Here is a 144,179-nt window from a genome sequence, read left to right as displayed (position 1 = left end):
GTCTAATGGAATTTAATAATTAAATGATACTGACAATATAATAATAGACAAGAAGAATTTATTTCAAGAAAGAAGAACAGTGCCAAGAGTTGCTACTTTGAAATGCAAAGAAAAAGTCCCTGTAAACCTCAAATATTTGTATTATTTAAAGTTCTAAAGTCTCATCATGTCATGTTCCTAGGCTTTCCAGTACTTTATGTTTCAAAAAAGACCCTGTGAATCTGCATGGCTGACAAAAATTCCACACAGCACACATTGGAATTACTTAGATCCAGAGGAGTTAGCCATGTTAGTCTGTAGTAGCAAAATAGTAAAGAATCCAGGAGCACCTTTAAGACTAACCAGCTTTATTGTAGCATAAGCTTTGGAGAGCCACAGGTCTCTTTGTCAGATGCATCTGACATCTACAGATGTCTGTAGTAGCATCTTTACTATATTGGAGATACTGTTCCAGGTAAACTTGTATCTATCATGCAGATGTGAAATGCTCAGAGTTTTTATCAGGGGGAAAATATTGTAGCCCTAAGGTTAAACAAATGATTAACATGTGTTATTTAAAAGGAAACTAGCTCCATTTAGGCATTCAAAATGAATACATGGGGGGAGCATCAGTTGCTCTTATCCCCAACCTTCATGTATTCATGGATCCTATGCAAACAGAGTTTGAGTAGGTTCCTGAACCCATTATCTGCATCCTTTATTTTTCCAGGTTGTGGGTCACACAGTACGGTAGCATGTGCATGTTTTCTATACACATGAGACCTGTGAATTTGGAGAGATTGGGTGTGTGTGTGTCAGTGAGTATGATGCTACAGCGCCATTAAGAGGACCAGTATTTTCTACATCACTTGTTATGTTTCTGATCCATCTTATTTCCTCAAGCTGAACACTGTCAATACCTTTGATTTCATGGGAGAGTTTAATATGTGCACAACTATTCAAATAAATGGGTTTTACAAATACTTAGTTTTCACTGGATTGGGCCCAGACTTTTAAATGGTATATTTTCCAGGATGATCAAATTCATGCAGGATTCATTTATGTTGCCTTGACATTGCATTTGAGAGCCAGTGTGGTATAGTGATTACAGTATCATACTAGGATCTGGTGGATTCAGGTTCAAATCTCCACTCTGCCATGGAAGCTTGTTGGGTGACTTTGCCCTACCACACATTCCCTGCATAATGTACCTCACAGGGTTGTTGTGAGAATAAAATGGAGGAGAAGCAAACAATACTGGGGAAAAAATAGTGCATAAGTGAGGTAAAAAAATTAAATCTGTCTACCTTAACAGTTAAAAATTTTAAAATACAAAAATTATTTAGGTTGATATATTTGTTCAGATCACTATATGGGAATAGGCTTGTGCGAGAACTGCTCTGGAAGCAATAGTTTCTGTGATAGGTGTGGAATTCAGTCTAGGGGACCAGGAGGACCCCTGAACATCAGAACAATTCTAAAAGCTGCATAGCCCTGAGGTAACTATATTTTGAAGAATTGCCAGCTAGAAATCAGCAATAGTAGTCAGTGTTCCTAGTTACATAGGATGTCAGCTGTCTAACTGTAATCTTGTTCTACCTAAATATTTCTGGTTTGATAGAGGCAGAGTTCAGAATACCACAGTATATTGAGTGCAAGAGGGAAAGAGTTTTAATGAGCAGCTTGCTCATTCTGTGTTATTGTACTGAAACATGGTGGTTTTAAGTAAATGAGTAGTTGTGCCTGCTGCAAATGAGGTCAGAAAGTAAACATATCAGTGGTTAAAATAAATACTCAAAGCGTGAAGCTGGATGGAACAGAACTGCAAAAGGGTGTGGAGTCCACCAACGAGTAATAAAGGCAGAAAGAGAAAGTCATCAAAATAGATGGTTCTGTTGGCATGAAACTAGAAAAGCCCAGATCCAGAGGCAAGTACCTGCATCGATACAAGCATCCAGTCACAAAGATCTCTTTGGGTGCACCCTAGTAACAACTAGGGTTACCAGGCCCCCTTACCCTCCTAATGGGACGGGGGCCAGCACCTAACTTTTGGACATCCTTGACTGTGTGCAAAGTGAGTTCAGGCTCCCAGCACAGTGTGATGACATCACTTCCAGGAGTGATGTCATCATGCAGCCCCCAGGAGTGCTCCTGGAATTCACACCAGGCTGATTTGGGCCCCCCCCCCATGGTCTGAATAGGCCCAGTGTGAAGCTCGGGAGCACTTGCAGGGCCTGCATGATGATGTCATTCCTGGTGACATCATCCTGCCACACTGGGAGCATGCCCCAGGAGGTCTGTTCCCATGCCTTTCCCCAGGTGAGTGGTGGCAGGGAAGAGGCTGGGACCAGGGGATCCCCCACCGAGGAATTGGCAATCCTACTAACAACCAAATAAGGCCCCTGAAGGAGAGGGTATAAAAGGAAAGCTTTCAGTGTGCTGATAAAGAAATCGCATTGGTAGATTTCTCCCGATCAGTTGGTGAAGCTCCAACAGCTTGGCCAGGCCTATTTTGGGGTAAGCATACTGCAAGCTTGCAAGATGGTATTTTATTTGTGTATTCAATAAAGTTGTAGCTGCTTTCAAGGCACCTGAGTGTTCTCTCTCTCTCTCTCTCTGCCATTCTCCTGCTGGCACCTTTGGCACAGAAGTGACTCCCTGCATGGCTGAGAGGTCAGAGTTTTTGAGGAGGCTGATCATCTCCACAGAGGACCTCACCTCAAGGTAGCATTCTCACCTAACAGCGGTGTTGGAGGGAGAGGTGGAATATGCAGCCAACAAGAAGCCACAGTGTCCCTCGTGATGTCATTTTGGTTTCACCTCTTCCTCACAAACTGGTGCTCCCAGATTCAGCCTATGCTCCCTCTCCCTCCATTTAGGGAACAGGTATGCAGAAAGATATTCCTTGCAGTGTTGCTATGGGCAGGAGATGACCTACAATGTGCCACCCTAAGTGGAGCCCATTGACTTCAATGGACTTTTGAACAGTCAACTTTTCTTAGCATGGCTTTGCTAAGCTCCTAGACTGAGTTTTGTTGCTCCTTATCTGACTCCCACTTATCTGCTGGTTGATGCTTTGAGGGGCTTCTGATCTCTGGTGGTCTTAGCAGTCAGGAGCCTTCAAGCAGCCTTCTCTTTTGCTCACGATTCTCTGGATTATAACTAGGATCCCCTTTTTTAGTTTTATTAATATATATGTATTTTTAAAGCTACAGTAAACATACTTAGGTATTTCCAAATGCCTTGTTTCGTGGCTTTGACTCCTGAAAGTTCATACCTTGGAAATCTAGTTGGTCTTTAAGGTGCTAATGGACCCAAATTTTTGCTCTTCTGCTACAGACCATCATGGCTACCCACCTGAAACTGTCTTCATGGAAGGTACCACTTTCAGCCTCCTGGAGTGGAAATCCATCAACTTTACAAAAAAACTTGCACAGGTACAGAAGGTATCTGAGGAAGGGAGCTCTGACTCTCGAAAGCTCATACCCTGTAAATCTGGTTGGTAAAGGCCTTAGTGCTATCAGACCCAGATAATGCAGACTCCTAGAAAGTTTTATAAAACAAAATTCTGTCCAATCCTTTCCTGTGGTTTAGCAAGATAATTTGCTTGGCTATGGACATTGGCCTGATCCTTTCTAACATACTAGCCACAATCCAGCTCATATTTGGACTGGGATTTTAACTGGGATGTAAGTATGCTTAATGGGCTGAGTTGTGGTGATTTTGAGAGTAGGCTTTTCTTTTTTAGGTTGTGCTTAGCCTAACAGCACTGGGCTGCTTTTTCTATCATCATTTTGGGGGTTGCTGTACTTCTGTCAAGCTAACAGTGCCAAGTATGTTATTGCACCAATGTGAGCCCCAAACTGCCATCAAAAGTTAAGAAGCATTTTTTACGTGTGGCTGGAGAATGCTATGTATCTGATGTGCCTTTCCCCAAACAGCCAGGCTGGAACTGGGGGGACAATAGCCCAATCCCACGAGGGCTGTAGAGTGGTAAGAGCCTGTGTGAACAGCTCAGTTTTGCCCATCATATTATGGCCAAGCTGTGGTGGAAGAGTGTCCATCTGATTGATGGTGGGGGTGGTAAAATCGAGTTTATCAATAAATGTCACTCAGAATTAACAAAGCTGGTAGGAGTGTAGCCAAAAGGAGGGTTAATTCATCAGTGAAGTAGCTTCCCTCCCATGCTTTCCCAGCCTGGTTTTATTGCCCATACTAATAAGGTCTTGGGTCTTTTCCTGATAGATGCCTGGAATGAGAGGCAATAGATTTCGAGATAATCATGACAATGACGGTGATAATGGCTGCCTCCCCAGCTTGAAGCTGATGATGGGCTTGCCTAAAAAGCAGCCCAAGCCCTAGAGCAACCCCTTCCCTCCTAATCCTGCTGAGAGATTGTCTCCACTTTTCAGGAGTTTAACTTGTCCTGAGGGTCAAACCTCCCTCAACCTGATCCCTTCTGGTGAAAAGAATTGACATGTAAAGGCATCTTAACTGTTCCCCATTGGCTTCAGCACAATAGATGCCCATGGAAACAATTGCCCATCTGCAAAGCTCCAAGACACCTTGGGGGTTCTTCTGGCAAGGTGATCATTAGGCAGGTGCAACTCCAGGGCAAACTGTCCTGGCTTATCCTAGCTGCCAAATGTATAATGGGTCTGTTGGCCTGCAGTAGGGTACTTTCAGTGTATTCCTTCCTTCTGATTTTCCAGGAAAATGCACTCGCTTGAGTTTAATATAGGACTGGTGATTTGCCAGCTAGAAGCCTCTTCCTGGAAGAGAAGAAGTAGGCCACTGTAGTGCGTACCTGGTATCCTACTGCTTGGATTACTATAATGCAATTGATAGGGTACTGCCCTTGAAGGTTGTTTGGAAGCCTGAAGTTTTTTGAAAGTGGCAGACAAATTTCTGAGATAAATTGTAGGGATCATATAACATCAGTTTTGCATGATCCAGTAAAATCAAAAAGAGTTCAGTAGCACCTTTAAGACTAACCAATTTTATTTTATTGTAGCATAAGCTTTCGAGAATCAAGTTCTCTTCATCAGATGCCTGATCCGAACTGGTCAAATACAGAAGAGGAGGGGAGGGGAAAGAAGGGGACATATATCCCGGTGTTTCCCCAGAAATGACATCATACCATCACTTATGGCTGCCCCCCCCATGTCCCTGCCCCCAGTCTCCATTTATGGTTTCCAGCTCCAGTTTGCAAAATTCCTGGAGATTTGGGAGGTGGATCCTGGAGAGGGAGGGATTTGGGGAGGGTAGGAACATCAGCACTGACCTGGATTGCCCAGGTGATACTGATCTTGTCAGACCACAGAAGCTAAGCAGGGTTCGCCTTGGTTAGTAATCGGATGAGAGACCTCCAATGAAGACCAGGGTTGCAGAGGCAGACAATAGCAAACCACCTCTGATAGTCTTTTGCCATGAAAATCCTACCAGGGGTCTCCATAAGCCAGCTGGGCACCACACCCACCCACAGGAACATCAACATGGTATAATGCCACAGAATCTACTCTCCAAAGCAGCGGTTTTCTCCAGGGAGCTGATCTCTATGGCCTGGAGATCAGTCATAATTCTGGGAGGCCTCCAGTCACCACCTGGAGGCTGGCAACCCTATTTCCATCTGATTGCCAAGCTGGCCTTTGTAACTAGGATTACCAGGTCCCTTGCCCTTCTGGTGGGAGGGGGGACCCAGCACTCACTCCCCCCCTCCTTGTGGGACTAGACACCAACTGGGAGCTAACAAAGTTTTTGTAACATTGGCATTATATACTCTGAGCAACCTGTTCCAATCAGCAATCTAGCAGTTGCATTCTGAATGGGCTGTATTTTCTGGACAGTTTTCAAAGGCATGTCCATATAGACTACATTATAGTAGTCTAGTCTGAATGTTGCTAAGGCATGAGTTACTGTGGCTAGGTAATTTTTTCAGGTGGTAAACCACCCAAAGCTGATAAACATATACTCTTGGTCATGACAACCTGCTTTCCCAGAAGCAGCTCTGGATCCAAGAACCAACCCAGGCTGTGGAGGATTACAGCCAAATATAGTAAGAGTGAAGCTGCTTCTGAAGATATGGGAAATTCAGTGAAGTGGAAGATAGAGGATTATTAGTCACATATTCGCTTTTGGCGTATCTGTTCCAATATTTGCTCCATTTTGGGGATTTCTCATCTCCAATATGAAAAACAGGTTAAATATTAGGCACGATTACAATGCAATCCTCTGCAGATTGTTTTCAATGGGTTTAGACTAGAATAACTTTGTGTAGGATTGCACATTAATCTAGTAAATATACTTTAAAGCTTTTTTGTTTTATTTGCCTAATTATATTTTTTTAAACTTGGTATCAACTTGATTTACATTAGTGAGACTGCTCCTGAACCCTGCCGAGGTGCACACAAATGTATTTTATTGCTGACTTCAAACAATCTTTCAGTGGACAGCACTCTGGAATTTGTCTTAGTCTTAGCTTCCAAGAATATAGATGTCCTTGGCTACTTTTCATCAATAACCTGGTGCAAGTCTCCTGCATTTTCCTGCAATGTCTGTAAGAAAAAAAAAGGTATCCAGAGAGATGGGGAAAAACATTTGCTCTTCTTCATACTGAATGCTTCTTACTAGAAATTGATTTCTTGATTTTGTTAATGCCTTTTAGCATAAATGCTCCCATTAAATTTCAGATTTGAAGAAGTACCAGCAAATCTGATTGACATCTTCAAGTTGGTCTCTGTGCTGTATCTCTGTCTTTTTCAGCTATGATATTGAACATGTTTTGTTTTAAGAAGAATGACCTTGAGTTATCATTGTTTTAGAAAACTCATGCTGGTTAGGATGCTTCCATTAATGTCCTTACATGAAGGCTACAGCCACATCCCCAAGTAGCATGCCAGGGATAGAGGAATTTTACTGTCCTCTGGACACTAAAATCCATTTGTCAACGCATATGCTAATTGTGATGGGGAATAACATGCAACTATTAAATTCCCTTGTGGGATGAAATGATCTAAACAGTAGCTGCACGTCTATTCTTCTCTATTTGATTCTCTAATTCTGTATGCTTGTGAAATCTCTATCTTCTCTTTAAAGAAATGGCTTAATGGAATATGAAACATAGAGGAAGGATCAGTAGTCCACTCTCAGTAACATTGAAGTAATTGTCACAAACGGGTTTTTTTTTCTGCTACTCTCACCACCTCCAGGGTCAGTCTTAGCCAATGGATAACAGGGACAGCTGCCTGGAGCCCCAGTCTGGAAGGGGTCTCAACCACTTATAGGGTTACCCTGTGAAGAGAGGATAAGAAGAAAAGGAGCAGGCTCCTGCCAGCTCTCATGACCTCCCCATCTGGGGCTCTGACAACAAGCTTGTGGCAGTGGCTGTGGCTGTGGCTCTTGCCTCCCCTGGACAGGCCTCAGAAAGGAGGGGGTGGTGGTGGGGTGGCCGTGATTCTGGAGCCTCATCCTGGATTTGTGCCCAGGGCCCCAGAACCACCAAGACCACCCCAGACCACCTCTACTTTGTCCTTGAGGTTTAGCATCATTATATCACAAACTATTTCCAAATCACTGTGCCTGAAAACATAATGAGAACACCAGCCTTTTGCCACCTTAAAGGCAGCATAAGCTTTCATGGACTGGCCCCACTTTATCTCATGAATGAACTGTTAATTTCCAGTTAATCCCCAGCTGCCACATAAATACAGACAGTCAGAGAGAAAAATGGTAAACAGTGGAGTCAGAAGCATCTGAGATCCAAATAATGTGGTGGGTATGATGATGGCAAAACTTCAGTACACTTGATTTGAAATTGGCTTGGCCATTATGAGCTTTCTCACCAAGGACTTTGAAAAAACGTAGCTGTTTTTTAAAATGATACCCTCTAGTTCATAACAGGCTCTATCCAGCAGCAATCCAGCCACTGAAGGGGGTAACAGTCGCAGATCTTCCTGATTTTCCCCTCTCCTCAGCAATCCTTTCTAACTGGTTGCAGGACCAGTGCAGACTAATAGCTATGCGGGTCAGGAGACTGCAGTGGGGCGAGGAAAGGGGGAGAAAACACTTCTTCCTGCCTCTCCCGTGAGTGAAAGTCTGCTGATGGAAGAGGAAGCAGGGAGTGGCTTCACTCTTTTCGCCACTGGACCCACAAGACTATTAGGTCATGTGAGTCCTGTAACCCCTGGAATAAATTTCCCTGGGGTTGGAAAAGACAGCTGGGGGAGGGAAAAGCCAGGAAGGTTGGAAGTCCTTGTGGGATCTTTGCACTGAATCCAACTCAATGTTGTTGTTCTGCAGTCTGTTGGCATTTGCAGATCCTGACACTAGCAAGCAAGCAAGCAAGCAAGCAAACAACTGTGCTTATATATTGCTCTTCTAGACAGATTAGTGCCTCACCCAGAGCAGTGAACAAGTTAGTGTTATTATTATCCCCACAATCCATCTGGGGAGCTGGGGCTGAGAGGAGCGGCTCACTCAAGGCCACCTACTGAGCTCATAGCAGCAGTGGGATTCAAACTCACTACTGTGCTAAAGCAGCTCTAGCAGTGTGTTGCATGGAAAATTATCTTCTCTACCTCTCTTTGATCCAAAACAAATATAACCAGGAATGAGGGAGGGGTTTAGATCTTGATTGCAGGAAAACTTTTAAAAATGTTTATTATTATGTACAAAACCCTGCCAAATGAGTATTCATTTCATGCATCTGATGAAGAGGGCTCTAGCCCATGAAAGCTTAATAAACTTTTTCATCTACAGAGCCACAATATTTTTTTGTTTTTGGCTGGTCCAGACAAATATGGCTTGCCCCTTTGAAATTAACTAAATTGTGCTTTTAAAAATTTATATTAATGTTTATACTGCTCAAGCACTTCTTTAAAATGGAGTACCTAATATGGTCCTATCCATTTTACAGAAGTCTGTATTTTTTGCAGTTTTTTATGTACAGTTTCATAGAATATGAAATAGCATTTTAATTGTAAACATGAAAAGAGAACTATCTCCCATAAACATATTATTTTAAAGGCTATCTGCAGAAATTCTCTCAAAAGCACATTCTTAATTCTTCCACTGAAATCCGTAAGATTAAAGATGCTTTACTCTGAATGGTTTCCGGCAATAGCATCTCCCAAATGATTTTAGTGGGAATTTTACTGAAAACCAGGAGAACAAAGTGCAATGAATATGGATAGTCTGTTTATTCTTTTGATTTGTTTCAATAAAATAAAGGGAAAAATCTGTAGCTGATAGTACATGGAGCATGGACCTTCTATAGATACCCAAGCAAGACCTTAATTTTTTTGAGTTGCATCCAGGGGCTGATTGGGAGGCAAATCCAGACCTGGGAAAGTCCTAATGGAGAGGAGAAAGGAGGGGGCCAAGAAACACAGGCAAGTCCACTTCGCATAACTGGGAGTTACTTGTTCCCAGTGGAGAGTCCCAGTGGTGAGTCAAGGACTGCATGGGGCCTTAGCTGCTGGCTCATACCTTATGGCAATGGTGGCCCCCACCCACTTCACATGGGGTAAGGGCAACTAGCTTGTGGCAGCTCCCCTCCACTTCCCATGGGGCCACTCGATGTGATGTGAATCTCTCACCTGGAGTCAGGGTGGGCCTGTGCCGGGAGAAGGCCCCCTCTAGCTCTTGGCCCACCAGGACTTTTCTTGGTAGCCTTAATGGCTAGTTTACCCCTCGGCACATTCAAAAGACTGTAAAGGGAGCTCAGCCTAGAACAGATGTTTCTTACTATCCTGTTCTCCCCGCAGGCCACTGTGGCTCCTGGGGTCAGGAGACCCTCTGGCTCAACTTTGAGCGGGAGTCTGCAGTAGGAAAAGGAGAATCGGTGAAAAACTTTTTTTTTGCATGTGTGAGTGAGGAACTTTGGAGCCACTCCTCCCTCCAAAAATAAGTTGTGAGGAAGGACTACAAACTGAATTTATTTTCATGGGTGTCTCTCTCTCTTGCAAGTGTTAAGAAGATAAAGAAAAATTTAAAGCTACCTAAGGTGGGTGTTCAAAGAAGCCCCTAGCCAGACATACACTGGCATCCTAAACAGAGTTACTTTCTAAGCCTGTTGACTTAAATGGGCATAGAAGAGGGTTTAGGGTTGTGCTGTATGACTATCATTCCTCTAGGGCTGCGTAGATGCTTATCAAGCCTGCAGAATGCTTCTTCCTGACTTATCCATTCGTTTATGGTATTTCCAAAGTATTTGTAATCTATAAGGAGGAGGGAAATGGTTTATTAAGTTGAAGATAACTGGAGGCAATATTCCTTTTCCACAGAGTATTTGGAAGGCTTTATCTTGTGGCATAAAATGGGATTTTCTAACTAGGTAAATGCTTACTCATACAAATGCAAAAACTCTGCAATATATCTCTTTTTTAAAAAAGCAATGATTACACTTCGGGAAAGTGTGTATCTGTAAATTTTTAATTTATCCTGAAGTATAAATATAAATGGGATATATATGAAGTAAAATAAAATAAATAAAATTAATCTGACCCTGTCTCTCCCTCTTTTTTTCCTGCTCTCTTTCCCTGCTGTGTCTGAATGGCTTTAGCGTTTAGCCCCTCTGTCTTATATTCCCCGGAGGCTGCTTCAATTAGCAGATAAGCAGCTACTGGTGATCCCTGGCCCCAGGGAGGGATCTTCCCTCAACTAGAGCCAGGGATTTTCCAGTCCTGGCACCTACCTGGTGGAACTCTCTGTCTGCAGAGGTCTAGTCTCAGCAAGATTTGTTATAATTTTGCTGGGCCTGTAAGACAGAGATCTTCTGCCAGGCTTATGGTGGTTGAGGCAGACAAGTCACCCAACCAGCCCATCCGGGGTGGCGGCGGCGGGGGGGGGGGGGGAGACATCCCCCGACCTGTACTTATTAAACCTTAGCCATCCTGCCTACAGGCCTTGGGGATGTTTTTGAGATGTGGGGTGCAATGTGAGCTGCCTGGGATGCTTTTGGTGCAGTATTTTAATCATATGATTGCTACCAGTGGTTTATTCTATGTTTTATTAGGTAAAGGTAAAGGTAGTACCCTGTGCAAACACCGAGTCATTACTGACTTATGGGGGGACATCGCATCATGACGTTTTCTTGGCAGACTTTTTGTTATGGGGTGGTTTGCCATTGCCTTCCCCAGTCGTCTACACTTTACCCCCAGGAAACTGGGTACTCATTTTACCGACCTCAGAAGGATGGAAGGCTGAGTCAATCTTGAGCTGGCTACCTGAACCTGGCTTCCGCCAGGATCGAACTCAGGTCGCGAGCAGAGCTTGGGCTGCAGTACTGCCGCTTACCACTCTGTGCCACAGGGCTCTTAGTGATGTTTTATTATATGTATTTATATATTGTGAATCTACTCTGAGCCTGTTTGCAGGGAGAGTGGACTATAAATCAAATAAATTTTATAAACAAGAATTTTTGCTCTTTTGATGGATGCAGAGCTGAAATCACACTCCTGACCTAAAAGTCCTTCTGCTAAACTCATTTGGTTAAGTATAATTGCTGAGGGAAAGCACTCTGTACATGCTTAAAGATCCTACAATCTCCAGATTCTAAGAGCTTTGTGCGGAAACCAGATTCTGGTGCTCAGCCCTAAAATGGATTGTACATTCAAGAGTTCCCCTAAATGGTCAGGTCTGCTAGACTCCTCTGCGTGTAGCACCACATTATGAGTCTCATCCACAGCTGTTTGCTCTTTAGGTTCTTTTCTGTGCTGCATCTATTCTCTATTTGTAGTGCGCAGTGATGTGGGTTGTGGAGAATGATCTGGCTATGCATGTTCATAAGTCTTTGAGTGGAGCGTTGGGTGGGACCAGTGACTTCATGACTCAAGTTCTTAAAAAGTATCTGAAGGCTGATTCTCTTTGTCCAAAACTCAGCTCAACACACCACAAACAACTCTGCCCAAAGACAGAATGCGCAGCATCAGCAGCAGAAAGACATTTGGAGCAAGAAAGGCTCATCAGTCTTCTTAAACCAAAAGGGAAAGGCCTCTCTTCAAGTATGCTTGAATAACAAGCCAGAAGTGGACATGGGGAGGCTTCACTATTTCAAGTTTCTATGTTTAACTTGTATTTTTTTATTTTAGCTAAGTGTTAATTTAATTTTTGATGATTTTCCAAGTAGCTTTGGTGCAGCTTAGAAGTAAATTAAAATATAAATGTATGGTAGTCAATCAGAACTTTGTTATAAAGAAAGCCACTATATCTAATAGTAAACAGAATGGCTCCTGTGTGGAACTGAAACAGCCGAACCAGCCTCTCTTAGATAAAGAAGGGGTCTCTGCATATTTGACTGACTCTTGGTATGCAGAAAAATATTTGTAAGTTAACCAAAAGAACCTCCCAATCTCCAGTGTGACTCGATGGGGACTAAATATGATCCAGGGGAGACAGAGCTCTGAGGACAGCAGGGAGTCAAAGGGAGCAAAATGGGGCGGAGAAGTAAAGAGAGCCTTGGAGGATGGAATTTCAAAATTATTTTTTTGTTCCACAGTTTTTCAATAATTAACATCTTGCAGCATGTTTCAAAAGGCTAAAACAGAATAGGAAAGGAGACTGTCTTTGTCATCTCCCTTTATTTGAAAACTAAGCAATTATAAGCATCTCTTTAAGTCAGTGGTCAGGTCACTGTGGAAACAGTCTTTTGCAAAGCCCTTCATGCCAAGTCTATTTCCTCACTGAATGATGGGCGTGGCCATTTGTGTCTATTAATGCAGATACTTCAGTTTAAGATCCTGAGTGTCTGTCTGTCTGTCTCTCTCTCTCACACACACACAGACACACACATTTCTGAGGAATTGTTAGATATAAGCTATGAAGCTGCATTTTCTAGGGGTTACGGTTGGGGATGAGATTTGACTTTTCAAAGATTTGGTATGAGGAGCTCCCTGCCCATTGCCCCAGGGCACAGCATTTTGCCTTATCAATACAATTATCCGAAAAAACATAACTGGCTTTTGAATTAAATCAGTTAATATTAGTAGTGATAATCACAAGTGTCCCAAAGTACATTTATCATTTAACTGTGTGTTCCTCCTTTGGCTAAATTACAGCTATAGGAAGCTAGTGGCTATTTGCCTGCATTCAGAAAAGAAGAAAATGCAACAATTTTTCCAAAAAGAAAAACTTTCTCAGAAAGGATGAACAAAGGCCTGTGCATATTTTATACTGGTATCATTGAGTCCAGTTGGGTAATATCATTTTACTCTTATATTCTTGAATGTGCCTGCAAAAACACAATGATTGAACGTTTATAAAAAAGCAACATTGGAAGGTCCATATATTGAAATAAAACCACTATCCTTAGTTTGCCCTTGTGCTGTTAGGCATCAGTGCTTTATTGATTGGAATTAGGAAGTTAATAAGCTTCAGGCTAATTAATCAGATGGGTAGGGACTGGAACTGCACTGCAAGGCTTAATCAAGTCATCAAAGCTCTCCAAGCCATGGCAAAGGTAATTAAAGAAAAAGGATGCCAGTTATATAGTAACAGGAGTCTAGGAAAGGACAAGAGCAAGATAGAGAACCTCCATTTTCTTTTGAACACTTTTCTGGGATAAATCACTCCTATGACCAAGCTTCAGTTTCCAGCTTCCTATCAACAAATGATGCTGGACAAATGTATAAATCAGTCCACAGAAGTAATTTAGGTCCAGCTTGTCGAATTGACAATGAAATTATGTTTATTTGAAATAGATTTATTTTGGTACTATTGGGGCCTTCAGCACAAGCTACTTCTGCATGTGCCTGTTTACCCCAAGGTAATTTGATTTACTGATGTGCGTCTAACAAACCTAATCAAGAAACTTTCTTTGTTAAAACAATAGAGCGATTAGTGTGCTGACAAAATGTAATGTTTTTTTTAAGTAGTCTCATGTAAAGAAATTAAATAAGAAGTAAGAATGTGGATGAAATATGATCAGGCCTCTTTTGTGGTTTCATTAGGAGACAAGTTTATATTCTCTGAGGTTGGCTTTTACAACAAATTGGTGTGATTTTTTTAATAACAACAATACAGTCTGTTTGTCAGCAAAGTGCATTAGAAGCACACTAACATTTTAATAGAACTCCTAGATATAATAGATATTTAAACAGAATTTGTATGTTTCAACCACAGTAACACCGCCCCCCCCCATCCCAGTTTTACATTTTGGTTTCTTACAGTTAACATAGCAAAAGGGAGTGATATTTTAATATCATACAAATGTCACACACACACACGTTAATTGGCAGCCTGGTGCATGAAACAGCTGCACATGGGAGGATGTTGTGATGTGTGAGGTGGCACTCACCTTTGTCATGCCACCTTAGGAGAATACCTGGGAAGCCTATTCCCCTGCCTCCCCCCCTCCCAGCCAAGTGAGTGGTGGCAGGGGGCAGAGGGTGGGCGCGGGGTATCCCTGCCTGTACTAGGGGACTGAGGATCCATACACACTGCTCAAGGTGGCATACATTCATCATTCTCCTCCTCCATTTTATCCTCACAACAACCCTGTGTGGTAAATTAGGCTGAGAGAGAGTGTGACCCATCAAAGGTCACCCAGCAAGCTTCATGTCGGAGTTGGGATCGGCATGCAGCTCTACCAGATCCTAATCGGACACCCTAGCTGCTATATCACACTCTTGCTTTGCTTTGCTTGTGTGAGAGCTCAAGCAAGAGTATTATGAAGGTCTCCTCCTGATTCTAAAGGGAAACATTTGGGGGAAGGTCAGGAGGCTTCAGGAGAAAGGGGGAGGTGGCAAAAACCTCTTCTGTGTGCTCCAATCCACTCAGGGGTCTGAGGATCCAAGCATCCATGCAGGTTCAGGGACCTATTCCTTTACAGAAGTTGTATCATGGATGTAAAGGGCTTTGATTATAGATCTTTGTAAACAGTTCTGAGTGGGTGTTAACTTGTCCTGAAGGGCAGTTGATAAATAGAAAGTTGTTGTTGTTATCTTAATCTCCAAAGGTGGTGAGTCGGTCAAGTGGCCACTTCAGTACTTCTCTGTATTTGACTGTGCTGTAGTACCACTAGTCAAGTGTGTGCCCTTTCTTTGAAATCTGATTGGGTCGTGCGGCACCAGATTGTTAATGAGAAATAACATTCCACGCTTAGTTCAGTACTCTCTTCCTTCATAAGTATGATCTGTAGGCTGCCCTGAGCCAAGATGAAAGGTGAATGAATAACTAAATAACTAAATTTATTCCAATATTCTGGCCTTCTGGAACAAGTCCTCTAATTTGACCTCAGCTTGTGTCTTAGTTAAATTTTTGAGATACTTACTTTTTAATGCGCAAGTTCCTGGGGCAGGGCAGAGTGTTTGTCATCGCTACTCCCTATTATTTTGTATATTATTCATGCTTCTTTGCAGCTGCAAAGAAGGCCTCAGTCCAAGCAGATAGTGTGATAGTGGAATGAAAACAGTTTCATTTGCTTGTTTGCAATTAACCTGAATGAGTACTGGGCTTACAGAAAATGTTCGAAATCAAGCCAGGACAAACCGTGAACAGAAAGCTTTTAGTTAAATATTGTTGCTTTTCTTTTTCACATTTAAAATTTTCAGTATTGTTAAAAATAAAGCATTAAGTTAAGGAAGCAGGGTATTGTTGCTCCACTATTATAGAGGGAATTTGTGTGTGTGTGTAGGGGGGAGCTTTCATGAGAACTCTCACCCGCTGTTTGAAATGGTACAGCTAATTTCAGTAAGGGTCAAATTTGGTATAATGCATGATTGGATTTCTGATTTTGTAATTTACAGTGCAATCCTATAGAGAGTTACTCCAGTCTAAGCCCATTGACTTCAATGGGATTAGACTGGAGTAACTCTCTATAGGATTGCACTGTTAGTCTCAAAAAGTAGATATTGGGGATATGGGCTGGGGCCAGAATAGTGGATGGTGGTGAACATTTTGATCCCGTGCCTTTTTCTGAATTAAAATTGAAACCCTGCCCCCCCCCCCAGGATTCTTTAAGCATTGGAAGGGGTGGAAGGCACACCATAGAAGCAACACTTTCAGGACAGCTGTTGAAGAGGTTAGGTGATAGCAGGAAGTCTCATTCACAGAGCATGGGAGGCAGAAAGGAGTGGGGAACATGTGGCAGGGACTGGACCATGCGCGACATGTATGTGATACACCCTGTCCCCAGTATTATGTTTATACAGTTGACATCCTTGAATAAACAAACAAACAGTACCCAAGAAGCGGAGCATGTAAATCTATTGCAGCACTCATCATGTCTCACAGACCTGCAAATCGTTAATATTGTCATTGTGAATGTCATTAATGTTTTTCCAGATGTTATAATTAGTCAAATGAGTGCTTCTAATAAAAGTAGGAGATGATTGTTTTCTGTTTATCAGTCGATAGGAGGGTAAATGCAGAGCCTATAAATCATGGATTTAATCATCATCAGTGTCTGACATGTGCAGTATGTTTACCTAAGTGATACATTAGCATCAGGAAAAATCTGACATGTTTTATATACAATGATGGGTTTATCACAGAGATCACTGATCATTACGGCAGTTCTACTTCAGCACTCAGGCATGACATGTTGGTTTGATTCAGAAGACTGAAGCGTTCACAAGAGATAAATGAATGGACCACCTTTCTTCTCATATCTGGCTTATCTTAGGGTGTTTATTATAAAGATTCTGCAAAATAATTCTGTCTTTGGAATACATATATAAATATACTCAAGGTACTCAATGGAAGCAGCTTCTTCCTACTAATAAGATGCTTAAATTTCTTTAATGATGTTCTTTTCAAAAAACACACACACACAACCAAAACACGTCTTGAGAAAACTGAGTGCCCTGATTCTTTCTGAAAACAAAGGGACAATTTCCATCCAACCAAGTAACTAACACTCACGATGTTTCTTTCTTCACAGATGAAAACAGAACGTGAGAGACCCAAACAACTAATCAGTTTCCTCCAGTATTACCTATGGGAAAACCATCTTTGGCAGGAAGAACTGAGATCATTATACTGACGATCCAACTAGACTGAGATGATGCTATTCACAAAAATAGATTGCCCTATGTTCAAGCCCAGCCGATATTAGAGTATTAGAGGAGGGAGGGAGAGAAGTAAGTATGGGGTGGGGGGACAGCATGGGTATTGAGGGACAGGGGAATCTTCCTTTGACCCCCTTGCTTCCCCCACAGTTCTAGTTGGAGGTCTTTTTCCTGACCTTTGAGTAACATCTACTATTCTAGTGATTCATTTGAGTAATATCAGCTAAATTATTTGGGGGGCTCAGTAGGCTAGGGAGTTTTGCTTCAGCTTACTGGACATGCCTATCTCAAGAATAATAATGCTGACCAGATCCAAAGTATTGTTTTAGGCTAATTCACAAGCTTGTGTGTGTCTAGTAGGATTTCTACTTTTGCTGTCTTTGAATAAACGACCACTCCCCCTTTGACTCTCTGGTATGTTGGCCAGGCAGCATGGGGTGCTGCTAGTTGGAAGCAGGAGTGCAAAGCTCCTTTTAGTGACATGGAACCTGCTTCACATTTCTTTGGAATCCATCTTTTCTTTTTAAAGTTATCATATGACTAATGTATTGGAATGCTGGATTATGTCTGATTATGAATGAAACTTTTAAAAAGAGGCTGAAGGATAAAATGGTCCATAAATGCAATAAATGTGCTGGGATGCCAAACTAGAGCCAGTGAACTGTTCCAACTGAGGCTTAAGATCCTTCTATGTAAATGAAAGAATTGAACTCTTGCTTACTTCTTTTCCATTAAAATCACACCACTGTCAGATATGTTTGTTTGGAAGACCTATACTTTTATGATATTCAATGATTAATGCCAAACAATTCTTGGCTTGATACGTTGAAGACCAGTTTGTGGGTCTTTTCTTGGTTTTTCCTGTATGCAGTGATATATAATTAACTGTTATCAAGCAGATATTTCAGTCCATCAGTGAGACACATTTATTATATGGTGGTTACTTTTAAAAAGGAATCCTTTTGCCCCCAGGAATTGATGCTTATTAACCTTGGTATAATTGTGCTCTTGAGCTGTCATTCATTTATTATTTATTGTCATACTCTCTAACCTAGTTCTCTATCCATTTCAACAAAATGAAGCCACCTTTCAAAATTCTTTATGGTTTAGATAGAGACATTGAATTTTTTCCAAAAGAGAATGCATGCTTCAGACCTTTGGACTGTTCTGGGAGAAGTTCAATTTCCAGCACAGTGCTAAAAAAAAAAAAGAGAGATGAATGTTATCGTCCTATGTCTACCAGTTTCTCAGAAAACTTCAGATCTGGTACCTTCAGTGCTATATAACTGATTATGTAAGTGTGTGTGTAGTTGTGTCTGTGAAGTAAGACTGGCAACATGTAAAGCTGCCCTTTTATTTTTACTGAACTGGGTTAGAGAATCTGACCTGGATTTCTGGGATATTGATTTTTTTATCGTATTCCTGGTATCCAGCTCTGGATTGAGGCTTTTTTGGGGTGCACACCCTTAGTCTGTATGATGCCACCTTCCTATGGAGGCCATATGTGAAGTCGTGTTTTTCCACCCAGATTCTCTATACTACAGGGAGAGTCTTCCAGCACTACTTCCTGGCAGAAGTATATGTTGCTGCCATAGACAATCACCATGTGATAGAGGGGATTCATGTGATAAGCTGAGCTGCCCATTCAAAATGCACGGGGAATTGCTGCCATGCTGATGTGGTTTTTGTACATTCACATTACGCAGATCCCTAAGATATAAACAGATTCTTGCATCTGCTACAGGTTCACTAGTAGCCATTAGACCGTTCAGATACTTTTTGCCTTTTGAGGCACAAAAGAAGAGAATGTTAGCCTTGGAAACTCCTAAATAGTCTGCTCTGCAAGAGATGATGTTAGTGATCAAGCTGGTTTGTGTTAGAAGTATTTTATCAGCTGGTAGTTATCAGCTGAACCAGTGACTGGAAACAAATGGATCAATTAGCCATTGATCCACTTGGTCCTACAGGGAGCTCTTTGGGAAATGAATATCTAAATGATTCAATACTTTAAGGTAACTCAGCTTGGCTGACATTATGAGAGCTAATAAAACTCATTATCTTCCAGCTTTTAAGTTTCCTTCTGGCTACAAAGAGGGTGTTAATTTACCATTGTGGACCTATTGTAATTAACTAACTCTTATTGTGGTCTGTGATGATTGTACAAATACCCACAAAAGTAGAAAGAAGAACAAATTATACTCCTCGTGATTTTATGGTGTCCAATGGTACCTTAGAGACCAACAAGATTTTCAGAGTATAAGCTTTCATGAGTCAGAGCTCCCTTTTTCAGATACAGGGAGAAGTGGAGATCCCTGAGCCTCTTTATATCCCAATCAGAAGGTTGTGGGCAAGTTATGCAAAGAAGGAAGTCAGGATGTAAAAGTACAATGCAGCTTGATTAGAGCAGAAATTAGCATCTGTAGTGAGATAAGAATCCCATGTCTTTATTTAGTCCTGGCGTGGGGAGAGTTTCATTTTTCTGAACTTGTAAATGAAATCAAGCTCAGCCATCTCATGTTGTAATCTGTCCTTGAAGTTTTTTTGTTTAAGGACAGCCACAAAAGTGATTACATTGTACCTTTATAAACCGACTCCCTTCTTTGCTTCAGCCCACCCACCTCCTGAGGCTCAGGGATCTCTACTCCTCCCTGTATCTGAAGAAGGGAAGTCTCACTCCCAAAAGATCATACCCTGAAAATCTAGTTGGTCTCTAAGGGGCCACTGGACTCAAATCCTGCTGTTCTACTGAAGACCAACACAGCTACTACCTGCAACAACAGTTTTTGAATTCCAAATGAAGTAGCTTCAAAGGCATTCATGGATTGAGGTTAGTTTTCTACTTTGGACATTTCTTCTTTGCAATTCCATCTGTTGATATAACTATGGATTTGTTATCCATTGAGTGGAAATTAATTTTGTTTTAAATCCTCCTGCTTGAATGGCTTAAAATATAGTAGTAGCAAATTAAATATGTAATAAAACATGCTGTGTTTTTACAGAATTACTGTATTCTAAAATTTACAGTGGTTTAGAATTACTGTGTTCTAAAGCCAACCAACTAGAAAGTAGTACACCTGGAAGACATAGAATCATAGGGGTGGAAGGGATCTCCAGGGCCATCTAGTCCAACTCCCTGCACAATGCAGGAAATTCACAACTACCTCTCTCCCCAAACCCCCAGTGACCCCTGCTCCATGCGCAGAAGACATCTATAATTAGGCACCAGAAATTGAATTTCACAAATATAGTGTCATTATGTTCAAACATGCATTAGGCAAGACAATTCTGCATTTATCTCCTGTAGCATAGCAGTTAAGTAGTTGGGTTCCAAATCAGCACTCTGCTGGTTTGAATCCCACTAATGCCATGAGCTCAGTAGGTGGCCTTGGGTATGCCACCTCTCTCAGCCCCAGTTCCCAAGCTGCATTGTGGGGATAAGGACAACAGTGACTTTGTTCACTGCTCTGAATGGGGCACTAATCTATCTAGAAGAACAGTATAAAAGCACAGTTTTTGTTGTTGTTCCCCATATTAGGGAAACATCTTTCAAATGCACCTTTTCAGAGGGATCCTATATGAATCATGGGCCAACTTAATTCCTTCCATAAGTTTGCACTCAGAGTTCCATCTGTCAGAAAGGTGGTTCAAAGGGAAATCTTTTCAACAGGCATTTTGCTGAAATAATAATGATGATGATGACAATAATGACAATAATAGTCAACCTTTCTCACTGAGATCCAATGCAGATTACACAGTGCAAATGAAAATACAATATAATCAACAGCTAGGACATTCACTGAAAAAAGTACAATAATGAGCAACAGTAAGGACATTCAATTAAAGAGATATAATAGGTTATGGCAGCAGAAAATGTGAAAAGCAAGCATAAAGCCAAGCACAGAGATGAAATAATTTCTGAAAGAAAGTGTAACTAATGTACATGGCATGTTTTGCAATGTGGACAGCTCCTCAGTAGGCAACAGAGTAACGCACTGTCTCTGTCCCTCCCCCAGAGCATCTTTCTGAGCTCCTTCTTAGGACACAGCCCTCTGTCCTGGGTAGAAAGTCCTCCTGAATAATTCAGTTTTGCATAGTATGTGGAAGGCCAAGGGAGCGGGGGCTTTCCTGATCTCCTCAGGTAGACCATTCCATAAGTGGGGGCACTGCAGCAAAAGCACATGTGTGAGTCAGCTGTTGATTTTGCCCAACTGCAGGGTGGTATCTGCAGAAGGCCCTGTCCAGATGAGCGAAACTATCATGTTGGAGTGTATAAATTTTTTTTAACTGATGACTTTTTTGTTCTTTCATTGTTGTTGTTGTTGTTGTTGTTGTTAGATTGAATTGTGGTGGTCAGATGTGTCTTTGTTTTTTCTTATTATTTCAATAGTGTGCTGTTTTAATTGTTATGGCTTTTGGCATATTAGTTTGTGAACCACTGTGAGCCTTTTTGGGGAAGATGGGCTGTAAATATTTCAAACAAACAAACGTGATCTGAGAATAATGCTGAGAGAGAGAGAGAGAGAGAGAGCTCATATTGGCACGTGCTATTGCTAAGGCTCTGTGATACGGTGTGCTGAGCCTGGGCAAAGAACAAAGATTAAACCAATATGATAGCAATTTTGCTTAAGTAATAGAACAGTTTGCTTTGTGAATAAAGAAAAATGCATGAAGGTTGTGAATGATGCTTCCCAGCATTGCAGGCAAGGCTGCCTTTGACATCAAAACAAAATTTAGAAAAATGAGTAGTCACGTGCAGCATTCTGCTTAACAAGGCCTTGCAGTGAACCCTTCATTTTCATTAGGCCCTCTAATAAGCAACATAGGAGCTAATTGAGGCCTGTAGTTGGGCTCCCAAGGGCACAACTGAAACAACTCCAGCACTTGGGGATTATTTTTTCCAAACATTTTCCTAGTGTAGACAGAGCTTCTAAGTTTACATATGAAAACAATTAACTGTGCTACAGTTGCACCAGCTTGCCCAGCAGAGAAAACCCTTGTGAATATGAGATGTGTTTCTCAGACTTTAAATAATTCTAAGTAGCAAAGCATATTAAAAACTTATTGAATATTACATACAGATGCCTAGTCCAGGAAGTCAGATTGTACAGTGAAACAAAACAGTGGTAAACATGCACCCAGATACATATCTTCATAACAACAACAACTGCACTTACATACTGCCCTTCTGGACAGATTAATGTGGTGAACAAGTTAGTGTTATTATTATCCACCCCCAAACAGCTGGGCAGCTGGGGCTGAGAGGAGTGGCTTATCCAAGGCCACCTACTGAACTCAAGGCAGTAACAGGATTTGAACCTGTAGAGTGCTGATTCACAGCCAAACCACTTATCCACTGTGCTATAGCAGCTGTTATCATGGCTGAGCATGGATTTAAATTCAGATCTCCTTGGTCATAGTTCAATTCAGATCTCTCACTGGCTTTCAGTGAGAGCAAATGTGAATTAATCATATGCCAGCAATGTTCATATGTGCAGAAGCAGGTATTTTTATTTATTTATTTACATTATTTATAGTCCACCTTTCTCAATGAGACTGAAGGCAGACTACATAGTGTAAGTCAATATGAACGATGGCTGAAACATCCCATAAGCAATGCAATAGATTACAGCAACAGTCAGTAAGCAGCTGTATGGTCTGCAGTCCCTATTCCTTTTCTGAAGTATCTTTCTGAACCATTTTGATATGGTACAGTGCTCCTACTTGCATAAAAAAGTCTTCCTGAATAGTTTGGTTTTGCATAGTCTTCAGAAAGCAAGGAGAGTGGAAGCTTAACTTTATCAGGTAGGCTATCCCAGAAGCTGGGGGCCACAACAGAGAATGCACGTGCGCATACAGTTGTTGATTGTGTCCATTTGCAGGGAAATACCTGCAGAAGGCCCTGTTCAGATGAGCAAAGCTAACATGGCAGAGCATAGGGAGAGAAGTGGTCTTGTAGATATGAGGAAGCCATGATACGTATATAATAGCTAACACCTTGAATTGAGCTGGGTATCTAATAGATAGCCACTAGAGAGACTGCAGAGTAGGAGTAACTTGTATGCTCTGTCTAGCTCCTGATAATAACAGAGCTGCAGAGTTTTGCGCTAACAAGAGTCTCTGAGTGAGAGGAGACCTATGCAGAATGCATTACAGTAGTCAAGTCTCGATGTTACCACAGTGTGGATTGGGTTGACCAGACTGGTCATGTCAAGGGAGGGGGCCACCTTCCAGTCTAGACTGAGTTGGAAAAAGGTTTTTTTTTGCAACTGCATTAATTTGCTTCAATAGCTGCAGCAACACTGGATCCAGTATAACCCCTAAGCTATTTAGCGAGTCAGCAAAGGTCAATTGAACCCCATCAAAAGTGGGGAGAACAATGTCCTTTAGGATCTCCACTTTCCTGGCTAGCATCACTTCTGCCATGTCTGGGTTCAGTTTCAGTTTGTTCACTTTCAGCCATTTGAAGTCAGGCGGTGACTCAAAACCTCTATTGTATCACCCAGGGATTTGGAAAGCAAGATACAGATGATGATGACAACAACAACAACAACAATAACAACATTTGATTTATATACCGCCCTTCAGGATGACTTAACACCCACTTAGAGCAGTTTACAAAGTATGTCATTATTATTCCCACAACAAAACACCCTGTGAGGTGGGTGGGGCTGAGAGAGCTAGAAGCTGCGACTGACCCAAGGTCACCCAGCTGGCTTCAAGGGTAGGAGTGGGGAATCAAACCCGTTTCTCCAGATTAGAGTCCTGCGCTCTTAACCACTACACCAAATTGGGTGTTATCCACATACTGATGACATCCAATTCCAAAGCTGTAAATGATTTATCTTAAAGCCTTTAAACAGAGGTTGAATAACATGGGGGATAAAATTCCACCCTGTAGAACCCCACAAGATAATTTCCACACTGATGATAGCTGTTCTACAACAGCAACTTTTTGGAGTCTGTTTGATGAAGAACAATTTAAACCAACCCAAGGCACATCCCTTGATACCTACTTCTGCCTCCAAACACCTCAACAGGATGACATGATCTACCAGATCAAAGGCTACAGACATCTCATTCACAATGAAGGTGTTGGGCAACAGGTACAGGATTAAACAAAAATAAATACTTCTTTACTCAACAAGTAAGTAAATTGTGGTATTCACTGCCAGTGGAAGTAATGGTGATCCTGAGTGTAGATGGTTTTAAAAAGGGGTTAGACACATTCATGGAGGATCAGTCTGTCAGTGGCTACTTATTCAGAGGCAGTAAACCTCTGAAGTCCAGGAAGTATCATAAGAGAAGGCCTTGACCTGTGTGTCCTGTTTGTTGATCCTCCAGGACAACTGGTTGGCCACTTTGTGAAACAGGATGCTGGACTAGATGGACCACTGGTCTGATCCAGCAGGGCTCTTTTTATGGTACATTCCTGTGCATAATTTTTGGATTTTATGGTATCACCATGGAAAAGGTTACCAAAAAGAAAGAAGGAAAGGTATACAATTGATTCGGCTTCACCCATTCAAGAGAATAATTTGTTTTGGTAATGAGATGGCAGAATTCTGATGTGATAGAATGGTCTTCACCACTTTTCATTGCCACCAGTAGATTCAATATTTGAATGTTCCTTCCCACATAGTAGTTCATACATTTGTTGTTGTTGTTGTTGTTGTTGTTGTTGTTGTTGTTGTTTGCTTCATTTGTACCCACCTTTCTCCACAATAAAGACCAACAGTAGTTTGTTGTATAGGGTTGCCAACCTCTGGTTGGGGCATGGAAATATCTTGGAATTATAATCTCCTGATTATAGAGAGCAGAACTCCTGGAGAAAATGGCTGCTTTGGAGGGGGGACTCTATGGTATTATACCCCCAGTCCTGTCCTCTCCAAGCTTTACCTGCCAAGAATTTCCCAACTGGAGCAAACCTGGCAAACCTAGGCTTACATCATTCTCCTTTGGCTGAGGGTGTGATTGTGTTATCAGAGTCCCCCTTCCCAGATGTGTGCTGTCTGCTCTGATTCCATCTTGGCTAAATTCATTTTGGCAGCCATTTTAGGAGTTAGCAATGTCATACTTTGTTAAAGGTAAGGCCAAGGCTCTCCTCAGGATACGAGAATGACTGGCCATAACTTTGAATGGGAGACTGATTCACTGATGGGACATCTGCATGCCAACCCACAGGAGCTTGCACCCACCCAGGTCTATCAATGCAATTTCTTCAGCAAGGACAGGTCTTCCTCCCTGAGTACAAAATCTAACTACTATCAAGCAGCCAGGTGGGCTTGATTGTTTTACTGTCTGAACGTCTCCTACTAACATGACACAAGCATGGGTGAAACTCCACCCTGCCAGCCCTTTTTCTCCACTCTGCCTAAACACAATCACCTTTTGTTATCTTTCTGGGAAGCCCCCTTCCTAACTCAATCAGAGTTGGAAAGCCCACACAGATTCTCATCCTGGACTCACCCTGAGTTCCTCGACATTAGAATTATTTCTTTGATATTCTTCTGTGTGGGGTCCTATATCCATCACTGTTCTGCCAGCCAAAGGCAGACACGTCTAGTCCCCTCTGCTGCTCTGAGCTGCCCTGCTCCCCTCTTCTCTTCTGGAAGAGAAGACAACCGTTTCCTTAGGACCTTCCGAAGCCGTGCCTGAGGTCCTCCTCTCTCAATCTCTGGACAATCGAAGCAGACAATGTTCTCAACTCATCTCAGCAGACTGCGGATAGATAAACTCGTTCATTCCTTTCCTCTGTAAATGCTCCTTTCCCCCTTCTTTAAATCCCCCTCTCACTTCTCCTTGTGAGCATTCCCAAGTGCAGAATTCCCTCTCAAGCAGTGACTTGGGTTTTTTTAAAAAAACGTTCTCTTCTCTCATGTAGCTTTCTACAATTGCACTGTTTTTATGCTTGGGTAGCTTTTCAATCTCTATATTTCCCTTGCTTTGGAACAGATCTGGTCATTTTGTGGTTACTAGTAGCCTATTAGAGGCACTTTGAGCTTGCCTGCCCCCTATCCAAGTAAAAGATCTCCAAATCACATGTTCTGCTCTTTCTAATTGGCAAATGTGTCAATTTTCCAAGCTAGCCAAGCTATGGAAGCAGGAAAAGATTTCCTCTTGACACTGAACTTAATACCACCAAATTGGTTGGGGTTCTGGGTGAGTCTCCCAGATCCAAGTTAGAGAGTCTTGTCTAATCTATGTTGAGTCTATATTTCAAGATAGTTTTATGTGGCCTGGTTACCTTGTGTTTGATTTGTTGAAATTCCATCATAGAAATGTTGAAATTCTGGGGAACTTCAACATATAAGATTGACTTCATTTGGGTCAGAATGGATATCTTTCAAATCTAGATTCCAATCTGAAATCAGAAATATATTTTGAATTTAGGATCTTAACATTGCTTTGAATGTTGAAAGAAAAGATATTAGTCCTACTCAAAATTATAAATGCTTGTGCTAATTATTTAATTAGAATAAATTATCCTGAGAATATCATTTTAATTTGTTCAAACTCAAGTAATAGCAGGGGTTTGAGGGGAGGAGGTATAGTTCAGTGGTGGTATTCACTCCATACATGTAGACATTCTGCATTTTTAAATTTATGGCACCTTCTAAGATTTAGAAGGACCATGCAATCCAAGATCCAAGATCCTCTTGATCTTGGTCAGACATTGGAAAATAGGTAGTACTAGGCTAGATGACCCAAAGGATCTTCACTTGCATAAAACAGGTTTGTATGATCAGCACAATGCCAGATACAGGGCTTTTTTTCAGCGGGAACGCGGTGGAACGGAGTTCCTACACCTCTTGAAAATGGTCACATGGCCGGTGGGCCCACCCCCTGATCTCCAGACAGAGGGGAGTTTAGACTGCCCTCCGTGCTATGTGGCACGGAGGGCAGTCTAAACTCCCCTCTGTCTGGAGTTCAGGGGGTGGGGCCACCGGCCATGTGACCATTTTCAATGAGGGCAATTTAAACTTTAAAAAACTCCCCTCTTGTTCCAGCTGACCCAAAGTGACATCCTTGTGTGGTCCTGAGTTCCACCACTGAGTTCCACCACCTCTTTTCCCGGAAAAAAAGCCCTGGCCAGATATAAGACTGGCTTTTTCATTTGTATTTTCCAACCCATTGAAATAATTTCCCAGAAGATCCAAAGCAAAACTGTATGTTTCAAGTCTGTCTCCAGTTGTCTATTTTATAATTTTAATATTATTTATGATTTCACTTACTACTACTACTACTACTACTACTACTACTACTATTATTATCCTTTCTAAGAATATATAAATGTTGATCAGGTGCATCAGGAAAGAACTTTGAAACCATATTGATGTTATTTTTCTTAGTTTTTGTCATCAGATAGATTCAGGAAATATCTCAATAATCTGGCAGGTCTGAGGCAACGCAACAGCTATTGCCATTGCTTCATTTTTCTGTAAAAATAGCTGTCTTATTACAATCTATTGTTTTATTAGTATCTGAAGGTCTGTCTTATATACTGTGATATTAGTATTAATTTATTAATGGATTGCAAAATTAAAGAAATTATGTTGTTGTTGTTGTTGTTATAGCCCTATATATCTCATTGCAAATGTTAAAAAAATGATACATAGACACTATGTATCATTTTATTTATATGTATTTTATATAGACACTATATAAAATTTGCTTGTTACCCCAACAACTTCATTTACAGGTTAGGATTACCTAACCAAAGAAATTACATCATTTTTTATCTACTGAAGTTCTGTCACCTGATTTTTGAATGTGTGCTTTAACTATACATGTCGGCTCCTGACATCAAATTAGCGTTAAAAATGACAACATTGAAAGAAGCACATGCAGTTGTAAACCTTGGTCTTATATATATATTTTAAAAGCTTCCTTCGGGTTGCTCCCTTAAGCACATTTACCCAGATGTAAGTTTCACTGAAATCATTGGGATTTACTTCCATGTAAATGTATTTAGTATTGGAGTATAAGTCATTCTGTTAACTGGATGACTGATCTTCATTTATTGTCTCATGAGGCTTAGCCCCTGCTATGACCTACAACTCCATTAATAAATCTAGTTCTAGGAGTGCACCTATAATATCTCTGTGAATGTCAGGCTTTGTTTACAGAATAAAAATACTGTGCAGCATGATACACAGAGATTGGTATCTAATGGCTTAGAATGAGTTTTTCAGTTAGACAAGATCCTACAGTTCTTTCTGTATTGTATTTCTTGGCTTTAACAACCTCCCTCCCGTCAGTTTCAATTGCTCAGAGCAGTTTGCATTACCTATGACTAGCCTGTTCAGTACCTGCCGTTGTCCAGGTTCTAATGACAGCGCACACAAAAAAGCTGCATACCTTTCAGATCTTTTAAGCAAAACACTGTAGATGGAGCCTAATACCTTAACCCTGCTGGGCTATTGTCTGATATCAAGTACATCCTATATCTACCTCTGCCAATTTTGATAGATCTATGTAAATGTAGTCTCCAGACTTTTTTGTTAAGTAAATAGGGATATCTAAAGAAGCCCATAATATACTTAGTAATTTTGTTACCATATCAAAAAAATCCCACAAACCCACAACCCCCTCTTCTGCATTCCTGGTCCATACAATATACTATTAAAATCTGTGTCAAGATTGTAAGTGTTAAAGCCTGACATCTTCCCTCTTCCCTCTCCCCCACTCTTGTCTTTATCTGACTTGTATATTCCTCTGCTACTTGCTATATTTCCAGTTTATATTGGATACCCCTTTGTTACAAACCTCCTGATTGGTATGGGGTTGCTTCTTCCACACAGTCAGGTCTCATGCATGCTTCTTACAGCACTGCTGCTGGGACTTTAAGTGTGGAAAGTAGTGACATAATCAGTCCATTCCATGTGGTCTCCCATTCAAAAGGTGCCACCTAAAAATGGTAAACATGCCATAAAAGTAACATAACAAAACCCCAGAGTGTTGGATGTGTATGTTAGTGACTCACATTAACTCTTCTTTGTATATGGAAGATGAGATGTGCTTTTGATGCTTGTACATATCTGATGCATTCAGATAATTGTTGAGTCTATACTTGAGCAGAGCTAATTTATGTACATTTGCCACATGGTTACCAGCAATTTCACTGTAAGTCACTCAGATGACACCATGCCTAGAGTCACATATGTAAAACTGCTCACATTCTAACATAGAATCATAGAATCATAGAGTTGGAAGGGATCTCAAGGGTCATCTAGTCCAACCACCTGCACAGTTCAGGAAATTCACAACTACGCCCCCCCCCCCCATTTCTGGCTATGAAGCAGGCTTCATAGCAGAGTGGGATTTTTAACACAGGTCTCCCAGATACTAGTCCAGCATTGCAATCACTACATCATGCTGGCTTTCCTGGTTATACCATGGTGGAGTGAAGTTATAAATCCAGACCTCCTCCCATCCCAATTTCTATCCACTCTATCGTGCAGGCTTTTGCTTTACATGAACATGAAACAAAAGTATTAGAAACGTTTGTGGCTAAGCTGATGTTGCCAGCATAGGAAGAAGTCTACTGACATATAGAAGTATTTATTTGCTTAATTTATATCCTGCCTTTCTTCCCAATGGGAATCTAAAATGGCTTATGTTGTTCTCTATTTTATCCTCACAACAGCCCTTTGAGGTAGGTTAGGCTGAGAATGTGTGACTGGCCCAAGGTCACCCAGCAAGGTTCCATGGCAGAGTGGGGATTCAAACCAGGGTCTCCCAGATCCTGTTCTGACACTCGAACAACTAAGTAACAGTACAGTATTGTAAAGAAATTAGACTTTTCCACATCCAAATCTGAATACTTATCAGCTAACACAAAAATTTAACTACTAGTCAATGTAAAACGGTCATCCATATCATAACTTGTTCTCTTGTCCAGCTGCATATCGTCTCTGCAGAAATGTTTACAAAGCTCTATTTCTCTTACATTCAGTAAATTAGGGAACTCTTGTTCCTGGAGAAAACCCAGCGGTTAGCATATTTATTTACCACTTTATATTTAAATAAAAAGAATAGCTTGGCATTCTTGGCAGACATCCATGAGGAATCTGTTCTTCAGCTTTAGAAATATGCAAGCAGGTTAGAAGGAAAAATAACTGGAGCAAAATAGTCTCAAACCAATTTATGCTATATAAGCAGAGGAGAACTTTTATTTATTTATTTATTTTTATTTGTCTATTTATTTATTTATACATCCCCCTTGCTCCTTGGTGGGGACCCAAAATGCCTCACACATTCCCCTTCCCTCCTTATTATCTTCACAAGAACCCTGTGAGGACTGAGAGTGTGTTTATTAGTATAAAAGTTAAAAACCTAAAGAAGAAGCAATGCCCCTGGATGTGCAAATGCAGGAATGAGTCTGGTGGCTCCTTAATGGCTACCACATTTGCTCTGGCAACAGCCTCTTCACACATGACGTGATGATCTGGCTGCAGTTGGCCTTGCCAAGGTGCACAATTGATTGACTGAGCTTTCCAGCTCCTGCTCCTTCTGGAGGAAGACAGCGGGTGAGTAATGAGTCTCAGAAGTAAAGAGAGAAAGGGGTAGTCTGCTTGCTCCCTTGCTTTTACTTTACTTTACTTTATTTATTTTATTTTTATTTTACTTTATTTATACCCTGCCTTTCTCCTCAACGGGGACCCAAAGCAGCGTACAACATTCTCCTCTCCTCCATTTCCCCACTCACCAACAACCCTGTGAGGTAGGTTAGGCTGACAGTATGGGACTGATCCAAGATCACCCAGCAAGCTTCCATGGCTGAGCAGGGAATCGAACCAGGGGTTGCAGATCCGCCTAGCCCATTCTTGCTGGAGTGGGTGAGTAGATGGCGATACCGCCCAGAGGTGCAGCAACTGCCTCTTGCTTGCTCACTTTCCCTCCCTCCCTCTTTGAGCAGGGATGCTGCTGCTGAGGAGCTCTGCCTCCAATGGAAAAGTTGAACATGTAGGCAGTGCCGGAGTGGCAAGTAGAAGGTGGGCAGCGGCTCCCAAAGCGAGAGGACTTGATCTGATGAAGTAGGCCTTGTGGACTGTCCTGCCTGTCAGCCTCTCCAAACTTTAAACCAGAACTGATGAAACAGATAGTGAAGATGTTGGATGGATTGTTAAATTTTTTATCTCACCTGTCCTCCAAGGAACTCAAGTATATGATTCCTTACCTCTCAAAACAACATGTAAAGTAGGTTTGGTATCTGTAAGGTAGGTTAGCCACACACAAACACATACACAGAGACTGAAGTTTGTTCCGCTTTCTCAGTAGTTGGCATTTTGCTTTGGCAGAACAGCTTGCAGTGCCTGGTACATCGATCATTTTCTCACAGTTTCATTTGTTGACACCAGTGAATTGTCAGAAAAGCTATTTTTCAGGGAACTTCCGCCTCCTAGCTGTCTGAAATGTAGTACCAGGTCTTGGGCATGCTAAAATTAGTGCGATTCAGAAATTGGATTGTGATCCTGGTTCACAACTTCTTTCAACGTCTACCAGATATTCTCATCATCTTGGCCTTGAATCATCTATCTGATAGTGCCCTTGCTGAGAAACATTATCTGTTCAATTAATGGACTTTGAAAATACAAAGTGCCATCAGAAAACCCAACCAAAGAATGCTAATACTATCTGGTTTCATAAAACTTGTGCCTTTAAAAGGTTTAGGAAGTGTAGAACTTTCCTTGTTCAAGATTCAAAGGAAACTGGAAACCAGAGAAGGAAATGTACTGTTAATGCAGATTATATACATTTGCAAATATATGTAGTTAGGCTCTCCCAGGGTTCTGTATTTTGCATCTTTTAATAGATTTTAATAGATGTATGCTGAAATAAAAATAATATGAATGTTTCAAGAAGTGTAATTTTTTTCTTTTAAAATGTATCATCAATGATTTGAAAATTTAAAATTATTATTTCAGAAACCATTTCACTGGCATCCCCATTATGAGATTATAAATATAATTTTAATAAGATCTTCTTTTAAGTTAAATTGGACTATCTTTTATCTTGGCATTGCCTGTAGACACTTAAAACTCTGCTAGCGCTTGAGAACATAAAGGTGATATATGATTGCCACCTGCTGGACAGAAAAGAAATGACTAGTAAAACCACACATTTACATGAACCTGAAGTGCAAACTGTAAAAGAGCAATGATATTATTTCTCTGTTCAAACTATTGCTGAATGGACACATCAGATAACATTATTCTCCCTCCAACATCTGAAGCTTCTATATATGACACAAGGGCTGCTTCCACACACGTTGGATAATCCACTTTCAATATTCTTTAGTGAACATTTGTAACTGCTTTTCCATGTGTGGAACAAAAAATACACTTCCAAAGGATTGCCAAAGTGCATTGAAAGTGCATTATTCAACGTATATGGAAATGGCCAAGGATAAAATTCTGTAGAGAAAAGACAGGGAAGTCCAGATTTCTTTATTGGGGGGTACAACACTACAAACACTACAAACTTTCTTGTGTGTGTATATGTTTTTAGTGAATATATGCATCTAAGAAGAAAACATGGATTTGTATTGCTCTGGATTTACATGACATTTTATCTTGTGTGTATATTTCACTATTTTTGCATATGCACATCAAGAAATTTTTGATGTATCCTTTCAACCATAAACAGATTAGCTACCATACGTCAAGAACCTGTGCATTTAAAAAACAAGCTCAGTAATATTGCCCTCTTCTGGACAAATTGTAAAATAGATGAAAAATGTCAGTCTGAAAATTTCCTCTCTTCTTTTTAAAAATTCAACCAGCTCAGATGTACTTATTTCATTATTATCATGCTTTCCTTCAAAGAAGTCAGTGCAGCTTACACTTGCTCCCCCCGCCCCCATCAGTATAATAACTTTAAAGCAAGTTTAGGCCGTGGAATAGAAAACTTCAAGCAAGCTTTATGGCAGATTGGAGATTTGAATCTGGGTGTCTCCAGCAGTAGTCCAACATTATAACCGTTATGCAGCACTGGTTATTCTCATACCATGATTCAGCTTTTAGGACCATGAAAACATCAAGTATGAATCTTCATTTCCCTGACAAAAATAAGTCAAGTTGTCTTTGATTTCATGCACTTATTCCGCCACTCACTTTTGGCATGAAGGTAGAACAAACTGCAGTTTTTGTGGATTAGAAAAAACAATTAATTACGGTTTGTTTGTTTTTTGCTTACAGACAGGAAAGTACAATTTGATTTCTAAAGTACAATTTCATTTCGTATTAGAATCTTGGTTTATAGGCAATAAAACAAAATGTGTCTTTTCACCAGATTCAGACGTGATCATCCTGGTTTTCATGCACAAGAAATTGCTGGGTTGTTCCTGAGGTTTGTTCATTATGTTTGCATGTAGCATTTGTTGTTTGAATAATTTGTATATTTTATAGATCAAAACTGCAAGACAAACACTTGACAAAAATGCTTTTCTAGTTTTAAAAAATTAAATTATACAAATACATCAATTATACATTTATTTATTCATTATCTAATATAATATACATATGTACATAACAACATTCATAATCTTATATTTTCTTCAGGTTTATAGTCTTGTTCCAATATGAAATGAATGATTGCCAGTTCCTTATTAATATGATGGTAGAAAGCATCATTAAGTCATAGCTGACAGAACAACCCCTGCTGGGGGTTTCTAGGCAGGAAACTAATAGAGGAGGTTTGCCATAGTCCACCTCTGCATAATGTCTTCTTTGGAGGTCTCTCATCCAGTTACTAGCCAAGGCTGACCCTGCTTAGCTTCCAAGATCTGACAAGATTGGTCTTGCCTGGGCTATCCAAGTCAGGGCTCCTTATAGCCTGCAAATATTTTTTATTTATTTACTTTATTTGTACCCCAGCTTTCTCCCCAATGGGGAATCAAATTAGTTCACATAATTCTTATTGTCTCCATTTTATCCTCCCAACAACCTCCCAACAACCTTGTGAAGTAGGTTAGGCGGAGAGAGTTTGGCTAGCCAAGATCATCCAGCAAGTTTCCACAACAGAGTGGGGATTCAAACCTGAGTCTCCCAGATTCTAGTCCAACACTCTAGCCACTGTGCAACACTGGTTCTCAATCAATCAATCAATCAATCAATCAATCAATCAATCAATCAATCAATCAATCAATCAATCAATCAATCAATCAATCAATCAATCAATCAATCAATCAATCAATCAATCAATCAATCTCTTCTGAATATTGTTCCTTTTCCCATTAATACTTATATGCAGTAAGTATCCATAAGCACTGTAAACCAGTATTTACCAAACCATTTATCAATATCTGGTACATTTTTGCTTCCAAAAATGGACTCAAAAAGATGTTTTTTCTAGTTTAATATAGTTTAATTCTAAAATATAATAGAGCATTCAAATGTGGCCTGATACAGAAAGAGTAGCAGACATACTTACTCTGTTAATGAAATCTAAGAGTTACTATCCTGTTAAGAAGAAACTGGTCAGATATATAGATGGAGAGGGGAGGGGGGAGTAGATACAATCAGTAGCTTCTGATAATGGGATCAGTTTGCTTCTGATAATGAAATCAGTTACTTCTGATAATGAGATAATCATTCATAGTCTTTATTCAATCCCAGCCTGAGTCAAATTTACATATGAATTCCAATTCAGCAGCTTCCCCTTGGATTCTGTTTTTGAAAGGTTTCTGTTGAACTACAGTGACCTTTAAGTCCTTGATGGAATGTCCTGATAGATTGAAGTGTTCTCCCAATGGTTTCTGGATGTTGCCATTTTTAATGTCAGAATCCAAGGGGAAGCTGCTGAATTGGAATTCATATGTAAATTTGACTCAGGCTGGGATTGAATAGAGACTATGAATGATTATCTCATTATCAGAAGTAACTGATTTCATTATCAGAAGCAAGCTGATCCCATTATCAGACGCCACTGATTGCATCTACTCCCCCCTCCCCTCTCCACCTATATATCTGACTAGTTTCTTCTTACCCTTCATGCATCTGACGAAGAGAACTGCGATTCTCAAATGCTTATGCTACAGTAAAGTTGGTTAGTCTTAAAAGTGCTACTGGACTCTTTACTATTTATTGTGATTATATTTATTGAGCACTTGTACACTTTACACCTTCATATAAAATAGAAACAAATATTGTAAACCTTAGTTATTATTTCTTTCTTTCCCCGGATTGTGTATTCCTACCCCTTGTTCTAGTGCTGCAGGCCCAGTCAGGTTTGGCCCTTGTGGCTTTTTTAAATCTCCTGCATTAAACTTTAAAATGATGGTGGCATCCTGAGGGCTCCATCACACTGATTGGACCCGGAGACTCCATCACATCTAGTTTGGCCCTTGGATTGAACCTGGGACCTGCATGCGAAACACGTGCATTGCCACTGAGCTCCCTGAGATGTAATTCTGAATTTGGCCAATTGATTGGCTGTGATCAGTATTTAATAGTAATAATTTAATAACAATTAATCTAGGAACACTTTTAGTAACAAAGGTAACAAAAATTAATTTGCTAGAGTTGGCAAACTATTGTGAAACGGCCCCAATCTTATGTTTGTATCTAGTGAAATTTATTGTAGAGTTATTGATACAGAGAATTTTATAAATTTTCATGGGGGTGGGGGGAGGGGAGAGGTGATTTTCTGCTCTAGTTCAAAAGGCCACAATGTGCATTTTATCACGTCTTCGCTGAGTGGTAAGAAATTATTACAACCTACTTTACAGAGAAGAGCCAAGTGATAAGATCCCATTAAAACATTTTCCCCTTCCCATCTAGTGAGATTGCTGGCAGTCTATGCCAAATGTATAAACAGTCCGTGACTCAGAGGCACTTCAAAAGAAAGAAGAGGGGAACGTGATGGGCAGATTATCTGGCTCATTTCACTCTCCTCTTTATGCAGTCATGTTGTCTGAATGACCAAACACTTTTGTGAAATATTTGTAAATGTCAGATGTCTCATTTCTTAGAATAATAACAACAACAAAAATCTAGTGGTGAAAGAAAGAAGGAGAGGCACTTTTTGACAACAATAGGGCTATGCTGTGAATCATAGGATCCATATGGACAAAAGCCATGTGGGACTGGGACAAAGAATCCTTTTTTCTGTGTTTCTGGAGTATTTCATCACCATAGGGCCGAATTTTGCAGCACATGGGAAATCTATGATTGGATCACGCAAAAGTCCTACTTTTCAAGGACTTCCATTTGGACTGGTGCAGTGGCATGGGGCAAGAAGCTAGCCGTCTCTGTCCCCAGTCAGGAAAATGACAGGTTAAAATCATGCATGCACACACACTCTGAGCCTGGGGGAAGGACATTGGGAAAATGGCAATAGAGTTAGATTCCACCTTCCTTTACTCTATGGCCTTGCTTTTTTGTGAAAGCTAATTTTGAGTTTGAGTCTACAAATTCCTGTACATTCAGAACCCATAAATCTTAAATGGTAACGATCTCTTGCAGGATCAGATTTTCTACGTAACAATGTCTATACATATTGCTAGATAGGATATTTTCTTGTATTTATTTATAGTAAGTTATATAAGGAGTAGAGCTGCAGGATGTTGTTCCCTTGGATGATAAAAGCATTTTTGTGTGTGTGTCTGTGGATGGGCAGATAAAAGGCAAATTAATATAGCAGTCATCTAAATATGAAATGAAATTCCAGACAAGCAGAAGCTGGTTAATATAATTATTTTATTTACTATTTTTTACATTTATATCTTGCTTCTCTTCCATCACTGAACTTAAGATGGCATGCATAGAGTTCCCAGACTGGACCCCAACCTACTTAGTATATGCAAGGCTGTTGAATCAATAACTTTCAGAGTAGTCCCTGAGATCAATTATGATCACATAGCAAACAAAAGTTATGAAAATGATTGCAAGGAAATTTTGATGCTCTTGTGCAGGGAATGAATACTGTAGTCCTCCTAAAGGATCAAGTATACAGCTTGGGGGGACTTTTTTATCTGCCCCTGGGTTTGGATGCTCAAGTAGCTTCTTTGGCTCAAAGAACCATTTACCTACTTCAGTTTGAATACCATTTACCTTTTCTTGGAAAGGAATGATCTCGCCATGGTTACCCATGCTCTAGTCACAGCAACATGAAGTTACCGTAATGTGCTTTGTGAGGAATGGCCTTTAAAGAGAACCAAGAAAATTCAGAAGGCTCAAAATACTCTGGCAAAAATGTTAATGCTGCAATTACCCTGCATTGCAAGACCAGCATTTAATTCCAGTTTGTTTCTAAATAAAGTGCTGGTGTTAACCTGTGAATTCCTAAACAGTCTGTGACGTAGGCAGTGCTTTTCTTGTAAGAAAAAAATAGTGCCAATACTCATATATAAGGCAGCACTGATTTCCACCCATTCCTCCTCCCTCTGCAGATCCCCACGGGGGTGTTCCTGAGGGCCCTCTAATTCCCAGGAACAACGTTTCAGAGCGCTCCGTAGGCTACAACAGAAGAGGGGGATCACTGCTGCCCCAGCTTAAGAAAGAGGAACAATGTTTCTTAACAGTGAGGGTGGAATCAGGGCATTATTTGGTAATTCTTAACAACCACTCAGTATTATTATTTCCAGGATGTAAACAGCAGTCTGAGACTGAAAAGCTGTGGCTTGCCTAACCTAAGTCTGCTGTGAGTTCAAAGCAGTGATGAAAGTGAATGTGGGTATTTTATTTTTACTCACCTTTCCAAATATATACTAAACTCTTCTGTTCTTGATTTGTTGCCCATCCATCCCAAAAGGAGTTATATTGGCGAGTACCATCACACAAAAAAGCCCTGGATGTATGTCTCTGGAAGTTCACCTGCTTCCATGTACCCGGTCACTTATCTTCACTAAATGTCTTTTCCCAGCTAATCTCCCTATTTTCCAGTGCAGAGGCAAGCTTTGAATCAGGGATCTCACAAAACCCAGGTCATTCTCTACACACCAAGGCCTCATATATTATTTATATACTCCCTCGTGATTAGAAAAAAAAATGCTCCTAAAGTACCTTAGTTGCTAGCTGAAATGAATTAAGTTTTTTTTTTCCTAGTTCACAAACATTGAAACAGATTCTGAAGAAAAGTCACAAGTCCATCTTTTGTAAGCTTTAGTCATAAAATGGCACGTGACTGCACTATTAGCTTTTCTTCCTTCATCTACCTCCTTCCACTGAAGGTCAGCTGTGGTCAGAACCCAAGTGCCTTCTGGATATCATGTAAGATGCTATAGTTTAGATTGGTCCAGTGTACTGTGGGATTATTTTATTTTTAGTATACTTGATATATCTTTTTAAAGCATCATAAAGAGATGTAGAGGAACTCTGAGGAATTAAGTGGTATACATTTAATTTTATCAAGCAGCATAAAAAATGGTTGCTATACTCTTACTAGAATACTGGTTCTATAGCTGGATGCATGAAACTTTCTTTCTTGATGAGATTGTCTTGGTTTCTTCTCTTTTCGAGATGAGAAAGAATCAAAGGCATCATGTGCCTCGGTTGTGAAGTTTGAATCTAGCATCATTTGTCTGTTTACATCTCCTGTTTCACTTGTCACATGGCAGAAGACAATATGCAAAGAGCTCTGATGAATATAAGCATTCTGTAAACAGCGTGCATAGAAAGTGTTATTTACAAATCCTGTTATTGTCTCTGTTGCCTTATTATAAAAAGCCTTCCACAGCTCAAGATTTATAGTGAAATGCATAAAACTCCCTTGATAGGATTAAATTATATTATTTCTTCCTCCCACTCCCCATCAATTAAAAATAGAGCTGTTGTAGCATAGAGGTTAAGTGGTTGGGGCTGCAGATCAGCACTCTGCTGGTTCAAATCCCACTACTGCCATGAGCTCAGCAGGTGGCTTAGGGCAAGCCACTCCTCTGGCTCCAGCTCCCAGCTGTATTGTGGGGATAATAACAACACTGACGTTGTTCACCGCTCTGAGTGGGGCATTAATCTATCTACATCTACACAGAAAGTGATGAGCAAATTCATTTAAATATTGCTTGCTCACTACTTTGTGACAATTTGGTTCATGCTAATAAAAAGGCATTACGCCGCTGCAGGTTTTAGGATTTTTTCTAATGGCCTCAAATGGCTAGTTGCAATTTTTTGGTTATAAATGTTGTGGCCCCTCCCTGCCAAGGCTGTGAAGGGATAGGACTGTTGAATATACTTTATTCCTATGCATTCAAAAACTCTCATGCTTGTGTTTTTAAACTATAATTTCATCCTCTCTGAAAATTATATGCAACTGAAACCTTTGAATTTTGATTCTTTCAGGGTTGGGATTATACTCTTTGTCAATAAATTCACCCTGCTTTTTTATGCAGGCTTTTCAATTGCCTGCTGTAATGAATACTTCCTTGGATAAGAGAAAGATATAATCTAGCATCACCTTTGTTTCAATTAACCCAGGAATATTTTCTGTAAAAAATAACAGAAATTGATGACCGGATTTAGAATTTACTTCATATTTGTTTCCAGTGGTTAAGAGAGTCTCATGAAACTGCACAACCAGCACCATACAAAGGACATTTGTAAAGGGGTTAATCTCTTTGCCAACTCAACTTATTTTCTGTGAGTCTTCAAACTTCCCCCCTTCCCTTTCCCCTCTTTCAGTTTACATTGCGACAGGTACATCTAGGAGCAGAAATGAGGTCAGCCCTCAGGTTGGAAGTGTAGGAACCTGGCAGGAAGAGCATCATCAGTTGCTACTTGCTGCTCTGAGGCTAAAGGATCTTTCCTAAGGCAAGACTCTTAACTTCTGCTGAGAGGTGTATGTGCGCTCTACAAAAATGTGTCACAGCAGTTTAACAGATTAAACAAACTATAGAGGTAAATTCGACTCATGTTAGCTAAATGTGTATGTGTGCACACACAAATATGCATAGGCATATATAGTATCTTTCTGTCAGATGGTTCCTATAAACAGCATTGAAGTAGTAGTTCATGGGTTTCAATGTAATCATCCTCAGTGTTGATATAACAGCATTCATTGGCAGAGTTTCTTCATTCTGGCCAAGAGCATTTCACACTCTTTTCTGTCAAAAGAAGTAATTGATGTCTTGACTTTTAACTGCCAGGCAGAACCTGCAGTTTATAGCAGTAGAAAGAAAAATAGTGGCTCCAATCCCAATATTTTTACATGCCATAAAGAAGTGTAACACTCACTGTTGCGTACAAGATCGCCTTCATGGAAGAGCTCATCTATACTGTTAGCTTTGACAGCGCTAATGATCCCTGAAATGAGGTGCCTGGAATCATGCCCCCCCCCAAATGACCCCAGTTGATCCGTGTTTCCAGAGCTGATCAACTACATGTTGGACTCTGGGCAGATGAGGCAGGAGCTTTATATATGCTGAATAGCCACCCCTGTAGCATCTTGGGTGTGGAATCAAGAACAGGACATGAGGGACTGGGCAATGAAAACCCAGCTGTAGTCTCCTTTCCTAGTTTAGGATGCCACTAGCTGCAGCCACAGAAATATCTCCTGCTGCAGCTAAAGCAGCCCTATAGGACAAGCAGAATAATTGGATCAAGACGGGAAAATGTTTATAAAAACAGACAGTTGTTTAAATGTTATAAACCTTCTTTATGTGAGTTGCCTTTTGGATGAGGAAAAAAGATGAAATGGCTTGTTCTATCCTACAGGCCATTTTCAGTAAGAAAAAGGACTCAGCTTCATGATATATGTGGCCTATAGCACCATCTAGTATAGTAGTAGTATGACAGCACATAATGGGTTGGAACCAGACTGATTTTTTCTGCTACCAGAAGGGATGGGGTAATTTTCACCAATTCCTCCTTCCTGCTGGAGAACCCCAATTTGCCTCTCATCCTGTTCGTGAGGGTCCCTTGACCCCCAGGAGCAGCCATTTGGGAGGAATCAGTGGGCTGCAGTAGGAAGCAGGACGGTTCTGTTACACTGACAAATATACCATGGCAGAAAATTTAGTCTGGATCCAACCTAATGAATGGAGGGGAGAAGATGTTGCTATTTTAAGGACATCCTGGCTGCTGTTTATAACATTAAAAAGATGACTCGGTGAGCACAGGAGCATAGTAGAAACAAAATCAAGAAGTGTGGGAAGGGTGTGTGTATGCATGTCTGTGTCAATAGCAGAGCAGTGAAAGACATGGGGTCATTTTTTCCTTAAATATGAATTTTAAAATTAGTGGTTGAATACTTCAGCAAAAGGTTTATATCTAAAGCGAATAGGTTGGAGCCATCCAGCTTTTTCACTCAATCTCACTTAATCTCCCTTCCTTAGTAATGGGATCCAACCCACAGAAAATCCCAGTCCTACTATATTAACAACATAAAATGTTTGGTGGATACTACAGAAAAGATAATTGCTTCCGCCCAGTTCCAAATACCCAATTTGCTTGGATATTTTAGCCTTCAGTCAAGTATTTGAGGTTCTGAAAGCAAGCTAGTAATACTTCCTGCTTCCTCTCCTATTTGTTGAACATGTGAAGAATAAAGAACTGTCATATGTGTGGTAATTTTGTATGTTTTTATGGTTTCTAATTTATAATAATCATTTTACATATTTTAACAATATGTTTCTGTAATCCGCCCTGAGCCCGCTGGAAATGTGGGGAGGGCGGAATATGATTTGAAAATAAATAAAATAAAAATATATATATTTGAAAATAAATAAAATAAAAATAAATATTTCCATTTAGATTTTTTAAAATCTATTTTTATTTCTTCCCCAAGATATCTTGGGGAACATCTGGATGTTCTACATTTCCCCAAACAATAATTAGATTTACCTGGCCCAGGTTCTCAGCCTGTGAAAATGGACACAGGTGGTGTTTATATTATCCGGCCTGAAGACCTGAGGAATAGTAGGCATTTTCCTTAAAGCATTTGTAGCAGCAAGAGCTCCACTGACCTCAGATGTTTGGCTGCAGGGGGAAGATGTAGTCTGTTTGTATCTGTATACAGTCTTCAGCCATTCATCTTTAAAAGCGACTAGCAGTAGCCATTGATGATTGCGGATGCAATGCAAATGGCAAACTAAAAGCTGCTTGCCTAACACATCAAGCTTCTTCCCTAACACCTTTCTGAACTATTTTTTCCATCATAGGATGGATTTCTCTTCATTCTTGGGGCATTATAGTTCAGATATATGATCAGCTTTTATTAGAAAATATCACCCTGAGGTGGCAATGTCAAGTCTTCATTTTTACAGCATTCCTTTGGCTTAAAACTTCCTTCACCATTCCCCTCATGTCCACGCTTGGGTCATTCTTTTACAATGAAACACAAATAAGCCAAAGGAACAGTAAGCTTTGAAATTTCTAGAATTTTTGGAACAGTTTTGAAACAGAGGCAGACAGTCGCTCAACCTGCTGGTGTTTCTCCCTGATTCCTCCATTAATTTTTCTGATTAGGCCAAGCTATAGAGTACCAACTCAATTAATGCAATCTGGACAATTACATGACTCCCTTTCAGTAAAAAATGGGTTGATGGCACAGCTCCCACTTTCCTGTTTAATTGCTTAAGTTAAAAGATTATATATCATGCCGCAGGCTCACAGAATCCTATTTCTCTTATCTAATTATTATGTTCACCTCTCCAGCAAGGGAGATCATTGACAACTAACCACTGTACATAAGATGGTTCAAGGCATTTTGTCTTTATTTGTGCAGCTTCAATGTAACAGAGTTGAGACTCTCTAATTTGGATAATGCACATTTTAAAGAAGATGAACAAAGAGTTTTAGTGGTTCAGCAACAGCTTTAATCCTTACATTAAAAAGCTTTGATATATAGTTGGGATGGTAATTTGTACTCTTCTAAAGATATCAGTGCTAGAGAATGAACAGACATCTTTTGATAGCAGAGGAAAATGGGCAGCAATATGGAAAAGCTATCTAGGAATATATTTAAAGGAAGGGTGGGGATAATTCAAACAACTGTTTTTGTGAGTATGACATAGAACTATATGATTATTTTAAAGAAACAATAGACTGTTTAAATGCTACTCACTCCATAAATGTCAAGCCTCTTAAATAAGCCTCTTTCCTGGGTTCAGTTCAGGGTGCTGGGGTATTGACCTGGGAAGTTCCTAAATTGTTTGAGATGACACTGTTAACACATACTCAGTTAGTCCATGCATTTAAAGGCCTTCTGGAATAAAACTGTCTTCAGAAGTCTCCTGAAGACCTGCAGAGATGGCACCACTTTTGAGGAATGGTATTCTATATTCTGCAAATGGCAGGACAAAAGGCCATCCAATGAGTTCCTGACAATCTTCCCTCTGACAAGGAAGGTTCATGAAAGAAAGCTGTTACCAGTTATCTTAACTATAGCCAAGCCTGGGCCTTCTGGCTATAATTCTCTGTACATTTACACAGAACTTTGGAATGTCTATGGAATTCAGACCTAGAAACAGAGAACAGGAGATCTGCCAAGTTCCATCTGATGTCATAATAACCACAATCTACTGATCTAACTGTATGTAGGTACAGTTTTTTTAAAAAGTATACCTAAACTGATACAGCTTTGTATCCTTTATCCAGCTGTCTTGGTTATTTGGTTTATCCACTACCACTGTGGTTTATCTGTATCTAAGGCTGTACCACAAACTTGGCCTAATGTACTGTGTTTTTGAAGATGTTTGCATCTCTGCTCAGCTTATGAAGTGGAGTAATACTAGAGCCAGCTTTATCTCAACAAGGCTGAAAAATGCTGGGAGAAGTTTCTGTTCTATTTGTAGAGTGTGATGGAGTAGAAAGCTCAATGGAAGGCTTGTTCACAAGAAGAGATTATACTTCTTGATAATTCTTATGATGAGTCTTCAAGGTAAATGAGGCTTGATGTAGCCAAACTCTTCCTTATAAAAATGGCAAATGATATAGGAGGGTAGGTATAGTAGAAGAGTCAAGGACAAAAGTTAAAAGAAGTATATCCCATACCAAGACATGGAGATACACCCAGGCACTTAATACATATCTCTTAAAATGATTCAAACACTTACTTCACCAGATTTTCCACATTTCAATATATGGTTGGTTTAGAAGCAGTGCATTCTTTGGAATACAAAACTTTACAGGAAGTTCTGTTTTCTACAAAGAGATTGTTCAGGTTGGCACACAACCAGGTATAGTTATACTGCTGGAAGATATTGGATAGATCTAGTAGCATAAAAGTTAGTTAGGAATGTGCATTCCCATCTTCCTTGAAAGGCAGATGGTATTACATATCCACAGCAAAAATACATGGACTAGAGCCTGTATACAATCTAAAGTTGTATTTCAGATACTGTCTAATCAATGTAAGGAAGTAGCTCCATATATAGCATGTGCATAGCTGACTTTTTCTGATTGTGTAAAATTAACTTAAGAAACAATAAACAGATGACCAGAAACATTTTACTGTAAGTTGTGAAGGAACATTATTTCCTGATTAAAGCCCTCTTAGTTCAACAGATCCTCAAAAGTAATCTGCTTTGTGCACAGACTTTCAACTAAATAATGAGCTAAAATTCTAGCACAGTGGCTACAAGTTAAAGCAGATCTTTAGTGAAATTTCTCAGAGAAGGAATTTATTGCACTGAATACAACATTTGCTAACTGTGGTCATTGAGACTATTTGTGGAAGCCTGTCCAGTATAGGAGATCAACCCAACTGGGGTCGAATCCACATTCACACTTTACCCGCATGTTTATCGGATATCTTCCGTTTGCCTACAATCCGTGATTTTTTCCTCTTCGTTCACATTCCTGCTTCCAATCCGTCTTTCTCGCGCGTACTTCCGGTCACATGGCCGCTTGAAAACCGCTTTTTTGGGCGGGACCTTCCCCCCCGCCCTTTTTAAAAAAAATTTCCGTTATTTCGATCTTGCCTTATAAAGAAACATCATTGAAGATAATGATGCCTCTCTTTCCCCCACTGACAGCACTGATGGCTCTCTCCCATTTCTTTTTTGGAAATTTAAAGGTATGTGGGAAGCTTTCGTGGGCATTTCCTATGCAGGACAGTTCAGTACCTGAATTTTACTGAAGTTTCACTTCCTTGGAGTGTCATTATTTTGATATTTCGTAATTTCGATATTACAGTAATATAAAATTAAAAAAATAAAAAACAGTTAAAAAGGAAGTTTCGCGAGTCCGTTCTGAGAATGGATTCACCCCAAAATGATTTTTCAAACTACCAGATTTGATTCAGAAACAGCATAATCAATAAATCCAATGCTATGAAGTCAAAAACAGTCTTTTGCAGACTACGGAGCACTTGCAAGTTGAATCAGCCAATAGGAACTCTCGGAACGGCCGGGGAGAGACAGGAAGGGGGGTGGTTTTTAAAAAAACTACGTAAATTGCGCATTGGCCCGTTCACGGCCACCGTGAAACTCCCGTTGAAAACCACATATGACCACATATTCGGAAGAAATGCGAATGAAATGCGTCTGTTTAATGAGGTAATGTGACCGGCGCTCGGGATTGCGTGGGGAATGCGGGGAACATGCGATTTAGAATGAGTAATGTGGATTTGACCTGGGTGATATAATGCATTGAAAAAGTTCATGTGACTATGAAATGCAAGTGTAAAAATCATATGAAAACTTTTGTGAGGACCGGTTGCTGCCATCTGTGTTCCTCAAGGTATAAAGGTGCATGTATTGTTTTTGAAATTGCTTGTGCTGCAGGAAGAATTGTAATGAATAATACTGTGCTCTTATAGACTAAAAAGACAGTTTCTATTAATGACAGATGGAATGTAAAAGCTCCCAAGAGACAGTATTTATTTACCCCTTAGAGTTTCTGTCTCTCTTAATTTCCTACCTAGTTCCCTCAGCCCTGGAAAAAACTAAGTCAGTCCTGCGGTGCTGGCGGGTGCCACAGCATCTACTCTGCCTCAATCTGAACCATATCAACAGGAAGTAGGTTTGCTTGTCCCATTGTCTTGTTGCCATGGCCTGGATCCAAGCTGAATAGATCCTGCCATAGTGCTGCCAGCACTGTAAGGACCGCTGGGCTAAGCTTGCTCCTGGCCACCAGTGGTCTTCCAGGACAGTGTCCTGCTGCAAACTTTCTTGGCAAACTAAAGAGCAGTCTACCCTTGCACTGTGACAATTTTAGAAACTTGTGTGTATATTTTGGAATGATGGATTTGACATTTGGTGTGGTGATAGTTCTGTTTCTTTGTCAAAATAGCATCTAGAGTCCAAGAACTAGATTAGAAATGGTAATGTGCAATAGATGCAATTAATGATAGGGCTCTTATACCCTATCTTTGAACTTTGAAAAAGTACATCTGCAGTTATATGACCACCTTATGAATACAGAGAGGCTGGTTCCAAGATGAAACTGAGAAGCCAGTCTCTCTGGAATAATGTTTCCCAGACTATTCACCAAGAAGACTGAAAAATAGAACTTGTGACATGCCAGATCTCCTTTCTTGTCCCTTAAGTCTAAAACAAATATCTGGCTGATCTACAAAACATGAAATTTATTAGTAATTGGCTGGATGACTGATTTTCAGGGAATTTGTTGACCTATAATTTGGTTGAGACATCAATAAGTTGTCCGATTCCTAGCGTTATGATTTTACAGGTTTTGTTAGTTTACTGGGGTGTTGTGATGGATGAAATAAGAAGAGAGGTGAAAACAGTAGCGGTCATGCTAAAACTGCTGATTCTGGCCAATTGCAACATAGATTATTATGACTACGTAGGGGCAGTACTGGACACCTCCTCTTTTCTTATATACAGTTTCTCAGCTACACAGACACTACATTAAGAAGGCATTCCTTAGGACGCGATCTTAGTGTTCTCAGTTTCTACCCACCAGCTGTGGAACTCATCAAAAATCTACATGTAAGTACTTTATGAAAGTTGGCATTCCACTTTTTAACAATAGTAATGCTAATATTAATATTACCACTTTGTAAGTCACTTTGAGAACTTCTAAGGTTGAAAAAGTAACCAAGAAATTGTTAAATAAAATGTGACACCACACTAGCCTTTGTCAGTTAGACTTTATACATATCTTACTTCCTAAAATGATTGCATGTTCAGTTGGGCTGTTCTTGTATATTTATGCTGTATAGGCAACTACAGTAGTAGTTGCCTATTTTAGCTTACTTTATTGTGTTACTGTTTTAGATTGATTACCTGCAAGTCCCCAGAATGGGATTTTAGAATTTTTAATATGTACATAAATGCCTGATTGCATGGAGAAGCGTGCATGTTTCTAATTCCAGTGACAATCACATCTCCAACATAATCTCTGAAATTGTGAGTGGAGCACAAGACAGTTGCCTGCTTATATTCTAAAATTTAACATTGAGAGAGACAACAAATGGAAAGGAGGGAGGTGGAGGCAGGAATCAATAGAGAAAGAATATGCATTAATCCCAATAACTCATATTTAGGTTTAGCTTCTGTAGGGTAGGGGGACTAAGGAGTTGGGACAAAGTCCTCCGTGATACAGTGAGCTTTGGGGAGGGATTTGAAGCGACAGAGGTAGCATCACAAAAGTACTAGGGCTACTTCTTGGCATCACACTGTAAGCTGGCAGGCAGTGTGGTCTTTGTTGTGGTGGAACCGGTTCTTTCCAGATATTCCTCTTTTGTCTCCTTCCTCTTATTGAAGACAGTTTCATTCTCCGGGTGCTTTTAGGGAAAACTCAAGGTCGCACAGAGCTGTTTAAACGGGTTTTTTATTGTCTTACCAAAACGTCAGTTGCATTTTATTGTATTCTCTGAAGAGTCCCAAGGGCTACCTGACTGGAGAGGACTGTTGCTCTTTTACTTCTGCTGCTTCCACCCCAAACGCCTAAGCACGCTTACTCGGGAGTAAACCTCACTAAACCAAATGGGTGTTTTATCCCCAGGAAAGTGTGCATGTATTTGCCACCCAATTTTATTTTATTATCTCTGGAGCAACCCCACTTGGACTTGAAGCAAAACTCCAGTGTGATGGAATTTTGTTGTTTGGTTGGGACTGGTTTGTGACTCCTTTGGGTAAAAAAAAAAAAAAAAGGAGAAGCTTCTGTTCAATTCCCAGCCCGGCAGCAGCTTCCTTCCTTTCTCCAGAGGAGCGGTTCTGCAGCCGCGGGAAAGACAGGAGCAGGTGGAAACCCGAAGCGGCCACTGGGCTTGTGATGATTAGCGTCGCTTCTCCTCACAAAGGAGAGGGGGGGGGGGAGTACGCCTGCGCGCTGCGCTCCGTCTCCAGGAGCCGGGGGAGGAGGGCAGCGGGGATTCCGCGCGGCGTGTCAGGCCGGGCGAGGAAAGGCGAATTCAAGGCGAGAGGCTCGGGCTCCTGCTTCATGCTCGTACCTCCGCCGGGGAGCCACCCAGCTAGAGCGGGTCCTCCTTCCAGCAAGCAGCGTGAGTAATAGGCTCCCCCTTCATCTCGGGAAGGAGCTGCTGATTCGGATTCCTTGGGCTTCTTCCTTCTCTCTTCTCCCTCCTTCCCTCGCGGGTTTGCTTTGGCTTCCAGACCTCCCGCCCCCCGCCCAAAGTTCTGGCAGCGGCGTTGCATCTCTGAAAGCCACAAAAGCAAACCCGAGGCAGCTTCTCCTCCTCCTTGCTCCTCATGAAGGGAACAGCTTCTTGGATGGGAACCGGTGGCTGCAGCTCGCACAGAGAGGCAGAATTTAGAGGAGTCCCCGGGATGCTCTCTGCGGCCACAATTCTCAAAGCCTTTCCTGCCGGTGAATTCAGTAGGGTCGAGGTGCTTCGGATCCGATTCCTCCCGGAAGCCTAACATGCTAAGTTAATGTGTGCAAGCTGCTCTTGGGAGGGTTTGGGCTGTTTGGGGCGGCATGGCACATGCTGAATGTGTGGAACTTATTATGCAGGCTGCTGCCTGCTACTGGCAGCTGTCTAGTTAATCTGATTCTCCCCTCCCCTTCAGTGTGTGGCGATGCCTTTATCAGTTTCTACAAAGCTCAGGCAGACACTCACAAAGCCAAATGCTCCCAAAGAAATGCACTGTCTACTTACTCTTCCAGATGGAGAAGCAGACAGGCATTCTTCTCTGGCTAAACAGAGGGATAGTAGCTGTTCCTGTGTGCCCCAAGTGTGGCTGCATGGTGTAAGCATGAATGAATTTGGGTGTGTTTGTTGTTGTTGGTAGTATATGCCAAGTGCATCTAAGTAATGCTGTTGTCTCTTTTGTATAGCTGCCTTGGTTGGCATGTGTCCATCAAGATGTGTGCTGATGGACTCTTTGTTTCCGGCATCTATTTGTTTCTTGTCCTTGAGGCTTCCTATGAAACTCCAGGCTTTGTTATCAGGGAAGCAAACTGTGCATGAGATCCAGCCAGTCTGCAATATCCCTGCTATTTGTAGAAGAATATCTCTGCCTATTTATTTTTAGCCATGAAAATAAAGGAGTTGGTATGTTGACCTTTTACTATTGCATTGGTAGAGTTATAATGTCTGCATAAGGTACTTATGCATTATGCACATTTTTTTGATGAATTCCTGTTTGCACAAAGAACAAATTGGAGGGAGGGGGGGGCGGTTTGTTGAAAAGAACCTGATGTGGTCTTTAGATCTCTTGTTTCTCTTTATAGGAGAAATTAAAACTGAGGAAGTGCTATGATTGTTTCCTGTGTATTAAAATAAATGTCATATCTGAAGAGTTATTAAGATCATTAAAATTACTTTTGCCTTAGGATGCACAGAGAAGGGAGGGGAGGTTTGTAGTGAAGGGCAAGAGGGTTCTAAGCATTCTTCTTTCATTGTTCAAGGCAGAGAGCTTTATAATAGAGTGTCAGCATTCTTTTCTAGCCCCAGGCAGCAGCAGCAGCTGGATGAAGCAGGACAAAGGCAATATGCTGACCTTCTTTGCTTGATCTCTCTCTCTCTCTTTCTCTCCCCCTGCATTACAGATTGGTAGATTTGCCATCAAGAGGCTGAAGGACATTCTCTTCCTGCCTGCAGTGGGGCTGCCAGTGATGCGGGTGGTGAAGGACTCTCTCCCAAAGTGGCTGGGTTTCAATAGGAGCTCTGGCACTTCTCCATTGCCAAACGTGGCTCATTAATCCACGTGGGAATGTTTCTGTAAAGGGAGAGAAACCCAGCCCTGTCTGTTTATAAAATCAGCCACTGGATGAGCAGACGGGTCCCTAAGCAGTACTAAGAGTGATGAAGCCACCCAAGATTCTGCTGGATGTGTGCTCCGAAGCTTTGATGTGATACCCTTGGATTGTAGGCTCCTTATTCCAGTAAGGCTGCGACGGATTTTGAAAACCACAAGGAGTGCTGGTACGCTGTGGGATGGAAAGGCGGCAGCTGCGCTGGTTTTTCAGTGTGAGGAACTGGTAATGCAGCCCAAATCAAACTTGCTTTCAGCATGTTTTTGACAGGAATATCAAAGCACCAGCGCCCCTATTCTCTTGAGGGACAGAAGCCCGAAAAGTCAGACGGGAGTCTAAGGTCCAAGAGTTTGCCAGTTCTGAACGGGTCTTCTTTCCGGATTAACGTCACTACAAGTGCTCTCATTACCACCAAAAAGACCTTTTTACAGGGGGGGTCTGATCAGAACAGTGGCCTTGACCCTGCCCCTACTGCTACCAGGACTAAGATGTCTTGTACAGCCTCTAGCTTTTCAAGAATTGGAAGTTTAACTGAAAGAACAGATGGAAATAACTTTGCTAGCACGAGTCAAGGGGTTTCTCCAGCTTCTACACTACTTGTGATCCCCGGTAGAAAATTTCTCAGCAAAATATTGATAGACTCCCGGTTCTTCTTGGTTTGCATGTGCTTCCTGACGTTCATTCAGTCCCTGATGGTGTCTGGCTATCTGAGCAGTGTCATCACCACTATTGAGAGGAGATACAGTCTGAAGAGCTCTGAGTCTGGGCTGCTGGTCAGCTGTTTTGATATTGGTAGCCTGATGGTAGTGGTGTTCATCAGTTACTTTGGGGGGCGAGGGCGAAGGCCTCTCTGGCTTGCCATAGGCGGGTTTTTTATCGCTCTTGGGGCTGCCATATTTTCTTTACCTCATTTCATCTCTCCGCCATATCAGATCCAGGAACTGAACTCTTCTGTCTCTAATGATGGCTTGTGCATTACTGGTAATACAACAGGCAAAGACCAAGTAGAATCATCAGCCTGTGCTGAGGATTCTGGGGGGAAAGACCACTCACTCTACGTGGCATTATTCATTTGTGCTCAAATTCTTATTGGCATGGGCTCCACACCCATCTATACTTTGGGACCAACCTACTTGGATGACAATGTCAAGAAAGAAAACTCTTCACTCTATTTAGGTAAGGTGGCTGCATGTAAAAATCTATGTATATGCTTTTGGAAGGGATCATGACCTTTTAAAAATGTTTTCTAAGAACCCTGGCAGCTGTTGTTCAATCCACAGAACATTTTTAATGCAATATAGACTTATTGCTTTAATGCAATCTACCTAAAGTTAAGCTCTTTCAAACAGGCTTGAAAACATTTATGTTTCTTATTGAAATGATTGGAACTTAAAATGCTTCTATTTAGTTGGATTGTGCCATAGTTTGTATGTGTTTGATTTTCAAAATATGGTTACTGGATGTTAATATTTTTGACTATCTTGAGGCTGCAATCTTTAGTCTCTTTAATCACCAGTCCTTAAGATAGTAAAGAGTGCTAGTAATTTGGCTACTGTACTTTGAAAATACGTAAGCAGGACTGATCTATGGTCCCAGGGTATTGGATGTTAGTGCTGGTGAAGTCTCTTGTGCATGCTGATTGCCTTCAGAAAGTGTGATGCCTTATTGCCATTGCTCCAGAGAGTTAGAAACAACTGTGAAATTTTATTTCATTCATAGAAGTAAGTGTAGATCTTCTATGCGTGCAATAAATTGTCTCTACCCTGAAGCTATTGGGCTGATACTTACTAGATACAGCTTTGATCAAAAGTACATCCTTGTCTGTTCTAGCAGTCTTCTGTAAGCACAGACTGATGTACTTTCTAGTTGGTGTTTAACATTTGTGTGTCAAAGACTACTTTTCACCCAACCTCAAAGTTTGCTGACATGGTCTGAAAGTTGGAATTCTTTTCCCAAATTGAAAAATGAAATTGGAGATCTTGACATTCAGATTTTAAGATATGTAGAATTTGAGATATTTCTATGCTGTTTCTTAACATCCGAGAACCTGAGTGAAAAATGTTTCCCTCTAGTTTGCTTTGACTGTGTTTTGTCTTTGATAAAATTGTATTAAATGTGAATAGTGGGTGTGGAGAAATGCCCTTTACTTTGTGGCTACATCCCAGTATATCAAGGTTTGGGACTTGCAACCCCCTCCACACTCGGTTTTAAAAGTTTTATTTCTGTTGGCAGAAGGCAGATGGGAAGGAGGAAGTTGATTGCTCCCAAGTATTACCTATCCTGTCAACTGCTGATTGCTCCCAAGTATTACCTATCCTGTCAATTTGACCCATCCTGTCAAGTACCCAACCATTGAAACTTTATAAATGCAAATGGCTCTTTCAGCTGAAGACAATAACTTGGCCAGTTTACACCTTATCTGGAATCTGACACTTAGAAAGTGACAGGGACTTGAGATGCTGGAGGCTAGATTGCTCTTTCTGGAGATCTCAGGAAGGGATGGTTTGACCCATGGGGAATGAGCAGATAGAGGAGTTAAATTCCCTTGGTGCAGAGGGAACAAGGTCCATTTTGGTTTATTTCAACAGGAGACGGTTTGCAGGAAGGAGTTCTCATATCAGGCTCCATCTTGGATGCTGGCCATTGCCACATAGAAGAGACAAAGGACAGGCAGCCCAGACAAAGACTCCTAGATAATGGGAAGCTGTGAGAGTGCTGTAACTTTTAAGTCTAAAGAGTCTAACCCTTTGAATAGGACAAGCTAAAGCATGTGTAGGGCTGAGGGACAGAGGACTGCATGTTTGCATCTTTTCTTTGTATTCCTTGCTCTGTCTGTTGCTGTGATGAGTACATGCATGGACTTTTTCCAACAAACCCTTTTCTCTTTTAAATGTTGGTAATTGCTCTCCATACCATATAATCTTCCACCATTCGAATACGCTATCTAAAATGGGTATCAGGGGAAGGGATGCTGTTGGTTGCTAGATTGCTATTTCCCTGGGAGTGCGCAAGTTCAAAAAGCCATCCCTGCAGTAACCAGCCATTGGGTAGTGGAAGATGTGGGTTCTAGGCAGAGTGTTTAAATGGCAACATGGAATGGAAGCTAGGAGTGCTGGCCTTCTTTGTGAGAATTTTCAAAACTGACCAGTTGGTGGTAGTGTACCAAATAAGAAGCATGAGAAAAACCCCTACAAGAAGTGGGCAGGCTTGGGAGAGTGGTGTGTCACTGGGTGGAGACTTGGGACAACTGCTGAAGCCTAGATGCCTTGGAGAGGGCCTAAACGGGATGGGACTCATGGGTCAGTGGGCTGTTCTGTGACTGTGGATAATACAGTTTATATTAGCGTGAAATTATTTGCAGTGGTATAAAGCTACCATTTGGTTACTGAGACCACCGTGGTACTAATGTAGAGATATGCAGTAAACATGGTAGGTATTCTTACTCTGTTATGTGAGTCTATAGTTTTATGAATTATAGTGTGTGTGCGGTGGATGAATCTGTTCTGCTTAATTAGTCATCATTGAATTTTCTGCAAGTTGCTGCTTCCAGGTAGCTTCACTAGAATTCACTGTTCAGAGGTATGGGCTGCTACTCTTTTTTCTGCAAGCATTTCTGTTTCCTTTACCTAATGAACATTTGGAAAAAAACATTTCATTGATGTTTTTGAAAAGACTATTACTCTAATCAGTACACTTTAATGTAATAGCAAAATTGAACATATATCTCCAACCTTAATACTGCTTTAAAATGGAGGCTTGTTTTTGTTGCTTTAAAGAGGGCAGGAATTCTTGAGGATACTGCAGGTACGTAATATACCTGTTTTGTGATCTCCATGCCACAAGAAACACGAGAGAGAAATTTTGGGTACAATTTTTTTCAGACCCTGTCATATCAAGAACTGTAGAAAGAAAGGCAGGAGTACATGTTGATCATTCCTCCCACCCCCCAGGTAAAGTCACTGTGGTGACTTCTTGCACTTAGGTAAGTAACAGTAAATTGGAGTTGTATGGTGTTTCCTCCTTTATCCTCTCCCCCTCAAGGAAGCACTTGTCTTGCTCCTCTGTTTTATTATCTTTATTAGTTTATCCTAGTAGAAGTGACTTTAAAATGCATAATATGATAGTGCAGTCCTGGGAAACTTTAACTCTCTAGTATGGAAAGTCAGAAGGAGTGAGGATTCTTCAGTGTGAAAAGTTAGTGGATATATCTATTCACTTAAAAATAAAGATAACTGTGAAGTAGAATACCTCTTTCTTTGTGTTTCTCCACATACAATCTCTATAATCATACTCAGTTATGATTATAAATATCCCATTGATTCTGGCAAGTGAATGGGTAATGGTGTGACATTGTAGACATTAAGAAAATCACAACATTATAACATTATTTTGTTTTAAACCACCTTGGTCCTTTATTACAACTCCTCCTTACATTACCCTAAACCTCTACCTCAGGAGGGCCGCAGTCACAACAAATACTCCTTTTTGCCACACTAGGCTTGCCAGTTCCCCCAGTGGGGGCGGGGGATTCCCTGCTCCCAGCCTCCGCCCATGCTACCTCTCACTTGGTGGGCGGAGGGAGGAAGGTGTGGGAACACAGTGGTGGGGGTGAAATATGCTCACATGCACTCTTGTACCCCATGTCTCGCCAGGAATGACATCATTCCTGGTGCAATGCAGAAGTAATGGGTAGCACTGAGGGATAATTGAGTAAAGATTGTCCCCCAATTTAGTACTTGATGCCAATTTTTACTCAGTCAGCCCCTGGCACAACCCATTACTTCCATGTTGCATAGGAATTACGTCATTCCTGGCATGACATGAGCACTCTGGAGCGTGTGTATATGTTGTACCCTTGCATGGTAAGTGTCCCCCCCATGTGACTACCCCCGCCATGCAACTCCTTCCCATGATACCCATCCTCTGCTTTTGTCCCCCCGCCCCCCCAGGATCTGGCAACCCTGTTCTACACACACAGATATCCAGGTGTTCTCTACTTTACCCTTTTAACCTTGACAACACCTTCCCTTGTGCGTTTGAATCCCATTGCTGACACCACCTGTGGCATTTTATAGTATTTGTGCGACATATTTTTCTGCTTTTCAAAAGGTTTTCCCTGCCACCAAAGGTTTTGCCTTAGATCTCTTCCATTTAACTGGTGGTATAGAAAGGCTTTGTTATAGATGTTTATGTTTATTACAGTCCTAAGACCAGCATACAAATTAATCAAAGAGAAAATACAATTAAAAATAAAAATAAATGATTTTACAAACTTTTGAGATGCAAATCCCGTAGTTATAGATGATAGTACTACAGAATGGTCAGTACATGGGGGTGGCTGTGAAGTAAAATAGGGACTCTGTATTCCAGATGAAATGAGTGTTTTGCTTAACCAGAGTTTATAAATTCATGGCTGGCAGAGTATTGATAAGCATATTGGTTTCAGAATAGGTTCATAAGCTTGGTGGTTTCAAAAATAGTTATATATTCTTAAAGATATATTCACAACCCAATCGCAAAGACTAATTTTCCACACAGTTCTTTGTTCACAATATAATTCTCTCAGGCTCCACACAGATTTTTTGACCTACACTAGTGGCCAAAATTGTGGAAACCTTTTGGAAAAAGTGCACTTTTGAGGTTTGATGGCTCATAACACCACTTTTTTTGGAGTAATACCATAAAATTATATATCAATGGAAAGATAATTTAATCAAGAATGTAATGCAATGACTTTTATGAAGGAATTTTTTTTAGAACAGTAGTTATAAAGAAGAAAATTGAAACACACAGAAAAAATGAGAATACAACAATTCTCACCATGTCAGTTAATACTTAGTTGGGTAACCTTTTGCTTTAATTACGGCCTTACAACACCTTCCCATGGAGTGAACTAAGTTTTTTAGTTCTGCAGCTGTTATAATGTGAAACCACGATTGAGTTATTGCTTCTATTAATTGTGTTTTATTGCTGGGTTGCTTCTCACTAACCAGTTTCTTTAGTCGGCTCCATAGATTTTCGATGGGGTTAAGGTCTGGGCTTAACCCCATTCCCAGGCCATTCCAACAGTGGAATATGATTATTTTGAAACCACTTTTTGCACACAGCAGCAACATGACATGGAGCTGAATCTTGTTGAAATATAAATGCTTCATTATCTTGGAAAAGATCACGTGTGGAAGGCTTCAGTTTGGGCTCAAGTATTTCATTTATGTATTTTGGGGCATTTATATTGCCATTTATCATGCAAATTCTGCCCACACCTTTTGATGTCATACAACCCCATATCATAACACTAACTAGGTGTTTCATGGTAGGTGTAATGCAATCAAGATGCAAATCTTCTCCGATTCTTCTTCTCACGTATTTTATGCCATCACTACCAAACAGGGAGATTTTGGTCTCATCACTCCAAATAACACTGTCCCATTGTTCCGCTGTCCAGTTAACATGGGTTTTAGCCCAGTTTAATCTTTTCAACCTCTGTTTGAGAGATGATAATGGTTTTTTCGTGGAATTCTAGCATTAAGACCAAATTCCTCCAGTCTGCGCCGAACAGTCCTTGCACTCAACTTCACATCGAATTGCGCTATTTCGTTCTGTATACACCCTGATGATTTTCTTCTGTCACTTAGGCTCAGTCTCTCAATTCTTCTATCATCCCTTGCTTGTGTGCACCTTTTCCTGCCTTTACCAGTCTGGTTTTGTAGTGACTGAGTTGCCTTATACCTCATTAAAAATTTAGAAATGCCACCTTTGGTTAAGTTTCCACCAATTTTTCTTCTAATTTCTTCATAACTGTAGCCTTGTTCACTTAATAGTACTATTTTACATCGCTTTCTGGGTGACCAGTCAACTCTTTCAGCGCAATCCTATGGCCGGCCCCAACGCCGACGCGGCTGCACTGGTGGTGTGGCGGCGCCGCCGGGCTGGATCCTGTGCCAGCAAAGTGTGGCCGCAGCGGCGCCTGCAGCGGCGCAGAGATGCAATTTTGGAGAACCAGAAAGTGTTGTGGGCGGGTCTGATGCACGGCCGCCGCCAGGCGCAGCCAAAGGGCGCTGTTCCTGACAAGCGTCAGGGGGAGGGGCCAGGAAAGGCGCAGCCTATGGGCAGCACGCGATCCCGGCCAGGCCCCAGAGCAGCAGGCAAACCGCGCCCATGCCGGCAGACTGCCTCGGCTCGTGTGTCGGGCGGGGTTCGCAGTCGGGAAGGAGAGGGGTGGGCGTAGTCTGAGAAGCCTTTCCCCCGTTTGCCCAATGTAGCACCAAGTCCGTGGCGGCCGCGTCCAGAGAGGTTGGCATGGGACTGGCAGGCGCCCTGCCATGAGGAATCCAGGGCAGCAGCCAGTCTCTGGCAGCAGGGGACAGCACCCAAGTGGCGCCGAAGGGGAGGGCTGGCCTGAGGCCGCCACCAAGAGGCAGACACAGCGGGCCTGCCCCCTCGTCCCCATCCCAAGGCAAAGAACACAGACACCCATTGCACAGAAATCAGACTTTATTATTATATCATCCCACCTCCCCCAGCAGACGTGAGGAAGGGGAGGCGTGTAGGAGAGCCGCCTGTGCAGCAAAACACCCCACCCCCAAGGCGGCAGCGGCGGTCACCGGCGAGGCCGGCGGCTGGACCCCCTTGGCCGTCCACGGGCCCAGCCTCTCGCACGCAACTGGGCCCGAGGGAGGGGTGCCTCGGGCGGGTGGAGCTGCTGCAGCGGGTGGGGCCGGAGGTCGAGGATGGCGACGAGCCGCCCGAGCAGGGCTTTGGCACGGACTTGAGAGGCACGGACCCCTTCCCCCACTTCCAGTACCGCAGCCATGAACTCCCGGCCGCGGTTGTTCGCCTCGTCCCATGCAGCGTGCACCTCTAGCCGCTCCCTCTCGATCGCCGCCCACATTGCGGCTAGTGTCGGGGGAAGCCGCTGGGCAGGGCGGGGGCCGCGAGCCCGTGCGCCTGGAAGGATCCCCTCCATGGGCCCCTCCCCCTCAGAGGCGGAGCCAGGTCCTTCCCGCACACGGCCCATGGCACCCGGGGGCGGGGGGGCTGGAGGGGATGGTGCTGCAGGCTGGGACAGCTCCTCGAGCGGCTCTGTCGATGAGGTGTCCTGAACCGGCGGAGTCCCAGGGCCACCTTCATCCTCCACCGACACAGGGAAGCCGAGCGACTGCAGGAGAGCCACTCCAGCAGCAGAGGTCCTCCGGGAGGGTGGCAGCTCACGCAGCTGGGCAATCACCTCCCCGCCTATCTCCAGGCGCATGGTCCCTGCTGGAGCGAGACATGGGTGGGAAGAGGCCCCAGGGAGGGAAGAGCAGCGGCCCAACATGGGCTGCCACAGGCCACCGAGCCGGGCCAAGCACACCCATTCTAACTGCGGCCGCAGCCCCTCGTCTTGAGACCGGTTGGCGCCATGACTGGCCTTGGATGTGTGGCCGAGGCCGGCGGCCGAGCCGGTCCCTGGCCCCACCAGCAGCAGGGCCACAGATACATACCGTGCTCCGGATCCATGCCCCCCGACGGGCCCGGTTGAGGCTCCTCATCGCTGGCAGCAGGGGCTTGCTGTGGCGGTGGAAGGGCTGCCGGTTCCTGGGCCCCGCTCTCTGCCAGGGGGGGCACAGACTCCGCTGCCTCTGCCTCCGCCTGGCTTGGGTCTGGACCCTCAGGGGCCGTGCCTACTCACGGGAGAGGCCCTGTCACACATGTGCCACGATCCATACGTCCCCCCCTCGCCTCCCTGAATCCACAAATACTAACCGGGCAGGACCTCAACGCCCAGGCCGCCCACCACCGCCTCCAGGATGACCGCTCGCATGACCGCCTCTGGGCCTGGGAGCCCCTCGTCAAGGGCCCGCTCATAAGGAACCCCCTGAGACATGAGGAGGCGCACTTGTTTGTGCGCGGGCCCGAAAGAATCATTCCAGCGCTTCATTGCCGAGTGAGCACTGTGGGGCGCGTTGCCCACAGCCGAGACCCTGTCAGCTGCCATCTGCCAGAATGCCCGTCGTCGAGACCGGGACGAGGCGCCCCTGTGCGTGCTCAGGGCGACCTCCGCATTCTCCACCACGAGCCCAAAAAGCAGCACTCTCTCGGCCTCTGTCCAGTTTGCCTGGCGCTGGCTTCCGCCGCCACTAGTGCTCTCAGCAGACATAGGGGTAGTGCCCACTGGAATGTCCGGTCCCCGAGATAAGTGGTGGGAACCAGCCACCTAGTCATGTGCTCACCCATCCCCTCGGCAAGATGGAGGAGGGCACAGGGGGTGCAGGACCGGGAAGGGTGGCTGGGACGGCCCATGCAGCGGACAGAGGACCTGCTCCTGAGCACCACTTGCAACGGGCCGCTGAGACCGGTAGGCCTGCTGCTTCCAGGTGCGTGGGGGGGGGTTCAGGGTGCTGGAACTCAACCTGCGTTCCTTCCAGGCAGGACCTTGATCATCCCCGCCTGGTGCCCGCCACTGCCGCCGCGGCTCCCAGCCATCCGGACCAGCCACCTCCTGCCAGCCGTGTTTGTCCGAGCGGCCCTCAGGCGGCGCCGCCTCAGACGCCGCCGCCGGTTCCAGGCCAGGGTGCCATCCCTGCTCCTGGGCGACATGACTTGCCTGGACCGCTTCCGCCTGGACAGGGCAGCCATACAGGCTCTGTGCGAGGAGCTCGCGCCCGCCGTTCAGGGGCAAGCTGCGGCTCCCCGGGGCATCCCCGTCCTCCAGAGGGTCCTGCTGTCCCTCCGCTACCTTGCGACCGGCTCCTTCCAGGGAGTCATGGCTGAGGCCTTGGAGGTCTCCCAGTCATCCACCAGCCGCTGCCTGCATGCCTTCCTGGACGCCCTAGTTGGTCGGATCCGCGAGCACATCCACTTTCCCACCTCGGAGGCAGAGTTGGCACCCATCCGGGCTGGCTTCTCCTCCTTTGCAGGCTTCCCCAATGTGATTGGAGCAGTCGACTGCACGCATGTGGCCATATGCGCTCCCAGAGAGGAGCCGCAGGTCTACAGGAATCGGCACCGGTTCTACAGTATCAACGTCCAGGCAGCCTGTGACCACCAGGGGATCTTCACGGACCTCGTTGCCAAGTTCCCGGGAAGCGTCCATGACGCACAGATCTTCACCACCTCCGGCCTGAACAGGCTCCTGTCATCATGGCCTGAGGGGAGAGGCTGGCTCCTAGGTCAGGAGTTGGTGGGGGAGCTGTGAGGGGACGGGGATGGGAAGGGAGATCCTAACTCCGCCTCCCCTTGCAGGTGACTGTGGCTATCCATTGCTGCCTTACCTCTTGACGCCATACCCTGCGGATGAGCCCGCCGACAGAGCCAACTACAACCAGGCCCACCGGCGCACGAGGATGGTGATCGAACGTGCTTTCGGTCAGCTGAAAATGCGCTTCAGATGCCTCCATCACACGGGCGGCTGCCTGGCCATGCAGCCGTTCACCGTTGCCAAGCTCGTGGCTGCCTGTGTCATGCTGCACAATATTGCCGTGCGCCAGCAGCTCCCCTTGCCAGCCACAGAGGGCCCAGGCGAGGACCCCTGGCTGCCGCCCGCCGGTCGCCTTTCTCCTGACGCCCCTGCAGAGCCCCAGGAGCATGACCGAGCTGTGCGAGACAGGGTCGTGGAGCACCTGTGGCATGCTGCATGCTGAGGGCCATGCCTGGCCATGGGGGGCTCGGCCGGCCAAACACTCGCCCTTTACGCCCCTATGGTGTCCCAGGCGGCTCCTCCAAGTCCCCGCTCCCTCAACCCCTGCATGTAGAGAGCATGGGAAAGCCGCCCCGGCCAGCAGCCACCGCCCCCCATGGACGGGCTGCACGGGAAAAGTGGTTAACGAACTTGGCTTTATTCCCAATCGATTCCAGGGCCGCATCAGGCGCCCAGAGAGCAGCTTGCCAACCCAGAACCCCGGCCTCAGCAGCCAGGAGGGTGAGGGCTAGGTAGCGCGTCGGAGCACGGGGAGGCCAGCGGCCCCGCCACGGCATCCCCGTTACAGAGCAGGGGCCCGGCTGGGGTCCAAGATGCCTGTGCCTGGGATGGCATATCGGCAGCTGCCCGGCCGTCTGCGGGGACGGGCTCCAGCTTCGGCTGCTTCCTGCCAGGCCCCTCCACTGGGTCACCCTCTGGGTCTTCAGCGGGTGGCGGGTAGCGGGGTGGAGACCAGGCGGTGAAGCCCCTCCCAAGTTCCTCCTCATCTGGCGAGGGGCTCCGGGCGGGCGCCGCTGTGGGGGCAAGAGGTGGGGGATGGGAGCGTCAGGGCCCCTGTGGGCTCTGGGGTTGTCGTCGTGGCCGCAGGCCGCCCCACCCCACATGCCCGTGCCCCTCCTGTTGGCGAGACTCACATGGTGCCGCTGCCCGCGCCTGCTGGAATGCCCCGTGAACCCGGTCCATGGCAGCCATCCACCTGTCATTGATGGTCCCTGCAGAGGGGGGAGAGAGGGAGGGGGGGCACCCGTTGGTGGCAGCCCGGCATCTGCTGCAAGCACCTGCAACCTGCGCCTTGACGGAAGTGGCTGGGACGCCTCCGGGCCCTTACGGCCTGCCCTCTGTGGCAGCGGAGGAGGCTCCCTGGATGGCGCCGAGGACCCTGACTTACTGCGCGCGGGGCCCGCAGCCACCTCCTCTTCCAGGAGGTCATGCTCCACCTCGCACAGCGCCGTGTCTAGCCACGCTCGTATGAGGTGGGCCTCCTCCGCACGGCCAGGGAAGAGCTCCTCCAGGTAAACTGGCCGCGCAGTCATCGCACCCTCATCTGCCAGGAGGTCATTCCCGGCTGCCTTGGCAATGAGCTGGGCCCCGAGCCTGGCTGCCCACTGCTCCCGCCACCCGTCGCCCTCCATGCAGCCGGGACCGCTGTGGGTATAGTGTTTCTGTGCTGCCCACCGAACTACACCGCCCGCCGGCATGACCTTGGAGGGTCTGAGATGTAACAATTCCCTATCTTCTGTCTGGCAGCTGCATAGTTCATGGATAGGTTCAGCACAGGCCCCCCCGTCTCAGACCTGTGGGTTGGAAGGGAGGGGGCCGTGGTGGTTGGCTTCCTATGGCCCCAGGGCCCTCTTCCCTTGCGGGGATGCTGTGCTGCTCAAGTGCATCCTTGCGGGACGTGAACCCTTGGGCCTGGCTGTACGTTGCGCCGTGGGACTGGGAATAAAGCTCATCTACACATGGACCCGTGTCTGCCTGCGATACTTTGGTGAACTGCCAGCCATATCCTGCCCTGGCACCATGAGCGCATGACCAGGCCCGCGGTGACAGCGCATCCCTTCCAAGGGGGGGGGGCTTAGGATGCACAAGGACTGGCCAGGGGCCGCTCTGGCATGTCTTCCATATTGCCCTAACGCACCTGCCCTGCCTGGCATGCCGCCCTGAGCTGGGGCAGTCACGCAACCTGCCATCGGGGGGCCCTCCCGGGCCTGGGGTGGCCACCCAGCCTGCATGGCCCGGCCGGGGAAGGGGCACGCTGTGGCAGCCAGCCGGGGGGCCTCGGGCTCCCGCATTTTAGCCACTTTGCGCAGCTGATGCGCTCTTCCACTGCCCCTGTGGGCGGGGCCAGCGGCCTTCCCTGCAGGATTGGCGGGGCTGGCAGCCTCGGAGTGGTTCCCCCCCCCAGCAGGGCAACGCGAGCGGCCACAATTGCTGAACGCAGGAGACGGCGCCAAGCCAGGGCGGAGCCACGCGCAGCCTCGGACACACCCCACCCCTCCCAACAACCATGGCCTGTTGGCGTGGGAGGCTGGCAACTGCTCCACGGGATTGGATGCGAGGCAGGACGCCCTGGGGTGGAAGGTGTTGGAATGACCAATGGGGCTGCTGCAGACGCCCGAGGGGCTGGACCCACTCTGGGAGGCGGCCGCTCATGGGACTGTGTTGCTGGGGCTGCAGCTGCGATGGGGGTGACCCTCCCCAGGCGCGCGAGACCTCCTGCCCGGGATATGGCATCCGCCTGCCACCACCCTGGATTCTCCATTGGTGGGGGCTAGGGTTCCAGCGAGCGGACCGTTTCCCCTGCCATCTCCCGCCCCCTTGCAGCGGCAGCTCGCACCACCCTCTCCCTGGCTTATCGGGTGCCAGCTACTCTCCCCACCGGGGATTGATCCCCCTCCCCGCTCACATGCCCCGCCCCAACCCTCTACCTGGCCATAGATGCAGGGGGGTTAGCCGTGTTAGCCTGTGGTAGCGAATTCAAAAAGGGTCCCGTAGCACCTTTACAACTATCCAATTTTATTGTGGCATAGGCTTCTGAGAATCAAGTTCTCTTTGGCAGATGGGTGGTACAGACACTGGTCAAATACAGAGGAGGAGGGGGGGAGGAGGAGGGAGGGAGGGGCGGGGAGGCAAGACGGGGTGTGTCGGATACATTTGTGGCAATGTGCAGGTGGGGAGATGTGACGGGAGTGTTGGGGGAGGGGCGGAGGACAAAGTCAGACTGTTGTTGTACATCTCGTTTTATTGCACTGGAAAGAGCGGGCTTGCGTTTAGGCTGGCGAGGGAGCCGGAGCATTCCACACAGCCCTCCTTCCCGCTCGGAGGGGCGGGGCTGGGATGCAGGCCGCGGCGCGACGGTGCTTCCTGGGCTGCAGCCAACCGTCCGTCAGAGATGTTTGGGGAGGGCGGGGCGCGGGGGAGCAGCCATGCCCTGGACGTGCCTGTGGGGGAAAAAGACACGTGTGGGCTTTGCCTCGTTCCACTGGCAAGGCAAGCCCCACACTCCGCCATCCGGGGGGGGGGTTGCACATGGTCGAGGGCAGCAGCTGATGCCTGACGGTCTGGCGAGGATGCACTCAGCCTTGGGAAGCCTTTACCTTTATGGGAGGGAATGAGCTGGTCACAACAAACACCTGGCCACATGTGGTTTTCGAGGCGCCTGCCTCTGAGGCAGCCAGGGGCGGCCATGGTTGCCCCCCACCTCTGCTGGGCCTCACCCAAAGCGGCAAGTGAGCGGGTGGGTTCAGGTGAATGGGCGGTTTGCACTAATATGCGGAATGCCCCCCCACCTCCTCCTTACCTGTCAGCGCTCCGTCGGTCATCACCAGGTGGGAGCGCCAGAGTCAGGGCACCTGCAAGGAAACGGGAGAGCATGCGGTTAATTTGCAAAGTGTCATTCCCTTCTGCCACGGAAGGGTTAGTTTGTTTGTGCTTAGTTAGAAGCAACTAGCATGCATGAGTCCAGTTAGCTGTTGAGTCATTCTTTCTATCACGGTAGAAAGAGAGTTAGGCAGACATTTGCACCTCTTCCCCTTTATGCGAAGTTCCCCCAGTTTTTCGCAAAGTCCCCCGAGTGCATTCTGCGCCTGCCAACGTGAATGCCCTCAGCCCGTTTCGGTTTTCAAAGGGGCAATGCCACTCAGCAGACGGGCAGAGCCTCCGGCCGAGTGCTCACTTACCTGGGGGTTTGGGCGGCGCTGGCCGGATGTTTTGTAGGGCGCGGTCGCAGGTGATTGGGTGCAGAGAGGGGGGCTCGTCCACGCCGGGCGCGCACGCTGATTGGTCCCCGGGATAGTTCTCATCCTATGCTCCTTCGGGCCATAGGGGCGGGGCGGGGCGCTCAGAGAGGGGGCTGATTTTTCGCCGTTCCATGGACGCCTATGGGCTACGCCTTCTTTTTCCGTGGCGTAGCTTTTTTGCGCCGCTGTGGGCGTTCCCGCTTCTGGAGGAGCTTAGGGAGCGGACTAACTCCGACCCCGCCTTGCTCCCCGCCCCCCCCTGCGTCGGCGTAGGGCTCTACGCCACTCCTGCGCCGCCGCCCGGGCGCCTGTGGCTTGCACCGGTGCTGGCATACCGGCGGGCCAGCGCCGCGTCCCAGCGCGGGCGGAGGGCCACTTACGCGGGCGTACGGGCTAGATGCGCCCTCGCAAGCCTTAGTTCGGTTCCTGTTCACTTTCCCTGCCCTTCTTAGGATTGGGCTGCCCGTGCCATTTCTTTAATTTTATTACATTTTACAAGCTCATTGGTTACATTCAAATGAAGGAAAACTACTTCGTATCAACCTAAGCAAGTTGAGCTTCCTTTTCCTGGTTATTTGGCTATAACATTTGATAGAATACAGATAATTGAACAAACTTGGTTGCATTACATTCTTGATTAAATTATCTTTCCATTGATATGTAATTTTATGGTATTACTCCCCAAAAAAGTGGTGTTATGAGCCATCAAACCTCAAAAATGCACTTTCCCCAAAAGGTTTCCACAATTTTGGCCGCTAGTGTAGACAGAATTACTGAACTAGATAGAATAACCTCTGTCTGAGATAGACCCAGACTGACTCAGGCTCCCAAACAGTTTGCCTGACTTATTCAGAAGCAATACTTTCTTTGAGGTACACACAGACAGCTCAGGCTCCACAGAGATTGCTAGTCTTAGCCAGAATGAACACTTTCAACCCTCTGACTAAAAATTGAAGTTCATTCTGCTCATTAGCGTACAGCTACCATCTTTCTTACTTCAGAGGCCTGCACGTCTAACAATAGTAAACATATATTAAAAATCCCACATTAATACACAGAAATAAAACATATAAAGTTCTTAAAGAGGCACACTTATTAACAAAAAATTAAGAAATTAACAGCAAATGTACAGGGTCAGGCCAGCGGTCCAGCATCCTGATAAGGGATTCCAGTCCCCTGCTGGGAGCTAGGGATGCCCCATTCCCACCTTCCACTCCCTGCCCCCACTTACTTGGCTGGTGGGGAGGAACATAACCTGCGTGATGATGACACTTCCTGGAAGTGATGTCATCGTGCAGGTTGGTAGCACGTGCATGAGGGGGAATTTAAAAAAGTAGGTACCGGGCAGCTGATCTCCCACCCAGGGGGGCAGGGTCAGGGGACCTGACAACCCTAATCTTGATTCATAAAGTAGCCAACTTGGATGCCTCCAGAAAGCTTACAAGCAGGAGGCCAAAACTTTCTCCCCAAGTGCTGATATTCAGAGACTATCTTCCACAAATTTGTCTAATCTATTTTAAATCCAACTAAACTTGTCCGTGAAAGTTTATCTTCACCTTGGTTTCCAAACTGTACCACTTTTAAGGGTGGAGCCTGAAGAGGATGGGGTTTAAGGAGGGGAGGGGCCTCAGTGGGGTATACTGCCATAGAGTTCGCCCTTCAAAGCTGCCATTTTCTCCAGGGGAACTGTTATCTGTTGCCTGGAGATCAGCTATAATTCCGGGAGATCGCCATCTACCACCTGGAGGCTGGCAACCCTACTTATGCATGATGTGCTAAGAATGCAGTCCAAGCATGTATGCATGCATGCCACCTGGAAGGAATGCTGCATGTTTTCTTGCCCTGCAAAGGTCTTGTGTATATCAGCATCATGTTTCCGCTTTCAGTCCTAGTGTGTGTATGGGAGTTCCATTTTCCCATCATGTTTCCGCTTTCAGTCCTAGTGTGTGTATGGGAGTTCCATTTTCCCATCATCTTTTTCCTGCTGTGCCACTGGTGAGCCTTTTCAGAGCATTTATCTTTTAAAAAGTTATTACTGTTGAGCTGTATGGCTAGCTGCTGTGTTGTATTTTTTTAAATTAAAAAAAAGTTTAATTCACTTTTCTCTCCAATGGGGACCTAAAATGACTTCCAAAACAACATTTTGTTGTTTGTGCTGTAGCAATACATTGCCATTTATCTATTTCCACTTCAAAATGTTATAGCTCTATAATGCATGAGTGAAGAAAAAAGCAAACAAAAAATGGAGCAGTGAGACCAAGAGTTAGTGGGAAGAATACTGCAGAGCACATATGGAAAGGAAGAATTGTGGGAGGGAGGAATAAATATAGGAACATGCACAGAAAACAAGTATGGATGGAAGCTCTGTCACTAAAATGCATGCATTTGAATCCAGAGAATCACAGAATCATAGAGTTGGAAGGGGTCTTACAGTTCTTCCATCTAGTACAGACCATCTTACAGACCATCTGGTTCAACCACCTGCTTGATGCAGGAACAGCCTAAAGAATCCCCCACAAGTATTTATCCTTGAAGACTCCCAATGAGGGAGGAACCTACCACATCCCTAGGCAGCCGATTCCACTGCTGAATTACTCTTAATGTGAAGAAGTTTTTCCTAATGTCCAACTGGTACGTGTCCTACAATGCCTATCTACCCCTAGATACTCTTCTTTGGATGCATTTCCTTCCCTCCACTTTTTGAACATCTCATCACAGAGCACTCTGTTCATCCACATTGGCTCCATAGATCCTCTACCATATTTCTGCTGGAGTGGTGATAGCTTTAGTCTGCAACAGTTCTTCTTTTAGGAGAGCCCACCTTTCACTCGCTCCTTTCTCTTCCAGCATTCTTGTCTGTGGAATAACTTTCATCATATATCTCTTAAGCTTATTAAAGTTTACCCTACTAAAATCTAACCTGCATGTTTGGTTACAAACTCCCTTGGTACCCTGCAGCAAAAAGGATTCTAGGAAGACATGATCACTTCTCCCTAAGGTTCCCACCACCTTTACCCCATCAACCAACTCTTTCTGTGTGTAAGCCCTGTCACCAAAATGCATGCATTTGAAGTCCCTAGTGATGAAAGCAATACGGAGAATCCCGTCAGTATGGAAGCAGCATCTGCCTACTTTTTCCACTTCATGTATTTTTTTAAAAACCTCTATTATATCCCCTTTTAGTTCTCAACAAAGTCTTGTGGCATCTTGATGAATAGCAGATTTATTGTGGCATTAATTTTATTGACTGCTGCCTGCTCATTTACTTGTATAAAGGGAGACATCTGGAGGTAAATATAAACAATGGAGTCAAATGATCATTGCATGGTACAGTCCATGGTATCCAATATGTAAAGTTCAGAGGCATGCAAGATAATGTGCATTATCACTGCTTCTATTGTGTGTGCATGTATTATATGTATTATATTATTTATTTGTTTATTTATACATACCCTGCCTTTCTCCCTGACAGGGGCCCAGAATTGTTTACATCATTCTTTTCTCCATTTTTTTTCTTACTACAATGCTGTGAGGTAGGTTAGGATGAGAGAGTATGACTGGCCCAAGGTCACACAGCAAGCTTCCATAGCAAAGCAGAAAATTGAACCTGCATCGCCCAGCTCCTAGTCCGTCACTGTAGCCACTGCACCACATTGGCTCTCCTATTCATGTAATCTTTATATATAACCTTTTCCACTAATATGTACCTAATTGGAAATGCTATACTAGAAGCTTTTCCATGGATGGTGTCAGGGACAGGGAGTGAACTGTGACCTTTGTCCTTGCTAACAAATCACACTGTAAAGAAGTTAAAAGTAAGCTGTTGTATGTTCAGTGAAGAGAACCATTGTGGTGTAGTAATTAGAGTGTCAAACTTGCACCTGGGAAATGCAAGCTTGATCCCCAATCTACCAAGGAAGCTTACTAGGTGATCTTTGGCCTACCACAGCTCTCAGCCTAACCTACCTTATACAGTGTATTGTGAGGATAAAATAGATAAGCCACTTTTGGTCCCATTGGGGAGAGAGGTGGTATATGAATTAAGTATGAATATACAGTGGCATTCTTGGCTTCTGAGAACATTTGAGCACTGTCAAGTAATAAGACAGTCTTTGATCCTCAGTTAATACTAAGCAGTTGATTGACTGATGTACTAAGCCTGCTGTAACCCAGACAATACCATCCTAAGAACAGTTTCCTGGGATTAAGCACCATCAAGTACAATAGTATTTATTTCCAAGAAGATAGAATTGCTCTCTAAGTCCTGAAAGCTAGCCTGAATAAAATGGATCTTTCAATAAACAATGCCACCGGGTAAATAAATGCAAGTTTACAAAGACATAACATTAGCAAGAATCCAATACAATGTTGAATAAATGCTGAAACATAGCATAAGCAATTCTAGGATTGACATTAGACAACATAGAGCTACCAAGTAGGATCATACTTAAAGCACAGATAATACATAGGAGCACATACTTAAAGTAACAGATAGGATATAAGGCAATATAGTGGTGAAGTCTATGGTCTGAAACTTGTTAATGAAGTATCTCTTTGAGACTCCTTCCCTACAATACAGTCCTCCTATTTGAGTAAAAAGCCCTTTTGAATAATTCAGTTTTGTGTCATTTGCAGAAAGCCAGGAGAGTGGGGGTTCTCCTCCTGACCTCCTCAGACAGGCTGTTCCACAGGGCAGGGGCCACCACAGAGAATGCACGTGTATGGGCAGTTGTTGATTTTGCTCATGTGCAGGGTGGCACCTGCAGGAGACCCTGTTCAGATGAGCAAAGCTGCCATGGAGAGAGGTGTTTCCATAGGTATGCTGGACCAAGGCTGTGAAGAGCTTTTATGTGATAGCTAATACCTTGAACTGAGCACAGTAACTGATAGGTAACCAATGGAGTGACTGCAGGATGGTAGTGATATTCACACTCCTGCTTGCTCCTGATAATGGCCAAGCACAGTGTTTTGCATCAACTGGAGTCTCCTAGTTAATTTAGATGGAAGACCTCCTTATAGTGCATTATAACGGTCAAGTCTTGATGTTACCATAGCATGGATCTAGGTGGCCAGATCGGCCATGTTGAGGTAGGAAGCCATCTTCCAGGCTAGAATGAGACTGTAGAAAGCATTTTTTACAGCTTTTCTAGCAGTAGTGTTGGATCTAGTACAATCTCTAGGCTCTTAATTAAGTCTGCAAGGACCAGCTCAGCCCTATCAAAAGTGGGAAGTGCAATGTCCTTCAATATCTCCACCTTCCCAACCAGCATCACTTCTGTCTTGCTTGGATTCAGTTTCTGGTTTTTTGCTTTCAGCCCTTGAACTACAGTTTCAGACAGTAGCTTAAAGCCTCTACTGCATTACTAGGGGATTTGGAGATATATGCTCATTATGAATGAGCAGGATATAATTTTTTTAAATTAAAAAGCAAGTAGGCAGGCTATTGCAGAAGGATAAAGCTGTAGAAATGGGCTAGTTCCTCTTTTACCCAGTGTCCACGTGAAAATCCTGTCTCTATCCTTCAGTATCCATTTGGGTCCCCCAGCTATACACCTTCATCTAGAGCCCATCATCAATAGCCCAGTTTCCCTTCTTGCCCCTCTCCAAGCAACAAGCTTGGATGACAGCCATCACTTCATCCCAGTGTGGTGTAGTGGTTTGAGTGTCAGACTAGGATCAGGGAGGCCGAGGTTTGAATCCCCACTCTGCTATGGAAGCTTGCTGGGCAAGATTAATACAGCCTAACCTACCTCATGGGGTTGTTGTGAGGATAAAATGCAGGATTGGAAAATGATGTCAGCTACTTGGGTCCCCATTGGGGAGAAAGTTGGGGTATAAATGAAGTAAATTAATACATAAATAATCTAAGATTCAATAAGATTGAATTAAAACAGACAATACATTTAAGATATTGAAATCTTACCCATGTTCTGGCTTTATTTCAGACACCAATGTCTTCCTCAAATAAAAAAGGTCTTTCAATATTTATCACACATACTTGAGGCTTATGTGAGTCTTCAGAGAAAGAGGTCTTCTTCACCTTTATGTTATTGAGAGGTTTAGAGTTTTTTTCTGTTCTGAGACTATAATCTTAAAAGGCTGGCTCTTTCAACTTCTTTTGAGTATTTATACACTATTCTTTAAGTCCTGGAAACAGACCCTTAGCCAGAATGTTTTTTATGGGGGGCCAGTGAGCACAGTGGGAGGGGAGCCCATCATGCGCCTATACCAAACTGCCATGCTTATTTTTCTAAATAATTAAATGAGTCAAGTGGTGCATCATGCAGCCAGAAAGTTCTTGTCGGGGAGGAAAGGAGTACAATAGTAGGCAGCCCATTATTATTTATTTACTTTACTCATAGTTTATCTTTCTCACTGAGACTCATGATGACAGATTATGTGGTATAAAACATTGTAATCAAAGATTATGAGAGATCCATTAGTTTGCATAAATCTGTTAACTTCCATATGACAATACCATAGGACTAAGATTACAAAAATTAAAAAACTGCTAAAAAGTATTGGATTCCACATATAGAATGGCCTGCCTGAAGAATTCAGAGTCCACCTTATGGAATGACCTGCCTGAAGAGCTCAGAAAAGCTCACACTCTCCTGGCCTCCAACCAAGAATGTCCATCATACCAGCTGTAGCTAGAACTCTACTTGGTGCATCCAAATTTTGTTCTAAGGTAATTTGAAAGCCAAGGTTGTGAAGGGGTTTCTGGACCTAGGTCTGAAGGACAAATTGTTTCGCTTCTCTCAAAACTCTATTGCAGTTCTACACTTGAAATCAAGCAAGTCTTGGTGTCCATTTCTAATTACAAACCTGTCCATTTTTGGACAAGAACATACGGAAATTATTAAACTTGATGGTGTGAGACACCTATCATGGATATAGCTAGAGCTATAGGAGAACAGTTGCTGTATATGACCAAGAAAGTCATGCAAGATGCCTTTGCACTCAGAAACAGAACTAGCCCTGCTCCATAAATAGACATGCCACAAAGGGAGTCTAGAGGCTATGGATCCCCCACTCCCACCCTCCATCCCCTGCCCTTGCTTACCTGTCCAGAGAGGGAATGTGGCGCTTGGGGTGCATTCCAGGTGGTGTGGCATGCTCCCGGGCAGTGCGGTGCACTTCCACATGCCGCAGCATCCCAATTCGGGTCTGAATCGTGCTGGATTTGGGCTGAATCGAGCCACTATGGAGCACAGGAGTACTCTCGTGCTCCAGAGTGGCTGGATCCGGGCTCAATCAGGCCAGATTCGAGCTGCTGCGGAGTGCAGCAGTACCACCCACTCTCTGCAGCAGCCCAGTTCGGGTGGAATCAGGCTGGTTTCAGCCTCCTGCAGAGTGTGGGAGCACTCTGAGGGCCGATATGTGGCCTGCGCGATGACATCACTTCCTGGAAGTGACATCCTCGTGCAGGCTGGGAGTCCATGCATGCTCTGCACACACACGCCTCTCCTCTAGAGAGGTGAGTGCCAGGTGTCTGGCTTCTCACTTGGAAGGTAAGAGGACCTGGCAACCCTACTAGAGGCCTAGAATAGAACAATCTTGGAGAGGAGCATGAAACAGTGGAGTAACACAGTTATATGGGCTTCTGTAGACTAGAAGAACCATCTAGCTTGTATTACTATATGTATTAAGGCCCAAGAGCAAAGAGTATCTGACAATAGCAGGGATGTCTAACTTCATAGAAGCTAGCGATATTACTCAAGGTTAAATGTATTGGTTGAGGGCAAAAAGATATTCATATGAATGAGAAACTTGTAATCACATTTTTTTTGTAGGTGTGGATAAGATAAGAGGTAGCAAGAATGAACTACTTTTATATATTTTAAGAAGATGTATCAAATGTGGACAACCTTGTCTCATGTTTGAATTTGTAATATAGTAGGTTAGCCAAGAATGTGCACCCCTTTAACATGGGACAGACACAGCTATTGTTCAGAGAAGCTTTTGAAACCTATGACAAGTTGAATTGACTGGGAGCTTCCTCTTAGAAGGGGCTCCTTGCCTGTGACCTTTGTATCACTGGGTAAGATACTTTTTTGGACTAATGCAATTGCTCTCCTTGAATGATCTATGTAGTTATAACGAATTGTATGATTTTCTGTTGACTGAGTGAATATTAAGAATGCTAAATAATCACGTTGTAATAATAAAGGCTTAGAATGAAAGCAGAGATTCTGTGATATTATTACTTGTGTACTGTACCTTGTAGTGAACCTAAAATGTTATCGGTGATGTACCTCTTGCCAGGAGTTAAATGATTTGATATGGGAAAGCTAGTTAGATGCTTGGGGCTTCTTAAGTGCAAATCTGTATCTGAATCAGGCTTGACCAGAGTCATCCAGAATATACCCAATGCAAGTCAGACATTGCACCCAGAACTAAATCACTAACTTGAGTATTTTAAAGGTGCCACCCTGTAACTGAGTAAGATCAACAACTGCCTGTAAAGATGCATTTTCTGTTGTGAAATAGCCTGCCTGAGGAGATCAGGAAAACTCCAATGTGTCTATAATTCTGCAAACTCTGTAAAGCAGAATTGTTCAGGTAAACATTTCTAGAAAGGTACTAGTGCTATGCTATAACTGAATAGTTTAGAAAGGTGCTTTTATAAGGGGAACATGAATACAAATCATCAATGTATGATATGTATTATCTGTTTGCTGTATGTGTTATCCTGCTATTTCTGTATTTTTATTTGTTTAATACAATTTTCTGCGTTGTTCAACATATCATGTCTAAGAACGTTTGCTCTGCTTCAAACTTTTGTAATCCTAATCTTGTTGCATTGCTTATTAGATGCCTCATCCTCTGCCTTAAGTCTCAGAGAGAAAGGTGGACTGCATAAAGTAGATAAATAATATGCATAGGAACAGATTGTGAGTAAGATTGTTTTCCAAGCAAAAATTCAGAGGGTCAGACAACAGCTGCATAATCCTAGAGCTGCCCATAGGTGAGGGGATCCTTTCCCAGCACCTTTACATCTTCAGAGCAAACACTGCAGCCCTTCCCCTGTGAATACATATTCCTGTGGGGTAGTATATATTAGCAAATGAAGTCTTGTGCTCACTTACCTCTTAGCTTAAGTCCCTTATCATTTGTCTCCTGTCCTGTGAAAAATAATTTCCTCAGCAATATGAGGTCTGCAGGACTATTGTGTTCCATTTCTCTCCGTTCGTGTTCCATTTTCTGTTGCAGACTTTAAAAGTCAGTGCTCTTCAGCCCTGCTAACAACTAATACTTTTCTAGTAATTTACAGAGAGAATTCATACTCAGAAGACTCATGACAGGATTCACACCTTTCTACACCAACTTCTTCCATTGCATAGACAATTTATACTGGAAAGAAAAATACTCATTGAGGGGGCAAGGCAAAATTTTGATGCAGCACCACCCCTTTTTGCCCCACCGTAACTACGCACCTGCCTGGAAAGGTCATTATTTGAAAGGTAGGAGTAGTGATTCCCCACTCTCCTTTCAATGATGGACAGATAGTTTTCATATTTGAAAGATGCCTCTCTCTGGCAGATTGATTTCAGCAGGCCTGTCTGTCCAAAGCTGCTCAAGCAGATGGAACGTGAGAATAAGCCTGATGCTGTAAATGGATTAGTCAAGTGAGCAGAGGGCAGCCGAGGCAGCCAAGGGCACCTGATAAATGCCATTTATCACATGGCTTTGCCATTCAGTCACATGGATGTTGCTGTCATTTATATGATATGCTGCCCAGTTTTTCAGTTGTCAGTCATTGCTCTCCAATTGGGTTCTAACCTTTGCAGTATATACCTGCTGAGGACAGTTTGTGGAATTAAAACAATCTAAAGTCAATATACAAGTACAGAAACATACTGAAGAAAATCACATGACTGTTACTTAAGTGTAAAGTGGGAATGAGCTCCAAAAACAAAGTTCAAGTTTTTGAATATGAGGGTGGTAAAAATGAAAAGGAGCTGAATTTTTTTAACACATTTGTAGTGATAATCTCCTTATTTTATAAATGAGTCCATAGAATATAACATAATTGTGTTGTGCCATTTTGATGTGGTGCTCAACACCTTTTCTCTTAAAACACGTGTGTTGCGATATATAGTAATGCCAAAGTTTTATGGCTCTTAGAACTCTGTTTTCAAAAGTGCTTTTAAGATCAGCCAATTTCTAAACTGATGACAACTTTCTGAAGTCTAGAAATCACTAATCCTAATTTTAGAAAACTCACTTTATGTAGCTGTGGGGAGCTATTTTATTTATTTTCCACATTTTAATCCAGCTCGGCTTGAGTGGCAACGGCATATCCTCTTAAATGTAGGCATGCAAGCTCAGGCTGGACAGCTGTTTGACATTCCTGACTGGATGTCTTGCTCTCAGAAAATACGTTTGATGCTTATACATAATCTCTTGGCTGTTGGTACCCCAGTCCATCTGTCAGGATGGCGCTGTACCAATTTACAAGGTGGAGTGTCTTTTTTTTTCAGACAAAGTTATCAAGCAATTATATATTTACTAGGACAAGTGTGCCTTATTTATTAAGATCTTCCTTATATATTTATTACAAGATGGTGGAAATGAGAGCAGTTGCAAGGGAGAAGTGCTCCAATTTCCCCCCATTTCCACCTTTCCTCTTGTGCGCTGTCCCCATGGCGTCCATTTTCCTTGCCTCACATGCTGTTGCAGTATCTTCCTCCTCCTTGTCATGGCAGCCCCCAAGGCCCTTCACCAAATGCTTGAATGAGTGCCTTGGCCTGCATTGTAGCTGCTATGGTAACCCACAGTGTTGACCAAATTCTAATCAGGATTTTTCTAATGTTTGCATGTGCATGGTTGTTGTAACTAAGCTTTGGGGGCTCTGTTACGTTCCTGTAACTTTTAATGGTAACAATTTAAATGGTAACTATTTAATCCTGTAACAATTTAAATGGTAGCTGAGGCTAGCCTGTGCTATTTACATGTAGACCATCCACTCTATTAGTCATACGAGAGACTACTTCTCTTCCATGAAACACTGTTGGTGCACAGAGAGTTCCTAGGCATCCTTCCATTCAGGCACTGACTAGACCCAGGCTTGTTTAATTTCAGCAAGATTGCTGCATCCTGTGCCTGCAGACCAAGTCCTGGAACTGTGGTCTTCTCCCTCTCTGCCTTTTCCCTGCAGAGGGCTATCTTGGTATGTAAGGAAGGCAACCACAATGATTGCTCAGTTTCTGAAGCCAGGATAAATGGAATTGTCAGTCTAAATGAACTCTGTGCACAAGAGTGTGAACTCTGTTCATTTGACTACATGCCCGTTACTTGAGATTCAGAGAATTGTCTGAAAGGACAGGATGCTGTTATACAGCTGGAGCTAAGCAAGTCCAGCCCTGTAAACTGCTCGGATGGGGATTGGCTAGGAGTCGTATGTAAGCTGATCTGAGCTCTTTGAAAGAAGAGTCGGGTATGTTTAATAAAGGAGCAGTATGGGTGATTTATTGTGCTACTGTACTTGCTTCTTAATCTTACAGCCCAGTCCTGAGTGCTGCTGTGGCAGTAGCAGCCTGTCATTCTGCAGGTGGAAAAAACATGTGCCTCTTCCTCCACAAGGTGCAGGAAGTGCTGCCTGATGATGTTCCCCTGAGTGGCACATACAGGTCGAGCTGACCACTGCCTGCTGATGCAGTCAGTCCCTTAACTACTGGGATTGGAAGGCATTACTTAAAAGTCAGAGAATTGTCTGAAGGTGTGAGTGTGAGACATAGAGACCTGCTCCCCTTGCTAGAGCAGACACATCTCCCCTTGGATGACCCCCCACCCCCACCCCAGCCTGCTCTCTGTGAGAGCTGCACACAGCAGCCAGCAGAGTATGAGTGGGAAGGGGATGTGAAATACTGAGGGGTGGCTGTGTCAGTCTGTTGAAGAGGTGAGCTCTAACGCGTGAAAGCTTATAGTGAACTATGGCCCTTTCTTATACAGCTTTTGTAAACTGTTTTGGCTGCTGGTTGCTAATGGATTAAAAAAAAATCGTTTTCAGAGAAAGCCATTTGTGTTCCACTGAACCTTTTTGCAGAGTTGAGCCTTCTTTGGAAAACTGTTTTCGATGTCCTTCCTATTTGCTCCAGAGTAGTGTTTGAAATGTCTGTAGTGTTTCCGACATCATTGCTTTTTTAATTTTCCCACCCAGTTCCTGTGTGTTCTTTTTTTGAATGTATATAGATTAGCGCCATAGTGTTGTAATGGTAGGTGTAGCTTGTTCTCTGAATTCCCTGCTTTCATTTTTAAAAAGTAAGTCTCTAGCCCTTACCTTTGCAGAGATTTGCCTTTCTCCACATTTCTCCACAAGGGAAGATGCTAGAGGCTTACTTTTTAAAAAATGAAACTGGAAATTCAGAGAACAAGCTACACCTATAATTACAATGCTATAGTGCTGTGGCAGTATTTTGTGCCATTTTTTTTTAATTCAAATGCTCTGGAGACCCATCCTGGGTACAGGTAGCCACTTCTGGCACTAGAAAAAGTGGCACTGTTTGATATAGCCACAACAATTAGGCTTGCCATTCCCCCGCACAGGGGGATCCCCTGTGCCCACCTCCCCGCCCCGCCCCCACTTACCTAGCCAGCATGGCGCACCCCTGGTTGGTGCAGTGTGGCATGCTCCTGCGTCCTGCATGAGGCTCATTTCGGGCCAAATCGGGCCCACGGTGGGGGGGGGGAATCCAGCCCTTTGGCAAGTGTGGGAGCGCTTCTGGGCTGCCCCTTGACCCACATGATGATGTCACTTCCCGAAAGACTGCGAAGCTGGTGCAGGGTAAGTGCCAGGCTCCCAGTCTCCCCCCCGGAGGACTAAAGGGACCTGGCAGCCCTACACAACAATTCATGAACCGTTCATAAATGGATTCACATACAGTTCATAAATGGATATAAACGCTGTTTGAAACTGCCACCCACCCACCCATACACTGCTTGACATGAAGTCGGGCAGCAACCAATAACAATTGAGTTAAAACAGAAATTTGAAAAGGGCCTACATGTCATCAGTCTTCAACATGCCACTGGACTGTGTTTTATTTTGCAGCTAAACTAGGGATCCCATTCCTCTGGTGGGGTGGGGGATCTCCCACTTTTACCCTCTGCCCCGTCTCCACTTACCTGGCCAGCGGGGGAGGAAGGCATGGGAATGGGCCTCTTGGGTGTGCTCCAGGGTGGTGTGATGATGTCATACTTGGGAGTGATGTCATTGCACTGCCCCAAGAGCGCTCCTGCACTTTGCAGCAGGCTTATTTTGGCCCACCGCGAAGTGAGCGCGCTCCCATGCAATGACATCACTTCCCAGAAGTGATGTTATTGCACCAGTGCAGGGGTATGCATGAATCATGGGCTTGGAAGAAAGATAAGTGCCAGGTTCCCCACCTCCTGCTGGGAGGCTAAGGGGACCTAGTAACTCTAAGCGGAACATAACAGTGTTCCACTGGCATCATGAAGACTGACAAAATTGATCCCAGTATGAGCTTCCCTGAATCAGAGCTCACCTCCTCAGATATGTGAAGGGGAGATCATTCCATGAAGCTCTGTGGGGAAATCACAGAAGGGGGGCAGAGAGTGGTATGCTGTGAGGTATGGGTGGAACAGGGAGCAAATCTCATCTGCTCAGCAACAAACCAACAGAAACAGAGATTGTACATGATGTCAGACTTTTTTGAACAGCAGCAGAGAAATATCTAGTACAGCTTCTGTGCTGTTGCAAGCTGCTCCAGGAAGCCATGGGGACATGAGGTGAGTCTTCCCCATCATAGCATGCCTGTTGCGGGGCGGGGTGGGGAGACTTGCTGGACAGATGACTGTCTGATTTGGGATGCTGCAGGAGGTGGGCTGGAACCCGTGGGATGGCAGCCCCATGGCATATGACAGGATTAGGGTTGCCAGGCCTCCTTACCCTCCCGGTGGGAGGGGGAAGCTGGCACCTACCTTTAGGACATCCTTGCCCATGTGCACTCCCAGTGTGGCATGATGATGTCACTTCTGGGAGTGATGCCATTGTGCAGGGCCGATTTGGGAGTGATGTTGTCATGCTGTGCTGGGAGTCCTCTCCAGGAGACCTCTTTCTGTGCTTTCTCCCCTGCCGGCCAGGTAAGTAGTGGTGTGTGTGTGGGGGATGAGGGATCCCTCAGCCCCACTGGGGGACTGGCAACCCCAGATAGGATCCATGCTGGTCAGTGCTGCCAGCCCATACCACACCAAGTCTCCTCCCTTTTGGATCACCACCTGCACAGACGCCAAATGGAGACATAAGCAATGATGATGAACAGTGCAGTGGTCCTGCCGGCTAGCCCGATCTTGTCAGCTCTCAGAAACTAAGCAAGGTCCAACCCTGTTTAGTACTTGGATAGGAGACCAGAATTGCAGGCAATGTCAAACTGTCTCTCTCTCTCTTTCATTGAAAACCCTAGCAGGGTACTTGACTTGAGGGTAGTTTCCACTATCACCAAAGAGCGGTAGAGTACTTGGTGCCATTGTTCTTTGTACATGCAGGCCTGCAAGTTTTTGACTCATCCACAGCTTTTCATCAGGCTGGATGTTCAGTACAAAGAAATGGGAGAAAGGGAGGGTTGGGAAAGACGGTTTTATACCCTTTTTTGAAGAAATAAAAAGTTTGAATTGAGTTATGTGATATTTTGGTTGGTCTTAATTTTTTGTTGGTCTTTTTTTTTTACTGCAGAGACAGTATGTTATAAATTATTAAAAGCTGTAGATACTTAGAATATGTTGGGCAGTTAGATCAACTTGATTTAGCACAGCTGTCTTGCAACGGAAGCATTGAGGGTATCCTTCTGGGAAATATGTTATCCAAGGGGAATGTAGATAATAACATGGTTTTGAAGTCTGCATTATGTTACTATAGATTCATCTACCTCCGGTTCTCATAAAATTATTTGGCAGTTATGCAATAGAATGTCTGATGTGAAAAAAATCTAATGATGTCAACAGAATAGTGATTGGATAAAGGCCAAAGCAAACGATCTTTACAGATTAGTACCAAGAATATTTTACTTCATTATACCACAAAAGTAGGATGATTAACACCGTGAAACAGATAAGAAGAATGACATACGATAAGGTGAAGATGATGTGCTGTATTTTGTCTGGTTTTTTTCCACTTTCTAATAGGTTTCAATTTTGTCATGAGGGACCTTGTCTTAAGAAAACACAATTAATATGGAAAATGTATGACGGCCACTGCTAGTGTTTACTTCAGAGAAAGTTGTATACACTGATGTTTCAAATGGGTATAAATTCAATGTGTGTTAAAATAGATACATTCTTAATAATTATTTGAATAAATCACATTTATTGTCTGTGACATTAATCTTCACCAAAAGCCAATCACAATGCCTGCTGTGACCTATTTTGTGGTCCATTTCCATAGAAAGGTGGAATATACCTTTCCACATGTCAGAATTCCCTGCCTCAATTTCCTAGCAGCAGCCACTTCCTGGGCTTTTGCAATTTTTAAAAAATTGGCACTAAAATATTGTTATATCAATATACTGTTGTAACAACAGGTGTAGCAGGTTTTCTGAATTTCTAACTTTTATTCTAGATGGCAGTCTGCTCTGCCATACTGATTTTCCCTGTGCTTTTCATAACTTCTAGATTCTTTGGTTGTTGGACTTTTGCAAGACATTGACAGGGATCTTATTAGATCTCTTGTAGTGAAACTTCCTTTTGACCTGTTAATATTTAAAAACAACGTGTGCTTGGTATCAGCACAAAGGAAAGGGCACAAAATAAATTTATTTATAATTCTCTGAATTAGTGTTTCATTGGTGATAGCATTTCATTCTGAAAGTGATCCAAGTAATTGACTAGTCTAAGGTAGATGTACACTTGGGAATTTTGTCCCCTCCAATGAAGACCAGGGTTGCAGAAGCAGGCAATGGCAAAGCACCTCTGTTAGTCTCTTGCCTTGAAAACCCCACTAGGGGTCACCGTAAGTCAACTATGACTTGAGGGCACTCTCCACCACCACCAACTGTTCAACACACTGTTAAATCATACACAGAAGCCAATACATGGTTTATACTGGGAAGTTAAGCTCAGCACCACAAACTCAGTACTATGCATGAAAATCTCAATAATGGAATGACTAGAGGTGGACACGAACCGAAATATGAAACAAAATTAATCATGAACCGGGCCAGTTCATGGTTCATGAACTGGTGGTTCATCAGAGCCCATTTCTGATGAACCGCCACAAACTTTTAGGCTGGTTTGTTTCGTTCATTTTTCGGTTTGTCACTGCAGACAGCCTGGCACTGATCAATCAGTTTCTGCAGCCCTGGAAGTGACCTGCTGTTGTGATGTTTTCACAAACCAAATGAATCAGTTCATGAACAGGGGCAAGTTTGTGAAAGTTCATGGTTCGTGGTTCGTGAAACACGATGAACCATGAACCGCACGGTTCAGTATTTTCCCAGTTTGTGCCTACCTCCAGGAATGACCTTTCAGTTTCAACAACACAGTAACAAAAATGTGAAGTTTCATATCTGCATGAAGCTAGTGGGAGAGCCCAACTATTTATTTTATGCTGTATAAGCAACTTGGAGTACATAGGACTGGATCCAGCCAACTTTTCCAGTGGTGAAAAAAGAAGAGCATTTCCTCTCTGACCACCAAAAAGGCTCTGTGGGGAGTCTTGGAACCTGCCTGGACAAAATGCATGTATGATGGGGCTGGAGTAAGGAAGAAAATTGTGTGAGAGATAGAGTCTCTCTACACGAGATCTCTTTCATGAGGATGCTCAAGAGTAAGGAGGCACAATGTTAGCCGGGAAGTGTAGTTTAAAAGCGGAAAGAGATTGCTCCCCAGAAGGTTTATTAATTTCATTTTCACCTCTCCAAAGGCTCTGTCAATTTCCCAAAGGGGAGGTGAAGATGAAATTAACAAACCCTCTGAGGAGCGAACTCTGTCAGCTCTCTCTTTTTAAACTACCCTCCTGTAGAGAGGTGAAATTGACAGAGTCTTCGGTCTCATTTAGAGAGAGACTGAGTGAAAAAAGTGGCTGGATACAACCCACTGTTGGAAGTGGGATATATATTGAAGTAGTAAAGCGAATAGTTCGTTGTATAGGATTGCAGAAATCCCTCTGTGTCTGATAAGTTGCTTCTTTGTTCACTGTTCTAGATGTTATATAGTCAGTATGATGGTAGCCAGCTATAATCCAAGGGATAAATAAACAAAACCCCAAGTATAGTTTGCTATTGAGGCAAGATAGTCATGCAGACAGTTTTACAATAAGACATTTAGTAGTTATTGACAGTAAGGTAAAGGATTGACTGGTATAGATATTAAAAATTCTACGTAAGATATTTTAAAGTGTAAAAGTATTATTATGGAAGGAAAATATTTGGATCTTCCCTCAGAAATGCACAATAATATACAGCAGTCTCTGTAGTGATCAGATTCCATAAAAGAACATCTTTTAAAAGACAGTATTTTGCCTTTTAGAATATCTTCAGTTTAGCAGATGTTGACTAATGCATCACATTTAGCAAACAGAATGTGCTACTTTACGCATCTTTCGAGCTCAAAATATCTCAAAGGCATTTTGCAAAAATAATGAGCAAAATATTGGTGGTGCAGAGTGTTCAAATGTAGCAGACATAATTCATTTGGCAATATTTTACACAGACTTGCATGTTTGAGTCTGATTTCTGATGAGGCAAAGTAACCCTGTCAGGATTGCAAGTCACTGAAGAAGCTAAGATAAGCAATATATAAGCTACAGATTTAATGAGACATGTCACCTTCCACCTTTTTCAGAAAACAGAAATAATGGTGAAATTTTAAGGTGCGCAAGCTGATGATACTAAGGAAAGAGAAAGTCAGAGTGAGTTCTCAAATGGGATACCTGCTGTGCAAAAGCTGTCGATGTCTTGAAGTTTTGTGCTTTTATTGCCTAACTGAGCCTGTGCAGTGTCTATTTCCTTAGTCTGTAATGTGTGTACCATGGTTTTCCTTCACAAACACTTCTGCACTATTATAGTGCTTGTGGGATTTTTTCACCCTTCCTAAACCAGCATTGCTATGATCTTTTTGGAAAGATTGTGGCACAGCTGGGGTGGCTATGTGGATGGGAAAGTCTGGACCATTTCTGGTTCTGCCTGCAGTGCCCCCCTCCCAACACTACCAGGGGCTCTTTTCATTTTTTTAAAAAAATGGTATTGCTATATCATTGTTTCATATTGCTATAGTGAGTTGTAAACTACTGATTTTTTAAAAAAACCCATCTGATGGTGTGTGTATGTGTGTTGGGGGAGTTTTAATGGTTGCCACAAGTTGCCATTGTATTTCAGTGAGAAGCATATCTGATGGGCTCTTTGGTTTGTTGGGAAGGCAAGTTTTCATCACAATATAAAATATGCTGTGTGATCAAGATCCAAAAGAATTTTTTGAGGATTGGGGGAAACTGAGAAAATATTTAGAGAAAAGATGGGACGTTAAAGGACAATTATGGTCTTTTGAAAGTTATTAATCAAGATAAGATATAATTTAAATCTTTACCAATAATATTAAAATGACAAGTAGGAGACAGAATTAGTGATAAGAAATGGGGGGGGGTGTAGTGTTGTTGGAAGTCAATAAAAGAAAGAGGGAGGGGTGGGGGTGGGAAGCATATAATAGGTATAAGGGGAATAAGTAAAATGTAGTAATATTATGTGTATGTTAACCATCCAATAAAAAATCTTTTTTTAAAAAAAATATAAAATATGCTGTTAAATGGAATTTTCATATGTTGTGTCCAATCAGAATGTGAGCATTTACTGAGTTCCCTTTTGTTAACGTTGCTATTGCCCATGATTCTGTGATTACATGATTGCATGAACCTGGGAATTGAATTGCTATTTGATCCCTATGTCAGGGTTTCATAGAGGTTCCAAACACCTGAGTAATACCAAACTATAACAATTATAATAAAGTTGTTCTATCATGAAACAATAACAATATATATGTTATTACATGTACTTTATAGTAGAAGAGAGAATGCTGCTCCAAGGAGGAGGCAGAAGAGGGATGGCAAGGAAAAGAAGGGTAACAAACAGTTTAGAAAGGAAGAAAAACTTTGGTAACTTCCAGGTTAGAATATTGCAGTGTGCTGTATATGAGCCTGCTTTTATGAATATATTTCTGCAAATACAGGTGGTTTAGAATGCTGCTGTGTTTTATCCTTGTTTTGTGTTCTGATTTTATTTGTTTTATTATGCTCTGATTTTTGAGACTTCCTCAAACAGATTTGGAGAGGCAATATACAAATAAATTAAATACAAACTTTTATACGTCAGTAGAACTGAGACATGCCCATGATCTCATGTTGGTAATATTGTGTTATGTTGTCTTTCTGTATTTCTCTGTGTAGATTTCATTTGGTTAAAACTATATATACCTGATCACTACATTCATTTGAGCAAGTGCTTAGAAGGTCCCTATGTAGTTTATGCATTCCTTGCTTAGAAGGTCCCTATGTAGTTTATGCATTCACTGAATGTGTGGGAAGAACTATTGAAGTTCTTTCTTGGAGCGAGGTGGTGGTGCACTGCAGATGGCTTGCACCTTACTGGCTGTAGGGTGGATACCATCAGCATCAATCAGGAATCCCAGGAACTCTATTTGAGGCACACCAAACTGGCACTTTTCCTTCTTAATCTTGAGTCCATTGTCCTGGAGATGATGGAGTACTTGTCGAAGGCAGTCGGCAAGTTCTGTAGAGGACGTTCCTGAGATCAGGATGTCCTCAAAATATGAGATGACACCAGGGACACCCCTCAGCAGTCCCTCCATAAGTCCTTGAAAAATTTCAGGTGCCACACTGACCCTGAACTGGAGCCACTTTACTTTGAATGTGCCTTGATGAGTCATGATGGCTTGCACTTCTGCGGTGGCTTCATCTACTGGAAGCTGCTGTTATGCTTGTGCCCGGTTAGTCTTCACAAAGATCTTGCCCCTGGCTAGTGATGTCAGGAGGTGGCTCACTACTGGCACTGGATAAGCGTGCTGCTGCAGTGCCTTATTTAGGGTGTACTTATACTCAGTGCAGATGCGCATTGTCCCATTGGCTTTGATGGGCGTGATGATGGGAGTCTCCCAATGGGTATGTGACACAGGCTGAAGAACCCCTTGTGTGATCAGCCGCTCCAGCTCCTTGTTGATGCGTGGCTTGAGAGTGAAGGGAACACGTTGAGCTTTCAAGTGGATCGGCAGCACTGTAGAGCCCAGTCGAAGGAGACCGGTGGTCCTGTGTACCGTCTCAATGAGCCGTCAAACATGGATGAAAACTCAGAACAGATGGCCTTGATGTCCGATTGGCTGATTTGTTGGATGCTGGTGACATGGATTCTGAACGCCTCAAACCAATTGAGTCCCAGCAAACTCGAGTGATGCCCCTTGATGACGATGAGGTAGAAGGGGCCATGAAAGTCCTTGAAACTGACCTCGAACTTGCTGACACCCGCCACCGGCATCTGACAACCCTGGAAGTCAGTCAAGTGTATGTCGCATGGCTCGAGCTGTTGGTCTACTTCCCTGGGACACACTCGGTGGAAGGTGTCTGTTGAGATGACTGAGAGTGCCGTCCCAGTGTTGGCCTCCATCTCGCACAGCGTTCCTTTAATGTGCACCATTACCCTGGTCTTTTCCCTGATGGGCGTTTGGGTGTTCAGAACTGTGGTATAGATTGAACACTTGGTCACATAGTGGCATTCTTTGTGCCGGAAAGAACCCTTCTATTCTGGCCGCCGTTGGCATGGAGTCTGTGGCGGGGAGCCTTTGCTCCTGGTTGCCCTGCACGTATGTGCCATGTGCCCCCTCTTTCTGCAAGCCTGGCATTCGGCATCATGGAATTTGCAGGATTTTCAGTTGTGGCATCCTCCACAGCTGGCGCAGGGCAACCCGTTAGTGGTTTGTGGTCCAAAATGCTCGAGCTGCACCACTTGAGTGCTGTGGACCTTGTCATCGTCCCCCAAGTCGCTTTTGATTCTCTTGTGATGGACCTGTTCCACCCTCTTTGGTAGAGTTGGACCCCACAATTGGCGCACCTCTCTGGCTAACTGATCAGCTGCTTCTGCTGCGAAGGCCTTCTTGAATATGAGCTTCTTGGTGAATAAGCGATGTTGCAGCTTCTCGTCCCACAGACCACATACCAGTCAATCTCGGAGCGCGATCTCTAGGTCAGTGAAGTTGCACTGTTGTGCTGCTTGCTGGAGAGCTGTAATGAAAATGGTCACCGACTCGCCCTAAGCTTGGTCCCGCTTGTAGAAGGTGTGCCAGCTGTCGATCTCCGATGGCTGTGGTGAGAAATGGTCTCAGAGCTGGTCTTTGATGACATTGAATGCTGTTGCTTGGAGCTGTGCTGGTGCCATGAGTGCCTGGGCTATGTCAAAAGTGGACCACCCACAGACGCTGAAAAAGGTTGCTCTCTGAAGGTCTGCATCAGTGACCTTGTTCACCTCAAGGTAGAACTCAGACCTCACGATGTATGACTCTGAGTCCCTGGTGGTTGACTCAAAAGGCTCAAAGGGGCCCTTGGTGGCCGTGGCTCACTGTCAGTGAGTTGTGACGGAGTGGCTGTGTATCAGCTCTGGGTTGGCCAAGGTGATAGTTCTTCAGCAACTGGTGTGATTCATCTCTAGGCGTTGTGGGGCTGCCTACCTGCCTTCAATCCTATCCTCATCGCCAGTATTAAGTATTGTGATTAACAGCTTATAACAACAACTTTATTGAAGACTGGAAGCAGACAGACTGAAACCAGGCTCAACAGAAGACAATTTATACTTAAGAAAACTGCACCCCTTTTAGCAACAACCAATACAAAGCAAGTAGTTAGAATCCTCTGATTGCATGAACTATATACAAAGTAACTATTTACAGCACAGCAATTGGATTATACAGCAACAGTTATGATTGGCTGTTACTAGTGCAAAAACACCCAATAGCATGTAGGCCTCAGGATCCTTCTTTCAGACTCAAGCTCCATCAATACACAACAACCTCCCCTGGCAATTTCATGTAGATGTTAAAAAGCATGGGGGACAAAATGGAACCCTGTAGAACCTCACAGGACAGTGACCAAGGGACTGAGCAGCAGTCTATCAAATAAATTGTATAAAATCTACCTTCCAAGTATTATCGAAACCATCCCCAACTCTAACCTCAAAAGCCAGTTCAAAAGAATACCATAATCAGTAGTATTGAAAGCTGCCCCCACTTACCTGAGCAGCGGCGGACGCACACCTTCCTTGCGTGCTCCCCTGCGGTGTGGCGCACTCCCGTGCGCCGCAGCTACCAGGATCGGGCCCGTTTTGGCCCGGATCGGGACTGCTGTGGAGCGTGGGAGCAGTCCTGCGCTCTGCAGCACTCAAACCGGGCCCGATCCACGGCAAACCAGGCCCGTTTTCAGCAGCTGCAGAGTGCAGGAGTGCTCTTGTACTCAGCAGCACCTAAAACAGGCCTGTTCTGCCGTGGATCAGGCCTGTTTTGAGGCACTGCGGAGCACAGGAACGCTCCTTCACTCCGCAGCTCCAAAAAATGGGCCTGTCTTGGCATGGATTGGGCCCGTTTTTGAGGTGCTGTGGAGCGCAGGAGTGCTCTGCAGTGCCCGAAAATGGGCCTGCCCAGGGGCCGCGTAATGACATCACTCCTGAAGTGACATCATTGCACCTGCACACGCACCCCCCTCTCCCCAAAGTTAAGTGCCAGGCCCCTGTCCCCCAGCCAGGAGGTTGAGGAGGTCTGGCAACCCTAGCTCCCAGCCAGGCACGTTGGGTGGCCGGGGAGGCACGCATGTGTCCTCCCAGCTCTCCTGCTCTGTTGCTCCATGTGCCACCCTGGACGCCTGCTGCGTCTGGCCTGCGGCTGCTGTTCCCGGCCGGGGGTGCATTCTGGCGTTGGCGGCAGCGCGGGAGGCTGCAGTAGCTGCCAGCCAGGCGTGGCAGGCTGCCAGGGCGGTTCACGGGTGGCTTCCCATCCCTCCTGCTCAGCTGCCCATGTGCTGCTGCCGCCAGCTCCACAGCGTGCACCCTTGTCCCTGCCTCAATGGAGGCTCTGACCCTGCTGCTGAGATGTCTGAGCAGATCAACAGGGTTGCACTCCTATCTATCTCATGTTGTAGATTTATAAGATATTGCGTTATTGAGTTCTGATGTGGAAAAGAATGTGATTCCTGTTGCAGAGGGTTCCTTTGCCCTTATCAGGTGCACTGAATGGGTGCAGGATACTTCTAGGGGACAGAGAAGCTATCGAAAAATCAGTTCTGTCAAGTTGTTTCATTAACATAACTTTGGATCCGACACATTTTCTATGTTCATAGTTGTTGGTTGGATGTTTCTATTCAAGACATGTAATGATGATGTATCTGGAGAAACATTTATTCAAAATCAATTATATATTATTATCTTAAATGTAACCGTGCCCACTACATTTCCATAGGGAATAAAGTACTTTCTTTTTACTCTTTAGAACTTTATTTTTGAACGTCAGTTTAATATGTTTGCAAAGAAAAATTATAACACTATAAAACTTACTGTGCGAATGAATGCTTGAATTGCTTGTATGGGTAAAAATTGCTCCAAGTTTTTTTTTTAAAATATAGAGAAGGAAACCTGCAAACCTTTGTTAGCAGGTTTGATATTCTTCAAAAGTCATGACCGACAATTAAATTTGGATATGTGGACCACAGGAAAGAACTGAGTCCCTTCTGCCTTTGGCCCAATACAGAGCTAGAATAGCATAACGCCTAAGAGATTGAGCTATTAGTCATTTCCTAGTCAGAAACTTTCCTCTGCCCTGAATTTGCAAAAGGGCCCAGAAGCACACTACGCTCTCTCTTAACAGAAGAGAGAGTGCTGAAGCTATTTAAAGATAACAGATGTCTAGTTTACAGGGTTGTTATAAGGATTATTATGCAATACTGTGTATGATGCTCTTTAAACAATCAAAAGCATTAAATCTCTACTAAGTGTTATTTATTCATACAAGCATTCTATATGAAAAAGATCAGCTGCAGATTATGAGTTAAACATGATATAAAGTTCTAATGAATCAAATTATGGCACACTATTTTATTGTTTTATTAGAACATGCATATATCAAATAAGATGTAGGCTACAAACCACTATAAGAAGGGGCAGAACTTAGGGGGTGTCAGTTCTCTCCCTGATTGCTGCTCCATGGAGGGGGAGGATTGGTGTCTTGCCAAAGCTGCAACATCATTTCCTGCATGAATCTGAAAAGTGGCATCAATGCATCGCCCTGATGAGGTTTGTGCTAGAAGTGACATTGCAGTGTTGGTGTGATGCTAATTATGTTATGCCTGTCCACAGACCTTTTAACCAGTTGCGAGCAGATGATTAGAAGCCCTAAGCAGAACATTCATGTCACCTTTTTCAACATTTATTAAATAAGACAGCCTCTTGCTGTATGTCCTTGGGCATCAGTTGCAGCCCACTGGCTGTTACCTGTTCATTGTTCCTCTGCTTAGGGTGGCCCACCTGGAATCAACTAGAGCCTGTGCCTTTTCTATTATAGCTCCTACTCAATGGAATAGATTCCCTGCGGTGATAAGGAGGATGCTGTCTCTAGAAATGGTTAGGGGGCATTCTATTTACCAGTGCTTTTCATGGCGTATTGACTGTAGATACTTTTAGGGGAGGAGGAGAGATTATTTGGAGTTTTATTTTATTCTGAATTTGATTTGTGATTTGTAAGCTACTTTGAGGTACAAAGAAAGGTGGGATATAAATATTTCAATAAATAGTGTATTCTAATAAATTTTACTTTAATAAATTGTAATAAATAAATAGTATCATAATCTTGCATTTAGTTTCCAGTAGTGGTGATCTGTATACCTCTAGAAGATCAAAACCCGGGTATTTGTGATGGTGGTGCTCTTCTTTTGTTTGTTCCCAGAATCTACTCCTTTTAAAAAAAAATCCTACAAGTGGGAATTAGATTTAATGATCGTAGCTAATGGCCACAGATGGACTTGTTCTGCATGACTTTATCTAATCTTGTTTTTGTTGGCTGTGGCCACATCTTGTCGCAGTCAATATCATAAGTTAATAATGTGTTACTTGAAGTAGCGCTTCCTTTTTTGGGGTCCTCCTGAGTCATTGGCCCTACGTTCTCTCTCTCCATCCTCTTCACACTGTTTGTAAGGTTGGATTGTCTTAATGTTTAAAATAATGATAAGCGTGTATTCTAGAAGGTACTCTGTTGCCCTATGTGTGATACAAATTTTCACACACACACCTTTCATATAGCATATAGTGATCTTTGGAGCAATGAAACAATGATTTGAGTAAAATCTATGTAGATTCCTTATATGGCCGAGCAAATTAATCTTGGCAAAAAACCCACATAGAATGAATTGGAAAATAAGTTGCTGCCCTTTTAAAAGCAGTCTCTTCCTTTGGAAGGACTCTCATTTATACTAATGTAAGCCTGAAGCTTCCAAAATAGCACTACTACCACAAGAAAAGAAATATGATTAATTTATTACAGATTGATTTAAGAGGTTTAAAGATAACATGTATAATGATTGTCAAATATACATTTATATGAGTAGATATTCAGAAACTTCATTTACCCAGTGACCTTCTACTGCCAATGACACTTGGTATACTTTGACATTATCAGCTGTGGGATTGCCAGTCTTTAAGAACGTGCAAGCATGATAGAAGGTCACCTGCTACTGGAGAGGGAGAGCTACACCAGTTAGGTACCAGGATACCAGGAGCAGCACTGACATAGAACAACATGTGTTGGGCAGTGTGGAAACTCCCTAAAAGGCACATGTCTACATCAGCAGATAGTACCCAACAGAGTAGCATATACTCTTTGTCTCTATCAAGGCATCTCTCTGAGCTACTTTACACAGCCCTATAATCTGGGTAGAAAGTCATCCTGAATAATTCAGTTCTGCATAGTTTGTGGAAAGCCAGGAGAAGAGTGAGAGCTTTCCTGACCTACTCAGGCAGTCCATTCAGTAAAGTGAGGGCTATCACAGAGAAGGCATGTATGTGGGCAACTGTTGATTTTGCCCAACTGCAGGCCAGCCACAATACACCATGACTGTAGTCCTGGATTGCAGTATGACTTTTCTGTGGGCACTAACACATTGAATGTAGTGTGTGTGTGTTGTGGGGGTGTCTCAGTGGCGTCTCAGGCTGAAGTTGAATCCTGCGAAGACGGAGGTCCTGTACTTGGGCCATGGGCTGTTGGAGGTGGGGTTCCTTCTCCTGAACTTTGGGGGGAGCACCACTTGTGCACGTACTATTGGTTAGGAGTTTGGGCATGATTCTGGACTCCTTGTCTATGGAGGGCCAGATCATGGCTGTGGCTTGGGTGGCCTTTTTCCACCTTGGGCAGGCCGGGCAACTGGTGTCCTATCTCTCGGCCCAGGACCTAATGACAGTAATCCATGCAATGGTCACCTCCAGGTTGGACTACTGTAACTCACTCTATGCAGGGCTGCCCTTGGGCTTGATCTGGAGATTTCAGTGGGTCCAGAATGCTGCTGTATGTGTCCTAACTGGGTCTTCGTGTAGGACACACATTACACCTATTTTGCAGCAGCTTCACTGGCTCCCAGTAGAATTCCAGATACGGTTCATGGTGTTGGTTCTGACCTATAAATCCCTAAACAGACTGGGACCAGCATACCTAAGGGACTGTCTCTCCCTCTATGTGCCCCAGAGAGCGCTTCGTTCAACCAGAAAACATCTACTGGTGGTCCCTGGCCCTAGGGAGGCTTGGCTGGCCTCTACCAGGGGCAGGGCCTTTTCGATCTTGGCCCTAACCTAGTAGAACTCTCTATCTGAGGACATTCGAGCCCACCAGGATCTTGTATCATTTAGTGGGCCTGTAAGACAGAGATGTTCCGCCAGGTATATGGTGGAGGGTAATTTTAGTCCATCATTGCCGAGCCTTCCACCAGTCTCCCTCTATGAGGGGTTATGGAGAGTCCATTGCTGGCTGCCCAGAAAAGGGGTACAGTATTCTATCTGTCCGTTACTACCTCTCCTTTTTGTATGCTGACGGGCAGGAGTGCAGGACTGCCCTGTCTTGGAATGTTTTTATTGATTGCTCTTTTAATGCTGTGATTGTTTTTATGTTGTATTTTAATCAATGTTGTACCTCGCCCTGAGCCTGCTTGTGGGGAGGGCAGGCAAAAAAATACAAAGAGGGAAAGAAAGAAGGAAAGAAAGGGGGCAACCTGGAGCAGAATATTTGATGAATGCTCTGTTTCAGTGCAGATGGGAGCTGGTAGATATGGGTGTGGGATTTTTCAAAGATGGCCAGTATTTGGTAAGGATGATTATTACCTGTCTAATATCTGTAGTGTTCCATGAACTGATGAGGCAAGGGCCCCCATTTCTCTCACCTCTTCTCTAATGCTGTGCAATATCAGATTGGTGAGGGATAAAACTGCAGGCGTCACTGGAATGTTACTGACAGATGAAATTGACCTGGCTTTGTATAACTGACATGGTTGGAAGAAATGACATAGTTTATCTGTCCCAACTAACTAACTATACAGTCCTCCACCAACCCCTGTGCAGGTGGCTGGGGAAGAGGGGCTACTATTATCTTTCATAAGTCCTTCAATTTCTGCCAACTCCTGGTAAAAACTGTAGCTAGCATTAACTGTATGATCCTTATGTTGCACACTAAGAATAGATAGGCATTCTGCTTGTTTACTGGCTGCCTAGTTCCCCAGTGGGCACTCTGTCAGAGCTGCAGAATGCTCTCCGATGTGGTGCTGGAGACACATAGAATGATTGTTCTGGGTGTCTTCAACATTCATGCTGAATGCTCCTTGCCATGACTGGCCCAAGATTTTATGGCCTCTTTGGCAGCCCTGGGCCTCCTTCAAATCTTGACAGGCCCAACACATCAAAGAGGTCACACCTTAGACTTAATCTTTTGCACCGAGCCTCTGAGGAGAGGTCTTGTTTTGGGTTTGGAGATTTGGCTTGAACCATGGTCTGACCATTATCTACTGAAGGCAAGGGTGAATATGGCACCAACACTCCATAAAAGGCAGTTTAAAATGGTCCACCCATAGAGGCTTGTGGATCCTTCTGGATTTCAAAGCATTCTGGGGGATTTCAACACATTCTCTGTTCAGGCTGTGGTGGGAACATGAAATGTGAAGCTTCTTGAAGCTATTGAGAGGATGTCTCCTTTCTGAATTCTCTCACCCTTGGGGCAGAAGCCAGTCCTGTAGTTTACTACAGAGCTGAATGACCTAGAGAGGGCCAGAAGATGTCTAGAAAGATATTTGGAAAAATTCACACTGAATTTGACAGTGCATGCTATAGAGCCCAATGGAAGACCTATGAAGTTATGGTGATGGCAGCGAAGAAATGGTATTTCTTTGCAACCATTGCACCAGCTAGTTCATAACCATTCCAATTGTTTAAGGTATCTTGACATCTGCTAGCTCCTATATCTAAACCTGTACTGTCTCAGGAACAGACAATTACCTGTAACACTTGCAAAACTTTTTGCTGGTAAAATAACTTGAATATGCTTTGATCTGGATGCTGGCTTTAATATCCGCCAGGCAGAGGAAATGCTTACTATTTTGTCTGGTCTGCTTATGCACCATTTTGAAGTAGTTTTTGTGATGGATATTGACAAAATCCTGGGATATGTGAAGGCACTACTTGTGCATTGGACCTTTGTCCATCTTGGCTGTGAAAATGATATAAGAACCACATTAATGAGCCCTTGATGTCTGTCATATATAAATCACTGACCCAGGGCACTTGGTAATAGGCTGTACTGTAATGAAATGGTTCAGAAAGATGCACTGGTAAAGGAACAGGGACTGTGGGTTATACTACTGTGCATTGTCTATTTCTCCTACTTTGTAATTTCTGCATCATTTAATGTGATATGTTTAAATGCTTGTGCTTAGTTTCACCTTTATTCCAGCTCTGTCTCAGATTTCTGCAATCCAAACCCTATAGCATTGTTTATTGGATATCACATCCTATTGATCATAGTGACTGACACTATGTATGCCTTCTTGAGTCTCAGTGAGAAAGGTAGACTTTAAATAATGTTACAAAATTTAAAAATTAAATTTAAAAAGGGCTCAATAAACTGATATATTCTGAAAATATGGGTGTCTGTCCAGCCATGAAAGACTGTTTGTGTACATATTTTTGAACAGATTACTTTGAAAATCTCTTCCCTCAAAGCAGTGTGCTGAACAATATCCCTGCCATTATTTTCCATAAAAGACTTTTTATCCGCTCATGCTGGGTTTCATCTAAGTGGTGTGCAGTCAGGAGACAAGGATGACTGAAAAATGCAGAAAGAAACATATCCCAGAGCCCAGAAAATAAAGCTTTCTCCCATATGGCCCCATGTCCTTACTCAGAGGCTAAGGAAGGGGAGGCTCAAAACCACGATCAGTTTTGTTCCTTCCTCACTGCAGAACAGAAGCCTTGGATGTTCTGCATCACCTGTCATGTGGACGTGCGCCTTACTAGTTTCCTGCTAATGGGGGAAAACGCAGTACTTGAAAGCAGCAGCAGCAGCAGCAAGAAGATTCAAAGGAATACTCAAATTTCATAGTGGAGTTGTGCACAGGTGTAATGCCAGTAATGTATGGCAGTGCCTTTGCACTGTCAAGTTCATAACATGTGCTGCATACCATATCCAGCTGCTTAACCCTCTCTGAGAGCCAAGCGACAAGTGACTTTTTTCACATGGAGAACACTTGATTGTTCTCGCAGGTTTTCCTGGGAAGTGAAGCCCGAGTGTCCTTCCCCTCTCTTAGAATTGCTGCCTGAAGAGCCAGAGAAAGCCAGCGGCAGCAGCAGTTTTTGAAAATCGTTCCTCCAGTCACAGTCCTGCTGGACAAGAGGACTCCCAACAATCGATTGGGGGCGGGCAGCTGCTACTTTCTTCCTGGGTGTCCTGCTCTCGGGGAGCTGCTCTGGAGAAAGCCACTGTGTCGGTGAAGCTCCAGCCGCAGCAATAGTGGAAGAATCTGCTGCTGCTGCCCTTCCCCTGTTCCTGAACTCCTGGAGAAAAACTGGAATGAGGGCATGTTAGAGCAGCAGCAGATTCTTCCACTATTGCTGCGGCTGGAGCTTCACGGACGCGGTGGCTTTCTCCAGAGCAGCTCCCCGAGAGCAGGACACCCAGGAAGAAAGTAGCAGCTGCCCGCCCCCAATCGATTGTTGGGAGTCCTCTTGTCCAGCAGGACTGTGACTGGAGGAACGATTTTCAAAAACTGCTGCTGCCGCTGGCTTTCTCTGGCTCTTCAGGCAGCAATTCTAAGAGAGGGGAAGGACACTCGGGCTTCACTTCCCAGGAAAACCTGCGAGAACAATCAAGTGTTCTCCATGTGAAAAAAGTCACTTGTCGCTTGGCTCTGAGACAAACCCCACCCAGCAAACAGATCAGGCAGAGATGGATGGATTGATTTTCTGGATGAGTCTGGAAACTCTCTCTCTCTTCTTATTTCTACCTTCTGTACCCAAGCCCCACCCCAAAGTCATCTCTCATTGGTAGTAGCTGAGTCCATAGCCATGGGCACTTTCACCTCTTCCTGCGTAACTAAATGTCCCATGTTGTACTTTGGTTGTCTGCTAGCGATGCCCATCCCACTCATTTCGCGAGCTGAAACCATTACTTCTGGAGCAGAGGCCAGTTTACAAGGAACAGCACATGCACTGGTTGTTGTGGAACATGACTTTGTGTGGTTGGGGGGGGGGTTGTTTCTTGACTAGCCAGAAGCTGTAGTTCAGCAGAACGTTTTCTGGTTCATCAACCACATAAGCAGTCACCCTGTGCCCACAGTGATGTGTAACCTGTTTGTTTTTCCTAATCATCATTTATGTGCTAAAGAGTTAAGCATTAGGTATTTCTTTTAAAGTGTTAGTGTTTAATATTGATATTGCCAGTAAGGTATATTTACAGAAACTTGGAACCTTGAAAGCATACAGTACCTTTAAAATATTTTAAAGATTTTAGGCACCATTCCCATCTCTAATGGAAAGGAGCCTGCATTTGTTATTTTTATCTCCACAGTACAGTAATTCTGCTTACTGTGAATCTAGTCTTCAAAGTCACTAAGCGTATATCAAATAAATGCTGCATTGTGTCTGCATGAGCTGAACAGCAGCTGGACATTATGAACTAAAATGCAAAAAGGCTTATAGAAGCAACAAAACTATTAAAATAGTTAATCTGAGTTTTATTTTGCAATTCCTGAACACTTTGTAGGGGGGTGGAGTTGTAACCCTTTTATGATTGTATATGGGGAATTAAGCTTAATTGTAATCAGTGAGACATAACTTCAAGTAAATGCTTAGCATACAGTTCTTCCAGCGGCTCTACAGTTAATGTATTCCTTGAGGGTAGAACACGGAGCCTCTTAGCTAAATTTCAGAAATGTATTGATGAATGTTTCCTCACTTCATCAACTATTTCCGTATTAACATTGGTAATGGTTATCAGTGAATTAATTTTATTGGTTCCTATTAATTTATTTTGGCGTTTAAAATGATTAATATTTATAATCATTTAGGTTAGTTTTTTTGTGATTTACAGTGCAGTCCTAAGCAGAGTGACTCCAGTCAAAGCTCACTGATTTCATTAGGCATACACTGAAGTAGTTCTACTTAGGATTGCACGGTTACTTGCTATCTTGTACCATTTTTTTTAAAAAAAAAATTCATTATTTTGGACACATGCATAATAGAAAGGAAAATTATAAAATCTGGAACAAAATAAAATTGCCAGGTGAATGAACACTGGCATAGCATTCTTTTTTGATCTCTGTATGGATCTTGATCCCACGTGGGAAACTGTTTGTAGAATCCTGTTTCTATGCAGAGCTTCCCCTTGCTTGATCAGGAAGTTGTATATTTATGGAGTTAATAGGTTAATCGTCAATCATTGTATGGATATAAATATTAATTTAAATAATTCCTTCTATTAAGAGTAAATTTTACTGAATTCTGAAATTATTTTAATTAAAATGTCATAGTACAGGTTAAGGAAAGCCTTGTCAGTAAGAAACCCTTTCTTCAACATTTTGTACATAGGAAAGAGAGGATGAGGGCTGTGTTTCCAGACTACTTTTCCCAGTTTTAATATCATAGATTAAATATATCCCACATGGCTAACCAGACCTGATAATCTGTGCTGAATTTATATAACAGACCCAAATATGTTTGATTAGCATCTCTGAGGAGAGGTTGCAAGTTAATGGTAGAGCATGTGCTTTGTATGGATCAAGTTGCAGGTTTGATCCCTAGTATGCCAGTTAAATGTCTCAAATAGTAGATATTGGGAAAGACTCTGAGATTTGTTTCACAACTGAGTACAGCCCAGTTCTGCCTCAGTCCCTTGACAGCTACAGCCAGTCAAGAGTAGAGATGGGCATGAACAGAAAAAAAAAAACCCGAACATGACGTTCGTTGTTCGTTGCCATCCACGAACAGGGACTCACGAACAACCACGAACATGGCCCTATTCATGAACATGTTCATGGTTGGCTGTTCGTGGGGGCCAGCAGGCTCTCCTCCAGCCATCATCCAAGTCAAGATCCCTACCACACCACTCCCAGAAACCTTACCTGAGTAGGCAGCAGGAAAGGTACCAATAATAAATAATAGCTTGGTCCAGAGCCTGGCAGCAGCCCTGGAACTTGAAAGGGTAGATCCCTATCCCACCACACACAAAGAAAATTCCAGCTCCAATGCACTCTATCAAAATGCCAACAGCAACTGTCTCTCCACTGTCTGCAAAGTCAGAGCTGGGAGCCCCCTCCCCCCTGCTCTTTGCTCCCTTGTTGTAACAAATTTGGAGCTCCACACTTGAAAGGAAGACCTGCCTATCAAGCTAAATTGGGCTTAGATTTGGGTTTCCAGGGCAACAGCAGGAGTTCAGACAGAGTTCAGACAATCCCTGTCTAAGTTGCCAGGGGAATTGATTGCAGGTGCCAGACTGCTTGCAACGACCACCTGTTCGTTTAGAATGGGGCCTCACGAACAGCTTGTTCGTGAACAGCAGATTCGGCTGTTTGTGGCTGCTTTTTTTGTTTGTATTGCTGTTTATGCCCATCTCTACTCAAGAGTAGATGAAACTGAGCTATTTTGGTCAGTGGTCTTACACTGCGTAAGTTAGCTTCTGGTGTTGCTATATGTTGAAAATGCAACTAAATCAGCAATTTACCAACAACAATAAAAACCCCTTTTGATCCAACATACAGTATTTAATAATTCAAGAACCATAATGCATAGTTAACATTTTGAATTGGTGCAGAGAAGCAGAAAGCCTTTTGGCCACCATGTCAGTTTCTCTTAAGGGCATTATGCAGTTTGTTAGCAGAATATTGGAAAAGAATAATTAGTTTTAAACCATATCTATACAAATGTTCTCCTTAATGAAAAGCATTAAGGAACATGAATAATTCTCTTAATCACTTTGTATTTGGAGGCAAGACCTCTTTTCTGTCTTCCTTGACTATAATCCATAGGAAATCTCTCTAGCATATTTAAAAATGAATAAAAATGTGCATATTGAAAAAGTGACCTATTAAGTTCACTAGCTGATTCAGCTGTGTAATGGTTATTGAGGAGAAGAGGGCATGCTGACACTCGGGTACTCCTCTTCCCAATTCTTGGACGTAGGAAGTCGGTTGCAATTTACAGTGGGAGAAAGTATCCATTGTCTTCAGATTGCCAGTGAGATGTAGAAGTTAGGGTGTCCAGCTAGGATCTGGGAGACCCAGGCTCAAATCCCCACTCTGCCGTGGAAGCTCACTGGGTGGCCTTGGGCCAGCCACACACACTCAGCCTAACCTACTTCACCGGCTTATTGTGAGGATAAAACAGAAGAGAGATCAATATAAGCTGCTCTGGGTCCCCCTCCCCTCTGGGCAGAAAGGTGGGGTATTAATGCGGTAAAAATAAAAATAAATAATAAAAAGTTGGTCTTCCTGTTGCCTCTCTAAGAGCATGGCTCTGAGTGCATTCCGTGTGTTTTTCTTTGCAGAGCTCTCTTTTAGTTTTCCTTGACTTCATCTCTTCGTCCTTTTCTTCAAGCTTTATCTTCTATCCTCCTTTGCTTATCCCCTCTCCCTAAATCCTCCTCACCTCTGCTGATTTTACCTTCATTTTCCCTCTGTTTGCTCTATTTATTGCTTCACCCATGGCATTTTTTCCCATCCTGATTTGGCTGTAAAAGTTCTGCTGCTGCTGTGTCTTCAGAGGGGAATGTAGCAGCATCATTCTCTCAAGGAGCAAGATCACTTGACCACTCAGATGAGATGGAGCCCTGGGGCGGGGGTCCCTAGCCCCATGCCTTTTCTGGTTCAGAGGAAGTTGATGCCAAAGATTACACATTTCAAATCCCCAGCCACAGAGCAAGAGAATGCTGCTGAACTGGGCACATAAATGCTCAGCCATGGCAGAACATTAGGGTAGTCACAGCCTTAGTTTTTAGTAATGCCAATACAGGCCAGGCATGTTTTATGAGTGGTGCTAGTTGTGAAGAAAGGGGAGTGAAACCACTACCACCCCATTATGGCCAACTTGCCCATTTCTTGGGTGGCTGCCATGGTGATGGTTGTTGCCCTCTCTCTTCTCTGTAAGGGAAAAGGCTAGGAATGGCATAAAAGGCAACAACTGCTCCCCTTGGAGATATGCACAGTCAGAGAAAACCACTTAGTTCCCTTTTTTCTAATGCGTGAAATACATCCAAAGTTATAGCGCTCTGTCCTGCTTCTCTAATCTTACTATATTTGTGATATGGCACTATTGATTTGTTCTGGGTATATTTTTTCCTTTTGTTTTACAGCGATAATGTATGTAATGGGAGCTCTCGGCCCTGCGGCAGGATATTTATTAGGAGGAGTTCTTATTGGGTTTTATGTTGATCCTAGAAGTACTGTTCAAATTGACCAGAGTGACCCTCGATTCATTGGTAACTGGTAAGTTGCAACAGTTTGTTTCTCAATGCATGAGATAACGATTGACGTAGGTTCATGATGAGTAGCTAACAAAATGAAAGTGATGAAGGCATCTTCATGGCACTGGCCCAATGTTGATGCTTGCATTCGTCATGGATGGAGGGGCATTTGAGCAACTGGAGATACGTGGTAAAAGATTCTTTAAAAAGAGTTAGAAAAAATTAATAGAAGATAACCTAACAGCTAATAGCCATGATAACTAAATGGAACTTCTGTGTTCAGAGGCAGAGTGCTTCATAGTACCAGATGCTAAGCACAAATAGAGAGAGATCATCATCTTCATGCCCTGCTTGTAAGTTTCCAGAAGTATCTGGCTGGACCCTATTGGAAATGGCATATGGCACTAGGTCCAGTGAATCAATACAATTCTTCAGATGTTCTTGAAAGGTTCTTTGAAGCCCTGGTCCACCAGCCAAGCATTTTATGTTGCTCTGATCCTTAATTAATCTTTTGGAAAGCTCTCAGTGGCTTACTTGGAGCTCACTGGCAGTCTTTTCATCCAGGCTCAGAGCAGGGTGTGGCCTACTTCACTTTAACAGTTTAATAGCCTCACAGGCCCTCAAGACCATTCAGAGCTTGTCAAGTGCAAAAGCACTGCCTGTCTTAACAGAAAGCGAGTTGGTAACAGCTGCAGCCACATAAAGGAGTAGAAGTAATTATGCAAGAGTCACAGGGAAAGGAGATACCAATTTAACTATGGCAATAATAGGGAGGTCTTAATTTGAATGAGTATGGCTTTAGATTTTCCGACACTCTGTTCCAAACATCTGTCAGATAGAAATAACTAGGCACTGTGTTATAATTAGGCACATTTACAAGAGACTGAGTAGCCATGAAGCCTATAGCTTCTTAATTCTACCAGCTGCTCTTTAATTGGTGCCCTGCAGATGAAATACTCAGCTTGCGAAGGCTATGTCATCAGTTTGGAATTTGACAGCAGTCACTGACCTAAGAATGTAGGAATCCTCCATCCTTAGCTATCTGAGTATTATCATGTTGAAATAATGTGCAGGTTGACAATGCTGCTAGTTGCGAGGTATTTTAAAGAACTGAGCAGAATACCAAAGCTGAATGTAGGTCCCAAGGATGCTACCAGTACACCCACAGTTTTTGCAAGAAAAACCTTTCTTCTTGATAATTGAATGAGTCGTCTCATGGGCAAGAGGAAAGTTTTAGTAACTGGATGTGCTCTGCAGGATTGATCCTTGCAACATACCTTCCATTTTCCAAACTAGAGGCAAAAGAGGAATACAGGAAAATAACAAACATAGCAAGAGAATTTTTGAGGCAGCCAAGTTGGATATGCAAGGGAAGTGCTGGTCCACCTCTTGCACCTGCTGCTTCACAAAGCGACTCTACAAGGATACCTTGCTGCTGACTGGAATGTTTTGTGGTCCATCCCTGGAATAGATTGGGGTAGGATAAGGGGTAAGATTAGGTTGCAAGCCACAAAGTCTGACTCTTACCTTAGCTACAGTCTTTCTAGATAGAATAGTGACTTACCTAAGGCTATCTGCCAGTCTTCCCCCCCCCCACAGCCAATTTGCAAAAGTGTGTAATACAGAGCTGTTGTTAAGGATTACTGAAATAATGTCTGTGAATTATTGACATATATCATATAAATGCTATGCATATCATTAACTAGATCACTAGTTCACTAGGAGAGCCAGTTTAGTGTAGTGGTTAAGAGTGCAGGACTCTAATCTGGAGAGCGGGGTTTGATTCCCCACTCCTCCGCTTGAAGCCAGCTGGGTGACCTTGGGCTAGTCACAGCTCTCTGGAGCTCTCTCAGCCCCACCCACCCCACAGGGTGTTTTGTTGTAGGGATAATGGTAACATGTTTTGTAAACCACTCTGAGTGGGCATTAAGTTGTCCTGAAGGGTGGTATATAAATCGAATGTTGTTATTGTTGTTGTTATTATTATTAGATGTTTTTACCCATGAATTAATTATATGACTCAGTACTGAAATTTTTTTCCAGTTTTCAGTTATTCTTTTTCTAATTTGTGCCTCTTGTACTAAATTTTATTGACAACAGAGATGGAAGAGCTGCTGGACATGCTGAAGGTAAGCTCAGTAGAAATTGCCCATTTGAAAGTGATTTCTGCTAAGCTCAGCTTCAGTGTGCTCCACCATTCCTCCATGTAGTGGCTAAGAACAGCAGGACTCTAATCTGGAGAGCCGGGGTTGATTCCCCACCCCTCCGCTTAAATCCAACTAGGTGACCTTGAGTCAGTCACAGCTTCTTGAAGCTCTCTCAACCCCACCTACCTCACAGGGTGATTGTCATGAGGATAATAACAACAACAACAACAATAATAACATTCGATTTATATACCGCTCTTCAGGACAACTTAATGCTCACTCAGAGCAGTTTACAAAGTATGCTACTATTATCCCCACAACACCCTGTGGGAGGGGGGGGGGGCGAGAGAGCTCCAGAGAACTGTGACTAGCCCAAGGTCACCCAGCTGGCTTCAAGTGGAGGTGTGAGGAATCAAACCCGGCTCTCCAGATTAGAGTCCTGCACTCTTAACCACTACACCAAACTGGCTTTCTTTTTCTAATAACAACATAATTTGTAAACCACTATGAGTAGGTGTTAAGTTGTTCTGAAGAGCAGTATATAAATTGAATGTTGTTGTTGTTGTTGTTATTATTATTTTCCAACATGACAGGTAAGCCACAGGGTGCACTGAAGATGAGCTCAATAAAATCACCTTCAAACAGGTGATTTCTGTTGAGTTTAGCTTCGGTTTCTCTGTTGTGTGAGAAAATGACATTTTCTGGCACAACAGATAGTTTGTGAGCATAAACATGCAAAGCACCTCACTGTCTAGTCCCTGCACCCTGCTTTGTCCCCCAGAGCCCCTGGCAACCATACCTGGAGCTAACCTGTGACAGGATGTTCTGATTTCCTTCATGTTTGGCACTGCAACTTCCACAATCATCCTGAAGCTGTTGGCCAAGTTTGACACTTCTAGCTTCATTTTCTAATGAGTTAAGCCTGTCACAAATGAACAGATGGATGAGCAGGTTCATCCTTTTATTTTCTGCTATTTTCTGTTATGCAAAAGTTATGGTACCTTCAGTCTGGGTGTGCTGACTACAAATATTCATCTGGCTCTGATTCTTGTGTGTTCATCTGGCACCAAAACTTGTCTGTTTTCTAAGGTATTTGGATCATTTATAGTTTTGTGTAGCTGAATTTAGGGAACCCAGTCTTTTGTTTCCAGTTTTACAGATGATATTATCTGCTGCTGTTATTAATGATGGTCCCCTAGTGCTTTTAAGATATATTTTATTGTTAATATTGTTTTAAAAATTGTTTTATCATTTTATTCCAGTTCTGAGATTTTAAGATTCTTGTTTAATTTGATTTTACTGTATATATATTTGATTCGTATTATATATTTTGAAATTTCACCAAGCTTTACTTTGAACATTGTTGAAAGTTACCTGGTAGAAATATTTTAAAATACATACAAGTTCTCTATACATTTACGGAATATGATAGCCATTTTGTTTTGTTCCATAGGTGTTTGCATTATACATAAGCTGTTCAATATTTATTATTTCTTAATTTTAGGTGGAGTGGATTCCTTCTTTGTGCCATTGCAATGCTCCTTGTGATACTCCCAATGTTTACTTTCCCAAAAAAGCTTCCACCTCGCCATAAGAAGAAAAAGAAGAAAAAGATGAAGAACTCTGATATTTCAAGTGATGATGAAATTGTAAAAGAAAAGACAGATAGCAAAAGCCAAGTAGACAATGAAGTTCCTGCTTCGATAGGATTCGGAGAGAATGTTAAAGGTAAAATGTGTTTCAAATGACATTTATTTATTTGTTTATTTTACTTTATTTAATAGCCTGCCTTTCTCACTGAAACTCAAGGCAGATTACAGAGAGAGAATAAAATTGTTTAAAGTAATCATACAATATAGGCCATCAGATGAATTGGTACAATTGGACAAGAAGTATAAAATTGGATAAAGTGACCAACAAGTTAACAGTATAGTATAAGATATGTAATAAACAATGAAACTGAATAGTGCAGTAGGACTATGAATACAAAGTTAAACGACAATGTGAATAACTAACTGTGCAGGCTGGCATAGCATGATCAATGTAGATTGTGAGATTACAAAGAAACAGGTGCCATGCTGTACCCACTCCCCACTCCCATATGAAGGTGTCCTTCTTGGACCATTCTGTCCCACTACGTATCTAATTCCATTAGAAGCATACCCTTTTGGACCTTTCTGTTTTGTACATTTTGTGGAATGACAGTACTGTGGGAGCCTTCCTGACCTCTTCAGGGAAGCCAGTCCCCAAGGTGGGAGCCACTACAAAGAATGTATATGAGTGGGTGGTTGCTGATTGTATCAGTTTGCTTGGAGGAAGATTTATAAGATTCTGTTCAGATGACCAAAACTTCGCATAGTGGAACAGAATAAGAGAGGTGGCCATGCATGTGGCTCCTAGGTGATAGCCAGTACCTTGAATTGAGCCTGACTGCTGATCAGTAGCCAGCAGAGTGACTGCAGGATGGGTGTGACGTGCATGTTCTGCCCAGTATTTTCTAGTCATCGGGCTGCTGCAATTTGTGCTAACTGGAGTTTTGAGATGACTTTAAGGGGAGACCTATGTAGAGTGCATTTCAGTAGTCAAGCCTCAAGGTAATCATGGCATGGATCTACGTGCCCATATCAGCTGAGTCAAGGTAGGGGGCCAGCTGCTGGGCTAGTGAAGCTGAATATTATGTGCTGTATAGCTGCAAAGCTGCTTATAGGCTTTTTGTGTGCAACAGTATCTCTCGACACATGACGTTTCCCTGTGCCCAGTCAATGCACAGAGAGGAAAAGTGGCCACAGTTGCCCAGGCCCCACCCCTACCTCTGCATAAGTGCTGGCTTGTGAACATAATGCTCCTGTGTATGTACATTTCTACCCCATGATAAGGAATGTTTAGAAATCCAGCATCCCCAATCATGGGGGGCATACATGTGTGTATGCCCCAATCATGGGGGGGCATACACACATACACTTTCTCTGTATATAGATACCATCACCAGCTGGAAATCACATGTAAGTGGGAGGCAGAGCCTGCACACTCTTTCCCACTCTCCCTCTTCCTGCAGTGACCAAATATGGGGAGGGGTCAGTTGTTTAGCTTTAGGCCCAAAGGACAAATGTAGCAGCCAAGCTTTAGCTGAGGCAATTTTCAAGTGGCGGCCACAAAGTCTTTGAAGCCCATTCATGAAGAATAAATATGTCAGAATGCTAGTCCTCAGTATTTAAGAAGCATTGCTGTAGATTTGTCTGTTCTTCTTGTGACATGGATAGTCCAGCAATTCCAAAACCACACAGAAGAGCATGCTGCAAGTAAAACTGCCGTTCTCCCAAATACCCATCCACACAGGAGACTGCCTTCTGTATCTGCATAATTTTCTGCTTGCCTCCTTCTGAGCTAATGCTTTGGCCCTTTGTCTGCATTGTGTATAATTAGCTAATTTATACTGCAATCCTATGCATAGTTACTATAGTCTAAGGTGGGTGATTTCACTCTCAATCAACCTGGTACCGTGATTTAGTAGGATGCCTGCTACTTCTCTGTGTCACTGTTCTGAGCCTCCAGTTTAGGGCATATTCAGAAGAGAAATTCATACAAATACAAAGGAATTTGGCTCCTCTACAGCTGAGTCATTCATGCTAAAAGTACACCTTTTGGATACAAATAAAATGCTTCTCCAGTTTTAATTCAGAAAATGTGTGCTTCAAGTACCAATCACAGTTTTAACAGGATTTATGATGATTATGGTATTGAGGGCCCATGCAGTTGATATTGTACCTTAGGCTTCTAGCTAAAAGAGATTTGTTTAGGTCTATAATAATTAGTAATCTTATTGGAGTAAGATTTAAAATCATGCAGTTCCTATTAGCTTCTGCTTATGTGCTTATGTTTCCAGAGTTCTTGTAATCTCTGGCTGATGCACCAATTTTTCACATTGAGTGCTATTGGGTAATCATTGCACATGCTATGTATTTAAGCATGTGAAGAGCAGTTTAGGCTTTGCCGTTGTCACTGCTTGGCACAGCCAAAGAATACTTACAGTGACTCTTTCCATCACCACCATCATGTTAGCACCAGTATCCATTTCCTTATGTTAATGCTTTCCATGATAAGTTTCCTGCATAAAAAGAGAAAATGAGGCTTTTAGATAAACTTCATTTAGTTAAATGGTGTATGGGTCAACTGGTTATCATGGCTAGCATCTAGACATTGAGTGTTATGAAACTGCCAGGTTCCTTTCAGCTGCAGGTCCAGTGGGAAATTACACAGCAATTCTTGTTGGCCTTAATAGGTTAGCATGAGAAGTACAGAGTTTAGTCGCCCCAGTGTGGTTGCTATCTTCTATGTTAATAAATATTAGTAGATATAACATGAGTCCTTGCTTTACTGATAGTAATAAATAGAAATTGAGCAGTACACTACTATTCAGAGTTTTGCCCATTCTAGATTATGTAATGCTGAATTTGATGCTCCCGAGGAAGAATTTAGAAGTATTTATCTCACAGGGTTGTTTTGAGGATAAAATGCAGGAGAGGGTGATGGATATAAGGTGGTTTGGATTTCCATTGTGGAAAAAGGCAGGGTATGAATGAAATAATAAATAAATATAGCTGAAGATAGGGGCGGATAAAAGGTAGGTCGGTTGGCAGATGAGAAGGAAACATGAAAAGCTGAGGAGGATATGGGGGCTGCCAGGAGGATATAAATAGTGAGGGGAGAGAGATGCAGGAGAAAATAAGGTGCTGCTTGCAAATCTTTGCAAGTTCCCTTCCATGCAACTGGGCCCAACCCCGTCAGTGCCACACAAAGTGGCCTAGCTCAGTGGCCAGGCTGACACCGCACAAATGGACCAGACCTTTTCACAGGGAGAGGCTGACAGGGGAAAGGAAGGAAGAAAAGCTGAAGATGAGATCAGATAAATGTAGGTTGGCTGATGGGTAGGGAAAAGAGAAGGAAAGAGGAAAAAAGGGGAGGCTCTGAGGCTTTTAGGAAAGGGAAAGAGGGAAAAATGGAGGAAGAGGAAAATGAGATGCCACCTACAAGTTCTTATAGGTCCCAAGCTTGTTTTCATATATAAACTAGGAGAATAATCCATTGGAATCTAGAACCTGCTTACCACATAAATCACTAATATTATAAAAATATTACAATTATAAACGCTCATCTGCAATAAAAACTTAAAATCAAGCCTGATCTTGTCAGATCTTGGAAGCTAAGCAGGGTTGGCCCTGGTCAGAATTTGAATGGGAGACCACCTAGGAAGGCCAGGGTTGCTACACAGAGGCAGGCAATGGCAAACCATCTCTGAACATCTCTTGCCTTGAAAATGTCAGCAGGGATTACTATAAATTGGCTGTGACTTGATAGCATACACACATGCCTATCCAGAGTTCTATATGATCTCCTGAAGACGTCTGCTCAGTATCAGGACCAAACTATAAATTACAGTGGCTGTGGGTCCATCCCATGGCTACCAACACCATGTTAAAAGCAATTGTAGTTCTTTTAAAATTGCCATGGTGCCCGATCTGGATTGTGCATGTGGTGTGGCACCTCCAGGAGCTCTTGTTCCCCCCACCTTTTCAGGTGCCAACACATCCCCTGCCCCATTGCTGTTTTGGCACCTGAAAAGGCATGGGGGGGGTGAACTCCTGGAGCTACCACTGAATACATGATTCTGATTTGGGCCCTATGGCAATTTTTAAAGAACTATAGTTTCTGTTAAAATGGTGTCAGTGGCCATGGGTCACTGTCACTTGTAGTTTGGCCCCCAGATTGGAATTGGTTGGGAAGACTCCTGGGGAGCAAACACCAAAGACAGGGAGCAAGCAGAGAGAAAGCCTTTGATCTAGCTTCTATTGCCCATGCCTGCAACATTGGGGCCACACAGAGCACAAGCTTCTTTGCATATAAGGAAAATGTATGGAAGAAATGCACCTTCAGGTAGATTTTTTTCCACTGTGACTGTCCTGTAGAATTAACAATGTTCCTTTCAACCTTCGTCATTGTAATTCCTGTGCTGTTTGTTATCCTAGTGTTGGCATCAGCATGAAACTACATCATCATTTTGCAGACATATTGGCGCAGTTTCAGGTTTACCTCACAATGTCACCTTTTCTATGTTTTGACATTGCGGCATCATAATTGTTCAGTTAGCAATTCTGCAGATTTAACTGTCTTTTTTTAAACAAAAGTCTTTTTTTCTGCCCCCAACTGAGGGATGCAGTTTTTAAGGCATTCACTTTTCAGTAGTTCAGACTTAGTTTAGTCTTCTGGTTTGAGAACTGGAAGTCTATAATAAAGTCTTTGATTTTAACCTTGTGTAACCCTACAGAACCCTCACTACATAGACCCCTCCTAAATTATCTTTTTCCAATTGGAGAGCTGGGTATTCTAATCAATAAATGACTACATGCTTCTGGTTTGGCAAATAGACTGACTGTGGCGGAACGAGTTTAAACAACATCTATTTATATTAAACAACATCTATTTATAATATCTTCTAAAAGCGAAATTTGAAACTTTAATTTTAATTGGGCCCATCACCTGGAAAGAAATAAGTTTGTAACCCCTCAAAGTAGCTTCCAGAAGACAGTCCAGTTTTTGCCACTGTGAAGAGAACATGACATGAAAGGGGGAGACTCATGACCCATGGATCATGCCTTTCTCGGGATGCAATCTCTCTGAAACTTGGGGGTGGGGTCTTCAGAGGACAGTGAGGACTATTTCCCCTGCAAATTTGGTGGGTATTGGACATTGGGAAGGTCAGTTTGTAACTCCTCAATTAGCTTCTAGCAGACAGTCCAGTTTTTGCCATTGTGAAGAGAAAATGTTGTGAAAGGGGGAGACTCATGAACTCTCCTTTCCCCAGCTCAAGTTCAGCTAAGTCCCAAGGGGGCTGTTCTGTTTCCCATGAACCTCCAACTACGAACATGTTCGTGAACATGTCATGTCCGTCGATGTTCGTGAATCCCTGTTCGTGGATGGCAACAAACAACGAATATCATGTTCTTTTTTTCCTCTGTTCGTGCCCATCTCTAGTCTAAACCTACCTAAATTCCATCAGCTTCCAAGAAGCCTTAGAATTTTTATTGCTTTCAGCTATAGGGATGTTCCTTCTCTTTTCTCACCCACCTCTCAAGTCCTTGGGGAAAGGGAATCAGATATTCCATATGTGTCCCAAATGACTGCTAAGTAATGAAACCAGATGTCCTTGGCCATAATGTTTATACTTCAGGAGCAATGTCCTTTAAAGTGGTAAACATCCTTGCTTGTATGGCATGTTGTCAGTGTTTAACTGGAAGAAAATCTCAAAGAGCTTAGAACAACTGTTGGATGACTATAAATCCATAGAAATCATGTTTAGGGATGAATCTCCAAGAGTCATTGTGAAATGCTGAAATGTCACTGAGCATGGCTCAAAGCAGATGTTGATGTCAATAGCTCTTTGGTGTCACTCCTAGCTGTAGTCTACTAACTTCACCCCTGAGACCAGGGCATATGTTGAAGATCTGTGGTTTAAAGGGGAGGGCCTCTTCAGCTCCAAAACTGATTACAAAACTCAGCTCAGTGGTGAAGTGTATGGGCTTGACTACATCATCTTACAGCAGCTATCAGCTTCCAAGCCTTTTAAAGCATCAAGGACTATGCCAGATAACCCTCCTTCAAGAAGTCCTTCACTTATTACAACCGATTTTTCTTATATATTTCTCTCCTTTTAATCTTTAATCCAATTTTCACACTCATGCTTTATCTTTCTGAATCTCTCATTTTTTTACATCATATGTGCCTTTCTTGCGATGTATTTGTTGAACAACAGAAAGATAATACAACTGATTTCTTAATAGTTTAATGCTTAACAGTTTCTTAGCAGGATTTGAGTACAGTAACACCTAGAGGATCACAAGATTTTCAGGGTATAAGCTTTTGACAGTCAAAGTTCACTTCTTCAGATCTCTTTCAAGAGCTTTGACTCTTGAAAGCTTTATACCCTGAAAATCTGGTTGGTTTCTAAGGTACCGCTGGAATCAAATTCTGCTATTCTACTACAGAATAACATAGCTACCGATCTGAAACCATTTCTTTGTTTATCAAACCCCAGTCCCTAACTTTATGATAAATTTTGTTCTTTTGGTTGGATTCATTACCATAATTTTCTGATTGTTCTAATTGTCAATCTATTTTATAATTCAGTTTTACAGATTATCCAGGTAAACCAGATGTGTTTCTCTTTCAATCACATCAGTCTGTATCTCATTTCTACTTCTTTCTCTACGTTCCTTAGGGTCACATTTCATGGATGCAAATATGGTAGAGCATCTGCCACTGCTGATCTTTTCCTTTAGGAAAGGAAAATTGAACTCCCAGATGCAGCAGAGTCACTAGGTTTGGCTCTCCAAAATGTGTTGGTGAGGGTGAGCTACAGCTGAGAGGTGATTTCTAGTGAAAAAGACTGTCCAGTCAAGTGGGAACTCCTCAGTCACTGCTCTTTGTGCTTCCATGCTGAAATGTACACTTCTTCTTTTACCCACATATGTAATTGCTGGGTTTGCTAGGATGATCTTGATATAGAACTCGCAGTATGTGACACTACAGGGAGTCAGATACTCACACTGAAACTGTATTATTGTCTACGTACTGTAAGCAATATTCTTTCTTTTTCTGCTTACTTAGAAGTCATAAAATAGGATTAATGTCATCTCTTCCCATTCTCTAGTGGTCCGGAGTGTGGCAGTCATAACTAGTGGGTAGCTCCTCCTCCAACTTTTTCGCAGGGGCCGGACAAAAAACTTGCGATCCTTGGGGGAGGGGCTTCCAGGAGTCCCCAGTTTTTTCCGGCCCTGCTCAGCAGGCGGACACGGATTTTTCGAGCTCTGAAGAGCTGCGATCCTACAAGACTGAGAAGGAATCAGAACAGGCGCGGGCTCGCTGGGGAAAGGAAGGCTTGGTCCTCCACCCCCCCTCCCTCCCCCCCCCACCGCCGGAACAGGCGGCAGCGGCAAGAGAGTCGCAAAAGCGAGCGCGGGGCCGACGATCCTAGATAGCTAGGACCCGGCCCCTGCTGAGGCTGGAACGAAACGACGGGGATCGACGCTGCGTGCGCGCGCGCGCGTGCACGTTCCATAGGAAGCCGAGAGCTCCGGGACAGCGGAGGCCTCTAAAGCGCGCCAAACGCACGGACTGTGAGTAAAACCCCGCGGAGAGGTTTCTCGAGCCTCCGAAAACGGCGGGGGGGGGAGGGGGAATCGGCTGAACCAGGAGGGCCTCTGATAGAGCCTGGGTGGTCGTGAGCGAAATGGAGGGAAACGGAGTAACTTCAAAGCTACAGGGTTCCCTCTCTTTCAGAACGGGTAGACCCGCTGATGGCTTGGCAAATCTGAATGATAGCAAGAAACCCCGGAATACTCCAGAGGGGTATGGTGGGGGGGGGGGGAAATGCAGCCGTTTCTCTCCTTCTAATTCCCGCCCACGCTTACTTTCACTTTAGGAGGAAAGTTTTTGGCGGGAATGGCGTCCCAGGCCAGTAACAGAGAAAAGCAGATGGAGTCAGACTCCAATACCATGGACTCCCCAGAAAGACTAACACAGCTTCACACTGTCCAAGGGGGGCCGTCAGGAAGCAGTGACCCTGACCTTGCAGGCCCTGAGGCTAAAGCAAACATCTTGGCCTGGCTGCAAGCTGAAATCAAAAAAGGAATTGATAATGCTGTTAAGGACCTTAAAGGCCGTACAGCTAGCCAGAAAAGAGACAGAAAAGAGTCTAGCACCTCTAAGGGGAAGAGAAAACTCCTAACTTCCGTTAAAACTAAAGCAAAAAAGAGAAAGCCCAGCGAGTGGTTAGAAGAATTGTCCAGCGAGTCAGAAGAATCCCAGGGCAGTTCAGAGTTATCAACTCAATCATCAGGGAGTGAGGAAGGGGAGTTGTCAGAGGAGGAAGAGGTGGATATGGATAAAATACAACCCAGACTATTTCCACCTGATATGTACTCCAAATTACTGGCAAAGGTACTAAGGACCTTAGAAATATCAACACCAGCGGCAGGTAAATCAGAGACAGAAACTCCCTATCCACAAGGCCTAGAGAGAGCGCTCCCAAAGATGGGGCCCAAATCTACTGGAGTGCCTCTACCTGCGATCTTCCATGATGTTCTGAGGACGGAATGGGATAACCCTGCAAAGCCAAAACTTTACCAATCTATCTTTCATAAGTTTTACGCCCTAGGTCCAGATGATGCAAGGAAAATCAAGCTCCCCATGGTAGATGATCCAGTGACCAGTCTAGCAACTACCTCGGTACTCCCCATGGACGCAGAAGGTATGCCAAAGGACCCTTCTGATAAGAAAATTGAGCAGGCCCTGCGCAGGGACTTTGAGGCATCAGCGGCATCTCTTAGATCCTCGGCCACTGGGTCTCTGTTCGCGAGAGCAGCCTACACCTGGGCCTCCGACTTGGCAGCAGCTGGCAGGGAAGTACCGAAAGAGATAAAGAACGAAGTAAAGAAGATAGCACTGGCAGCAGCCTTCGCAGCAGACGCCACCCTGGACTCCTTCCAAATGTCCTCCAGGGCCATGGGTTTCAATGTCGCGGCGAGGAGGAACACATGGTTAAGGAATTGGGATGTGGACCCTCCAGCACGCAGCAAGGTGGCAGCGATACCATATTCAGGGGAAAAACTGTTTGGTGACGCCCTAGACAAGTACCTAGTAGAGAATGCAGAAAAGAAGAAGGTTCTACCTTCAAAGAAGAAAGACCCCAAGTATAAATGGAAGCAATCCTTTCGGGATCTCAAAAGACCTGCCAGACAACAATCGGACAGACCATTCAAAAACCGGTGGCAACCGAGACACAGATCAGACAACAGATCCTCTACCTTCAGGAAGTCTTCCTTCCAGCCAAAGGGTCAGAAGAAAAATAACCAGGCATGACTACTTGTACCCTGGGAAGACGGGGCAAGTCGGGGGACGCCTTCAGACCTTCGCGTCACAATGGAAAAGGACAGTGTCAGATCGATGGGTACTGGAAACAGTATCCATGGGCTACTCCCTGGAATTGGAGAAGACACCTCGCAGACGCTTTATCCAGGTGTTCCGAAACCGATCACAGACGAAACACAAGGACATAAAAGCGGCCATCAACCACCTTTTGCAGATCAAGGCGATAGAGCCAGTGCCAAAACAGTACAGGAAACAGGGCGTGTACTCAGTATTCTTCACCGTGCCAAAGAAGAATGGAGGTCAGGGCCATTCTGGACCTCAAGTGGCTGAATCTGCACATAAGGTCCAGAAAATTCAAAATGGAAACAATGAAGTCTACCACGGCGGCCATCCAACATGGGGACTTCCTTGCATCGATAGATCTCTCCGAGGCCTATTTACACATTCCTATTCGGCAAGACCACAGGAAATTCCTGCGCTTTGCCTACGATGGGAGGCACTACCAGTACACAGCCCTTCCCTTCGGCCTGAAATCGCCTCCGAGGGTGTTTACCAAAGTACTGATTACCTTGGTGGCCTTCCTCAGGACCCAAGGAGTAGCCCTGTCGCCGTACCTCGACGACATCCTAATAAAAGCACCATCCCTCCAATCCGCGGAGACAGCAGTAACAACGACGATCAACTGTCTAGAGAGTCATGGTTTCATCATAAATCGTCAGAAAAGCATCCTTATACCAGCTCAGAGAATCGTACATCTGGGGATGGTAGTAGACACGGTTGTGGGCAAAACCTACGTATCCCCGGAGAGACGGGTGAAAATTCTCTCCCTAGTAAGGGAGATACAGACAAAACGAAGAGTGGAGGTTATGCACCTGGCCAAGCTTCAGGGCATGATGGTGTCTTGCCAAGATACCATTCAGTGGGCCAGGTTTCATACCAGACCCCTACAGAGGTTCCTACGCCCCCATCAGACGGCCATAGCCCAACGGTGGCACGGGATTGTGGAGGTTCCCCAAGCATTATCCAGGGAACTGGACTGGTGGCTGGTACCAGCCAGGTTCACGGAGGGCTCCCCGCTCAGGGAAACAAACAGAACAGTGATGACGACGGATGCCAGCCTGAAAGGGTGGGGAGCGCACACCAAGGACAGGATGGCACAAGGGGTGTGGCTCCACGAAGAAAGGGAAGCCAGCATAAACCTCCTGGAACTCAAGGCAATAAGAAACGGACTACTAGAGTTCACAGCAGACCTAAAGGACAAAGATGTCTTGGTGAACACCGACAACATGACGGCGAAAGCCTACATAAACAGGCAAGGAGGCACGAGATCCAAACACCTGATGACAGTGGCAAACGAGATATTCATCTGGGCGGAAAGAAACATCAAGTCGCTAAAGGCAAGCCACATAGCGGGTCAGGAGAACTCAGTGGCAGACTGGCTGAGCCGAAACACTGTAGACCAGGCGGAATGGACATTGAACAAACAGGTGTTCTCCATGATATGCCACAGGTTTGGTGCTCCGGAAATGGATCTGTTCGCCACGCTAACCAACAGAAGGATACCACAATTCTTTTCGAGGTTCAAAGAACAGGAGGCGAAAGGAACAGATGCACTGAGCCAGGAGTGGCCACGAGCACTCCTATACGCCTTCCCTCCGATAAAGCTCATACCCAAGGTACTGCAGAAAATCCTGGAACAGAGGTCGAATGTCATTCTGATCACACCGTTCTGGCCAAGGAGACCGTGGTTTCAGGACCTCATGAGATTGTCCCAGTCGGAACGGTGGACTCTGCCGCTCAGAGAGGACCTGTTGTCCCAAGGAGAAATCCGGCACCCGGATCCAGCATCGTTGAGGCTGACGGCCTGGCGGTTGAACATGGACAACTCAAGAAGTTAGGCTACTCTGAGAAGGTGATTACCACTATGTTGGCATCACGGAAGGGGTCTACGAACAGAAGTTACTACAAGACATGGAAATCGTTCGCAATCTGGTGTGACCGTAGAGGCCATGATCCCACCTCGGCGCATGTGAAACAGATCCTCCTCTTTCTTCAGGACGGTCTGGAAAAGGGACTGAGTACTAGTACTCTCAAGCGACAAGTGGCGGCAATATCGGCCATTAGAGGCTCCAAGTCTGGTACCTCCCTCACCTCACATCCTCATGTGAAGAGATTCCTGAGGGGGACTATGCTGCTAAACCCGCCCCAGGTTCACCGCTTCCCGACGTGGAACCTTAATGTGGTGTTAAAGGCACTCACAAGGGAGCCCTTTGAACCAATGGCTACCTGCTCTCTGAAAATCCTGTCCCTTAAAACTATCTTCCTAGTAGGTCTGACTTCGGCTAGGAGGGTTTCTGAGTTAGGGGCACTCTCAGTAAACAGGGAGCTGTGTGTTTTTCATCAGGACAGGGTAGTCTTACGGACGGATCCAGCCTTCATCCCGAAGGTTAACACATCTTTTCATAGGGGGGAAGACATCGTCCTGCCCTCCTTCTGTGCCAATCCCAAACATCATAAGGAAAGGGAGTGGCACATGTTAGATGTCAGAAGGGCACTGAGTTTCTATTTAGACAGAACTAGCTCCTTTCGGGAGGTGGAGAGCATGTTTGTCTCCTTCAAAGGTGGCTCTATGGGTAAGAAGGTTTCCCTGTCTACATTAAGCAGATGGATCAGGGAATGTATTGAGTTGGCATACAAATCCAGGAACCTTCCACCTCCGGAGGGGATCAAAGCCCACTCTCTTAGAGGGGCGGCTACCTCGGCAGCTTATAGGTCTTTCCTCTCCTTAGAAAAAATATGCAAAGCGGCAACCTGGAGGTCAGTGCATACATTCACCAAACACTATAGAATAGATCAGTGGGCCTCTGCGGAGGCAGCATTTGGCAGGAGGGTGTTACAGAGGGTTTTGGAACAGTAGAATACCCACCCTGCGGGAACACTGCTAAGCATATATCCCACTAGTTATGACTGCCCCACTCCGGACCACTAGAGAATGGAAGATTTTGACTTACCGTGAAGCTTCCTTTCTTGGTGGTCCAGGAGTGGGGCAGTCAGTACCCACCCTGATAATTATAACAGTAAAAATAACATAAAGGGGATGGAATGGGAGTTCAAATATCAGGCGCTTAGCTAAAGTATAGAAATGGGGGTTTTACCATAGTTACAGCCTCCCTGTGCTTAGGGGGCTTTTTAGTTGGTTGGATCACGTTGATCAGTTGTTATTTTAGTTCTGTGTAGCAGGAAATGACAGACTGTTGCAGAATCCTGGTGACACCGGCGAGGGCTTGAAAAGGAACTGAGGACTCCTGGAAGCCCCTCCCCCAAGGATCGCAAGTTTTTTGTCCGGCCCCTGCGAAAGAGTTGGAGGAGGAGCTACCCACTAGTTATGACTGCCCCACTCCTGGACCACCAAGAAAGGAAGCTTCACGGTAAGTCAAAATCTTCCATTTTTCCACAATCACAAGATATATCATGAGATCTAAGAGTATGGATCATATTGAACACACAAAGCAAAGTTCCTGGTAAATGACAGGACATTATTCTGCCCTGTGGCTCAGAGCGGTAAGCTGCAGTACTGCAGCCCAAGCTCTGCTCATGACCTGAGTTCGATCCCAGCAGAAGCTGGGTTCAGGTAGCTGGCTCAAAGTTGACTGAGCCTTCCATCCTTCCAGGGTTGGTAAAATGAGTACCCAGTTTCCTGGGGGTAAAGTGTACATGACTGGGGAAGGCAATGGCAAACCACCCCATAATAGAAGTCTGCTAAGAAAACATCATGATGCAACTCCCCCCCCCCCATGGGTCACTAATGACTTGGTGCTTGCACAGGGGACTACCTTTACCTTTACCTTTATTATTCTGCTACTATTCCACTGTAATTCCCCCACTCTATGGTTAAAATGAATGGGAATAATTTAAATGACAAGTAATGTATGGATTCTGTTTAGCCAGTATAGTGCATTTTCTGCAATAAAGACAGGATTTTGCCCTAGCAACAAATTTCTGTTTCGAGGAGACATTATTTCATAGGCGGTGGTTAATGGCATTTTACTCAACATGGTAGTAGGCTTACCTGTATAACCATGGTAAGCCTTGGTAAGCCATTTCTCTTGTTTAAGTTTCCAGTCTCAGAATGTTCCCAGAAGTAAAATTGTAACATGGAAATGTTATTATTTTTTCTGTCCAAAAGTTAGGGCAACTTATGATCTTACATTGGTGGTATACACCCATGCTGTAATATAAGAAGCCATAGACTCCTGTGAGGATTTTATATAAGGGCTTCTCCCTATTCCAACGTTGCCTCAGTTTACTTGAATGCCAAGGAAGGAGCCATACTGTAGTGGCTCCCATTCCTCCAGTATCAGATCAGAATCCTTTGCCATCAATGTACTGCTGAGCTGAACTTGGCTTACGTATACCAGACACATATGTAGGCATATGTGTATATATCCATCTCATTTTATAGTTTTACTAATGGGAGTTATTTGTGTTAGTCAGCACATTCTGAATATTAGAAGCACAGGATACAAAGTGATTATCTTTTGTATTCAGATACTGGAACTCATAGAAGGAATCATTTCATTGGATGGGTAAAATCCTTTATAGTTCATTTCAAAGCAAGCCAGATTGGTTTCATTTCCCATTCATTATGTTTAACATTCATGTGGCATATTTGTTGTTGTTGTTGTCATTTTGTAGAACTTCCAAGAGCAGCTGTCAGGATCTTAAGCAACGTGACATTCCTTTTTGTGAGTTTGTCATACACAGCTGAGTGTGCTATTGTTACTGCTTTCATTACCTTCATTCCCAAGTTCATCGAGTCACAGTTTGGCATCCCAGCTTCCAATGCCAGCATCTACACTGGTAAGGCTTTGCCTGTTAATAAGGAAACTTTGTAAGGATTATTTTTGTGCGATTGCAGGAAGAAAACCAGTGGAAAGGTTTTCATCCCTGCTGTTCCTGGCTTTTCATTTTGAGTTTGCAATCACTCTGGCATAATTTATAAATTATAATCCATTGTGATGTCTATAGTATGCTAAGGCTTTCTTGTGGGTAGAGGGGTGGGGAGAAGAAGAGGGAGGGAATATGCAAGCAGTGCCAACCCTATTCAACACCAGCCTGTTAACTGATTATTAGTTACTTAAAAGAAATTATTATTGTTCTAGCGTATCTCACTCAGTTTGTAGGTCACTTAGAGCCAAGCTATAAGTGATGCCTGACACAGGTTGGACACTTGTCAGCTTCCCTCAAGTTTTGATGGGAAATGTAGGCATCCTGGTCTTGCAGCTGTTATGGAGAGCCAAGCTGTAAAACCAGGATGCCTACATTTCCCATCAAAACTTGAGGGAAGCTGGCAAGTATCCAACCTGTGTAAGGCGTCACTTGTAGCTTGGCTCTCAGTAGACAAAAGGTCCACACATATCAAACTTTTCATCACAGCTATGACCATAGCTGTTCTTATTGGTGTTACTGTTAAGGTTTAAATTGAAGATCGTCATGAGAACCTAATTGCTGACTTGCATCAGAGAAAAGGTCCATCTTATCCTGTGCTCTTCTTCAACAGTGACCCGCTCAGATGTCCCAGGACAGTCACAAGCATGGCCAGCCCATAATGTTAGAGAGATGCTTCCCCTGCATATGGAGGTTACAGTTTTAGCCATCATAGCCATTAGCTATTGCTAGACTTTTATTTATATAATCTTTTTTCTAGACATGCATCAAAACAACTTACATAAGACCTAAAATGTATCACTGTAACAGCATAAAAATGGAAACATACAGCTTATTTTTTTCCAAGGCTAGAGTTCTAGGAGCAGGAGTCAAAACTATATAGTTAAAGCCTCAGGAGTGGTAATGGATGCAGTTTGACATGGAGTGGCAGCAAGGAAAGGAGAAATTCACAGTAGACACTCTGCATATCTCAATACATTCATATGTGCGAAGGAGAAAAATCTTATACAAATAATGTAATGAGAAACGGGAAAGAGACAACCTTCTTAAAAGTGTGACTATACCTCCATAGGTTATTTAAATTATATATTTTATAACATAAATAAAGGGTTTTTTGATTGACAGATCAGTAATTCCATGTGATTAGTACAGAAAGTTCCCAGTGAATGATGTTGCTGTGTTTTATGGCATACTGAAGAGCCTTGATTGGCATTGTTGCCTGCCATTATGTGTATACTTTAAAACATCAAAGTCAGGATAGACAAAGCATTATACTGGTGAATTCTTGTTAATGTCAATCCCTGGAATGAAAGTTAAAAACTGATAAGTGGATATATTCTCATGGGCCAAGTTAGATCACTGAGTTCTTTGTTACTAAGGAGATAACAAAAGACGTCACTGTTCTCAGTTGGTATCTCTAAAAATGTTGAAAGGTGCAAATGGAATGTTAAGGTTATGGATTTGTGCCCTAGAAGTTATGCTGTCTAAAAGAATTTTGATTCCTTGGAAGAAAAGCCTTCTTCCACCTTTGGCTTTGAACCATAGCCAAATCCTGGCATTTACCACAGCAGTGTGTAGGGGATGGGGACATGGGAGGCACCATCAGAGAACTAGATTTTCCCTGGAAGTGATGTAATGTCTTTGCCCTGGTGGTGATTTTTTACATTACTTTTCTCTGACTAGTTGGTGGAATTGTGGTAGGCAACATAATTTCCTGCCACCTGCACATAACTGGCAATGCTAGGCAAGCCTATACTTCCTAGTGAACAATGGAGGAAGAAGGGTGTGTGTGCACCAAGTCAAGTCAGAATGAAGAAGAAACAGAAATTGGTGCAAAGATAAAATTATTTAATATTGTATAACCCCTACGCGTTTCTTCTTGTTGTATAACACTGTTGCGATTCTCTTGGACATCTATTCCAGAAAATAGATGTCCAGGAGAATTCTGAAGAGCTCCTTGATGAAGCAGAGGCAAAACACGAAGAATTAAACAATTTTCTCTTTGCATCAATTTCTGTTTCTTCTTCGTTTTGACTGTCCTTCCTAGCACAGAATTTTTCCTCCAGACTTGGAAGAATCAATTGCAGACTGATTGCCCATACTTTGCTTTGTTTGCTTGCAACAGCAAAATAGAGTTAAGTATAACTTGGGAATATTTCAAGCCATGATATTAAATTCTGTTATAATTTGAGAAATCTATATATTTGGTGAAATCTTGCAAAACCTAGTTCTAATATCCACAAAAGGCAGAACTCCATAAAATAATACCTGGTCACAAAATTCTAGCCCAGATATGGTTGCCAACTCCCATTTCAGAAATTCCTGGAGATTTGAAGGGTAGAGCCTGGGGAGGGTGGGGCCTGTGAAGGGGAGGAGCCTTGGAAGGGGAGGAACCACCTTCCAAGGCAGCCATTTTCTCCAGGGGAACTGATCTCTGTCACCTGGAGATCAGTTGTAATTCCAGGAGATCTCCAGCCATCACCTGGAGGGTGACAACTCTAAGCACCAAAGATTTTTGAACTGTCATCTGTCCTAAGTGTCTTTATTTTAATAAAGAATAATTATCCAGTTTGACCCTAAACTGAATTATTTTCCATCTGAATTTCACACATTTTCCCGCAAAGAGCTTGTTTCATTCTTGGGCTAGCATAAAAACAAAGCAATATTTCTACTTGTGTGTAACAATACTTCTATTTATAGTGCTTCTGCCGCCTCTGGGAAAATCATAAGGAGGCTTTTATTAATCCTTTGACATCATTGTGAGGCACTTAAAATTCTGACACTTGTTTGCTTGCAGAGAATTAGGCCTGGTTCTCAGAGCCAGCAGATGGGATGGTAAATCTGTGCCTTGGATGGTACCACTTTAAACAGCAGATAAGAGTTCAAAGGATGGAATGCTTTCCCCAAGGCAAAAATGTTCCTAGGCACAGAAGATGAGCATGCCAGGGAGAAGGCTGGAGTAAAATCTTGGTCCTCACTCCATCTAATTTTATATGTAGGGAATTTTTGTGTGTGCGTGTGAGGTTTTACAACCATTTGTGCCCTTCTGCCTGTAGTCTGAATGGTATAAGTTGGACGTGTTTTTCACATCACATATTGTTTGTGAAAATTGGGCTTTAATCAACATGGTTGATATGGCAATGTTAAAGCGTCGCTAGTGGTAAAAGTATTTTTTCCACTATCCACAGTAAATATTTTATCCTGTCCTTTCACCTCCTGAACCAGGTGTGATCATTGTCCCAAGTGCTGGTGTTGGTATTGTCATTGGAGGCTACATTATTAAAAAACTCAAACTTGGTGCAAGAGAGTCTGCGAAATTGGCAATGATCTGCAGTGGTGTGTCTTTGCTGTGCTTTTCAACGCTCTTCATTGTCGGATGTGAAAGTATTAACCTAGGGGGCATTAATATACCATACACCACAGGGTAAGTGTCTTTTGTATTTTTCATGTGCATTTATAGAAAGGTAACAATGATCCCCTGCCCATAAGAACATTGGAGAATTGAGGCCTTTTACAACAACATCTCAAGAGTAACTTACTTAAAAGGGTGTGATTCTGCTCAGGATGGCACTAAAAATAATGCAAGATAACAATAAAGACAACAGCACAGTTTGAGGTTCTCACAGGAAACTTACCTGATGGAAAGAAGTTAGAGCATATCCACATGTACCTGGTTCAAACAAGGAAGAAGCTATAGAATTCATTGTTCAACCCCTGCAATGTACAGCTATTAATGTCCCATAAATAGTTGGGATCAAGATCACCTGTGAATGGTTCGACATCTTGTGACTAGATAATGAGCGTCCACAAAAGTGTTGTATTTTAAGGCAAGCGGAGAGCATCATTTCACAGTTGCTCAGAAGCATGTATCAAGTTTTGCTTACCCTTGTACTCACAGATGCCTGATTATATCTGGTAACAGTATGAAGGTAGTAAAAGAAAAGAATGCATACTAATTAAATAAATTATTTAATTAATAATTATTTGATTAAATAATAATTAAAATGAGAGTTCACGCTATGGATTTAAAAATATTTTCAGGTTTTTACTTAGGGACAGTGGTAATTTCAGGTTGTGTTTATGACTCCTCCTTGAATGGAACAATTTTGCTAAGCTGAGTACCGGCTATGAACTAGACATTTCTAAATTTATTTATTTATTTATTTTATTCCATTTATATCTGCCCTCCCCGCATCATCAGGCTCAGGGCGGATTACAACCAAGTAATTGGTTGCAGTTCTTTCTAGATGACTACAATTTCTGCAGAAAATTTCAGCACAGAGAACAGGAATACTAGAAAAGAAGTGAGATGGCAGTTACCTTGTGGACTGCATACATCCTGATCTTTTGAATGCTTCAACATGCACGCTGGTCATGGGCAAAAACCAGCATCAGTATCAGAATGTGATTTAGTGAAGAATCCAGTAGCACCTTTAAGACCAATTTTACTGTATCATAAGCTTTCGAGAACCACAGTTCTCTTTGTCAGAATGTGATCTGAATACACTGAGTAGGTAGTGATTAATACTGCTGCTGAGATGCTGGGTGAGCCTAAACAGTCACCACATGAAATAGTATGATAAAGTGCTTTATTGAAGATTTTTTTTAATGAAAGTAATTTCAGCTTTATTTAAACAACTAAATTTAACACAAAATTAGATAAATTTTACTGACAATCATTTAAGATAAGTCTTGTGTTTCTATACCCGAGCCTGTTGCAATAATAATTAGCACTTTGTCTGATACACTATATATCTAATTCTGTTATGGGCCATACTTCTGTTATATGTTCTTTTGAGTTTTGTACAAAAAGGATTCAAGATCAAACTACATGTGACACTGGTGATCTATAATTTGATCCCTAGATGTGTAATTTAGGTAAAGGTAAAGGTAGTCCCCTGTGCAAGCACCGAGTCATTACTGACCCATGGTGGGACGTCACATCACAGCATTTTCTTGGCAGACTTTTTATGGGGTGGTTTGCCAATGCGTTCCCCAGCCATCTACACTGTGAGTTCCAGACAACTCACTTGCTACCCTGGTGTGCCTCCGGAGGGTGCTGCTGTGGAGGGAAGCCCAGAAGAGGCAGCCCATCCCCCTGAGAGCACGCCACAGTGGGAAGTCCAAGCTGAGATCAGGTGCAGAACAGGCGGTAATGCCTGCGTTTCGCCTTCACCCAGCTGGAATCAGGTGTGGAGCAGGAGGCAATTCCTGCTCCCCCCTCATCTAGCTGGGATCAGTCACAGAGGAGGAGGCAATGTCCACTTGCCCGCCCTCCCCTTTCTAAAGCCCGTTGTATTTTTCCCCACAACAGACTTTATTACTAATTATATAAATAATGACAAATAGCAGCCTGGGAAAGGGGACCTGATCAGGAAAACAGTGCAGTATGCCTCCAATACTAATCCTTCACCTTCCCCACAGCTATTTTAAAATCTTAAATTACGTCTGAGGATCCATTCAAGAACCCTTAGAATCACATCTAGTATGTTCTCAGTGGTACATCTTGACTGCAGAAATGACAAAGAGAGAATAAAACAGAAACAAAGCTAAGATCATTAAACAAAGTGAAAGAACTTACATAGACCAAGGAAAAGTAAGTTAATAGGAACACCAGACATGTGCAGGCTTTTGTGTAGAACTGCCTATACATGTAAATCTATGTACCAAACTTTCTTTGTCCCCAGACTTTCATTTCACTGCCTCAATTAACCTTAGCCGTTTCCTCAATGCCTTATTTTTGCTCTTGTACTGCGCCATTTCCGATCCTGCTTTCATGACGCAGTGTTCACATGCTGGGTCAAATGTCTTGACTTTTGTGGTTGTGTTGCACTTTCAGAAGTTCACATGCTGCAGAAAAGCGCTATAATAGGCAGTGGATCTCTTTTAAAATCACCTGAGGCATTGTTAAAAGGAGGGAGGGTATGTGTGATTTGCCTCTAGCTGCCAGCGCTCTCATTTCTGTTTCATTGCCCCTCTGTTCCAGGATCTAAATTACTTTAAATGGGAAATGCAATGGGTTCCTTTTAAGTGAAAGATCGCAATTAACATTTAAAAAAAAAAAAAGGTTGAGGGGAAAACTTTTGCCAGGAGTCTGCAGAGGTTTGTAGGATTCCAGTTTGTGGGTGGGAGCAACTGTTCTGAGCAAGCACCAAACGAGAAAGGAGGAGTGGCTGAGTGGGTGTTCTCTAGAGAAGCGTTTCTAAGAATTCTCATGCATGCCAAAAATAGTGCTAAGAACGCATCTCAAAGCAGAAAAAGCGGGAAGTCTACGTTCTTGTGTACTAATGAGAATAAAGTGGCATAATAGCGATACTGTGCCGCTAAAATAAGGCAGTGAAGAAATGGCCCTTGTCTATATCTTTCATTCTGCTATGTTTCTAATGTCACTGATCATATTCTAAATACAAGATACTCTTTCCTGGAATCCTCTCTTATCTGCCTTAGTTAACCTTGATTGATTGTGCTGGTGTATTAAATTTCAACTATGAATGTATTTTGAAGCTTTTGTTTTGAAACTTTCAGAATTCATTGTCAGAGTTGATTTTGATACTCGAGAGTCATTAATTAAGATACCAATAGCATTCTTTTGCTTCAGAAATAAATAGTTCCTCACACATTTGATGGTCTATGGAGCAGGTCTCTAGAAAGGCTGTATATAAATTTCCTAAATAAATAGGTGTTCTATAAATGCTAGGTGGATTTGTCCCTTGTTCCCGATCAAAAGCAGATGCTTTATAAAAAGCTGTTATCTATCATTTAAGCAGAGCACAATATATAGCCATGCTTTTGAGAAGCACACACCCCAAGGCTGCACATAGCGCCAGTACAGGGGGAAGAGAGGAAATGGGGCTGTGACATGATTCAGTATAAAATGCAGCTTTTAGCTCTGGGTAATGCCCCTGCCCTGCTACTCTGAGTGTTCGTAATTGGTTGCAGAAAATGGAAAACTACTGAAAGGCTCAGGTTAAAAAGAGATTCTGCAAATTTAAGTTGACACATCCAGCCTTGTATTTGCTGATATGCAGTAATTTTCCTATGTTATAAGAAAGTACAAGGACATTCTGGGTATTATATCTCAGCACCAGTAGGTGTTTGAGAGGGACTTTGTCAAAGGTTTTGGTGTTTTTTTGGAAGTTCAAGGATGTAATGTCTGCTGGTTCATCCCTCTCTATTTTTTTTTGTAGAAGCCATGTTGATTTTTCTTTTATAAGGCTTGTTCAGTATATTTAATAAGTCTAGCTTTCATAATACCAATTTGCATTGAATAGGTACTGGGGTAACTATGCTTGGATATCCCAACTGGATGAATGTGCAATAAAATGGTAAATTAATTTTAAAGTGAGTGAGTGAAAAATTACACATTAGGGCAAAAAATATATGTTGGCAGGGTTTGAACTCATGGTAACTAAGGAATGTGATCTTGGATGTGGAATATAGCTCAACGCAAACAGCAACTCATTGTTTGGCCATAGCAAAAATGATAACTGTATGTTTCCATGGTTGAGATTATTAGGACAGGTATTGAAAATAAAATGTCTGATGTTGCAATGCCCTTCTATAAATGGCAAAGCTCATTTCGAGGGGGAATGTGCAGAAACACAGTTCCAGCAGTTCCCCAAAGAGGTCACATATCAGGTGGCCCTGCCCACCTGACTCTCAGCCATTTTGGGCCCATTTCAGCCTGGATTGGGTCCGAAACGGCCCGGATCGGGCTTCTGACAGGTGGTGGATCACTCTCCTGCTCAGCAGCGACCCGATCCTGACCATTTTGGGCCCCTTTCTGGCCATTTTCAGCCCCTTTTGCCATTATGGGCCCAATTTCGGCCCTGAATGGCCAGGATTGGGTCCAAAACAACCAGATAGGTGATGTCAGGGGGTGTGGCACATGCAAATCAGTTATGCTAATGACACACTTCCGACGATGGCAAGGGGTGTGGCATATGCTAATGAGTTATGCTAATAGGGTTATGCTAATGAGTTCCTGCAGCTCTTTTTCTATGAAATGACCCCTGATAAATGGTATGTTGCAGCCACTTTTGGGCTACTATTTAGATGTCTTCTTTTTCATTCTTTATCTTCCCCCTACATATCTCCCCTGTGTGTCTCCTAAGTAAGGGCAATTAAAAATATCACAAGAGATTCAAGTTCCTTCTGTATGAAAAAAGCATTAGGTGCTTTTTAATGTAGAAATGTAAATAATTGAGGACCAATTAAGGGTATCTCATATGTTTTAAAAATGTTAATTACAATGTCTATGGGAGAAGTACCAGTATTCTTCCTTTGCAGCTGGGGGTTAGGGTGTAATACATTTGCACCTCCTTTCTTTCACTGCACCCAAGGAACAAATAATTCACCTGTGCTCCTGCAACTGTTTTTTTTTTAAATGTGAGCATCTATCCAATTTGTTTGGCTTGAGTGAGCACATGATAAAAGAGATTCTCTCTTTTTTATCAAGGTATCTAATAGTTAATATGGCCCCATATGCAGAAACTCAAAGCTCAGAACTACATTGAGAGAAGGGTTTTTCCCCCTCCCAACTTAAGAGAGATCCCAGTTTTGCAGAAAAATCCTAAACCTCAAAAAAAATGAAAGGGGATATAGAAAAAACCCAAAACAGAGAGCAGGCAGGCAGTCAGGCCTCTCTTCTGCTGCCTACTACTGAGACAGAGGAGCTGGAGGCAGATGGCTGGGGTAGGAGTGTTACCCCCCTCATATCCCGTATTTGCTGCCAACTTGCCTCCCTCTGCAGCTGAGATGGTGGTGCTGAAGGTAGCAAGGTGAGTAAGGAGATGCAAGACCTCCACGCCCCCCTCCAATGCTGGCTTGCTGTATCTGCTGGTGCAGCAGATGCTGCCACAGTCATAGCATGAACCAGATGACTGGACAGCTGAGTTGGGGGGAGTGGGCATGAGGTCTGATGGACAGAGTGTGAGGAGGGGATGGGTGAACTAAGATATCTTACCCCTGCAAGTTTCACGCCCCCCCCCCTTTTGTAATATTATTATAATCTGTGAAATGTACTCTTTTGTTTGTCCTGGATCTACTGCCCAAAGTATTAATTCAATGCAGAAGTAGTGTGTGTTTTCTATCACAAGATTAGTTCACATGACTTAAAAAGGGATTAAACAAATTCCAGGATGATAGGTCTAACAGCAGTGATGATAAATGAATGGAACCATCAAGTTGAGAGATGGCACAAAGCTGTTGATGGTACAAAGCTGTTGCCTTCTAGGCCTGCTTGTGTGATTCCACTGAGCATCTAGCTGCCTCCTAGATGGATCTTCTCATTTACTCTGAGAGGATTCTCTCAGGCTTTCTCTCAGACCCTTCCAACCCCAATTTTCATTGCATTGGCTAGAAATGGCGTAATAAAAACAGAGCCTATGGTACATTGTTTGTAGCTTTTCCAAAATCTGTCCTTTCATCTTTTAGCTGGAGCAGTGTCCAATCACAATGGTAATCCTTAGATAGCAGCCAGAAACCTTTGTCATGCCACTTGTTAATGGCTGAGGAACTTTGATTCTACCTCTTTAATTTCTCCTTGACTATTAGTCACCTTAACTGGTAACTTAAGACAAGGTGATATATCAAAACAACAATTCATGTCTCACATTCCTTAAATAATTTATTTCGTTCTGACAGTGTTATAGGTTCAGTAATCTTCACAGGTTACATGAAATCTGTTGAGATATTTGCAAATATTTTCTAGTCTTTACATTTTAACTAATTTGTTGTCTGACTGTGAGACAAGTAAAAGGGGCAGAGAAGTTGGCTTTTAGCTTTTAAGAACAGTTTAGGAAATGCTGGCACCTAGACCAGAATCTGGCTTTGTCTGGTCTTAATAGGAGTTAATGGATGAGCTAGATAAATTTTTGGCATACTTGAAGACTAGTTGTCAGAGGTTATGTTCTGAAGCTGTGGACACTTATATAAATTTCACAACTGGAATAATGTCTGAAGAGAATATCTTGTTTGTGCCAGGGTGTCAGGGTGACAGTAAGGAAGGGCATTTTACACATTATGCAGATACAAGTCCAAGTATTTGCAGACTGATGTAGAATATCAAAAATACAACCAGAGTCCAGTAATCTCCCTGTTTCAGAACCTTCTGTCCGGATGCTTTGCTTAAAGGTTATGAAGGTATTCACAATTTCAAAAAGAGGTGTTTAATTAGTTCAGGAGGGGGGGTTTGTTTCGTATAACGAATGAAGGTTTTGTAAAGATGTAAAATAATTCAACTTTGTGGTCTGATTTAACTGGATTGAAATTTCAGAACAACTCCAGATCCATTAAGCAGCTAACTTGGAATAAACATCTGAATAAGTTCTGGCTTGAAACTTAATTTTAAGTGGGTAGCTGTACTGATCTGCAATAGAACAGCAGAAGTTGAGTCCAGAGGCACCTTAGAGATTAACAAGATTTTAAGGGTGAAAGCTTTCATGAGGCAGAGAGCACCCTTCTTCAGACACTCTTTTGTTGGTCTGTAAGCCTGCTGTCTTGAAACTGGAAGATTTTGGTTCCATATTTGATATATCTGCACAAATTCTACATTAGTCTGAAAAGTTTTTATGTTGTATAAGTTTAGCATATTTGTACAACTTTTAATATAAAAAACCTACATTGTTCTTGAATATATGCTAAACAATTCTCATAGAACTGCCCCCCCCCCCTCTGGTGCACTGGCGTGTATTAGTTTTTATAGTTCTTTGGTTTTAGATACACTGGTTTTTTTTATTTTGTAAATTGGGTTAAAAAGTTTGTAAATACTTGCAACATATGGGTATGTTTATACATTCTTAGGCATACACTGCAAACATATAGGCCGAGACCTATAAGTGCAATGTGTGAAGTGGCCCTGAGGGCCACTCAGCATTTTGTGTGGCAGTTATATTCTATTACAGGCAGCAGATAACATCTGTGGAGATGTGATTCCTGCATAAAGTGTACAGCAGCTGTTAGTGAATAACATTTCCAAATGGATACTTTATTAATCTGTTTGTTAATAACAGGGAGCCAAGAGGTGCTTCAAAATTTAGTACACAGAAGTAAAGCAAGTGAAATTTCAGAAAGCTCTTCCAACTTGCATTCTCTTGTTCAAGTTCACTGCTTAGTAATTCATACAATATGAAACTGTTCATAAAAAGATACATATAAATATAAGCAGCTTTAAAGTGCTTTTTATGTTGGCTGCATGTCTTTTCTTGATTGAAAGCTGACAACTGACAATCTCAATCATCTTGCAGTTAAGTGATGCAATCCTGAATATTCAAAAGAATTTCTAAATAATTCCATTGCAGGCTGAAGAAGAATTCTTTGTTTTATCAGCATGGAATTGCAAGATCTTATTACATATGTAGATGTAGTGTTTGTACTTCAGTCCTATACAATAAATGAAAATATTATTTTAAAAATTGTTTAAAGATATTTCATGCTTTAACAACTATGTTAAGGACAATGATGTGAGGGAGGCTACAAAATCTTACGGGTTGGATCCCAACCAAATTTTTCAGTGGCAGAATGGAAATTTCCTGTCCCCCCTTCTGCAGCCCATTGATCTCTGCTCCTGTGAGAGAGGAAACCTTAAGGAATAATATGAGAGGAGTCTGCCATAGAAAAAGGAAGTGGGTGGAAATTGCCAATTAAGTCTATATCCTCTTCCTAGAAACCTAATCTTTTCTATTTCTGTACATGGGAATTTCATATCAAGCTAACATATATGACAGTGTGAATGTAGATTTTTCATAATCTGGTATGTATGAAAATGGCGCATACTAGGCTGATGAGTTTTTAGAATAAGAACAGATACTGTGGGACTAATTTGTCCAGCCATATACAGCCAATACTTCTGAAATAATTGGCACTAGAGATGGGCACGATCTGAATTACGATTTCAAAAACCTCCTGATTTTGGCGTTTTTGCCATTGTGACTCAGCTAATCGGTTCTGTCCATGGGAACCGATCCAGCCGTCGGGAGTTTGCTAGTTCAGGACTTGATCGGATGGGTCAGTTTCTGTTCAGAATTGCAGACACTCTGGCACTAGTAATTAATTCCCGGTGCAACGGAGTCAGGGAAATGAGCTGTGTTTGCCCTCCTTCTGTCGCCCTCGAAACACGAATGGAAGCCCAGCTTTCCTTGATTAGCAGGCTTCCTTCCAAACACGGAGCAGCAGCCCAGGGGAGGAAGGGGGAAGGGGTGGGCAAAAAGGAAAGGCAAAAGGCAGCGTGGGAGGCTGGGAGGCCGCCCGCGCCATTCGCCTTTCCCCAGGACAAGCGGCGTGTGGGCAAGCCAGCCACCCCTTGTCCTGGGGAAAGGAAAAAGGCAGCACGGGAGGCTGGGAGGCTGCCTGCGCCGTTCGCCTTTCCCCAGGACAAGGGGCATGTGGGCAAGCCAGCTGCCCCTTGTCCTGGGGAAAGGCAAAAGGCAGCGCGGGAGGCTGAGAGGCCACCAGTGCCGTTCGTCTTTCCCCAGGACAAGGGGCATGTGGGCAAGCCAGCCGCCCCTTGTCCTGGGGAAAGGCAAAAGGCAGCGCGGGAGGCTGGGAGGCTGCCTGCGCCGTTCGCCTTTCCCCAGGACAAGGGGCATGCAGACAAGCCGGCCTCCCCTTGTCTTGAGGGGCAGGTGAACGGCGTGGGCAGCCTCCGAGCCACTCGCGCTGCTGCCAGCTCCGCAGTGCACCGGGACAGCCGGCTTGCTGCGTGGGCAGGGGCGACTCAGGAGCACACGCGCGTGCGCAACAGCCTGACTATGGTTGCCCTGGGCGCTCGCCTCCCCGATTCCCGATTTTGGACTGGAAACGAGACTTGATCGGTTAGAACCGGGAACCTGTGTTCGGCGGCAGCCCAGACCCACGATCGGCTTAATCGGGATTTATTTTTGGATCGTGCCCTTGTCTAATTGGCACCAACAATTTAATGAAAAATATTGCTCAGTTAGTGAATTTAAGCAAACTGAGTAGTTATAGAACAGGAATTGCTCTTAATTGGTTTGTACTTGATAAATGCTGTTGTAATGGTGATGTTATTCTACAGTTATGCCAGAATATCCAGCAGTATGGTGTCAGTATGGTGGATCACGCATATCTCCTCTCACGCGTCACTCTCTGGGTTAGATTGAATGAGTCAGCTGCAGGTGTGCCACAAGTCCCTGAGGAAGTCGTTTTGATGAAAGCTAGGACTGTCAGTGGCTGTTTTTCTCCTGTAACATCTTTTTAAGATCATGTGAGACACCTGTAAAAAGAAACTACATTACAAAGACCAGCACAGGAATTTTCATTCTTCACCCAAGGAGTTCTTACCTTGTTCTAAGAAGAAACAGGAATGGGGTTGGTGGTCCCCTGTGGTTAAGAATGTGCTTTGGAGACACAGGAGACACTTTAATAAGAGACATTTGAAGGAACTGTGTTGTAACATATGTATTAGTACAGTAGTACAATGAATGTTGCATTGTGATGTGACTGTATTGTTTGCACATCATATTCTTTTTCACATTGATAGTTTGTTAATCATAACGTGGGATATCCATGTGTGTTAACACATTGTTGCTATTGTCTGTAAATGGGTATCAGGCTTGTTTTGCTTATTGTTATTATTATTATTATGGCAGCATTATTTCTTTGAAGTAAAAAAATTAAAAATAGTTTGTAGGTCTCTGTGCTAGTTGAGAATATAGTCACATACGTTTATCATTTTTTGCTATTAACATGTACTGCGCTTGCCTTTTTGTAGTCCTACTCTCACCATGACACACAGGAATCTGACTGGTAGCTGTAATGTCAACTGTGGCTGCAAAATCCATGAATATGAACCTGTCTGTGGGTCAGATGGAATCACATATTTCAACCCTTGCCTGGCCGGCTGCATCAGTAGTGGAAATCATACCGCAGGGGTGAGTTTGACACAACTACTCACACAACAGTGCACTATCCTGTAAGGATAGTGTGTGTACCAGGAAGGCCAGCTTGATGGTATTTTATTACTTTCTTCCAACATAAGCAGTTCATTCCAGCATTACTCCCTATGCTGTTTGTCAGAACTTCATCCCATCTAAGTAATTTGTCTCAGCCTTAATCAATGTCATACTTCAGAGTCCTGGAGGCAACACTGATATTGAAAAAAGTGTGTCCTTTTTATTGAAGCAACCACCCATTTCTCCTAGGAATCCGGTGTGTGTGTCCATACAACCTTGTAAGAAAATGTTGTGCTTTCAAAGAAGGCTTTCTTAAACTTGTTCTCAATAACTGATTATTATTACAGCTCTTTCTCCTCTAAAATATGCCTCTCCCCAAATAGTGGATCTTTCTTTGCCATAACCATCTCAAAGTATAGTATACAAGGATACTTGCTGTGCTCAGAGGACAGTATATTTGGATTTTGTGAATTGTGAGGATCGTACACACAACAGTAAACTTTTAAAGTCAAGCTTTGGGATTTCTTAACCAGCAGCTACACAGTTGTTCTAGCTAGCTTCTGATCTTACATAGTTTGTACTGAACGTTGCCTTAGTTGGGCAGTTGCTTAGACCCACTACTACTATTTTCTCTCTCTGTGGAATTGGATCCAATTTGTTGAAAGTAGCACATTTTGTCTCCAACCTGGCCAGGTCCTTAATCAACTGGGAGTGAGCAATGTCTTTTGTGGTGATGTAAAGGTCTTAAGAGTTTCCCAGTTCACCTACCCTATTCCTTTCTATTCCTCATTGGCTGTGGCTTCACTATGTGCCATTAATGGGGAATTAAAGTGGTTTCCCAGAATTGCCTACCAGCCAAGCTGGAGCATACCTTCCTGGGCTGCTTTAATGTGACCTTATTTACTTGCTCATGAATTTGTAGGGCACTATCAGTGAGTGGGTGGAAGGAGGAGGGGCTTAGGCCTTTCTATCAATTCCCTTCTGCAGTCACATTATGAGACAAACACAGAACTAGGGAACCCATGTAATCCTGTCTATAGTAAATGTGGTTTCCTAGTAAAAATGCAATCAAGAAATGTTGGTGTTTGATGTTCCTTCTCTTGCATTTCACAGATAAGGAATTATACTGAATGTGCCTGTGTTCAAAGCCGACAAGTTATCACACCACCTACGGTGGGACAGCGCAACCAGCTAAGAGTGGTGATTGTCAAAACGTATCTCAATGAGAATGGTTATGCTGTGTCTGGAAAGTGTGATCGAACCTGCAATACGCTCATCCCATTCCTTGTTTTTCTCTTCATAGTTACGCTTATCACAGCATGTGCCCAGCCATCTGCAATCATAGTAACACTCAGGTGAGAGGTGTCTGAATCATTAAATATCACCTGCCATACAGCCAGTGGCTGTATCATCATCAGTTATCTGGCAAGTCATGTTAAAGTGTCCTGAGTTAGGGTCTGGTTGTTACTTGCACCCATTTTACAGATGCATTTGGAGGCAAGAAGGAAATGGGAAGTACAGTGGGAATGGGCTCACAGTAGGTGAATCCACTGAACAATTTGTCTATTGGCGTGATAGATTGTTCCATTTGACTACTGTACTTCAGCATGTATATCGTAAGATGCTTTTAAAAAAGCATTCACATTTCCAAATTTCTTCCTCCTGGAAAAATCTTATATATCATACAGAAATCTGTAGAAGCCATAACCATTCTTTTCATGGCTACAAAGCTTTTCAGTTTAAAAAAAGGACAACTAAGGTGGGACATTGGAGGGGTCTAGAACGTGGATACAGAATTTTTTATCCCTTCCCATAATAATTGAACTTAGAGGCAACCAATAAAGTTGATTTTAAGTGATAGATTAAGGAAAGACAAAAGTACTACTTAATGAGTAATTAGTGAAATTCACTGCCAGAGGATGGATTTGTTTAACAATATGTCAAGCCTTTCTGCCCTCATAAGGGCCACCAAGGCAGCTAACATTAAAACATACGTATTAAAATCACATTATAAAACCATTAAAAACTGAAACAGATCATTAAAGTAGTTAAAACCAGACATACAAAGATATAAAAACAATGCTTAAAACGTTTTAAACAATTAAACCATTGGGTATGAAAGAAGGATCATTGAAAGTATGCCAAATGAAACACAAAAGTCTTCACCCCCTGGTGGAAGATGGCAACAGAAGGAGATGGACGAATCTCCCTGGAGGGAGAGTTCCAGAGTTTTGGTGCCACAACTGTGAAGGCCCTCTCCTGGGCTGCCACCTATCTAATCTCAGAAATCAGGAGCACCCAAAGCAGGTAATCGAATATAGCTGTAACCAGGGCATGTGCCATGGTGGCCAGATCTTTTCTGCCCAGGAAAGGCTGCAGCTAGTTAACCAGAAGAAGTTGGTAAAAGGCACTCCAGGCCACAGCTGCCACCTGCTTATCTAGCAGTAGGCATGTTCAAGAGCACTCCCAGACTACAGACATGTTCCTTCAAGAGGAATGCAACCCATGCAGAATAGGTGACATCTTAAATGATGGATTAGACCTTCCTCTTACAATTAGCACTTCCAGCTTGTCATGATTAAGCTTCAGTTTATTAGCCCACATTCACTCCAAAATGCCTCTAGGCACTGGTTCAGTTTCTACAGCCTCCCTGGGATCAGGTGGAAGTGTGAGATAGAACTGAGTGTCATCTGCATATGGGTGACAACACAGCCCAAATCTCCTAATGACCTCACCCAGCAGTTTCATGTACGTTATATAGCATGGGGGATAAAATACATAAGGGATAAAATGGAATTTTGTGGGACCCCATAGGCCAAAGAGCTGACAACAGTCCCCCCAGCCCCACCTTCTGAAAAGTACCTGCCACGTAGGACCAGAACCACCACAAAATGGTCTTTCAGTGCCAGCCCAGAAAGGCAATCCAGAATGATACTATGATCATAGTATTGAAAGCTGCTGAGATGTTCAGGAGAATCAACAGAGTTGCGCTCCCTCTGTCCATCTCCCAGCGCAGGTCAACCACCAAGGCAACTGAGGCTGTTTCAGTCCCATAACCAGGCCTAAAACCAGATTGGAAAGGATATAAACAATTTGTCCAGCCAGGAAAGCTTGAAGTTGCCAAGCCACCACCTAGTCAATGACCATGCTCAAGAATGGAACATTTGGGAGGGGTCAATAGTTGTTGAGATCTCCTGGGTTCAGAGTAGGCCTATTTAGAAGTAGGTGCACTGCACGGCTGGGGAGACCACTCTCTCTAGGAGAAAAAAAAACAGCTCTCAAACTCAGCCACTGCCCCAGTGTAGTGATGCCTGTGAGTAAAGATGGCTTTAAAAGGGGTTTGGACTAGAGATGGGCACGAACTGAAATATGAACCAAAGTTAAGCACGAACCAGGCCGGTTCATGGTTCGCAAACCAGTGGTTCATCAGATCCCATTTCTGACGAACCACCATGAACTTTAGGCTGGTTCGTTTGGTTCATTTTTTGGTTCGTCACTGCAGACAGCCTGGTCCAATCAATCTGTTTCCTAGGCAACAGGGGATGGACTTCCTGCAGAGGTTCTGCTGACCCAAAAGTTACCTTCTGCTCACCCAGAAGTGATGATTTTCTGACCTGGATGTGACGTTTTCACGAACCAAACAAACCAGTTTGCAAACCAGGGGCAAATTTGTGAAAGTTCGTGGTTCGTGAAATTTAACAAACCACATGGTTCATTCTTTTTCTGGTTTGTGCCCATCTCTAGTTTGGACAGATTCATGGAGGATAGGTCCATCATTAGCTGCTAGCTCCAGTGAATAAAGGAAAATGCCATAGTCAGAGGCAGCAAAATGTCAGTACTGGGAGGGAACAGCAGCAGGGGAGGAGGTTAACATCTCTGTTTGCTGGTTCTCCAGTGCAACTGATTGGCCACTGTGTGAAACAGGCCTCTAGGCTGGGTGAACCACTGCTCTGATGCAGCAGGGCTTGTTTTGTTATACCAGGCAGAACAGAACCAATCTTTTCCAAGCTGCCAGAGCAAATTCAGAAATGACAAAAGTATCCAAAAAACCTTCCTTTTAAAGCGGGGGCGGGAATGAATCTATGCACTTTTAACCTGCCCTTCCTCTAAGGAGCTCAGGGTGACATACGTGGGTCTCCTCCATTTTATCCTCAAAATAGCCTAGGTTAGGCTGAGAAGTTGAGAGAGAGACAGAGACGGGCTTACTCAAGGTCACCTAGTAAGTTTTGTGGCAAACTGAGAGTTACACATGGGCCTTCTCATTCCTACTTCAGCTTTCTAACCACTACACTGTAAGGTGTCACATTATCTTTTCACCTATATGTTACATAGAAGGGTTTGGCTATATGTCACCTCTTTTGGAAATTGCATTAATCACGGTGTTCAATTATTTTTTACTCAAAATGGAGAGAGATGGCCTGTCTTATTGGATAGAGGGTCGGATGGGGAGAGGTTAGCTTGCTCTGAACTCTTTGAAGAAGCTGGGGGAATTGTTTAATACAAATTTTATTTACTATTAAATTTATAGTCTGCTTTCCCCACAAGCAGGCTCAGAGCAGATCACATCAATTTAAAGACATAAAATGAAACAGGTAAAACCAGTAGCATAAAAGAACAAAGAACAAATCCACCCTCAGCAGCTTACATTGCATAGTCCCGTTTACTGTCATTTTAGGCCCCTGGAGGGGTCGCTGGCAGTGAGCAAATGAAAGAAGCAAATGAAAGAAGCAGGGGACACACACACCCCTCTGGCAGGAGACCGAATTAGAGGCCCATTTGCCTCAACCATTAAAGGCCTGGCGGAATACCTCCGTCAAACGGGCATGGCAGATAGTAAATCCTGCTGGGTCTGAGTTGTCACAGACTGAGTTCCACCAGGCTGAGGCCAGGGCCAAAAAGGCCCAGGCCCTGGTTGAGGCAAAGTGGACTTCCTTGGGGCCAGGGACCACCCGTAGATGTTTGTCTGCTGAACAGAGCACCCTCTGCCGAATATAGGGTGAGAGATGGTCCACAGGTATGAATAGAACACACAGTACACATATTTATTAAGCCAGGCTATAAGAGAAGTTTTTCATTTTGCTTTCTCAGCTGCATTTCTTTCTGTCAGTCCCAAGATCAGTTTTCTATAAGTCTTAGTACCTGCTTTTAGAATATCTGTTGCTTATGTATAAATGGATTCACACAATTGGCATGTTCAAGTTAGACTGGTGAAGAAGCTTTTAAAAACTGAAGACAAATACTTACAGTTCATTACCTTAGTTTAACTCTTTTAATTCTTTCTTGTGACTTTTTAAGGTCAGTAGAAGATGGTGAGCGGCCTTTTGCCCTTGGGATGCAATTTGTCTTGTTAAGAACCCTTGGTAAGTGCAGAGCCGTATCTCCCCTGTTCCCATGATTAAGCAATACTGAATACACTACAATAGGACATGAGGGAGAAATTAGATGCAATATTTGATTTAGTACCCATTCAGGTAAATTGCTTAGTTAATTTGAGCATCTCCATGATTTCGGTATCAAGTAGTTCATAAACATCTTGTCCACATTCTCTCTTGTACCTAGGGGCGGCGCCAGGGTTTCTGGCACCCCTCCGGACTACATGATGATGTCACTGTGTGATGACATCATTACACAGCAAGCCAGCCCCATTGGCCGGCGGGTGGCTGGGATGGTGCGCGGAGGCTGCCCGTGCTCCCAGTCAGGCACAGCAGGTGGCTGGGGAGGTTCCACATGCTGCCCCGGACGCCTGACATGCCTGGTCCATGGCTGCTGCACCTGGCCAGGGGGCGTGTTGGTGGCAGCAGCGGCAGCAGCATGGGGCTGGCCAGCTGCAGCAGCTGTGGCCAGGCACACCAGCTCTGTGGTGTGTGCCTCTGCCCCCGGCACCCCCTGTGGCGCCACAGCACCCGCCTCACCACCTCAATGGTGGTGCTGGCCCTGCTTTTACCCTTTTTTGGGTCATATTTAGAGCATTTACAGTCAAATAATCACTTTAATAGGATAGACTAAGCTTACAATGCTGTACCTTGCAAACGTTAATGGTTGAATCACTTACCATTGCTAATCCTTCTCCCTTTCCAATTTTTTTCAGCATACATCCCTACTCCAATTTACTTTGGAGCTGTCATTGACACTACTTGTATGTTGTGGGAGCAGGAATGTGGTGTGCAAGGTTCGTGTTGGGAGTATGATGTGACATCATTTCGTTTTGTCTATTTTGGGCTAGCAGCAGGTCTTAAATGCCTTGGATTCTTGTTCATTTCCCTTGCCTGGTACTCTCTAAAGTATAAAGAGGAGAAACTGCAAAGGCATAGGTGGAGGGCTTCATCTATCCACACAGTGAGTGAGATGGTGGCCAATACTGGAACGCAACAAAACTATGCACGGACTAGATCCTGCCCCACTTTTAGCTCTCGAGGTGATCATACAGAAGACCTTGGTCTGAGCAGCAGAATGCAATATGTAGCACAGACATATCCTGGACCCCTTTCAGAAGCAATAAACATCTCTGTTGAAAAGACTGCAGAAGAAGCTGTTGCTGAAATATAGGCCCGTTTTGGCAACCTCAAAATGCTTTGTAGCTAATTTATATATGGTGCCTTTTGAAACACCTGTGCCTTCTCTTTCCTAATCTAATCTGCAAACGATGATATACCAACACAGCATTGATGCACAGAGCTGTGACCAATCAGAGGGCTGGCTCCCTCAGACCAATCCAGATTGCTCTTTCTTCCCTCAGAAAACTGGATTTAAAAGTATGTGAGGACAGTTGTTGTGTCTGCCAAATCCTGACATGTTCAAATCAAGTGTTAAAGCGATAATAGATCCTGTGAAAAGCTAATCCAGCTCATTGGAGATAATAAGGTGTATCCACAACTGGGGGATAAGTGATTATTTTGTTTTCAGAAGCACAACTGAAACTTGTCTCATCTATGCATCTCAGAGTGGCTTTTCTTCTATTTATTTCCTAAAAATCTTTCATTCAACTGAATTGGAAAGTGGACTATGTTGAGTCATTACATGTACAATTAGCCAGTATGTTCCTTAATCCTAAAGGACTACTAAAATCGATGAAATCGTACATGTATGTAACAGTCTGAAATGGTGGAGATAATAGCCTTATCCTCATAATATTAATTTAACTTTAATATAATGCATCTTGGTTTAGTACGTGGTTACTAACAAATTAGTATACAGGTTACAAACCTGTAAGGGTAAAGCATAACAAATTCATGTTTAAAGACAGGTTCGGTATTTGCGTATTCTTGCAAATGTTTATGGAGATACTCTGCTTTTCTTTTTTCAAAATCCGCGCTTAAGCTCTTGATTGAAAACAAAGCTTCCCTGGGTAGGTGGCAATCTTAGGGAAATCTGAATTTTTCAGCTTGTATGGTACAGAGAGTTTTCATTTTTAAAACACCTCAAGGAAAGAAAATATTGTACACATTATGGCATGAAGTTTTAGGGAAAGTTACAGAAGCCTGGATCCATATCAAACTGCTCAGAAGCTATCTATTTCATTCTATGGTTAAATTTATTTTTTCTGTTAAGTTCCATACAGGAAAAACAATTTCTGACCCACTTTTAAGGATGAAGCTTAACAGACCACATATTTCTCAATGTGATCACTCGCAACTGGCATAAGTAGTTTTGACCAGTGTAAGATGGTCGCTTATTTCTTACAAGTTCTACAGGTGCTAAATTGCTGTGCTGTTACCTGTGCCAGCTGGCTGGTATATTACATCCCATTGTTTTGAGTGGAGAAGGGATTCTATTGTGATATGGTTTTTCCTTCTTGCAACTAAAGGGCTTCCCAATGAACTCAGTGCATGCAGTGGGGGCTTCTGTGATTTATTTTCCAGAAGCAGCCTTTGGTGCCACAGGCCACGCTGTTCCTGAAACTCAGGGATGTTCAGATGGTCTCTGATATAATCTTAATAGTTGCTATCAGGAAAAAAAATCTTTATGTACACTCTTAACACAGTTTTGTGAATTGCAACAGCCAGGAACCAGTTCAGAAAGAAATGTTTAGCTGTGTGCTGGAAGAAAAACAGTATTAGGCATTGTCTCATAATACAGAAAGGGAAGTACATTAGACAGTACGGTCGGAACTCAAGCCTGTATGGTATCCTATAAAAGCAGGTTCTGTAGCAGTGCATATGTAGTACAAGGCCATAATTCACACTGGAACGGGAGTGGGGAGGTGCAGCAGTTTGAGATTGCATGTCAGTGTAGCAAACTATTGGTGCAGGTAGCAGCCAGCAGTACATCTACATCAAGCCTGTTCAAGAAGGCCCTGTACTGAGTGACTGTATTGCAAACCCACAAATTACTAATTTCTGAAGCAAATGATACGAATTATCCTCTGTTCAATCAGAACAGGGCTCAGGCTTGTGTCAGTTGAAGCCACATTTCTTGGACATGTCAGTCACTGAAATTTGACTATCAATGTCATTGCCAAAACAGCAGCTGCCCGCCTGGCTGGGCCTTTGTTTCCTTTAGATAGGTATTCAGTCACTTGCTGGTCCGCTGATGGCCTTGTTTTTAGCTATGGAAGAACTACTGGAAATGGCTTTTTGGCGTTACAAACCGTACTTCAGAGTGTAGCCTTCCCCAGTATTCAAGTCTTAATATTTTGATATTGCAGATGTGTATGTATATATATATAATGTAGACAGCCGCCATAAGTAGTAATGTAAATAAATGTTTATAATAGTATAAATAATAATACTATCCAATCAATTCAGTGTTGGCTTCACCCTCACAATGCACAGTTGCCTCCAGTGTTAACAGTCAGAGCTTATCTGTACATTTAAAATTATTGTGTAGTCTACATATTTATAGCACATCTTACTACTATAGTTATACGCAGATACATGGACAAAAATTGGAGGGTGAAATGCTTGGCCTTGTGGCATTTGAATTTTAAACCCCTTTTTTAGTGCTGCAGAGAGAAAATTGTTTCTCCAGTGCAACACACTCAATTGGATGTTGAGAGGCATAGATGTTGGCCTGGTGCGAATGGATTTTATTTTTCCAAGGGCACAAGAACTAAATTTCAGCAACTGCATGTGTTTACTTTACAGCATTCTAACGGTTTTCTAACAAAATAAATGCACATAAACATTAAGTTGGGCCCATTCTTGCCCTGCAAGTTGGTCAGTTAGCTGTAACAGAGCCAAAATTATATTAGTATATCGTGTGTTACGTTACTTACTTACCTGGAAGGCCTGATTTTGTTTGTAGCTCACAGCCAATCTCTGTGTTCCTGGCCACTGCTAAAGCTGCAAATATAACATGTTTCTTCAGCAAGTTAATGATTCAGACATAGTGTTATACAGTTCTCCAAAGCTGTGGAGACAGACAAGCCAGCCACATTCTTGGAATTGTATTTAGAATGTAATTGTTTATGTCCTTTGCAAAAACCTATGCTTGGAACAAATCTTTTGTGCAGTGGGCAGTTACTAAATGTTTGCTTGAGACTTACTGAAAAGATGCAATATTTCTGGATGAAATAAAAATACAGGGATGAATGAAAAGGAACTGTTCCAAGAAATATGCAATTTTGAATGTGATCCTTTGTTCTGCTGCTGCTGTTGCATACTCCCAATGAAGCAAGGGCCACTTTGGCTGCAAATGAAACAGCAGTTATCTTGTATATTATTACCAAATGTGATGCCTGAAAGGGAAACATTTTAGTATTAATCAAGGGGCAAGCTAGTTAATAAGACTTTGTTGAATAATCATTTGAGTGTGTACGAAGGGAAGGCATTTGTATCAGTTGTGCCTGCGATGATAAAAAAAAATTGATTTGGTTAATTTGTTTAGTGTAAAGTAGGTTCCTTTAGTGGAGATATTTTAAATTAATAACTACGTCTCAATGGAGCAGGATTTCAAAACCTTTATGCAAGATATGTACAGCGTTTGTTGTGAACATGTATTTGCAAAGAGGACCCTGAAACACTTGATATTTTGAAATAAAAATGACTTCTCAATAAACAAATATGCTTTAGTTGTGTGACAAATCACTCCATGGAGGAGAACGACATCATTATGAATATTGTGTTGACTTTGTAGTATTGGGAGGGGGAAATAGTAGAAACCTTTACAAGGAAGGTTGTTGGGGGTTTTCCGGGCTGTCTTGCCGTGGTCTTGGCATTGTAGTTCCTGACGTTTCGCCAGCAGCTGTGGCTGGCATCTTCAGAGGTGTAGCACCAAAAGACAGAGATCTCTCAGTGTCACAGTGTGGAAAAGATGTAGGTCATTGTATCTACTCAGGAGGGGTGGGGTTGAGCTGAGTCATTCTGTAAGAGTTTCCCAGGGTGTGGAATGCTAATGGCGGGAGGCTTCACTGTATCCCGAGGCGGTTCTTTTGCATATGGATTGGTGCTTGATGTGCTAATCTTCTCTGCCGGGCTATTGTCGGGTGTGGAGTGTTTTGTTGGCCTGGTGTTTTTCAGAACTGGAGCCCATGCTCTGTTCACAGTGAAGCCTCCCGCCATTAGCATTCCACACCCTGGGAAACTCTTACAGAATGACTCAGCTCAACCCCACCCCTCCTGAGTAGATACAATGACCTACATCTTTTCCACACTGTGACACTGAGAGATCTCTGTCTTTTGGTGCTACACCTCTGAAGATGCCAGCCACAGCTGCTGGCGAAACGTCAGGAACTACAATGCCAAGACCACGGCAAGACAGCCCGGAAAACCCCCAACAACCATCGTTCTCCGGCCGTGAAAGCCTTCGACAATACATCTTTACAAGGAAGATTTTGAGATAGCATCACTTAACACATGAGCTTTTTTTGTAAAAAAAAAAAAAAGTGCCTATACTCATATATAAGACTGTGCTGATTTCTACCAATTTCCCCTCCATCAGGACTTGGGTGATCCTCCTTCCACCCTGCAAAAAGGTTCCAGTACTCAGTTTTGCACAGTTTGCAGAAAGCCAGGAGAGTGGGAACCCTTCTAAGCTCATCAGGCAGGCCATTCTATAAAAAGAGGAAGTCACAACAGAGAATGTACATGGATGGAAAACTGCTAGTTTTGCCCATTTTCGAGATGGCACCTGCAGAAGGCCCTGTTCAGATAAATGAACTGCCATGGTAGAGCATAGGGAGAGAGGCATTCGTGCAGATATGAGAAACCAAGGTTGTGAAGGGCTTTGTAGATAGCCAGTACTTTTGACTTGTCTCCAGTAACTAATAGGAAGCTAGGGGAGTGACTACAGAATGGGAGTAATACGCCTGCCTTCTTCACCTAGCTCCTGACCTGTGACATTCTGCATCAACTGGAGTCTCCAAGTTGATTTTCAGGGGAGACCTATGTAGAATGCATTACAGTAGTCTAGTCTTGATATTAGTTACCATGGCATGAATCAAGGCAGCCAGATCAAGATAGGGGGCAATCTTCTGGAGTCGAAAGAAGATCTTGTTTTGCAGCTGCATTAACTTGTTTCTCTAGCTGGATCCAGTACAACCCCACACAACCTAGTCTTCAAGGGTCAGTGAACCCCATTGAAAGAAGGGTACAACATCCCTTCCAAACAGCATTACTTCCATTTTGTCTAGGTTCAGTTTCAATTTGTTTGCCTTCAGCCATTTGATCATAGCTGTCAGACAGCAAATCAAAACCTTTACTGTATATCCAGGGGATTTGGATAGTGAGATATAGAGCAAGGGTGTCATCTGCATATTGATTACATCCAGTTCCATAACTATGAATGATTTCTCCTTTACATAGAGGTTGAATAACATGGGGGATAAGAATGTGTTCTGTGGAATCCTGCAGGATAACTCCCACATTAAAGATAGTCTCCAAAAGTAACCCTTTGAGTTCATTTCTTGTGGAACCATTCAAACCAGTTCAAGACACATTCCAGATACCTACTTCTGCCTCCAAACACATCAACTGGATGGTATGATAAACTGTATCAAAAGCTACAGAAGGATATCCCTTTCTCCAGATCAGGGTACTAGTGTTTTACTTATTCTAGGAGACATTATGGTTCAGAAAATGTACATTACAAAAATGGGGATTTAAATCAGTGGGTTGTATTCCAAGTGCTCCACCCACACCTCTTTTAGCTATGCAGTAGGATACAATCCAGTGACTTGAATTTGGTTTTTTGTTCTTGATGACAGCAACTGATTGTAAATTGCCTCAATTCAAATAAATCTGTCTTGCCTTTAAACAAATTTTTGCTGCAAACAAAATTATGTCATTCAACGGTACTGTATCTGCATACACATAAATATTAGCCCTGCAGTGAAAGATTTTTTGAATGACAACAAAACCAAATCTTTCATAAAGACTGAACATCAGATGCTGCAGAGTACATCACCAAAGCAGCTTTCAAAGAGCAGTTCTAACTTTTAGAATGATAAGAAAATACCATTGTCATAACAGGGATTGAATATGCAGCACCAGAACAGACTTAAATAGTGTTACAGTGACATCCAATGGCTGATAAGGAACAGCACTGTTGGTTCTTGTGACCAAGCAGTTTATGTGCCTTCTGAGAGGAAAAATAAATAGTAACAGTAATAGTAACAATAGTAATAATAAATAAAATAAATGGGTATGTGTGTGTGATTCTGATGAATCATGACATTGGAGACTGAAGTTATGATGACTCATCTCAATACCTGGCCCCTTTTCATACTTTCGTGCTGCTCCTGGTCAAGTTATTGACTGATTCTACTTGTTGAGTCAGCCTTTTAGTTACCCCTCTCTGCAAAGTTAGACCTTTAAATGGTTTATGTTATATAGATTCATTGAGCTGTACATCTCTTTAAAAACACCATAT

The 144,179-nt window shown here is 43.2% G+C and overlaps 1 protein-coding gene across 1 annotated transcript; it reads left to right on the top strand.

The window, feature by feature from the left end:
* The first annotated feature begins 50,310 nt into the window (after window positions 1–50,310).
* Window positions 50,311–137,918, top strand: SLCO5A1 (solute carrier organic anion transporter family member 5A1). Its single transcript, XM_054985481.1, has 9 exons — window positions 50,311–51,229; window positions 99,335–99,467; window positions 103,097–103,320; window positions 117,211–117,375; window positions 120,688–120,886; window positions 131,192–131,351; window positions 132,486–132,727; window positions 136,668–136,732; window positions 137,461–137,918. Exons 1-9 carry the CDS (start codon window positions 50,311–50,313, stop codon window positions 137,916–137,918), a joined length of 2,565 nt encoding a protein of 854 aa, XP_054841456.1.
* Window positions 137,919–144,179: the final 6,261 nt, after the last annotated feature.

The sequence above is a fragment of the Eublepharis macularius genome, chromosome 7 (assembly GCF_028583425.1).
Source record: "Eublepharis macularius isolate TG4126 chromosome 7, MPM_Emac_v1.0, whole genome shotgun sequence".
Lineage (NCBI taxonomy): Eukaryota > Metazoa > Chordata > Lepidosauria > Squamata > Eublepharidae > Eublepharis > Eublepharis macularius.
The sequence above is the reverse complement of the archived record's forward strand: the minus strand, read 5'-3'. Positions and strand labels throughout refer to the sequence as shown.

Coding starts and splice junctions, on each gene's coding strand:
- SLCO5A1 (XM_054985481.1), top strand. CDS start 50,311: ATGTTTTTGACAGGAATATCAAAGCACCAGCGCCCCTATTCTCTTGAG. Junction 117,376..120,687: donor CAATGCCAGCATCTACACTG/GTAAGGCTTTGC, acceptor CTCCTGAACCAG/GTGTGATCATTGTCCCAAGT. Junction 132,728..136,667: donor GCAATCATAGTAACACTCAG/GTGAGAGGTGTC, acceptor TGACTTTTTAAG/GTCAGTAGAAGATGGTGAGC.